The 121319-nt window shown below is 33.4% G+C and overlaps 7 protein-coding genes and 1 non-coding gene across 12 annotated transcripts; 3 read left to right on the forward strand and 5 right to left on the reverse strand.

The window, feature by feature from the left end:
* Nucleotides 1–2686: 2686 nt before the first annotated feature.
* Nucleotides 2687–3306, reverse strand: LOC129948025 (endocuticle structural protein SgAbd-6-like). The gene is made up of 3 exons (XM_056058832.1): nt 3198–3306; nt 2996–3120; nt 2687–2938 (listed from the first exon to the last, which is right to left on the reverse strand). The coding sequence occupies exons 1-3, from the start codon at nt 3204–3206 to the stop codon at nt 2749–2751; spliced, it is 324 nt and encodes a 107-aa protein (XP_055914807.1). The 5' UTR covers nt 3207–3306; the 3' UTR covers nt 2687–2748.
* A 7717-nt stretch (nt 3307–11023) lies between these two features.
* Nucleotides 11024–11766, reverse strand: LOC129946529 (endocuticle structural protein SgAbd-6-like). The gene is made up of 3 exons (XM_056056748.1): nt 11664–11766; nt 11476–11594; nt 11024–11399 (listed from the first exon to the last, which is right to left on the reverse strand). The coding sequence occupies exons 1-3, from the start codon at nt 11670–11672 to the stop codon at nt 11207–11209; spliced, it is 321 nt and encodes a 106-aa protein (XP_055912723.1). The 5' UTR covers nt 11673–11766; the 3' UTR covers nt 11024–11206.
* Nucleotides 11767–30878: 19112 nt separating this feature from the next.
* LOC129947418 (uncharacterized) lies at nt 30879–32153 on the reverse strand. Its single transcript, XM_056057960.1, has 4 exons — nt 31937–32153; nt 31630–31842; nt 31407–31549; nt 30879–31343 (listed from the first exon to the last, which is right to left on the reverse strand). Exons 2-4 carry the CDS (start codon nt 31666–31668, stop codon nt 31127–31129), a joined length of 399 nt encoding a protein of 132 aa, XP_055913935.1. The 5' UTR covers nt 31669–31842; nt 31937–32153; the 3' UTR covers nt 30879–31126.
* A 13114-nt stretch (nt 32154–45267) lies between these two features.
* LOC129946708 (larval cuticle protein 65Ag1) lies at nt 45268–46224 on the reverse strand. The gene is made up of 4 exons (XM_056056991.1): nt 45954–46224; nt 45832–45888; nt 45727–45770; nt 45268–45664 (listed from the first exon to the last, which is right to left on the reverse strand). The coding sequence occupies exons 1-4, from the start codon at nt 45966–45968 to the stop codon at nt 45409–45411; spliced, it is 372 nt and encodes a 123-aa protein (XP_055912966.1). The 5' UTR covers nt 45969–46224; the 3' UTR covers nt 45268–45408.
* A 7350-nt stretch (nt 46225–53574) lies between these two features.
* LOC129945160 (pupal cuticle protein 20) lies at nt 53575–73252 on the reverse strand. Its single transcript, XM_056054820.1, has 4 exons — nt 73133–73252; nt 54117–54276; nt 53974–54074; nt 53575–53910 (listed from the first exon to the last, which is right to left on the reverse strand). The coding sequence occupies exons 1-4, from the start codon at nt 73250–73252 to the stop codon at nt 53575–53577; spliced, it is 717 nt and encodes a 238-aa protein (XP_055910795.1).
* Nucleotides 73253–73548: 296 nt separating this feature from the next.
* Nucleotides 73549–74996, forward strand: LOC129945162 (zinc finger protein 574). The gene is made up of 2 exons (XM_056054821.1): nt 73549–74095; nt 74266–74996. The coding sequence occupies exons 1-2, from the start codon at nt 73549–73551 to the stop codon at nt 74994–74996; spliced, it is 1278 nt and encodes a 425-aa protein (XP_055910796.1).
* Trnas-cga (transfer RNA serine (anticodon CGA)) lies at nt 74133–74214 on the forward strand. The gene has a single exon. It is a non-coding gene; the product is annotated as a tRNA-Ser (tRNA).
* Nucleotides 74997–85244: 10248 nt separating the features above from the next.
* LOC129945430 (serine/threonine-protein phosphatase 6 regulatory subunit 3) lies at nt 85245–118092 on the forward strand. 5 transcript variants are annotated; one of them, XM_056055186.1, is made up of 14 exons: nt 85245–85577; nt 90307–90488; nt 90730–90806; nt 103453–103572; nt 103658–103982; nt 104040–104353; nt 104417–104555; nt 104618–104736; nt 104832–105153; nt 105238–105302; nt 111198–111512; nt 111596–111647; nt 111772–112391; nt 116841–118092. In XM_056055186.1, the coding sequence occupies exons 2-14, from the start codon at nt 90429–90431 to the stop codon at nt 117148–117150; spliced, it is 2838 nt and encodes a 945-aa protein (XP_055911161.1). In that variant the 5' UTR covers nt 85245–85577; nt 90307–90428; the 3' UTR covers nt 117151–118092. The 5 variants fall into 5 exon arrangements, with proteins under 5 accessions (XP_055911161.1, XP_055911159.1, XP_055911158.1 ...); XM_056055184.1 differs by lacking the exon at nt 85245–85577 and adding an exon at nt 85615–85832; XM_056055183.1 differs by lacking the exon at nt 85245–85577 and adding an exon at nt 89927–90069.
* The last annotated feature ends 3227 nt before the right edge of the window (nt 118093–121319 follow it).

Raw genomic sequence — 121319 nt, forward strand, 5'->3', positions numbered from 1 at the left:
ATCAATGGCTCAAGATATGGCGATATTGTTTTTAACATTTTCAACAAACTTTCATTTTTGAAACAAAAAGAAAATAAAATGCACGACTGGGTCGCACGAACTTGCTCCTATATGCAAAGAGTCTGTTTAAAAAAGTACTTATATAAGATTTAAAAATATACCTGTAAAATAAGTTTGTCTTCAAAGATATAAATGCCATTTAATTTGTCAAAAAAAACGCACGATCTTTGTATATGAAAACCATAGTACTCTCATGAGCAGAAACTTTTAGGTTGACTAGTACCAGATGCCGAGTCGTTGGCGTGGCGTTAGTATCGAAAGTGGAGAAAGCTGGAGCGATGGAAAAATATTATTTCCATTCCCATAAGCAGCTAGCAGAATAAGGGAGATAATTAATTTTAGACCCAAAAAGTCTACACAATTTCCTTCATTCTATTTGAATCTATCCTTGCATATGCTTTCACATAAAGAGCTTCCATATGAAGGTTGATGAATTTGTTTTTTTTTATATCAATGCACTTTATATAAAAAACGGAAAAGTAAAATAAAATGGCTTAATATGCTTACGTCAGTTGTTTAGGATCTTTTACCGATATTTGTTTTTATTTACATTTATAAGTCTGCTTTTACTTGGGTACGATCTTTGTATATGAAAAATGGTTTCTATTACCTTACCTATAAAGCTACAATGAGATTCATATAGATTCAACTTGTTCCTTAAAAGCTTTTTTCCTTTAGATAGCTTTATTGTAATTTCATATTAGAAGAACCAGGATGGAAAATAAATAAGATAAGAAAGAGGCAGACCATGAATGTTTAAATTGTAAGGCGATCGCCTATTGGTTGTGTAGTTAGGTAGCAGGTAGGTGTCTAATACGAATTAGGAATAGTTCATTGGCGAGCTTATCTTTAGGTAGATAGATAGATAAGGACATGTTTATGATGATAATGAAGAAATGTTATTGGTAGCTAAAAGGTACATACATTCCTTCTTTACTATAAGTTTTCAGCGCTAACATAAAGTTTTTACGTTCAGTTTATTTATTTTGTTAAAGTTTAAAAAAATAACAAGCATACGAACAGGTACAAGAAATTGCTTTTGATGTTTTGTTTACAGTCAGGCTTTTGTGCGTTTGGGATTTTAGTAGAAGTCGTGCGTAATACCTTTATAAATAGGTATAATGTGTATTGTGTATACGTTGAAAAAGTGATTCTATAAAAATAATAGTAAATACATATACTCTTTCTGGCCCGTTTCTTTAACTTGTACTAAGTTTATATAGGTAGGCGAGGGAAAGTAAATCATGTGTGAAACAACCTTATTCGTAAAGAATAATATTTTAAAATCACATATACAAAGCTACCAAGATAATACTTCTTGATAGACACTTTAAAATAGACTGTTGATTAAATATATCATATTCGTTAATCCGATACAGTTGCGCTACATGGGCGGCCATTGTTGGTATTTACAATAATTTTAGTTATAAAAATACATAAATATGTACCAAATGCACTAATTTAGATAAAAGCTAGGAATGTAATTACAATTTTGTCAAAATAATGCGCTCTTTCGGGCTCATGCACAGTTAAAATATTTAAAAAAAACTGTTTTAAGATTCAAAATTTCGGTCGAAAAATAAGTTTGTCTTCAAAAATTTAAATGCCATTTTATATATAAAAAAACATTTGATTTTTCAAATTAATTTTTTGAAAATCGTTAGAGCGGTTTTTTTTTAAATTAATTTTTAATATATAAAATTTTTCAATTTTGTTCTAAAAATATTTTTGATATGCAGTTATTTAGATATTAAAAATATACGCTACACATTTGATTTTCGTAAAAAAATGTTGACCCTTCTTTGAGATATCGAATTTTGAAAAAATAAAATTCAATATTTTTTTAAAAATCCAAACAATAAGAAATTGCACTTTTGAAAATCAAATATTGTTAAAGCTATATAGGAGCTTATTCAGAAAAAAAATTATTGAAATCGGTTTATAAGTTGCTGAGAAAATTAAAAAACAAAATAACGGTTCTATGAGCGGTACCTTTCCTGAGCAATACAAAAATTTGTTTTTCTTATTGAAAGCAGCCAAGTTAAAAAATAAAATTTTAGAGAAAATTTAAAGAAAATCTATCGGTTTGTTTTTGAGAAATTTCGAATTTTCGTTTTTTGACCAAAAAAATCGTATGGTGGCCACTGTTAGTTTTGATCTTAAAAAAAAAATGAAAAAAACGCCTAACGCGAATCTGCTCAAAACCTTAACTTCCAAGTTTGAACTCAATCGACCCAATGGTTTAGGCTGTAGGAGCGTGGACAGACAGACAAAATCGACCGGACGGAATCGCGGGACCCACTTTTTTCGACTTCCTTACCATCGTAATATCATGTTTGATTAAAATCTCGAGTTCGAAATTTTGCACGAATGCAAAACTTGCCATATAGTTCCTATATGTCGCAAGTAAAAATGGCCAAGAAGAGCACCGTACAGCGCAGTGTAGCGATTTTTCAAAATAAAATTCGCTTTTACTTACTTTAACGCCCTCATGAAATTCGTATAGCGAAGTGTTTCTCCAGCTGCAAAATGATAGTTACAGAATAAGGTCTCAACCAAAAATTATAATAAATCATTTAATGCATTGTTTATTTTACTTCTATTATATTTAATTCTTAAGTTGTTTTTGACCAAATTATTTGTATTAAGAGATAATTATGTTTCAATCAATTTATAATTTAAATTTCTCTATGCCTTAGGAATATGATCTCCTTCTGGTTGATAACCATTTTCATCAGCAAGAAAATTAATTGTATAAGTTATTCCATCTGCTCCAAGCCATGAAATTGTTCCACGAACTGATATAGCTTCGTTATCTTTACCGATATTTTTAAGAGTTGCTTCTTCACTTCTTTTTGTACCATCGCTAGTTTCAAAGCTTTATAATTGGAAATATTTAATTTAAAATCTTAAATATATTTAATAAAAAACTTACGAAAATTTGTATCCATCAATTCCAAGATTTTCATTTTCATAAGAAATTATTTGTGCAATTTTTGAATCATCTAAGGGAGCAGCCAAAATATTGATGGCAAACAATGCAAGTACAATAAAAATTACCTAATGAAAGAAGAAGAAGAAGAAAAAAAAATTAAGTAAATTCAATGGCAAAAAAAAGTTAATATCGAACAAATTACCGAATTCATAGTGATTTGTTCAAAGTGAGATCAGTTTATTTTTGTTTAGACAAATTGTGTATTTTGAACAAGTTGAACTCTTGTTCTTTAATAATAATTTCAAAGAAACTTCAATGCATTTTATACTATCCGCTGCATATGATCTTTTTTCTCCAAGAGATCCTCCCACTATCGCACCTAAAAGATCAAACTTGTCATTTCAAATAATTCAAACGCATCTAACGCATGTTTAAATTAAAATTTTGTTTTGAAATAAAAAAGATGAATAAAGTTGCACAAATTTGCTGATATTGCAATTTTAGTCCGTTGGTAAGGATAGTAAAAAGAAGTGCTCCAGACATATACCCGAATTATTCTAAATGAGAAAACTAATCCGGATAGGATCGGATATTCCAATGAATTGGGTTAAGATCCTCCAGATAAAAACAAAATGTCTGGAAAGTTTGGTAATCCTGGACTGTTTCAGACCATAGTAGTTCTTAAACATATGTAAGTTATGATAAAAATGAAAAGTTATTCTATCAAATTGTGCAAAAATACTCCTTTTTTCCTGGTTTGTTTTTAGTTCCCACCATAAACTATGAACTCATCTGTCACAAAGAGTCATTTTTTTAAGGAAGTCAAAACTTTACTGAAAACTACATCTTAATCAAATCTTTCGCTTATTTTTTTAACACTTTTAGAGTGATGGAAATTTTAATTAGATTTTTGTATGATCCCATAATTTGTCTTTAAAAAGTGTTAGACATGGCTTAAAATCAAATAAGTAAGAAAATAGCTATAATTTCAATATTAGCATCAACTTGAAAGCTGACCAGTTAATGATACATTATTACAATAATTTAAATTTGCTTTTTGTCGTTCTCGGTGATGCTGATGTTGCCATCATGCCACCGAAGAACTTGGTGGTGTTATAAAGTATGTTAGTTTATAAATCAATTGGATTTCATATCTTGACATTTTCTTTAAAGTCAAATCGATGATGGGTACATAATTGAACATTTAATGTTAGTTATTTATTAATCAATATAAATGTTCACAATGATTCTTTGAATTATTTGTCTTCTTTTCAAGAGCACTTTTATGACACTTGATTAATTGGCATGCAAATCAGACGGTTGTTGATTAATGCACAGAAATACCAATCTCTTTGAAAATATAGGTAAAGTACATTTGTTATGGATACTGGACATAAATAAGCCGTTTTGTATCTATAATGAATAAATATGCTTTCAGCAACTTCGATTCGAGGAAAATTGATGATTTGATTTTTGAAAAGTTTTAGTGTTTTTGTTAGACTCAAATTACAGAAGTTTACTATTCATTCTTAAGTTGTTTCAATATTTTGTATTTAAATAATGTCTTTTTGAGTTAGTTAAAGAAATTTTTGGGGTTGGAAATAGGAAAGATGCACAATTTGTTCAGTACTATACGAACGAAATCTAGTTTAATAATTTGAGAAGAACCTCTACTTAATTCAAGAGTGGCTTCTTCATTCATCGTGTTTGGTTTTCATTTTTTGTAACTAAACTGTTAACGCCGAAACCATGAATTATTTACGCAAAATGTTTGACAACCAATTAGTTGTCCGGAGCGCAGAAATCGCATGGCCATCGTGCTCGTCTGATTTATTGGTGAGCGAGATTTTTTGAATGGAGATATTTGAAGTATAAAGTGCACTTAAATAAACCACAGGACTTGGAAGAGCTGAAAACTTTAACTTGACAACATTCTGCCAACATTTCAATAGCGCTGTTAAGGGAAGTCTAAGAATATTATATATTTCGTTTGTGACAATGCAAAGAAAATTAAAACCTGCATTTGAACTTGTTTTATCCTTTTAATGCAGAAAGATTAGTTTTACACAACTCAGTTAGAAATCGGGGTATAATTTTGTACACACCCTTTTTTTCGTAGTCCATAGCTCAAGAACCAGTAGAGATATCGATTTCAAATTAATTTTTGTATGCATATAATAATGCAGAAACATGCAGAAAGGACTCTCAACAAAATTACGTTTGTGGTTTTTTGAACATAGCAATTTAAAACAAAGGTGAAAATTTTGGTTGACCCAACATATCTCACGAACCAAATAACGCTATGGAGTTGAATTAAATTTTATAATATATTTTACAACGTGATACCAAACTTGTATATTTTTGTATAAAATCTAATTAACGTTTATTTCTATAAATCAAAAAAACACTAAACAAAATATTTGTCACGTCGAATATTTTACGAACAAAAAATGATTTTATGCAACGATGAATAACGTTTTTGTCATCTGGTAAAATTTTCAAAAAATCGAATTGACAGTTTTTTATAAAAAATAAAAACCTAAAAAACACATTACTAAAAGTTGATAAAAATTGATTTTCGTCTGAAATATCTTTTCAGAAATTTCAGATTATGGCTTGAAGCTAGTTTTGTCTTATAAGAAATGTTGTTCTAAACATTTATTAACATTTTGAAAAAAAATCGAATTGACAGTTTATTAACAAAAAATAAAAACCTAAAAAAAATGACTAAAATATCGTAACAATTGATTTTTGACTCAAATATCTTTTCAAACATTTAAGATATTGGCTTCATATTCATTTTTTTATAAAAAATATATATTTATACTAGCTGACCCGACAAACGTTGTTTTGTCATATTAATAATTTCTAGAGAATATTTTGCTAGAAATAAATAACTTATTGTAAGTGTGTAGGGTTCTAGTATAAAAGTGGGAGAGGTAAAGAGCACTGTAAACGGTTACAAAATATTAAAATAACAAATCACCAAACAGACAAACATCGTTTGGCCTTGAGACTTATTGATTGTCATTGAAAATTCCAATCTAATTGGAAATTGAATTGGCACATCTGTGGGTATAAAAGGGATTCGCGGTAATAATATATTTTCACCTCGGAATTTGCCATTCAGAATTATGGCTTCGATAACATTTTCCATTAATTTTTTAACTACAAATCGCGTGCCGTCGCACAACCGTGGTGAGTTCAAATTACTAATCAAAATAACCGGAGTTCTAACCTTCAGTTGTAAATTATGCGGTGGCATTTCTTCTAAATCTGAGTTCAAAAATTTAGTTTGATAGTTTACAGTTCAGGTAGCATCACAAACTGTATCAATAGATTTGTACGACACCAAGTCTCCTGGTAACAAATATTGTATCTTGAGATTTAATTCGTCGACATACACATCTTTTGCTGCTCTTTCTTGCTCTTTCTTCCGGCCACTCAGGATTTGTAAATTGTCTGTGTACATCAGGAAATATCTGGTCAATGAGAGCGTCTATGTGAATCAATAATCGTGCATAAATCGACCGATAATTGTATGCATCCAGTTTTATCTGTAGTAACTTTTTCTGTCGTTGTTTTGAGAATGTTTTAGTGGATGGAACCTTGTTCAACGCCTCAAACGAATGTTTGTGTGCCACAGTCCACTCATCCCAGATGATAATTTTACATTGTGGCTAAGGATGATTGTTTTTTCTAAAGCATACCGCGCCTCGATTATTTTGAGTATTCCGCGGCAGTTTAAATACTGAATGAGCTGTTTTGCCTCTATCCAATAAAGATGCCGCCATCCCAGAAGATGCAACAGGCAATGCGATACCAATATTTGATCGTATTTTAGCAAGAATTAGCGACATAAGGAATGTTATGGCAGTTCGAAGTGGTGCATTCAAAAAATAAGAATCCATCTTGTCCTGTCGAAACTGTGAGCATGATGTGGTCATAAATGGTTCTTTGTTCCTCACTCATTAGTGGGACATTGCGAGCAACAATCGCTGCTATTTCTACAGAATTGGATTGTAGTTCACGATTCAAGTCAGTGTCTATTAAATAAGATGTAATTCGATTTGGTGACTGCATACCGAAATGACTGAGTGGTAAGTTGCGTCACTGAATACTATTGAAAGATCGTTGCACCGTGTACGATGTTGATGCAATTAAACCATAGAACTTAGGAATATACAAAAAAAGATAAAAACCTATTCTCGGAATTACCGTATGTATGTATATGCCAAATTTCATTGAAATTGGTTGAGTCGTTCCGAAGAAGTATGGCAACTAACACTGTGACAGGAGAATTTTATATATTGGAATATATATTTTTTTTTCTAAAAAAAAACAATGCTTAAACTTAGTACAAATTTACTTTCGACTCAAATATATTTTCAAAAATTAAAAATCATAAACAAATAAAATATACCAAAAACAGTACGCAAAATTGGTAAAAATTGATGTTCAGTTCTCGATATCTCGTGAAGAATAGAAGATATTGACTTTAAATTAGTTTCATTCATCCAATTTCTATTTGTTTATATAAGAAACAAAAACTTTTAAGAAATACTACTAAAATTAGTAGAAATTGTTTTCGACTAAAAATCTCGTTTACAAAAATACATTTTAAAGTCAAACTATTTCATCAAATGCAAAATATTGTTGGTAAACTTTTTTAACTCATTACGAAAATGCTCAAACTTTTAAGCAAAACATTTTGTCAGACGGGATTTGAAGTTAGCAGTGTGGTTCACATCCCAGCCTATTTTTATATTAATTTTGGGATAGTTTAAAAATATTTTTAACTTTTTGATAAATTACAAATAACTCGTTGTTAGTTCAAGTTTACTTCAAAAAACTTAAAATATCTATATGCTCAAGTGGAGTCACTTGGGTCGTTTTTTTGCTAAAGAAAATGACCGTCATGTCACAGATATTAAAAAAGGTTGATTCTCTGAGAGAATCCTATTCCTATATCCTATTTTTGAAAATTCTTTCATGTTGCTTCTGATTGGTTTTTAAAAAATTCCAGGCCACCTTTTTTCGAAATTCTTAGTTTGTATATTGTTTTAAGATAGATAGATAGATCTTATTTACTTGCAATTATTTGTACAATTTCATTAACAATCCTTAAAGAATGGTTTTTCCGTCTTCTGTCTGATTGGCAAAGTTTTAACTGTATTAAAGTTTTGTAACTAATTAAGTTGCAGTTGTGTTAACTTAAAATCTTCATCTCTAATCCTGTGTCTATAATTGAGTGCTGTTTTGCAATATATAAGGATTTTGGTCACATCTACTTCATTTAAGAGAGCTAAAGTTTCGTTTTCTGATAAAAAGTCTCTACCAAGTACATTTCTTCTAATTTTTCTCAGGACTGGACAACTTCCGACAAAATGAAAAATATCCTCTCGTTCATCCATGTTGCAAATATCACATAGCAGTGTAAGATCTTTGCGATGTGGAACGTAATTTATGTTAAGCAGTTCACCTCTTAGCCGAAACATGTAGGAGATTTGCTGAGATTTAAAGTTACAAATGTATCTCCTGCTAGCACAATCCACTGTTCAACCCATCCTGTTTTGCTTTGTATCGCTTGTGAAGCTGCTTTTTTTGTAAAGCGATTGTTGGGCATATTCAGTACTTTCAGAATGTAATCGGCTTTCAGCTTCAACCTTTTTATGAAGAGTAGGGATAAGACTTTTTCTAACATTATCATGTAGTTTGGGGTGCATTAAGGAAGGCGGAATGTTCGTTTTAAATAAAATCTCAGGAGTTTTTTCACAGTCTCAAATTTCATTGCTCCCCACACTTGGGCTGTGTAAAACAGGATTATTCAGGGTTTGCTGCTTCGCGCAATGTTTTTGATTTTGTTGTTGAAACATTCTTTCCATGCCACGTTATTGAGAGTTTTAGCCTTAAGAAGTTTTTCGTTGAGGTGTTTTTCCATACTTAAGTATTGGGTAAAATGAACTACTAAGTATTTGTATTCTTTCACTCTTTCTATGTTCTCATTGTTGAAGTAAAATTGTTCACTTAAGCTTAACCTTCCTCCACCTTTCTTGATAACCATTACTTTGGACTTGTTCAGGTTCACTACCAAGCTCCATCGTCTACAGTATTCCGAAATTCGATTTATGATATGCAAATATATAATAAGCTGTAAGGCTTACTGTGAGTTTGCCAGCAAGACTATATCATCTGCGAAGAGTAAGGCTTTAATGACCTCTCCAGCATATCTAACACCTCTTGGTAATGCGTCAGTGATGTCAATTATAAATAGTGCTAACAAGCTAAGACTGCAGTCTCAGTCGACTGAGAGCAAAGCCCTGTCTTAGTTCCGACTGCGTCTGAAATCGTTCAGATACTTGCATTCCATTACATACCGCTGTTCTCGTGTCTACGTACAAGTTCTGAATAACTCTTCCAAACTTGTCAATCAGGCAGACGGCAAAACCATGCTTTAAAGATTGTTAGTGAAATTGTAAAAATAATTGCAAGTAAATAAAATTTTTCTATCTATCTATATTGTTTTAATTAAATAATAAGAATTTTAACAATTGTTTCAAAACATTAAAGTTTTCAATTGAATATTCTAAAAACTACTTGACTTGATGATGATTAACCTTTAAAAAAAAAAACGTCTCAATATTTTTATATTTTGTAATAAATATTTATTTTGGTTCAACTTTTTTAAAAATCTAAAATCTAAAAATTATTCCCAAACCAAGATCACTCAAATCAAATTTTCTTTAAAATTAAAAAATCATGTTATCCTTATTCTTGCCCCAAATTTATAAAATGTAAGTCGCTCTTCTTGCTCTCTTAAAACAGTATTGTGGTTTGTGTGTGATAAGTATGTGGGAAAGCAAAATCAAACTACGAAGTTCTACATATTTTTCGAAAGGCATGTCTAGTAAACGCGAGACAAAATCAGATATCCTATCATATCTACTTAATCCAAAAACATAACGAACGATTGAGTTGAAAGCTACATTAAGTTTTAACCAGGATAGGAATTACCAAGGTTTTAGCGATAAGCAAACGCCTTTTTAATGGAGTGAAAGATTGTGTAACCCATAACGTACGAAGTACTCCATAAACCTTCATTTATATGATCATTTAAAGTCAAAAGACGATCAAAAGTCGCACCAAGATTCTTTGCTATAACCACATATTCGATTGGAGCATTGCTCAGAACAATCGGTGGAAGATAATAGAAAGGTCAAGAGATTTGACAAGGACCAATTTAAAACTTTCTTTAGTTCTTCATTGACGCAGAAAGCTCCATTTTCGATAAGGCCAAGTGGACAGATGAAGTAAAACTGAAGCATACAATTGAGAGCTGCAACTAACTAATGAAGATGTAAGTTCATCTACATAAGCAGAAAATAAGAGAGGTCCCAGTATGAAACCTTGTGGTACACCAACTTGCACTGCTTGCTTCCTATCAGTTAGATACGAAACAATTTATTTAGTTGCACTAGATGAAAAATAAAAATTTTGCATGAGTTTTCTACATAGATTGACATAACAGAATCGAAAGCCTTTGAAAAATCCAAAATAAAAAGTAGGAAATTATATGTCACCTTGAATCTTTGTCCAGAACAATTAAATGCAACGAAGGATAAAGTTTTTGACATCTGGTAAATTACTTAAGAAACATCGAAGTAAAGGATTCTTACCCAAAAATTCTAGATCACCGAGATATTAAGCCATTAATAATATCATCTATCAGGTGATAATTTCAAATACAAAAGCAAAGAATAATTTTACTAACCCTTTTGTCATTTTTTGTCAGACAGATTCTAAACTATCATAACTAAAGTAAAAACAAGAGAGTTGATACACGATCTTTAAAATTAAATTTTTCAATACGATTATTTTTCTTTGAAGAGCAATCACTCAACTTTTATAGCATATTAGTGAGGCATAACATCCATTTTTTACTTTGTAAATTAATCAAAAAAGTAAGCTATTTGAATAATTTGTAATGATTTAAATTTAAATCTTAGGAATATAATAAAATTCAACACATTAAATTTTTATATTTTGCATAAAAACACACATTTTTATTTCAAAACTGACTTGAACCCACCGTTTCATTATTATTATTTATATTTTTTTTAACTATTTACAAAACTCTTCATTTTCTTCACTTTATTCTGTCTCGTCAACGTTGTTTGACTTTATCCATCAATGCATCAACAAACGATTATTTTATCGGCGCTTAGGTAAATGAGCTCCTTCTGGCTGGAATCCATTCTCGTCAGCAAGGAAATTGATTGTGTAAGTAACGCCATCAGGTGCAATCCAAGAAATTGTTCCTCGAACTGAAATTGCTTCGTTGTCAGTACCAGCATTCTTTACCGTTGCTTCTTCACTCCTCTTCGTGCCGTCACTTGTTTCAAAACTGAATACAAGAAACATAACAATATTGTGATTAAGAAAAAATTGAATTTTTATCATTTTGATAAAAAGGAACTTACGAGAATTTGTATCCATCGATTCCAATATTTTCGTTTTCGTATGAAATAGTTTCTGCATTCTTAGAATCGTCTGCTGGAGCTGCAGAGGCTATGGCGCAGAATGCAACAAGGACTAGTATCTGAAGGATATATTCACACTCACATTAATGTACCTGTAGAACACCCAATTTGTTTTTCAAAATTCTTACCAATTTCATGTTTAGATGATTTAAAGATAAATGTTTAAGGTGTTACAAATGGAATTATCCTAATGCTTACTCTATGTAGTAAAACTTTACTGAGAATAATAATCTTACAGCCCATGTACTTCATTTTATACAAGATGCAAGAGCATCCATAAGATTACCCCCTCCATAAATGCAACACATCGCATAGACCATCTAATAGGTATTTCGAGGTATGGTCTATAGTCAAATACGCGTGCGGTTGAGGAGGGCACATATATTGCAATTGCAATAAGAAAACAAGAGTGTCATCGCAATCATGAACGAGCATTACAAATTTATTGAAAAACCATTACCACCTCCGCACTCTGGCCTCCGACCATCTTGCAATTGGTCTCTTGGCATTTGTCTCTATATCAGATGGTTGTAGTGAAGATGATGGTACAAAGTATCTAACATAGGACAGTTAAAAAAAAAAAAAACTTGACTCTAAGAACGCATCATGCGTTATTGGCCATTTACATCTTCTCTGCATAAATTGGTTCTTAAGCAGTTATAGTTGTTGTGCAATGTGAATAACAACTAACTTTTGATGGACCTTTGAAATAGCTTGCTAAGCCGGTTTTGACACGTTTCGCAGAATTATTTTTTTATTATTATATTAAGATGTCACATGCCAATCTGTGTTAATCTGATAATTGGCATAGGAGCAGCAGATGACCAAATGCAATGTGAGTGAAAGTAAGTAGGTAATACCCAAATGTGGTATTCTGTTGACCGTGAATGTAAACGAGAGATTCTTAAATTAAGTTTTTTATGGGACTGCGATTTATTAATCACAAAAAAAACTGGCTTGAATCTATGACATAAGATCTTGGAATACACCAGTCAACATACTGTATGGCATGAAAATGAAATCGAACTTAACATACCAAAAGTATCCAACAAAAAACGTCAAACTTTTAATGGTAATTGTTGTTTTTATAAGCCTATTCAATTATTTTCGTATTATAACCATTCATAGGGTTTACGGTCACACTATACCTTAATCAGATTTCTTACATTATATTTTTCAATAAGCTTATTACAATTCAGTTATGGAGATAAATTTTCTCATAGTAAGGAATCTCATACGTAACACAAACAAAAGAGCTGATGCACGAACTTTAAAATTAAAATTTCTCTAATGATAGTATTTTTGTCAACGTATCATGACTTGTTATGTCATAAGAAAATCGTTATAATTAACTTTATGTTGGCATAAGGTGTAGAACCCTCAGGGCAAGTTTTGAACAGAACATTTTATTTTGAAATAAAATTTAATAAAAGTAATACATAATAAAAAAAATTGTGTAAAAGTAACGATTCATGTGAAAATCAGTCAGTTTTGAAAGAATCTAGTTAGCTCAAAAATGATGGTGTCTATAAACCATCAATTATAGAAAGTGTGAAATACTTTTCAAATCTTCATTTTAAGTTTTTTTTATATAATAATATTTTATTAAAAATCTATTTACACACAAAGTATTGTTATAATAGTAAAGTAACTATACACATCACACCATGCGATCAACCCGGTTTTTTCTGATTTCTTGATAATTTGTTTATGATGTTAATAATTTATTGGGTGGCGCAACAATCCGTTGAGAACTAGGACCTAGTGACTTAAAACTCTTAATCATACTTGTGTGCGAGTATTTTTATCCGGGATGGAGGCTAATTTGAGAAAGCACTTTTCATGACAAGAATTACTCTTGGAGAATTTGTCAATTTCTCGCAAGAGGAAGTAAAAATGAGATTAAGCTAAAAAGCTAGTTAGCTTATGATCGTAGTTAAAATTGGCAAAACCTAAAAAAAACTTACAATTTTCGTGGTTTTGTCGATTTTTTGACATTTTGCGTTTAAGTCTCGAGGTTGAAAACCAGCAATATTTATAAGAACACATAGGAACTTAAACATTGTTATACAATCTTACTTCTCTGAAAAATTACTCTTTTGGCCTAATTATTTCCCTCAAGAGTTATGGTATACCTTAAGACAAATAGTCTATTTTCGTTATTTTAGTGTTTACTCGTCTATTTTTTGTAAACAAATTGTATTTGAGCTAATATTTGAACAATTTTATTCTAAAAACCGTTACATCTACGTATACAACTTTAGGCTCAAATTGTTTTTAATTTGTTTGTCCTTAAATCGAAGATAATAATATTATTTTATTAGAAACAAGAACAGAGTAAAAAATACCAATAACAGAAAAAAATGCAAAATTTTCGAGCTTTATCTGTTTTTGGACATTTTACGTTCTTCGTAATTGTGGGTTATTAATAAAGCCAACATCATAAACAAGTAACTAAAAACAAGGAATACCAAATCTAACGCAAGGGGTTCTTCTATTAAAATGATGAAGTTACTGAATTTATCGATTTCTTAGAAACGTACTTTAAAAAAATATTTAAATATTTCCGCATTTCCATTTTAAATGTTTTCAACATAGAAATCTTTTTGAAAACTTTTAGTGTTTGATTTATCAAGAAACTTACGAGTAGATAAAATGGTAGATTACATTTTAACAATTTTAAGGATAAAACGTACACATGTCTTCCACCGGAATGGAAGAAGATTTTGAAGCATTGACGCTTTTTTTCTGCATCGTCTTAAATATTTGTTAATGTTTTTCAAATTGATGATAACCAGGGCCAGCCTTAGAAGCAAAAGAATTAAATAGCTTTTCATATTAAGAAATTTGCTTTGAAATTGCATTCAATTGTTGGTGCATATTTAGGCATATCTTGTCTCATTGAGCATATTTCAACAATAAAAGCATATTTCAAAAAAAACTTTAAAAATTGATTTAATCGAAAACTAAACAACACATATTTAAACGACTTTTTCAAAAGGTACACAAAATAAATTATACCCGAAAAACCTACAATTTTACTCATATTTTTGATGGGATTAAAATAAATCTAAGACATATTTTTTTGTTGGATCTTATTGATGAAACCTTTGTAGTACAGGGTTGATTTGACGGAAATGTAGTTGTAGGTATTTTACATGAAAATAAAGATATAATCAAAAAAATATTTATTAAATGTTATTGAGTTACAAAAAAACAAACCACGCTGCAATCACTAGAACTTTTGACGAATCTCTTTACTTTTTTAGAGAACATATCGTAGAAATAAAATCCTTCTGTTTTTATCAGATGCAACCCCATATGTAGTGAAAGCAGCCTACACACTGAAAGTACTTTATCCAAAAATAATTAATGACACCTGTGTGGTTTATAGCTCGAATTATGGGTTCCTCAGTGAGACTATAGGCAAATTATAGGGTTGAAAGTTGTAACTTACTCAAAAACCAAATAAATTTAATGGATGAAGCAATTTTGAAAATACATGCTGTAGAATCGCATCGGAAAACGTCCTTAAAAAAAACGAAGTGTATACACAAATGAAAAAATATTCACATCCTTAAATGAGGATGAAGAACAGTGTTTCGATCGTCAATTGTTTTCTTCAAAAATACCCCACTAACGTCTATTGACGTGGAAAGGTCGTTTGCTATGCTAAAAAGTTTTTTGAGACAAAATCGTAGAAGAAGAAAGTTCATGATAGACGCTTACAAAATATACTTACAAAAATAATGTACCTACCTGTAAACTGTTGCTAATGCAAGACGCTGCGAGGAGGGCAGGCACCAGGTGGAACAACATCTCCACGTGTCAAGCCACAAAAAACATCTGGCCAACACTGGATATAAAACGTTCAAGGTGCTTGCTCTCTCTAAGCAGATCGCATATAAGCTCGATAATAGGTGTCATAACCGGACACTGTCTAATAGGAAAGTACGCCAAGGCCCTTTTTTATTTTTACTTAAAAACTACTTAAAATAAGTTACTTAATATAAAACTTAAAGCTAACTTAAACTACTCTTCTACCTATAAACTACTTAAAACTAGAACAAAGCAGCAAATCTAACGTTTTTTGTTTTTATATTTTATTGTCTTTTTTATGTTTTTTTTTTTTAATTTATTTTTATTTTCTTTATATTTTTTTTATATTCCATGTTTTTTTTTTGTTTTTTTTTTTAATTTAAATTTTTTTTTGTATTTTTTTTGTGTGCCACCATGCCTATTCTACTTAAAACTAAACCCTAAAACTATAAAACAAGTATGTAAGCCGGCCAAGGCTTAAAACCCCATCCCGACTACCCACTATCAAGTGCCGATTGAAGCCACCAAAAATGGTTTTCCTGCTTCACCCTATTATTTCGGTCCCGTTCGGACACAGCCCTACTAAACCGAAGAAGCTCTGCTCCGACTTGTGCCATGACGTCCCGATTGTACAGGAGTCACCTATCACTGCCAATCTATCCTGTATCAGACCGCATTTGTCTAGAAAGAGGAATGCCTCTGATGGAATGAAGCCGCTCAAGCGTGCACTTTCAAAATACTCGTCGTTCGGATAGAACGCTAATTTTGATGTTGTTGAAAACTTGATAATTCCCTTAGTTTAAATTTTTGAAATTATTGCTCTTATTTTTTTTAAATAATTTTTTTTAAATTATTTTTTTTTTTTATTTTTTTTTTCCTTCATAATAAATTCATTTAACTAAGATTTGTTTTTCCAACTTTAAATTTAATTTAAATTCTTATATTTTTATCGCATCCCCATCGATAACTTAATTGTAATTATCTTTTGTATAGTATAGTACTTTCGCTTCTTGTCTTCGGCCAACAGATTGTACTTAACTATTTCATTCTTGAAAATAATCTTAAAATTAATGTACTTTTATATAACTATGGATTGAAGTTTATATAGTTTTAAGTATTTTTCTAATGAAATAAAGAAATAAATAAAATAAAAAAAAATTAAATTGTTGGTCGAAGACATAGCTCTTGCAATGTGACCTCGAACGCGTTTTATCACGAAATTGTCAATTCTGTTGATTCGAGCCCCGTTGTATAGGACCTCGTTGGAATAGTAATGCACATAAGAAGACTCGGCTGTTCGATATAAACCGGTACAGCGTCGTAAACACTGCCGCTCCAACACCCGAAACTTCTCCATCTGGGAAGGGGCAACGTTGAACCACACAGGACAACCATACACGATCATTGGCCGTATGAGGGCCATGACGCAAATTACCTTCACTCTAGGGTCAAGCCGACTGCTAAAAAACAGCCGTTTCGTCAGAGCGAAGGCTCCTCTGGCCCTGGTCAAAGCAGCATTTATATGTCTGTCGAAATATAAATACTGATCTAACCAAATAAGATCAACGATAACCATCTTGCGCCAATTCTTATACGTATCCCTCGTGGCTCCAGCCAACGGAGTCCGGAACAGAATTGTCTCCGACTTCTGGACATTCATTTTCAGTTTCCAGTCGTCGCAATAGCGCTGAATCTTGTCGAAATCACGCCGCAAGAGAATTCTAATAACCTCAACCTTTCGAGCCGTATTGTACGCAATTAGATCGTCGGCGTACGCAATTGCCTTTGTAAGACAACCTATCAGATCGCTGGTGTAAATGCTGAAGAGAATCGGCGAATTCACCGCTCCCTGTTGAAGACCATTTTTAATTGTGAATGTTGTGTTAGAAGTTACATTGCCACTTTTGACAACAAACTTTCTACCTTTAAGCTTATCATAAATTATATACAACTGCTCAGTTTTAGGTAAAGACCCTCTAACCATACGGTGTCAAAGGCCTTTTCCAAATCAACCAGAACAGCACCTGTGCATTGTTGTTTTGATTTATTCCATTGGATATCAGAAACTAGTTTAGACGCAGCATGAATTGTGTCATGACCCGCCTTGAACCCAAACTGTTTATCCGGAATTATTTTGTTGTCCGCAGCCCACTTAGTCAGAGCCCTATTAATGATCCTTTCGAAAACTTTGCTGATGCTCGGAAGAAGACTTATTGGCCGAAGATTTGACGGGTTGGAGTTGTCCTTTCCCTTTTTCGGGAGAGGATGAACCACAGCGGTTAGTACAACGTTGGATATACCATCGACACCTGCTGACTTTTTGTTTTTTATTGAGTTGAAGATGAGCTGAAGCTCAACCTTCGTCACTAACAAGGGACTTGGTCCCGTTCTACCTACATGTATGTATATCATTTAAAATACAATTTAATTTTAAATTAGAAATACGATTTATTTGTTTGTTAAACCCAATTAATCTACTGTTTTATGTTAACTTGTTTACCTTTTTGCTGTAAATAAAATCTTCTTTTTTTTATTATTTCAAAGTATTTTCATTTTCTTTTTGAAAAGTGTTCAGCAGAATAATCAGGACCTAGTGACTTAGAACTCTCAACCATTCTGTGTGCGAGTAATGTTGCTAGAGATGGAAGTGACCTTCAGTTTATATGCCGAATCCGAACGGTAATTTGAGAAAGCATTAGCCTTAAAAAACCCGGGTTTGGTTGGTTTAGCATTTTTAAAGGTATGTGTTTGAAAAACCGTATGTAATAAAGATAAGACTCAAATATAGGACATCCTACCCATTTAAAAAAGTTTAATTTTTTTTGTGGTACAGAGAGACCTAGTTTTGTTGACCAGCATAATCATAATAGTATTAAGTTGTTCATTTTTTCAAAATTCGGTATTTGCGATACTGTTTGTTTGAAACTACACGCCTACGAGATTATTTTTTATTATTTTAATGAAAGGAGCACATAAATATTTAGAATTGAAAAGTGATTTATTTATTTTTATAACTTTATATAAGTTTCTCGAATTTCTATGATCCTCTAAAAAGTTAAATACGATTCTAAATTTTATACAAAAAAAAAAAACTTAATTAAACATGTTATGTTTAGATGTTGCCAAAATATTAATCTGCTTCGAAATAAGTCTTGACGTCTTGTTATATCCGTTTGTATTTGTATCAACTAAGGCTAAGGCGCCCAGGGCTTTTAGATGTCCGGACCTGATTTATGATGTTTTACAGAAAATCATAGCTTAGAATGTTTTGCCAACCGGCCAGTTTCCGAGTTTATTTGACAGTTTGTCGTAGCTTCCAATTTTATAGTTGCTTTGAAATAATAACAAAACATAAATTCTATTCTGTTGATTGTTCACTTGCGTAAATTGGCAAATTATTTATAATTGCAGTCATTTAGAGATGGCTTTTGCTATGTTTCTGAACATATTAGAAGATGCTAGTGCTAATTTTGTTCCTTAAAAAAAATTCAAACATTCAAAAAGACCAGTTTGGTTTAATAAAATTTTTTCTAGGTTAAAAAATGTCGCAGCTAAACTTCATAAAAAGATTAAGATTTCGGATTCTTTTCGTGAACAATTTATTAGATCTAGGAAAGACTACGAATTCTTAAGAAGATTTACATATAAACACTATATTTGGTCTCTTGAGTCGAAAATAAAAACTAATTTGAAATGTTTTTAGTCATTTCTAAATACTAAAAGAATTGAAATTCCTTCTAGTATTTCTTACAATGGTATTTTTTCTGAAAATTTGGAAGATATTTGTAATAACTTTGTTTTATTTTTCCAATCGAACTTTTCTGATTTGGGCTTGGATTATAATGAAACACCGGACAATATTCCACCTTTAGTTTTGAAATTTTGCAAATATAACCTTAAAACTCAACTTTGCTTTATTTTTATTTTATTTTTCCTTGAAACAAGGAGTATTTTTAGATACTAGGCAACTTTTTCTAATAACTCCTTTGCATAAATCTGGATCTAAGGCTTTTGTGGAAAATTATAAATCAATTGCTAAGCTTCAACTAATTCCCAAATTATTTGAAGCAATTGTTAAACTTTAACTTTATAGTTTAGTTTAAAAACATATTTTCCTGCATCAGCATGGCTTTATGAATGGTCTACTGCAACAAATTTAGCAATTTTTTCAAATTACTGTTTTGGTGGTGTAGAAAATCGTACTCAAGTGAATGTAATCTACACTGATTTTTCCAAGGCGTTTAATCGGGTAGACAACATAATGTTGTTTTGAAAAAACTGGAATTGCTTGGCTTCCACTCGAATCTCCTAGAATGGATCAGGTGATGTTCTTTTCAATGAAATACAATTTTTTTTTCGGTGTACCACAAGGTAGTCATCTTGGTCCACTCCTTTTTATTTTATTTATAAATGATTTACCGAATTGTATTAAAAGTTCTAGATGTCTTTTATATGCTGATGACCTCAAGATCTTTATTTCTGTAAGTTCTTATCAAATTCTAGTGAAATTCAATTGGATATTTATAATATTACCAAGTGGTGTTTCATAAATGGTTTAAATTTGAATGTAAAAAAGTGTAGTATTTTTACGTTCTCTAAAATAAATTATCCAATATATTTTGATTTGAAATTGAGAATCAGTTCTTAATAAGGTTAACAAATCAAAAGGATATTGGTGTGATTATTGACTCGAATATTAATTTTTCTCTCCAAATTGATAATGTTATTTCCAAAGCTAACGCCATGTTGGGATTATTCAGGAACTTCTAAGTCATTCGAAGATCCTTATACTTTAAAGACTCTTTTTGTATCCCTTGTAAGACCTTTACTTGTATATTGTTGCATACTATGGAATTCCTTTACACAATCAAGTATTTTAAAGATTGAAAAGGTTCAGAAGTGATTTACGTTTTGATACCAGATGTGCTTTAATTGACAAAAAACTCTAAAAATAGATTAGATATTAAGAAAGATGTATTGAATTCGTTGTAACACTATGTTTTTACCACTATCAATTTGCAAACATAATGTTTGATTTTAATGTAGTTTCCATAAAGTATTGTTAAAAAATGAATAAATAAATAAATAAATATGGGTCCAACAATATTTTTTGAGATTTAAAATTTTGTTTCTGATACTTTGGACAAAAGCAACATTTTTTAAAAAGAATACCAGAGTGGATCTTAAGCTTCCAGAAAAGTTATACCTGTTACAATATTGATGAAGTTGTAGTTGTTTTCCAATCTTTAATTTTGTATGTCAACAGGGGTGATATGGAGAAATGGAGAAGTTCCTATAAAAGTTCAACAAAATTTGGAATCAAACATCAATTTTGCGCTTTTTTTTCTTTTTGTACAAGTTAGACTAGCAATGCTCTCGAAAAATTAAATGAAACAAATCCATATCTCGTTTTAAATGTTTTGCTAGTTGCCTCGTCTTAATACTTTTCTTTGTCCTAACATTAAATTGTGTTAAAACCTCTTTTCTCTTGTTCCAATCACTCTCCATTTCTAAATTTGCAATTTTTAAAGCAATTTTCAATTTTAATAGATCGTGAATAAATTAAGGTCTTCAAACATTAAGTAAATCACAGGCTTAAAAGTTACAATAACAGAAGATATAGATTGCTAAGAAAATACCAACGAGAAATAATAACACTCACAAAACTTTTAAATTTAATTCAACCTGTTCTAGAATCCATTAACAAATAAAGTTGTCATTGAATAAATTCATTTTTATGGTATACTCTATAAAAGTCCAATAAAAATATTTTAAACACACAAACTAGAAATCTATTGGCATTTAATGTAAGCCCAAATTGTATATTTTATATCAGACCATTTAGGGATTGAATTATAAAGAGTTCTTCTCCATCTAGCGCCACTAATTGCTAGCAAATCAAACCCACTAACCTTTTCCAAAACGAACCTCTTGCATAGTAATAGAATATGTACAAAGAATAATAATTCAACACATGAACTTCAAGTCTATGCATTACGTTATGCTTGAAGCCTTGAAACACAAAGAAGCCGAAAGAACTGTTCTTTTGAGTGTAAGGAGAGGCCATCCAAAGAAAGCACCATACATCATGGCAAGTAATTTTGAATGTCACGGGTAAACATTGGAGCCAAAATATACAACAGCAGCTGCCGCGCTACAATCACACGTAGACCGCACTGCATGCCGTACGTCACATCACCATCATCTCTGCCATCTTTATCATCCTTCTAACACTATCCCCCCGATCCCTCTGAGACTTCTGCCAACGCTGCTGAGTTATGGGTTATTTAATACCAAACAAGAAATCTATTGACCTATGATGCAACAACTTACTAACAACAGGTTTATTGTTGTTGTTGTTGTAGAATTGTACATCTCTAACCATATACCAACTCCAACAACCCATCAATAATTTCGTTTTCATTTAGACGGTTTCAAGCGACTTCACTCGACGCGGCGCGACATTGTTGTTAAGACTTACCTACATACGTATTTCTCAGGGCACGATGATGGGGACTTGGAGATGAGGGGGAATCACGCACTGTTGTGGTGGTTCGGTTTCAATATGATGGTTAGTTGTTGTCTCTGGGGGCGTTGGACAGTCATTTAGTCAAACAGTCAGTCAAAGCAATCGAGTTAAATGCGAATTATTTAGTATGTTGGAGAAATATTTGCAAACCAGCTCTTGCCAAAGTCTGTCTTAAAACCACTCGGAGTGTAGAGCATCATTTAAATGCTAATCAGATGGTCTTCTCGGATTCCAAAAACAAAAACCGGACCACTGACCATCAGCTATATGTGTAAAGGTAGGGACGATGTACTTCAACAAAACGGGTTAAAAATATCAACTGATAGTGAAACTGGACAGGGGCGAACTTTGTGATTAGAATCTTAGGCTTAGCTTAGAAAGCTATGGAACATTCTTAAGGCTTTCACTATCTCACATTTTTTTTAACTGGACAAAGCCTACAGTAAAGCGACATTATTATTAAAGAACTCACAAAGCTTTGGACATTAAAATCAGTTGATTTAAAACATCTTTCGAGTCTTTAGCATCATCTTAGACTGTGGACGATTAAATCCAGCACTGGATACAAAACCAAACTTCAAGAAGCCGGTTGACACGCTTGTTATTCCCGCAAAGCTGTTTGATCGGTTTCAGTCCGAGTTCGGGTTCGGGTTCTTATCGATTCGAAACTTGTCTTTAACATTTTGTTTATTCTTCAAGGTCGTTTGCAAGTCGTTCGGAAGATGAGTTTTAATCGTATAGCACCATCTTCGATCCAACACAGCTTAACCGCTTCGAAATTGTTTTTCTTTTTTGTCGTGTAGCTATGCTAATGAAATTTACGGCCAGGCGAAGCGATGGAGATGTAGATGGAGATGGCGACGTTGCAAAGAGTTTTTATTGCCGCAATTAAAAGACTTGCAAATGCGATGTTGGCGCATGCTAGATGTCTGCAATGTAAGCTCATAATATGAAGTACCTTACCTACATGGTACTTGTCGGGTATTTAAATAAGTTTGTAAAGTATACAAATATTGCAAATGGAAATTGCACCGCTTGATGCTCTATTGACTTGACCGATTGAAATAAAATTTGTATGTTTATAAGTTGAAGCGCATGTTATGATCATGACGATGATGTGATGGCGATAGGTTTATGCGGAATGAAATGAGGGAAACGTGTTACTTATTTTTGTATAGTATAGTGATGACTTTGAGCTGAGATTTTTTTGGTTATATAATAGTGGTGGGTCGATGTTAAATGTCTCTAGTCGGTGCAATGTGGGCGAGTCGATTGCATCTTTATAGCCACTATCAGAAACTTAATGATGAAGTGTGCGTAGTAAGTAGCTAGTGGAGAATAGTGTTAAGTGTGGAGGATTGTCACGCGAAAGATCTTGGGATACTATATTCCAGAGCTCTTTTTACACCTTAACGTGAAATTATTCTCCATACGGTTGTAGGGTTTGTCTCGTGAAAGAAATCGGTGAATTGACCAAAGTAGATTTTGTATTAGTAATGTCACGTTGAAAAATATTGCTGCGACTCAACAATTAAGTAACTTGGTTGTGAATCTTCTTTTGTTGCTTTTCAAAATACTCTTTTTTACATAATTTAGCAGATACATATGTACAGAAATGGACATTAAAATAGAAACACTAAAAAGACTTTTCAAAATTCAATTTTGTATTTAAACTAAAATTACTCATTATTTATCGTAAAATTATAACTTAAAATATTTTAAATTCCTAAATGTGAAAAAGGAACACATTTCGTGGGCATTAAAATAGATAAATAAATTAAATGCAAAGCTATTCTGGATTAATATTTTTTGTATATTTAGTAGCCTGGCCCTTAGCTTTAATTACAAAGTAAAATTTGTTGGATCTGTCATCATCCATAGCTCAAGAACCAGAATAGATATCGACTTCAAATAAATTTTGTTATACTGATAAAAAGGCAGAAAGATACAAAAAGGGTTCTCAAGAAAATTGAGTTGGCGGTTTTTTTACCATAGCAGTTTAAATAAAAGGTGAAAATTATGGTTAACCCTAAATATCTTGCGAACAAAAAACGCTTGAGACTTTTATTAAATTTTATATTATATATTATAACGTGATACCAAACAAGTATATTTTTTTTACAAAAATTTAATAAATACAAAATGATTTTATCTCTAAAACAATTTTGTGCAACGAAAAGTAAAGTTTTTAACATTTGGTAGAATATTGAGAAAAATCGAACTGACAGTTTTTTTTATAAAAAATAAAAACCAAAAAAAAACATTACTCAGAGTTAGTAAAAATTGATTTTCGACTCTAACATCTTTTCAAAAATTTGAGATTATGGCTTCCGGCTAATTATAACTTACTAGAAATATTGTTTTCAATATTCGGAAAATTTTTGAGAAAAATCGAATTAACAGTTCTCTTACAAAAAAAACAAAAACTTAAACAAAAAAATATTAAAAAATTGTAAAAATTTATTTTCGATTCAAATACCTTCTCAAACTTTGAGATATTGGCTTTTTTCACTACTTTTATCTTTTAAAAAATTTTACTGTCCACACTCAGTAAAGTTTTGTGGAAAATTGACAGTTTTTTTTACAAAAAATAACAACAAAACACAACTTAACTTGGTAAAAATTTACTAACGACTCAAAAAGCTTTTAAAAATTAAAATTATTGTCTTTAAACTCTTTTTATTTCACACAAAATATTATTTTCAATATTTAATAGTCTTTTTTTTAAAAATCCAACAGTCCGTTTAAAAAATAAAAAAATCTACAAAAATAGTAAACAAATTTAGTAAAAATTGATGTTCAGTTCTTGATTAATTAATTTCTTTCATCCAATTTGTTAAAATTAAAGAATTTCTACTAAAATTGGTAAACACAATTTGTCGACTAAAATTCTCGTTAACAAAACTAGATTTTCAAACTAAACTATTTCTTTATATTTAAAATATTGTTATTAGTTTTAAAATTTGTAAGAATAATTTAACTAAACATTTGTTCAACCCAACACGAAAACCTACAAACGTTTAAGCAAGACAAATAGACATTCGGGATGGGAAGTTATTAGTGTGGGTCGCATTCCAGCATCTTTTTATTTTAATATTTCCCAGCCGCAAATTTTAAATCACCCCCAAAATATTATATGTGTGCTTAATGTCGTTTTCCTGCTTTAGACCACATTTGAGAAGCATTTTCTTGTCTGCATTAGGCAGCATCGTATAATTCATGATATTCTCCTTCATATTTTGATACATTTTACCCTCAATCAAATGTATTGGTCAAACGCCAAACCAAGAAAATTAATCCCAAAGTATGTTAGACCGTTTTCTGGATGTATTTAAGATTTAGTTCTTTCAAAGGAAGCCTTCTAACGGTTTGTCTGACATCACTTCCAAACAAAATTTATCTTTGTTTGTCCATCCACAAAACATTCCTCCACATTTTGCGTCCTTTTGGTCCACTCAAAACTCTGTAACCTGTTTTATGCTGCTTCAATTAATGTTTTCATAGCTTTGATTCAAATCTGACTTCAATATTTCTCTGTTAGGTAAGGTATTTGAGATATTACTTTTTCAAATTCGAAAAACACACATATACAAGTATTTTTGAGGTTGTCTTAATTCTGAAAGTTGTTTTTTTTTTGTCGATCAAATTCGTGATGGTTTTCAAAATCTGCAAGCCCTTTTTTCGATATTTAATTAATATGTTTATAGTATTTCAATTTTCAAAAATTCTTCAAAACTTATTAAATTTCACGTTTGTTTAAAATATTTCATGTATTTTAAGATTTGAAAATATATTATTAGTTTTTTTTGAAAATCCTTAGAGCTTTGATTTTAGTTAATTTTGTATGTATCAAATCAAATCAAATGGGGTGGCGCAACAGTCCGTTGTGAACCAGGGCCTAGTGACTTACAACTCTCAACCATTCCTGTGTGCGAGTAATGTTGTCAGGAATGGAATTTTGTATGTATACAATGTTTAAATTCTATCTTTAAAATATTTTTGGTATGCATTTACTTAGTGCTTATTATATTTTTATTTCGTTAAAAAATATTGACGCCTTTCTGACATATCGAATTTAAAAAAAAAAAAATATTTTTTTTTATCCAAAACAGATATGTTGGAATTTCGGTGATCAAATATTATTAAGACAGCTTGTGCATACAAAAATTTGTTGAAATCGGTTGTTCCTGAGAAAATTTAAAAACAAAACAGTTCTATGGAAGGCACCCTTCAGGAGAAAAACTCTTTACGCGAAATGGCAAAAACACTGAATTATTTTAACTCAAACCGTTTTTAATAGAAAAAAGGAAAACGGATTGAAGAAATGTTATTCTTGTTATCCATTGCCGAAACATTTCTATTATACCTACCAAGTTTTTGAAATATATTATAAAGCATTAAAATAACTTTGAAAGTGTTTTGAAACTTAGATTCGAAACAGGATTGAAAATTCAAGATTTGCTAAAAGCTTTATATCGAGTCAAATAAAAACTCATAATCATAACTAATGAGAATTTCCAGAAGCTAAATAAGATATTTAAATGATTTTAACTGCACCCAGAAGATTTTCGCCACATTTGTAGGACATTTTTAAACAGACATATTTTAAAAACCTGATGTGATAGAAAAATTTAAAGGTGAGATTCAAATTCAGGACATCTTAATCCTTTAATCCAAAAATTTTGTCAGCCAGAGTACTGATAAGCGTCTATTTGGGTGTGGATTTGTTGTTGGAACTAGACTAGGCAAAAAGTCTTGAGTTTCAACAATGTGACCGAGCGCATCACGACAATCCGCATCAAGGCTAAATTCGCCAACATAAGCCTAATATGCGCGCATGCCGCAACAGAGGAGAAAGATGAAGACACCAAAGACTTATTCTTCGAGCTATTGGACAAGACATATGAGCAGTGACCTGTCTATGACATTAAAATTGTCTTAGTAGACTTTAATGCCAAGCTAGGAAGAGAAGACATCTTTGGTGGCATAATCGGGAGATCCAGCCTGCACGACACCACCTCCGGGGCGAGACGTTCTGGTAGCTAGTACGCAGTTCACGCATCTTAATATCCACAAGGGGACATGGAAATCTCCTGATCAATCAACCGACAACCAGATTGACCACATTGCGATCAACGCACGACACTTCTCCAGTATCCAGGATATCCGAACATTCCGAGAGGCCAACATTGACTCGGACCACTACCTCGTTGTAGCCAAGGTACGGCTAAGGATATCCCGATCCAAGCCAAAACAAGGAAGTACTGTGAGAAGATTCGACGTTAGACGGCTACAATCGTAAGAGACTGCCATGTCCTTTTCCGATGGAGTCCCTAATAACCTCTTAAGGAGTCCTATGCTGCCTGCATTAAGCATTGAAAACCAGTGGCAACATTGCCTTGCAGCCATCAGAAATGCCGCCTCTGAAGTGCTAGGTTTCACACGGCCACCGCAGCGACGAATGCCGGCAAGCGCACGTAGCGAAACAACAGGCATACAAAACAGCGCTGCACAAAAGGACTAGAGCTGCTCGCGAGCTCTACGAAGGGAAGAGCATCACCGGCTTCTTAGACGGAAAAAAAGAAAGGATGAGAAGCGCGTGATCGAGGAGATAGGGGGATGTCACAACATGAATGAGGTTCGTAAATTTTACCAAAAGGTAAAAAAAACCTCACAAGGGTACCAGCCACGAACCGAAGCCTGTAAAGACGATCAGGGGAACATCGTAGTAGAACCGCAGTAGATGCTGAGAATATGGAAAGATCACTTCTCCAAATTAAATAACGGCGATGACGAACCGGATTTCGCTGTAAGGGAGATAGAACCACTCAACCTTGCGACGCAGATCAACAATTCCGCCTACCCGACCTTGACGAACTGAAGATAGCTATGTCTAAACTTAAGTCAAACAAAGCTGCTGGAGCTGACGGCATCGCTGCCGAACTATTTAAAGCAGCAGGTGATGACCTGGTACGGAGCAAGCACCAACTCATCTGCAAAATATGGTCGAAAGAAAGAATGCCCGATGAGTGGAATCTCAGCATAGTGTGCCCGATACATAAGAAAGGAGACCCTCTAAACTGCGCCAACTACAGAGGCATCAGTCTCCTTAACATTGCGTATAAGATCCTCTCTGCCGTATTATGTGAACGTCTGAAGCCATTCGTCAACAACCTGATTGGTCCTTATCAGTGTGGCATCAAACCAGGATCTTGGCAGATCTTGGAAAAAACCCAGGACCTTCAAATCGATACCCACCATCTCTTTATCGATTTTAAAGCCGCGTATGACAGCATCTATAGGGAAGAGCTCTACCGAGCAATGTCTAGTTTTGGCATCCTTGTCAACCTTATCCGTTTGTGCAGCACGACGATGGAGTATGCACGCTGCTCTATCAAGATCGGAAAAGATCTCACCGATGCATTTGATGTCAAAAAAGGTTTTAGACAAGGCGATTCACTGTCATGCGACTTCTTCAACATGGTTCTGAAAACAAAAACTCAACCGTCAACACTAGAGGCACAATCTTCCAAAGGTCCATCCAATAACTAGGATACGCAGATGACATTGACATAATTAGAAGATCAAAGCGTGATGTCAGTGGAGCGTTTTTTAGCATTGCGACGGAAGCGAAGATGATGGGTTTAGTGGTCAATGAGGGCAAGACCAAGTATATGCTGTCATCAAAAAAAGACACTGAACGACGACGTCTTGGAAAAAACGTCACCATGGACAGCTATAACTTCGAGGTAGTTAAGGACTTTGTGTACATAGGCACCGCTATTAATGCACACAACGACACCAGCGCTGAAATCAAACGAAGAATAACTCTTGCAAATCGCTGCTTCTTTGGACTTAGAAGGCAATTGAGAAGTAAAGTTCTCTCTCGAGCATCTAAAATCAACATCTTTAAGACACTCATCATCCCGGTTCTATTTATGGCGCTGAAGCCTGGACCCTGTCAACGAAAGATGAGAGCGTCTTAGGATGCCTTGATAGAAAAATTCTTCGGGTGATTTTTGGTCCCGTACGCATAGATGGAGAATGGAGGAGAAGATATAACGACGAACTGTACCGGCTGTACAGCGACACTGACACTAATTAAAGTCCAACGGCTAAGATGGCTAGGTCATGTAGGTCTTCGAATCCAATCCTGAGGAACGACGCAGTAGAGGAAGACCACGACTCAGGTGGCGCACCCAGGTGGGAGAGGACCTCAACCAACTTGGCGTGCGAAACTGGAGCCAGCTAGCTAGGGACCGAACTGGCTGGAGACGCATGTTGGTTGAGGCCAAGGTCCGCCTGGACTGTAGCGCCACCTTAAGTAAATAAGTAAGTAAGAGTACTGATAAGAGCATGGATGGTAAAAAAATAACAATAATACCCCTTCGACAAAAATTGTGTTAAAAAAGCCTTCGTTTTCTTGTTTTTAATATAGTGTTTAGAAATTTGTATTTAAAAATATGACAAACTGTTTTTTAGGTCTACGAAAAGTTGTAGTAAAATAAGGTTATTTCCCAACATTAAAGTTAGGTATATCACCTTACTTCTCTTGAAAATTTTTCTAGCCACCTAATATGAGCCATTTAGACCCAACCTTACACTATACGATAGTCTAAGAGCATCGAAAAAATTGTTCCTCATTCAAAAAATTGTTAACACACTTTTTAGATGTTTGGCGATAATTTTTAAAACTCCTGTAAAATAAGATGTGTACAAGAACATACTTCACTAAAAAAGTTAATCTCAAAGTGATTTTAAAAAAGACATACATTTTGAATAACCTACTATTTGAGCATCTTTAACTTGGTTTTAACCCTAAATATCTCACCAACCAATGACTCTAGCGAGTTCAATTAATTTTTATATTATATAATGCGATGGTATTCCAAACTAAATTTGAGAAATATTCAATAAACGTTTTTTCTTTTATTAATCGAAAAACCAAAGAAAGAGTATTTGTCAACTCGAATATTTTGCGAAAACAAAATAATTTTAAGAATAATCGAATTGAATTTACAAAAAAAAAAGCCTAAAAAAGCTTATAAAAAATGTTTTTTCGAACATTCAGTAAAATTTTTATAAAAAATCCGACAGTCAGTAAAAATTAATGCTCGATTTTCGATATCACGTAAATTTATGAATGTTTCAATTTTAAAATATCATTCTGTGCTAAATTGTGCTGTTAACGTACGATAATGGGATAAGAAAGATACATCTGTATTTTTGTATAAAAGAAATACAAATAACATAGATAAAAATTGGTTTTCGACTAAACATGTCATTTACAAAAACTTATTTTATTATTATATGCAAAATATTGTTTGCTAACTTAAAGTTATTTTTTTAGATAAATGTAATTGTCAACTTTTTTTACAAAACACAAAAACCTACAAAAACAGCAGAATAATTGATAAGAAATAAGTGTCCTCGCATCTTAGCCTCTTTTCAATAATCAGAATCGCTTTGGAGAAAAAACAATATTTACAAATGGTAAACTTAACTATATGCCGATTTAATTGTTTATTAAAAATTGAATAGTTTATAGCTCACAAAGATGCCTTCATAGCTACCAATTACCATGACTTTGAAAATGATATAAACCACGTCCCTTTTGCTTGCTACTGAACAGTGCTGCACAAAGGTAGTTCTTAATCAAATCATTTCGAGCATTGGAAATCTACATTCGGTCACGTATTAATTAGCCACATCCGTAACAATGCCAAACAAAACATCAATAAAACATTTCATTTACACATACGTATAGATTCTTAACGATTACGGACACTGTTCCAACACTATCACATCTAACTCAAAGATGTCATGCCTATTTTTAATTACCAGCCATCCAACAGGTTAAACAAGCAACCTAGTTTAAAAATTAAAATTCGAACATCTAGACCCAACAAAAAAAAAAAACATTAACTCAAATAACAAACAATTCCAAAATAAAATCACATAAATTCAAACAAATTACAAACAAAACACCAGTAAATCTTTTAAAATATTTAAATCTATTTATTATGTATTATTTATATATTTTATTTATATATTATTTCAGAGAGGTTGACCTTAAAACAGATCCAAACACTTTTAACATAATAATTTACAAAAACAAAAACAATTTAAATAAAACAAGACAAAATTAAAACAAAACAAAAATGACACCAATATCTTGAACGAATATTAATAACCTACAAAACTAAATTAATACCATTTTCCACTCTACACTCTACATTATCATCAGCCCGATAAACTCGCTAAGAGCTTCGGTGAGACTTTACGAGTTTTAGTTGGAAGTCTCTTTGATTTCGGCCTTCGTCCCGCTCCAGCTCCTCTAGATGAACCAAGTGTATCTGGATTTGAATTCAAATCATCGTTATTTGTATCACCCCTCAGCGGTGGAACTCCGGGGACAATTCCAAGCTCCTCATGGATAACACCAGCCTGCGTCCTATAACTTCAAAAACGAAAATAAAAATAGAAAAACAAAAGAATAAATCCAAGAATAAAAAGCACTTACGAAAGTTTGTATCCATAATCCGTTGGAACATATTTGAAGTCTGAGAAAAATACAACCGGAAAGTTGCCCCCATAAGTGTAATAGGACGAAGATGAAGAAGCCGATTCGAACAAAGTCATTACCATCATCAGAACTATCAGAACCTGTTTTAAGTTAAATTAAATAACACATACAAAGCGGAGATTAGCATGTGAAAGTGAAACTACCAACGGAACAAGCTCACCGTCATAGTCAGCGTCATCATCCTCCTAGGGTCGGTCATTTTCTTGCTGATGATGCACGTTGTCCAGCTTCAATGTTGAAAATGAAACCATTAACTTTGGTCCACCAGATTTTAAGTCTGCATGTTGAATTGGAATCTAAACTTTTCGTGCAACCACGGAAGCGCTCATTGGCGGGGGTAATGACAATTGCTCGAATATACAAAGACAGACGCCTAATTGCGGACAATAATAATAAATAATAACCGGAGGCAGTCCGGAAGTTCGTTCTTATGTCGGGTACTCAAATTGATTATGTACTCTACGTACTCTTAAACTCTCTTTATCCTACGACCTATTGAAAAATCTCGTGTGACGTGTTGACGAGGAAAACGTCAACGAACGTTAAAGGTGTACTTTCAACTTCGACTATATGCTGGTGCCGTCATCGAAGTCGCTACTGCCACCATCTCCGTCTTCTGTCAATGGACCCGAAAGTTGTTGGCAATGATATTTGGTTAAGTCATTTCAATACGCATGAGATTTGATTTTGGTAAAAGTGGTCCACTAATCTTTTATGACCCTCGAAGAAGGCCCATTCAAGTTTGTTTGTTTTCTATACTTTTTTTTACACATGGATTTGGATATCGATGAATTTACATAGTTTGAAGAATAAAGTTCATCAGGGCGATGAGCTAATGACCCTGTGGTTTTCCTAATTACATATTTCAATCGCGTTGAATAAACAATAGTATCATATAAATGTTTCGTCAATAGCCCCCATGGGCGTTGAAGATTGTTTTTAATTGATTTTATTATGTTATTATATTTATCATGTCAATTCAAATTATACTAGTGGATCAACTTTTAGTATAAACTTTTATAGAGCAATGTCAGTGACCTGAGTGTTATTGAATTCAAAATTTATATTAGACACTTTGACGTCCCTTCCTTAATTGACTTTTTGAAAGTAAAAAGTGGATACAATTGATGGAACTAGAAGACTCAACAGGTTTGACACAGGGTTCTATGTTATCTACTTATTATTCTATTAACTTTCTATCTTCTTTTGATAGCTTTTATAAGCAAAAATTTGAAGGGTTTTCCCCAGACCTCCAGTTTTTTTTCGTTACGTAATATTTTGTGGGAACTATCACGCTATATTTTTATTTTCCATTGGAGTTTCTTACTTTTACTTTCGATTTTTGAATTTTTATTTTTTGTGAAAAATTTGTTTCGTGTAGAAAATAATTGAGAAGACTTAATCTTATTATTAATTAAATAATTAAATATTACGATGAATGAGAATTCCATTATAATATAGTCCTACTTTTCGTTAAGCCGCGTGAGTATCAGTTTGTCGGAGTCGCGTTCATCTACACATTAAGCTTGAGGTGTTGATACCTACCTACTATAGCTTAAGAGCTTTGCTTAATTTAAACTATTTTTCTATAATTTTCAGTTTGAACTTACTATATCTAAGTGTTGCCTTAGGTTTGGATAAAGACGGTTTATATAAAGATTAAGAAGCCAGGTTTCTCCGAACAACTTTAACAGTGTTTATATACGTGTGAATCTTTGATTTCTCACGACAAGTTGCAATAGAGTTGCCCTTCCACTATTGAGTGATTAAAATGCATATTAATTTGACATTTTTTAAGGTAAAGGAAAGTGAAGTACAGTGGGATAGTTGTATGAACAATGTATCTTTTGTACACATAAAAGAGTTTGCTGCCACTGTTTTGTTTCAAACTTACAGCTTGTAATTTGTATGTGGTATAAACTTTTTCAAAAGTGAGAAAGTGCCCCAAACGGATGTTGCTCTTAACACCAAACGTTAGTTTTTAAACTAAAGATAAATCCACCAGCAACAAAATTTAATATAAGAAAAGTGAGTATACGCCCAGGTTATAATATCGTTTATATCGTTTTAGACTAAAAAATTACACTGATCTTGTACCCATTCATTATAAGGACTTTTTAAATCATATAGGTTATTTTGAATCTGTAAGATGTTTTCTGTACAAAAATTAGAATGATAAAATTCGATACTTGCGATGCCAGCTGAGGAACCCACTTGAACTTAGCTTATCTTTATTTAATTGTTAATTTTAATAAATCTTTGAAAAGAAAATCGTATTTGGTCAACCCTTATCTACTCAGAATCATTTTAACGATAATTTCTGATTCTGTGATTGCAAACCGTATATTATTTGTTTAACTAAAATAAAGTAAACAAATATTCAAACTCACGTAAAATTATTTTCTCATTTAATATAAAATATACTACATCTTCGTACCGAAAAAGTAGTAAAATTTGTTTAGTTTAGTTTATTTCATCAAACAAAAAACAACTCTTACAGACTACTTTAAAAATTGAATACAATAATTAATTTAAATATATGTATAAGCAGGGCCGGACAAAGCATATGTGAGAGATGTGCAAATGCACAGGGCGCACAATGCTAGGGTCGCATTACCAGGAGAAAGAAAATGTAATCTGATCTTGCGCAAACAAATATGTACTACTACTATATGACATTTTTTTAAAAATCCCACCTAATTCATTTCCAAATATTTCACTCTGTTCGTACAAGAGAAAAAATGACAAAAATCTCAACTCAAAAAAGTTCCATGCCACCTCATATGTGCAAGATTTATTTCCTGGGCACTGAGTCCCAAATTAACACAGAGTGACGAATTTAGTGACGAATTAAATATTAAAGTGGACTCTAAATAATGAACCTTACCAATAATCATTTTAATAGTTAGCTTAACGCTAAACGTCACTCTAAATTTTAGAGTAGAGAAACGCGTGTTTAACTTCGTGATTAAGTGTAAACGTCATGTTTGTGCTTTATTGGTTAATTATGATTGAATAAATAGCTATCAGTTGTTAATAGAAGTGACGTATTTTGTAACAAGACAAGACCGGAAAGTGACTGAATCAGTTGATTTTAGACAACCTTTAATAACATGGAATTTTAATAAGTAACTGTCGAAGGCAAAGTTATGACAATGGTTCCAATATTAAATGAAAAGAAGCGGGTGTTCAGAATCGAATTCGAACGAAGAGCATTTTTCGTTCCATGTTGCTCGCATTCCTTAGTGGTTAATGATGCTGCTCGGTGCTCATTATATGCATTCAAATGATTCAATTCAAATTTGTCAAATTTGTATAAGAAAAAAATTCCAAGTCATACTTTGACACACCTTTCTGAGACTAGATAAAAGAGCAGGTTAGAAGCTTTGATGCCTTTAAAAACAAATTTAGAAGAAACACATGAATACAAATTCTAGAAAATACAAAAAAAAACACTTTAATTTTAATGCGTTCCGATGAGAAATTTGATGGGTATGTTTGTTCAATTAACCAAGCGCATTGCTAGTTCCCTTGAAATACTAAATATGTTTCCTAAAGCTTCATCATTGCGATTTCAACGGAGAAAAAGCCTTAATGCAGATGAATGTGCTGAAACTTTATTAGACCCGAAACAAGGATTTAATTATTTTTTTTTTAATTCTTAATGAAGCCATTCAAATAATTACAGAAAGGTTTGAACACATTGATACATATAACATCAATTTTTCATTTTTATGTAACATAAGCGAATGTTTAAAAAATAAAAATGAATTTTATAACATTAGGTAGTTTTAAAGATTTAGATGGAGAATTGTTTTAAGAGTTAATCGTAATATCCCCGCTTGTTACACCACAAAGCTCAAGTTTAGAAGTGTTAAATTTAATTTTTAGTTCTAACCTTGAAGATTTTGCTCCGAATCTAGTAATTGCTCTCCAAATCCCTAATACAATTCCGGCCACGGTAGCTTCAACAGAACATAGTTTTTCTAAACTTAATATTATTAAAAATCATCTTAGGACAACCATGACTCAAGAGAGATTGGTAGGCTTATCTATAACGTCCATTGAAATTTAATTATTAAATTCTTGAGACTTTGATGATCTCATTTCTGAATTTGAAAAATGTAAGGCCAGAAAAGTAAATTTCCGAGTTTATCGTTTCCCATCTGCTATTTCATCGCTGTGTTTTAGTTTATGGTTTAGACTTACTTGGGATACCTCAATAACAAAAAACGCACTGAAAGTCTACCTCCTGGGTAATGTGCGAAAGGCTTATGCTTGTGTATCAGTTTATGTGTGAAAATATAAAAAAGGGACGCTTTCTACTAATCTTGCACAGGGCACAAGATTGCCTTTGGCCGGCCCTATATACAAAAATAATAATGGTAGCAACAGAAAAATATTAATTACAAAACAGATTGCGATAACAAAGCAGACATAACATTTTTTTCAAAAACATTTATTGAATTATTAGAAAAAATATCTATAACCTCAACAACAGAATTCGTTTCTCTTATGCAACGTGCAAACGGTTCGTTTCTACTATAATTTCTTCTATGAAAAGTCTCTCGCAAATGAAAATAAGAGCGGATAGTCCTTGATGGAGAGTAAAAATGTAATCGTTCTAACAAAAAAGAATATTTAATACGATTGCTTATTAAATCTTTTACAAACATTATTGAAAAATATTTTGTCCTCGTTTGAATGTCAATAAGCAACCATCTAGATGGATACGGTGGTACTTACATATTCCTATTTAATTTATAGAAAGCATACCTAGTAAAACTTTTTTGTATTTTTTCTATTCTAGAAAAATTAGTTATATAATAGGGGTTCCAAACTATGCTTCAATTTTCCAGTACCCATTTAACAAGTGCAATATATAATGATTTGAAGGTGTGGGAGTCGGAAAAATCACCAGAGTTTCTTCTGATAAACCTTAGCATCCAATTAGCTTTACTGAGTATGCAATCGATGTGCTTATTAAACGAAAGCTTTTCATCCAATATGACTCCCAAATCTTTTTTGCCGTAACCCTATCTAAACTCGTATTGTTGATAGTAGAATCAAATATGATACGAGTAGGTGTTTTTTTTTTATATGACATTTGGCAACATTCAGGAACAACTTGTTAGATTCACACCATTCGGAAAGTTTTTGGATATCCTCTTGGAGATACAGACAGTCTGTAGAAGATTTTATGAGCCGGAAAATCTTGACATCATCGGCATACATAAGATACTTCGATTATTTAAAATTTACCGGAATGTCATTTATAAAATGGATAAAAAACAAGGGGCCAATATGGCATCCTAGCGGAACACCTGAAGTTATATCAATACTTTTGGATTAAACCCGATTTTTTATATAAGAAGACATTCATTTTATGATATTAGAATGGAACCCAAGCTTTGAAAGCTTCAAAATTGGCATACTATGGTTAACTCTATCAAAAGCTTTTGCAACATCTGTAAAGATAATATCAATTTGTAAACCATTTTCAAACCCGCAAAGTACAGAATCGTATAGTAATGAAAGGCTTTTAGCAGTAGATCTTCCAGAAACAAAACCCTGCTGGTATTCAGATATTAAATCCTTAACAAAAAAAAATTAATTTTTAACAGCCAAGCATTTCGAAAACCTTTGGGATCACTGATAACTTGCAGATAGTCCTATAATTGGTCACATTTAGCTTCGAGCCAGACTTAAATATTGGAGTTATATAAAAGATCTTAAAACAGTCCAAAAACTGACCACTTTTTAAAGACTGATTTGAAAATTAAGCTGAGCGATAATGCCAATTAAGACTAGCTAGAGCTTCAAAAATATCAGAAACAGGTAAGTCTATACTTCCAATATCAATATAATAAGATTTAAATAATCGGCAAATAAATCACATATAACTTTCATATCAAAATATTCACAATGGGAGTACTTTATACAGTTTGGAATCCCTAAAGACTTTCTTTTAATATTTATAAATTCCTAGAAATGTTTCGAATCATTTCTGATTTTTGACTCAGTAGATAGAATAAACTTATTAATTAATTATTTAGACAGTCATATTCAAGGTGGCACTGAATGTATTTCTGCTTAAGAGCCAGATTATCTTTTGTTGTTTTATAAGATTTACACGCTTTATTTTTTCTATTTTCCATATTAGATAATCTTTTGTTAAACCAGGCTGGGTTTGAATTGGGTTTAATTATTTTTTTAGGAATATATCAAAAGTCTCATGTAGATACTCGTACATTGCGAATTTTTCAAACGCATGTCCAAGGCTTAAATTAATCAAGTTGTTATCCCAAGTAATTGACAATAAAAAGTTATTGATTGCAAAACAGTTTTCACGTTAAAAATCAAAATAAAATTCTTGTACATAAATTGTATCTATAAGTTAAAAATGTACACTCTACAATGAGGCATATATGGTGAATGGAGTTTTTTATAGCAGGCAAATCAGTCTTATCGATATAAGCTTCGAACTCTTTATCCACAAAAATTAAACTTAATCTACGAATTAGATTATTATGACAGTTTTAACTTGAATTAAGTTAAATTCACTATAAAAATCTATCACTGACGTTTCTATTTTATTATGAACATTTTCTAACATATAGAAAAGATTAAGTATACTATTAAGTGTAGACACAAATGTGAAAACCCAAAATGACCACAAACTCTAGTCAAAAGAAATTGACAAAGAAAAAATGTACCTGAATATTATTTATTATTATTCTTATGTCCGACAATAGGCAAATTAAATTAATTTCTTCAGACAGAATTCCAAATTTTATATGGTTAAGTTTTTTTTTAATTGAAAACGGTTTTCCAGGTATTAATGAAAAACTACATAATGGTAAACACGTTCTTACATCATATTCGTACAAAGGTAAGAAAAGAAACCATTATAAATTAATATATAGGCCCTCAAGTTATTTCTAAGTGGTTTATGGTTGCAGTCGTTTACAGTATCATTTATGGCTACTTGATTTGAACTGATCCAATTTTCCTAAAATATCCACTTTGTTAATCGACTATGAATTTCATAACTTTGACTTGATCCGATGAAAGGAATAATAACGTTGGGTGCCGAACATTTAACCTATTTATGCTTTTGTTTCTCTTATTAAGATATCGTGTTTGTAAATCTTGAGTGAGGGCATGCAATATGTAGCCACCTGACCTACGTTAATTTTCGGAAATTTTTCATACGATCTATTCGATACGCCTTCGTTTAAGTAGGTAAGTACATATTGACATGTATCATTCATTGTAAAAAGTTCGACTTACTATAAACCTTGTATTGCCTCATACTACAACAAGGTGTCAAATTATTACCACTGTACATTGAGGAAAAAATGTAGGCAATTTTGTTTAGAGACTGTAAAACATTAACAGTTGGTAATAGGATATGGTAGTCTTGATGTTTGTACACCAAACGCTGGAGGTATAAGAACTAAATCTCATCAATTATTTACTTCATCATCACTTCAGGAGTTTAACGTCATCGTTATTGTGGAGACTTGGCTGAATCCACATTTTTTCTCAAATGAATTCTTTGATAATTATTATCAAGTATACGGGAAAGACCGACCTACCTCAACAGGAATGGACCGAGGTGGAGGTGTGTTGATTGCTGTAAATTCGAAGTTCAACAGTAAGCAATGTAAATTGTTAAATGATTCTGATGATATCGAGCAAATCTGTGTGTGTGTCAGCTCTAAAGGTCTTAGTTCTAAGGATTTTTATTTTATTGCAAGCTATATAAGACCACGTAGTACAATAGATTTATATTCTGTTCATATTATTAATATAAATTCTTTAATTAGTGAATTGAAAACTGATCAGTATCCTTGCGTACTAGGCGATTTCAATCTTGGTGAAATCGACTGGTGCTTCATAGAAAATGAATTCACATTAGTTCCGTTCAATACATACAAAGAAATTGAAAGTTTAGTTGTCGATTCATTATCTTCACTTAATTTATTTCAAATTAATCATATTAATAATGATTTAAAATATTGTATAGAGACTGTTCAATGTCCATTATTAAATTACTCGGTTCACCATATTGCTTTTGAGTTAAATTTTGAATTTTATGAATTTGCACTTCTTTCACCTACTGAAGACAGAAATTTCAACTTTGTGAATGCCGATTTCATTGCATTGTATAGTTTTTATAGTGCATTTGATTGGAAAAATATTTTTCAAAATGGTTCCCTCAAGGACATGTACACAATTTTCAAAAGTATTCTTTTTGAAGGCTTAGAACTTTTTGTCCCAATTTCAAAGAAAAAAACATCATTAAAACTGCCATGGCATAGCAAAAGACTAAAAAATCTGGAAAATGTAAAAAATAAAGCCTTCAAGCGTTTCAAATTGACGGGGCAAAATTTTGATAGATTTCGTTTCCTTCAATTTAGAAGAGAATTTGATTTTTTAAATCGTTTTTTATATAAACAATACATAAATTCTACTGAATCAAATATAAGAAAAAATAATAAATCTTTTTGGATTTTTATAAATTCGAAGCGCAAAAATGTGTCTCATTTTCCACAGTGTATGGAATATGGTAATGAAAAATCTAATGATTTACAATCTTCTACTGACCTTTTTGCTAAATTTTTTAATTCATCTTACAATAAAGACATAATCGAGGATCTCAATTCTAAGTATTCAAATTTTAATGACGATATAAATTTTGTTCTTCCGCATTTGTCGGTGAATGAAGTCTTAGATGGTTTATGTGAATTGGATGTTTCTAAAAAAGCAGGCTATGATAAAATTCCGCCCCTTCTCTTATCAAAATGCTCCTCATCTATCTGTTTTCCTCTCACACTCCTATATAACAAATCACTCTTGTCAGGAGAGTTTGTGGACGAGTGGAAAATATCATTTATCAACCCTATCTATAAAAGTGGCCCTAAACAATTAATTAAAAATTATAGGCCAATCTCGAAAATTTCAGCTATTCCAAAACTTCTTGAAAAAATTATTACTGATAAATTCTATGCATCCGTGAAACAGTTTTTATCGCCTAGTCAACATGGCTTTATTAAAGGTCGCTCATCGGCCACAAATCTCGTTCTTTTCACTAATTTTTGTTTAAATGAAATCGAAAAGGGATTCCAAGTAGATGTACTCTATACGGATTTTATTAAAGCCTTTGACCGAGTCCACCACGGTTTACTACTCCAAAAACTTAAGTTGTTAGGTTGTGATAGATATTTTCTTTTATGGTTAGAGTCATACCTATCTGATAGAAGTCAAATCGTTAACATATCTGGGTATTACTCTAATCCTATTAGTGTTGACTCAGGTCTTCCTCAGGGAAGTCACCTTGGTCCATTGCTCTTCCTCATTTTTATTAATGACTTACCCTTAACCTTTCATAAATCTAAATGCTTAATGTATGCTGATGATGTAAAAATGTTTTATCCCATTCGCTCTTTAACTGATTGTTTAAGTTTTCAGATGGAAATTGATCTTTTCTTAAACTGGTGCGAATACAATCACCTAGAGTAAAATTCTTTAAAATGCAAGATTTTTAGTGCAACTAGGTCAATTAATGCTATAAATTATTCATATAACTTCAATCATGAACCACTTTCAAGGGTCGAATAGGTGAAAGATCTTGGTGTGTTTGTAGATTCAAAATTGGATTTCAGAGCGCACATAGATTTTGTTGTATCCAAATGTAATTCAATGCTTGGTTTTATAAGACGAAACCCGAAAGAATTTAGAGACGTATATACACTTAAAACCTTATTTAATTCATTAGTTCTCCCCTATCTTGAATATTGTTCTATAATTTGGAGTCCATTTTATGCGAATAGTGTACAAAGAATAGAACGAATTCAGAAAAGATTTACCAGATTCGCACTTCGAAATCTATATTGGACCGATGATGTGCCGAACTATATTTCAAGATGTGCACTTATCGATTTGAAAACGCTTGAAGTTAGAAGAAATACTCAAAGCATAATATTTATTAAAGATATTTTATGTAATCGTATCGATTCAATTGAATTATTGTCTCTAATAAAGTTCTATGTCCCGGAAAGATTACTTCGGAACAGACGTGTCCTTTTTATCTGTTAAATCATAGAACCAACTATGGCTTAAATGAGCCTATCTCGCGATCCTTGACATTGTTTAATTCCGTCTGCAATGAAGTCGACATTGTAGTGAATAGGGATCAATTTAAACGACAAGTATTAGACTTTTTAACTTATCATATGTAAATCTGTATAATCATACCGTTAGTTAATCAATTAATTGTTTGTATCAAAGCTGTGTTTTAATATCTATTATTATCTTGTAAGCTTATTTATTATATTAAATGAAATAAATAAATAAATAAATAAATAAATAAATAAATAAATCCCATTCAATAATGGTAAAGGAACAAAGCAGTTTTTTTATCGACCTGTGCAGTCAAAAAATGGTTACATTGATTGGAAAACTTAATCTCTTTAACTTAGTCGTTCTTTTGATTTTTTTTTGTGTAGTTATTTTAAAAAAAAATGTAAATCAGAAAACTTAAATGAGCGCAGACAAATATTTGTTTTAAAAATCAAAAATTATAATTAAAGCCTTGAAGCACAAATGTATTGCCCAGAATTAACGTTTTCTCCAATTTGGTTTAACTATTTCGCCCTTGTCCATACATTGGTGTTTTTGCTTTGCTTTTTATTTTCAACTATAATATAAACTTAATTATCATATAAAATGATACTAAATCAATAACTTATAAACTTTAAAATGTGTTAATTTTGATTATGTCGTTCTAAGTTTTTTCTTTGTTTTGCTTATTTGATGTCAACATAACAAAGCACCTCCAGAAAACGATTTTGAATTTAATGCTTGACATGATTATAATTTGTCTTTAATTAGTCGTGAATTACTGTTTGTCATAATTTTAATAATAACTTCAGTAACACTAATGAGGTACAGACAAGAGCGGATACAGACTTTTAGTCAGGGGGATCACGCACTTACCATAAAATGTTTTTTTTTTCCTAAGCTCCTCAACATGTTATTAAATGCCTTTGGAAGGCAGCTAAGGAAATTTGGACTTCTATTTGAATTTAACAATGCGTATCTATCTTTAATTTGGACTGTCATGCTAGACGGCTTGAGTTCGATCCCTGCTTGTGCCATCCAAAGTTTTTTTTACGAGTGCTACCTCTTACGAAAAAATGACAAATTCTTCAAGAAAAATTCTTGTCATGAAAAGTGTTTACCTACTTAAATTAATCGGCTTAAAACTGTAGGTCCCCTCCATCCCTGACAACATTACTCGCACAAAGGAATGCTTAAAAGTCGAAAGTCACAAGGCCCTAGTTCTTAACGGACTGTTGGGCCATCTTATTTTTGTATCTATCTTAAAATTATGCACATGTACCAGTAATGATGCTGAGGATGAACTAAACAGTGGCAGTTTTAGTGTTCGGTCCAGGAAATTATGGTATAAATACTTCGACAGCTTCGACAGATTTTGGGAACTATTTTGTTCATTGAACTCATTTTTGATGTCTAATTTAAAACGATTTTTTCGAAAAATCAATAAGAATGTTGTGAAGAACTATCTGAAAAATTCAATTTGTCGTGCGTTGAAGCTGTTAAGCATATTCTGATTGAAAATTTAAAACATGAGCAAACTGTTAATACACTTTTTGTTAAGATTGATGTTCAAAGAAAAAATATTGTAAGGAATTCACTACTTTACACGTTTGTTGTGACAAAAGTAAAAATCTATGCGAGATCCAAGGATACATGATCTAAAATACAATATTTAGATGTAAAAGTGCTCAACACATTCAAACAAAACACCGATGAGTAAGCGATGTCTTAGGAAGGCTAAGAAACAACGTATTCTTCTGCGACCACGATTCCAAACTATCAAAACTATCCTACATCGTCGTAGAGTAAATAAAATCAAGATTACTCCGTCTAAGATATAATTAAAATTGCAAATTTGTATTTAAGAAAAATAATCTAAAAATTCAAACAAAGGATCGGAAAACTTTATAAATTTGAAAATTTTTCACTGTTATGTATTCTTAAGTTTTTAAAAGTTTGATACCAATTTTAAAAACAATCGACTTTCAAAAAGTCTTAAAATTTTAATGTACACCAAAAAACTAAATTGAAAGAAGAGTTTCAGTATCAGAAATGAAAATGGGGTAAAAACTTTCCAGTGGCCAGGATAGTATCACTATCGTTCTGAAGAGGTGTTCTTCAACATTGGCAAAACCACTGCGTAAGCTTTTCCATCTGTCCTATTCTACTGGTCTACTGGAAAATCCTCCTAACTATTGTCCAATTGCACTTACGTTCCTTCTTTCCAAAGTCATGGAAACGCTGATCAATTTTGAGCTTAAAAAATATCTTGTAGAAAGGAAATTTCTTAATGACCGGAAGTATGGCTTTCGTGTCAATAGATATACTGGTGATCTCATGGTTTATCAGTGGAACAAATCTTTATATCGTTTTGGAGATTGTTGCACCTGATATTTCAAAGGCATTTGATAGAGTTTGGCATCAAGCTCTCTTATCAAAAAAGCGTGCTTTTGGTATTGATGAATCCCTTCTCTTTGGGTTAGAAATCACCTTTCGGATCGTTCAATTCAAGTAGTATTGGACGGGTTTAAATCTGACATCCACAAAATAAACGCTGTTGTGCCCCAGGGCTCCGTTTTGTCTCCGACGCTCTTCCTCATTTTTATAAATGATATTTTGTCTGAAACTTCTAACCCACCAACGGCAGCGTATGATGTTCAATGGGGAATCAAAAACTGTGTAGAATTTAATGCTTCGAAAACTCAATGTAGTCTACTGTCTCAAAAGCGCTACCATCCTTCAATGCCACTATCTATGTGTGGTACTTGTATCAAAGACTACTTGTTGTGGAGTAATCACATATTTGACATTGCCAAAAATGCTGCTAAGAGTTTAGGTTTTCTCCGACGATGCAAGAAGTTTTTTACTCCTTCTGAGCTGGCTATAATTCACAAAGCTCATTTTGGGCTAGAGCCCCAATAAAGTACCTGAGTCTCTAGATTGAAAAAAGAGCTCTAAAAATGATAGGAGATCGTTCTCTCTCTGAGACATTTGCTTCTCTTAACCACCGCCACAAGGTCTCATGCCTTTCATTGTTTAATCGTTATTTTTATAAACAATACTCTAGTGAAATAGCCATTTGCATTCACCCTTTAAAAAAATCAACCGTAATACCCGTACTGCTAGGAATGCCCATCAGTTTACCCTTGAACTCAATTTCGGACGTACTGTTAAGTACAGAGATTCTTTCTTTAACCGCACGTTCAAAACCAATGTGTATCGGTTTCAGCTTTCTAATCATATCCTCCTTTCCTCATTGCTCGCACTGTGTTTAATCATTATAAGGGTATTCATAACCCCTTTAGTTCTAATAATTCGCAATTGAGTACAAAAAAGTGCAGAAATTCAATTTATTTTTATTATTTCTTCTCTCTCATGATTATCTTTAACGTTTGAATATCTTACTTACGTTTATGGCACTTAAAAAAAAACCTTTTAAGAACAAAAATTGATATCCCGCATCTTAATTTACAATCTTGTTAAACTTAAAACTATAATATTTAGATACAAACTAGTTTTGTTTTTTTTTTTTGTATTTTATTGGCAATAAACAAAACATCACTAAAATTCTCACAAAACTAGTAAAACACCATCAACTTCCACAAACAAATTAACAAAAACACAAAATCACCATATATACGCAACGCGTTCTCAAGAAATGACTTCATCGTTCAAATTATAAAATTGATACAAATTATTTATTCCAATTTCAGGCTTTCTTCTATTCAAAGATGAAATCACACAATACTTAATATTACCATACATAATATTATTTTTAATAATTTAAATCAAAGAATAAACAATCACAACTTTACGCTTTATCATCAGCAGGCTTTAAAAGCTTAGGCTTTTCTGTTGTATCTGTCTTTATTTTATGTGCTGTCACATAAGGCTGGTAACCATTTTTGCCAGCTTTGTAATAAGTGCTGTACTCATAGCCATCAGCCGATATGAAACTATAACTTCCTTTGACATTTAGATCAGCTTCCGGTTCTTTGGAACCTGGATTCGAGTCAGGGTCTACATCTATGCTTTCGTCTCTAACTTGGCCATTTTGAGTTTCAAATCTAGAATTGAAAGTATATAATATTAAAGATTTAATGACTTAGTATTAAAAGATATAACTTACGAAAAAGCGTAGCTACTTGGGGTTAGCGATGGATCACTGTCGTCCTGAAAATTCATCAACAAGCAATCAAATAAATAAAACAACGATATGAAACTCGTAAATTACCTCAGGTAGTTCAGCACTTTCAGCGAAGGCAGTCACAACAAGAACCCACACAAAATACTGTAAATTGGATTGAGTGTAATTTCGGAAATTATTAAGCCTTAGTTTAAAAACCCGGTTCTTACCTTTAAATACCACATTTTCTTGCTTCCGAGAGGGAAAATATTTGCTATATAAAAACGATGGTTACTCTTAGAACACTTCTCACTCACGTCTGAACTATGAAGCTATTGACTTGTCGGCTTTGAACGAATCGGTTATATAAGTGAAAGATCGAATGTTCTTCTTATGGGACCAAGACCAACCCACAATTTAACAAGAGTTTCAAGCTTATAGTAAAGTTGTTTATTATTGTTTTTTTGTTTTGTTTCATTCTTGTAATTGATGTTGTTTTTTAATTTATAGGCAAATAAAATTACGTCATATATTAAAAGGAATAAGTCTTACTTCAGGTCAAATAATCGTAATATTGAAGACACCTTTTTTTTCTCAAGACTAAAAGATGCCTATAAATAACATTGTTGAAATAACATAAATTCAATTTTTGCTTTGAATGTCAAGGAAGTTAGACTTCTTTTGCCTGGTCGCGCCGTGCGTCGTCGTCGGTTTGAAACACTTAAACAAGAATTCTAAACAATCGTGATCGTGATGGGGCGTAGCGAAATTTATATTCATTGTAGGAATTTTAATGATTGAATGTTAAATTATTTTTAGCAGCCTTTGCAGTTGGAAAAGTATAGTCAAAGGAAGTTATAGAAGATATATACAAACAGCTTAATTTGCGTTCAGTGCAATAAAATGAAGACGATGTTATTTGTTTCATGTATTATGGCTTTAGTAAAAAAAAGACGACGGGCGTTTCGTTTAATTTTTCAAGACTTTGTTGATGGTTTTGGGGAATATAAAGGATGGTTTCTTTAAAGCTGTAGGAAAGTTTAAAAAAAAACATACAATTCAGAAAAATGCATGAAATCTTTATTTGAATCGAGAGTACGGTGCATATAATTGAATGTTTGATGATTATTTTATACAAATGTTGACCTTGACTGCGTCTCAAATGGTCCATCCGCTTAATCCAATTTTGACAAACTTTTTCGAACATTTCGGCCGGTATCTCACGAATAAATGCTTTAATGTTGTCTTCCAATGTGTCAATTGAAGAGGGCTTGCCTGTTTAGACACGAGCTTTAACATATCCCCACAAAAAATAGTCTAAAGACGTTAAATCGCACGACATGACAAGTCTCTAACGTGAAATAAAATGTTTACCGAACTGGCCTTTTAATAAGTCAATTTTTCCGCGTGCTGTGTGGCATGTGGCACCGTCTTGTTAAAACCCAATGTCATGCAAGTCAAGCTCTTGCATTTTGGGCAAAACAAAGATGGATATCATCTCACGGTAGCTCTCAATATTCACAATTACGATACGATTCGCATCATCTTTGAAGAAGTATGGTCCAATTATGCCACTGTGACTTTTTCTGGATGCAAAGGTAGCTCTTGCAATGCTTCTGGCTGATATTCTCTCCAAAATCGACAATTCTGCTTATTTACGTACCCGACACGCCGACTTGTTCATTGTTTAGAGTCCGTCCGGTGTTAGGCCTTTTAGCCCAAAACCATGTAACCCAAATTAAAAATGTCATAGCGCCCAAAACAATTGTATAAACAATTTGTTGTTGTACGATTTCGACAATATTACCGAACCTTTTGGGCGTTACAACTCCTTTGGGTTTAACAACATTCCAAATAAAAAGAAACGTTCAGTCTTATTGCCGTCTATCGATTTGTCTTGCTTAAAAGTTCGTAAGTTTTCGTGTTGGGTTAAAAAAGTTGTCAGTTGAATTATTTATAAAACTTTTAAAATTACCAACAATATTTTTGATATAAAAAAATAGTTTAGTTTAGAATCTAGTTTTGTTAAATAGATTTTTAGTCGAAAACAATTTTTTACCAATTTTAGTAGCATTTCTTAAATTTTTACAAATTGGATGAATGAAATTAATTTGAGAGATATCAAGAACAGAACATCAATTTTTGTCCAAATTTGCGTGCTATTTCTTTTAGATTTTAATTTTTTATGAAAAAAAACGGACTGTTGGATTTCTATAAAAAAAAACTGTTGAATATCGAAAACAATATTTTCTGTGAAATACAAATTTTTGAAGAAAATAAGGTCGCGAACGTACGGACGCACAGACATCTTTCTAGAAATCTTTTATTTCGACTTTAAGGACCTTGAAACGTCGAGAAATGTCAATATGTTTAATTCGACAAATCGGAGCCATTGGGAAGTTAATGACGTCAAAATACTAAAAATGCCATATCGCCTAAAAATGGTTCTATCGCACAAAAACTTTTTCAAAAGAAAATTCCAAAAAGCCCAAATTAAATGTCTTATTTCCCAAATCAATTTTAAAATTGACATTTCGCCCAAAAGATATCATGTGTTAAAACTTTTGGGCATTCAAAACTTTTGGTAAAAACATAAAACTAAAAAAAATGTCAGAACGTCAAAAAATATGTTGGCTTTATTTTACTTTAAGCAAGTAAAACAAGGCCAATTTTCAACGATTAATATAACGAAATCGTTCACTTGCTCACAGTTCGTCAGCAGTGCAAATGTATGGTGGCCATGATGCTTCACTGCAACCTCCCTGCTTGAGCTCACTGTAGGATTTAGGGTAGGTGCGAAGTTATTTATATGTATTAAAGTTTCTTTAAATCCAGATTTTTCAAATAAAAAAAAAATTGCATACACCCAACTTTGCCCCTACCACAAACCATACCGTTAGCACAAGCAGGTTGTTGCAATGGGACAGCATGCCCCCCATACATACATACCTTACTATTGATAAGCTTCTCAAAGCCCAACCACCCAAAATGTTTTCTAAATACAACATTTTTGGCGTTATAACATTTTCAAATTCGGGATATGACATTTTATTTGGGTTTTTTTGACATTTGGGGATATGACATTTTATTTGGGTTTTTTGCCATTTTCTTAGTGATATATTTTATGACTTATGCTTTATGGCATTTTAGGATATGGTTTTGGGCGAAGAGAACAAACGTCCATAATTCTTGTTATGAAATAAAAAAAAAAAAACAAATCTAGAAATAATCCTTCATGGTTTAACAAGAGACTTATAAATCTTAAAAATAGAAAAAATAAATCTTTTACTTAAAACTAATCGCCATGATCCGAATTTGAGACCAAATCATATGTCTATTCAAAAAAAATTCGATACGCTTAATAAATTTTTATATCGGGCTTCTTTGTTCTCTATTGAGTCAAATATTAACTATAAAAGTGAAAGTTTTTGAAAGTACATTAACGCTAAGCGCAGAAGCAATGGGTATCCAAGCTGTATGAAGTATCTGAATAAATCAACGAGTGATGTTGAAGAAATTTTTAACTTATTTGCTGTTTATTTTCAGTCTATTTACTCCACAAACACTCCAACTACTGTATACCAAGAGCTTCTTCTATCGTTAACATAGGGTCTATGGTTCTCACGGTTTCAGAAGTAGAATCAGCCTTACTACGTTTAGATACCAACACAAATGCTGGCCCTGATGGGATCCCGCAAATTTTTTTTCTTAAATGTGCCTTATCTTTAGCTATTCCAATGACAGCCATTTTCAACCTATAGCTCTCGAAAGGTACAATGTTTCAAACTGTCTTATACTACACCAATTTTTAAATCTGGATCTAAACAAGAAATTACAAATTATAGACCAATCAGCAAAATATCTGCTCTTCCTAAGTTATTTGAGAAATTAGTCTGTGACAAGCTCACTTTTCAATTAAAAGATTTTGTATCCGATTTCCAACACGGTTTTATATCTGGAAGATCTACAACCACTAATTTTACACTAATGACTAACTATATAATTAATAATTTTGAATCTTATAATCTAACTGATATAATTTTTATTGATTTTGCTAAAGCATTTGACCGCGTTAATCATCATATTCTAGAGAGTTCAAGTCGTTAAGATTAACGAGTATCACTCTAATCAAATATTGGTTCCCTCAGGGTAGCCACTTAGGCCCTTTAATTTTCCTGCTTTTTGTAAACGATATTTCCAACATTTTTCTAAATTCTCAGTGTCTTCTTTTTGCGTACGACCTTAAACTATATCGTTGTATTAAATGTTGTGATGATTGTGTTTTATTAAATTATGACTTAAATAAATTGGCAGATTGCTGTAATATAAACTCCTTATATCTTAATATTTCAAAATGATAAGTTATGTCTTGCTTTCGTACGATTTCCCCAATTTTTTTAGTTCTACATTGGATCGTGTAGGACAAAAGTACGATTTAGGTGTTATCCTTGTTACTAAGCTTTCTTTTCTTCCTCATATTGACTATATCATAAATAAATCTAACCAAATGTTAGGCTTCATCAAAAGAAATAGTAAGGAATTTACAGACCCGTATACCATAAAAACTCTTTATATTGCTCTCGTTCGATCTTTGTTTGACTACTGCAACACAGTTTGGAACCCTTACTATAATAACCTAATTGTAAGAATCGAGAAAAATCAGACAAATATTTCAAGGTTTATGTAAACGGTGATTTTTTAAGAGCTTGAGAACGCATAAAATTTGCAAAATCTCATCGATTCTTTATTTTAAACGTTAGATTGGTCCATGACATTTACTTTTTGAAGATAATTTCATTTAATGTTGACCGTGGCTGCGTCTTAGGTGGTCCATTCGGAAAGTCCAATTTTGGGTAACTTTTTCGAGCATTTCGGCCGGAATAGCCCGAATTTCTTCGGAAATGTTATCTTCCAAAGCTGGAATAGTTGCTGGCTTATTTGTGTAGACTTTAGACTTGACGTAGCCCCACAAAAAATAGTCTAAAGGCGTCAAATCGCATGATCTTGGTGGCCATCTTACCGGTCCATTCCTTGAGATGAATTGTTCTCCGAAGTTTTCCCTCAAAATGGCCATAGAATCGAGAGCTGTGTGGCATGTAGCGCCATCTTGTTGAAACCACATGTCAACCAAGTTCAGTTCTTCCATTTTTGGCAACATAACTTTGTTAGCATTGAACGATAGCGATCGCCATTCACCGTAACGTTGCGTCCAACAGCATCTTTGAAAAAATACGGCCCAATGATTCCACCAGCGTACAAACCACACCAAACAGTGCATTTTTCGGGATGCATGGGCAGTTCTTGAACGGCTTCTGGTTGCTCTTCACTCCAAATGCGGCAATTTTGCTTATTTACGTAGCCATTCAGAAATGAGCCTCATCGCTGAACAAAATTTGTCGATAAAAAAGCGGATTTTCTGCCAACTTTTCTAGGGCCCATTCACTGAAAATTCGACATTGTGGCAGATCGGTCGGCTTCAGTTCTTGCACGAGCTGTATTTTATACGGTTTTACACCAAGATCTTTGCGTAAAATCTTCCATGTGGTCGAATAACACAAACCCAATTGCTGCGAACGGCGACGAATCGACATTTCACGGTCTTCAGCAACACTCTCAGAAACAGACGCAATATTCTCTTCTGTACGCACTGTACGCATTCGTGTGGTTGGTTTAATGTCCAATAAAGTAAACTGAGTGCGAAACTTCGTCACAATCCCATTAATTGTTTGCTCACTTGGTCGATTATGTAGACCATAAATCGGACGTAAAGCGTGAAACACATTTCGAACCGAACACTAATTTTGGTAATAAAATTCAATGATTTGCAAGCGTTGCTCGTTAGTAAGTCTATTCATGATAAAATGTCAAAGCATACTGAGCATCTTTCTCTTTGACACCATGTCTGAAATCCCGCGTGATCTGTCAAATACTAATGCATGAAAATCCTAACCTTAAAAAAATCAGCTTTTATTATAAGCTTCATTGGGGTATTGTTATTCCATCGTATGAAACTAGATGTCTCTTATTTGGTTTGCAGAGTTTGGCAAATCGGCGTGCATACTTTCCCATAATGTTTATTAGAGATATACTTAATAATCATGTTAAATGTGCTCAACTTCTTGCACTTATATCTATTCGTGTTCCTGGTTTTAATTCCAGAGATAATGTTCTTTTTTATGAGCAATTTCATAGATCTAATTATGGTCATAATGCACCGATTTCTCGTTGCATTAGAGATACCTTTAAAATGTATGTTTTAAATGTACTTAGATCTACTTGACGTTTGTATATATTTATATATTATTGTTATTTTTATTTTTGTATATATTATTGCAGTTATATTGAAATATTGTTATCTATTAGTCTATAAGAGAACTTTGTTCTTTGATTGATGAATAAATAAATAAATAATTAAATAAAGTGCTTTCTCAAATTAGTCGTTCAGATTCGTCATAAAAACTCTAGATTCCCTCTATCCCTGTGTTGGAATTCTGTGTGTGCTGCCACCAATAGGTGAATCCTAAAAACTCAAGTGTTGCCAGCTTTGGCAACACCTTGACAAAATAACTCACACACAATAATGGTTGAGAGTTAAAAGTCACTAGTTCTTAAAGGATTGCTGCACAACATAATTTATTTTTTTATTTTTATGGGCCGAGATTTTGAGAGGGACACATTGTATAGGATGTAATGGACTTGGCATTTTACTAATTCAAAATTGTAAGCATTTTTTCGTATTTTTTTATATAATTGTTATTAAAAACAGTGAATCTTAAAACTTCTAAACGGCGACGTCTACACTTTTGTTTTCTTCTTATATAAATGTGGGAAAGAAGTTCGAAGAAGACTGTTCTCAAAGTTCTGACTACAAAATTGAGACAATTTTTAAGCTACAACTAGGATTGCTTAAATGTTTTAAAAATACATGCTTTTTATTTTTTTAAAACTTTTCTATTTCTTATTTACATGCATTTCTTTGTTTCAAATAAAAAATACAAACTTTGGCTGGTAAAATCGTCACAATTTACACCAACATCAAAATATTATCGCACTTTTTGTAAAGGGGAATTTCATCTAATCTTTTCAATTTTGAAATTACTGACATAAAATAAAGTTAAGTTAAGGGAAGGTGTACAAAGTTTCCAAAAAACCACCATTTCACACAAAATTTCCAGAAAAAAATAATTCAATTTAGCATTATCTCAAAAAATTAAATCTACACATGGAAAAAAACTAAAAGGAATCAATTTTTATTGCCAAAATTCCCAAATAAACTTAAAATATCCATTTCCGCTTTATTTAATTAACTGATTTATTACTTTAACAAATTTGTTTTGGAGATTTTTGACAAAAGGGTTTTTTAGAGATTTCGGCTTGGAGTTTAAAGGTTTTGCAATTTTATATTATCGAATTTATAGTGGGAAAAACGTCGCCTACCCAAAGTTATGTTATTATTTATTTACTCAATGTCTTTAAAATAAAATTTGTAACATCAAAATTTTAGTGCCAAAAATAAGAAAAAAAAAATAAGAAGCCCTAAGTACACGCACCTGGAGTGACGCTGAGCCATCGACCGTCATTTTTGCGAGATACAACACTTGTAGGTTTCTAAGAGATCGCTGCGTCACGTCAACACAAATCCGGTCGAGTCTTTTAGTAGATTTTAGTGACACTATTAGGCGCAGAGATTAACACCTTGCCTTATTTCTTCTTATATTTTGTATTTTTTTTTTTAAATTTTGATTGATAAAAATATATTTGGTACACACTCGTAATAATTTATTGTCTTTTTTCATTTGTAGCTATACAATCACATAATTAATAATAAAATATTTATATTTTGAAGTTTACCTATTTATAAAAATACCCATTACCTCCACCATTACCACCGCCACCACCGTTGCCGCCACCGCCTCCATTTCCATCATCGGGATGACCACCGCCAGCAGCAATTTTCTCCAATGCTTCTTGAATTTCTGGTGGAATTGGTGGAGGAGTTGGTAAATGGTCGCCTTGTGGTTGAAATCCATTTTCATCGGCAATATAAGTTAATGATATGGCTTGACCTTCTGGACTTGTATACGAGAAAGAACCTTCAGCGCTAAGAGCTTCAGCTCCTTCAACTCCAGCATTCTTAACAAAACCCGATTCTTCAGCTTGGATACCATTGCCAGTTTCATATTCATACTGAAATAGATACATTAATAAGAATCCCAAACGGAGCTAATAAATTTTCCATCTATAGCTTACTTTATAAGATCCGTCCACGTTTATTTTGGATTCCATTTTTATAATTGGAATTGGTGGACCTGATGGGGCATCTGCTCCACCTCCACCTGCTCCACCACCTCCTTCACCAAAACCACCTCCATCAGGGGGTAAGTAAGAATAACCTCCGCCACCACCTCCACCTCCTCCTCCACCACCACCACCACCTCCTCCATTTTTTCCACCGCCATTGCGACCTCCTCCACCATTTTTACCATTTCCATTACCACCACGGGGGTATCCTGCCGCATAAACAGTTACTAAGTAACAAATAAGGAGCCATATCTAGAACAAAAATTCAAAACACAATTGTATCCTTTATCCAATTATAATCCTTCAAAAAATCAAACTTTGTATAACCAACCACTTTCATAGCTTTGATGTAGCGTCAGTAAGATTCGGTTGCACTCTTGGTATAATAATGCACGATATACTGAAACCGTTATTAGACTAATTTCCCTTTTATTGAAACTCAAGATGCGGATGAAAATTGGAATCATCTGGCAACAAAAAAATGCCCCAGTGATGCGTACATATGGTATAAGCATAAAATAATTGGAAAATTAATTTCTCACTTTAGAGCATATAGACGTTACATAAGTTATACCTTACTCATGGTGTTTTGCATGGAGGCTAAGTAAAAGATAATTGAAAATAAAAATTGCGTAAGTATATAATGCATTAAGCTTATTAATACGGTTAGAAGACGCAAACTCTGTGGAAGCCAGCGTTAAAAATTATGAAATAAATAGTACTCGGAGGAATGTAAGTTTAAGTTGAATATAGTCTTTCAAGTAAAGAACACAGAAGTTGACTGGGCCAGGGACTGTTTTAAGAATCTAGAGCTAGGTTAAAAACCATGAGCTTCAATTTTATAATGAAATATAAAGAATTCAAACTTAAGTTAAGTTAAGGTCACCAATTTAACTTTTTTCATAAAAAAAAATATGTGGAAGTAAATTTTATATAACAAGACAAGTGTTCTTTAAATTTGTTAAAAATCGCCAAATTTGCAGAAAACAAAGAAACAATATGTAAAAAAATTAATGTATAGATTTATTCTAAAATTCATAAGGTATAAAATAACGTAAAACAGTTTCTTTTATTATCGAGACTGAGGTTTAATTTGCACCTTCTAGACTCTACAAAAGATCTTCCATTATATTCGGGAAACTTACGACACTGTCTAGAGGTCCATACAGGTAAGTGGTCTAGTTTAACCTTATGTCCTGAATTGGTAATACTGTAACATAAGATTTTGGTTTTGATGAAAGTTTTCAGCTAAAATGCACTTAAAATCAGCTTAAGCCATCCAAAGTTCGGAAATGTCCATCACTGTCATTTGTTGTAAGTTTTTCAACTGTTGAAGTCGTCAATCTTCCAATTTATTAAGGGTACCTTGTATCCAGAAATTCTGTCCTTTAGGATTGGTTTTTTGCTAATTGCACAACAATTGTAAATTGTTATCTGATTGCAGGGGTTCTTGAGGTTCAAGATAAATATCAAAACCATTTGTGTGGTTTGTTTATTATGTTACGGCATTGATAAGCTACAATTTGTTGGTATAATTTGCTCGTAAAGGATCATATCCAGGTTGACAAGGATCATCCAGTTTGGTCTTTAGGTACTTACTTGGGGCTCAAGCTAAAAAGCAAGAAACGTTCGAGTTCTTTATACCTGTTGCCTGGGATGCATGTAATGAAGAACTGAAATTGATAGTAAAGAATTTTTTTAAACTTTCGAGTCTTTACTGCATCTTGGATCAAGTACGGTACAATAGAAAAAAGAATATTTTTGCATGGTATACATACTAGCGGCTCGGTACGTGCTTCGCTACGTATAAGGCATAGTATAATAACAAAAATGATTATTAAGTTAATTTATTCAAACAAACAAATATTTTAAATTGCTAGCTATTTAAAGGTCCAAATGACCCACATGATATATAGTTTATATTATATTTATCAGCTAAGAGTAAAAACCAAAAATAAAAAAGAAAGGGTCTATATGGTTTAGTCAAAAACAGTTGGATACAAAATATTTTTTTTTCCATTTTGAGAATGAATAAATAAACAGTTGTGTGAACCGACTCTGGAACATAAAGTTGGCCATGTGAAAAACATGATTCCTCAAAATTGACACCACAAACGTGAAGTGTTTGCCCTTAGCCCTTATTTATGAATATCGAAAATGATAAACGCACTGGATATTGTAATCTTTTGAATTTAAATGGCATATCAATTTAAATCTTAGGGATACTCGGTATTAAAAAAAAAACTTCTCCTTTTATTTAACAGTAAAGATTGTAGCGTCAATCAAAATTGGCAATAACTTTTTCACTTCCAATCTGGTGCCATTTCACAATTTTGGTGGATTAATGTTTTGCAATAATATAATTAAAGAACCAATTTTCAGATACAAGCAATGCGGTGGTATACCAGCGTTTAAGAACTTTAAAAATTCAATTGGAAAAATCATTGCCTCATCTTGAATCATAACACTGTCAATTGATTTATATGTCGTGACTACACCTTTCAGATTCGCTTGAATTTGAAAATTAATGGCATTGATATGAATGTTTTTCGGTGCTAAAATGGTGCGTTCTCTCAACCAATCATGATTTCTGTAATTCTGAAGAATATTCGGAAAAACACATTCAATAAACTCATCTAAAGATTTCGCAATTGTAAAAATATTGTTCAGTAAAGTCATCAATCCGTTGCTACTGTCGATTGGTATTTTGCCCTCACCAATTTCTAACAATTGTTTTGATAACTCATGGGAAGTTGCATCATTATGTAGGTAGACACGCATATTATTGTTCAGTGACTATTTTCGTACATATCTCCAAAGAACTGATGACTTCAAACAGGCGTTTATTTCTTCTGTAGGAGTTGATCGAGGAATGACAGGCAATGTATGCCGAAAGTCCCCTGATAGTAATATCAGAGCACCACCAAAACAGCTGTTGATTACCGGGTAGATCTTGAATTGTTCGATCAAATGCTTCTATTGATTTTTTATTCACCATTGTGCACTCATCCCATAAAATAATTGAACTTAAACGCAGAACTTTTGCCATAGCATAATTTATCGAAATATTGCAAGTTGGAGTTTTAATCACCCGTACATTCAATTGCAATTTTAATGCAGAGTGTGCGGTCCGACCACCTTCTAATAATTTAGCAGCAATTCCCGAAGATGCAAGTGCCAATGCAATTTTCTGTTCCGATCAAATAGTCGCTAAAATCAATGATACAATTATATATTCGGTTGTACAAATAAACGTATGTAAATCATTAAAATTGAACTCCTACTCACGTTGCAATCCACGATCAAAAAAGTCATGTATCTCACGATTTGGTGCGGTCATACCCAATTATGCTATTGCTTTATTTACAATGGTTAGAAACATATCTTCAATTATTATTACAGCTTCGTTGAACATTTCTAAGGCAATCAACAAATCGGGATTTTTTTAAGTGTTAATACAGATTGTTTGTATATGGGAGTGTAGAAATATGTTGATTTTACACCCTTTCAAGATATTTTTTTAAATTTACTCTACGTACAAACCTTCTCTGGACTTCTTCAAATAATTCAAGACCAAAATTAGCCAAATCGGTAAGGGCATTGTTGAGTTATAACATTACAACGAAAAGTGGTATTTTTTATATAATTTTGAGATTCGGAAACTTTTTTTTCGACATTTTTGACAACTAATGTTCATTAGCAAAAAAAATAAGCATTACTATTTTTGTATCGTAAAACGGGAAAAAATGTTTAATACTTAAAAATAGTGCTGAAGGGCTTAGAGATTTTAAGGCTGAAAGCTTCATGACAAATTAGTACTAAATTAGATTTTTGATAAGTCCTAATTGATATACAAAACTACATAAGGGACATTAAAATTTCTCAATTTCAAATATGGAAATGCGGAAACGTTGAACTACCGACCTATTGCTTAAATATCTGCGATACTTAAACTGTTTGAGTCAATCGTATGTAATGTCCTTTCTTTTCACTGTAGTTCAATTATCTGTGATAACCAGAATGGTTTTGTTAAAAAGCGTTCAACTGTTACTCATCTGTTTAACTTAACGTCGTTTTGTTTAGATGTTTTTGAAAAACGTGAACAAGTAGATTGTATTTTTACTGATTTCAACAAGGCCTTTGACAACTTGTGTCATAAAACATTACTTTTAAAACTATCGCAGCAAGGTTTTAACGACTATTTCATAAACTCGATAGACGTAAATTTAATAAAGAGTGTTTAATTTCATTTGTTGTGAATTCTGGTGTCCCGCAGGGTAGTCACATTGGTCCTGTTCTGTTTGTTTTATTTATAAGTGACTTGGTTTCGATCATTTAAAATTCGTCTGTCCTAATATGCTGATGGCATTAAATTAAAAAAAAATAACTCTACATCTGACTATCTTCTCTTGCAAGAAGACTTAATATTATTCAGGGAATGGTGTAATAATTTTTTTTTTTTTACACTTCAGAATTTCAGAAAGTAGTAAGCTTATAGCAAGCGTCAAACTATCATCAGAGATTCATCATAAGTGCACAATAGTCGTCTTGTTTTAAATGCTGACAAATGTAAAACCATGAGTTTTACAACGCAAAAAAAGTGAGAATCGTTTTTAGTTACATGTTTGATTCTTGTCCATTAAGTAGAGTATATGTATATTTTCTGACTTGGGCGTTGTCTTAGATTCTAAACTTACATTTAATGAACATATTAACTTCATAGTTAAAAGAGCAAATAGAGTTTTGGGTTTTATTAAGAGATTTAGTCATGATTTGCGTGATCCAATCAGAAAAGATTTTTGCGTTTTTTTAAGGTTCCTTTCCTTAATTTCATGATATTCAAACATTACCGCCTTATGCACAAAGACTTTCTCTCATAAATCTTCCTTCTTTGACAAATCATAGGATGTACTTGCAGGTTTGTTTTATTGTTGGAATAATAAATGGAAGAATTTCATCACCATCAGTTCTTGGTATTTTAAACTTTAGTTTTAGTCGTTCAAGTATAAGACTGCAGAAACTATGGTAATATAAAAAGTATAAATTGCAAATTAATAGTTTTCAATAGTCTATTTTTAGTTTTTAGATTTTAAGTATATATTAAGAAGTGTTAACGTTAATATTTGACGAATTGTAAATAAATTAGTGTTGTTTACAATTCACAATTTAAGAAGATTTAAAGAAATTTGATTAGCTTTTTCTATTACTGTGTCAGACAAGAAGAGCGAAATTTAAAAAACTATCACTAAGATTTATGTCGTAAGGAAGTGAAAACGAAGATTTTTTTTCGATAATTGGCAGAAAAAAGCGTTAAATTATTGACACAACGAAATCTTTATAAACTTTTTAAAAGAATTAAAACTCAAATAAGTTATTTTCAGTTTATGCATTTTTACTGTTTCCAGCACCTTTAGTTTTTAATTTAAAATTACATTTTAAGGAATTTCTTATTTTTCGGTTTGTGGGAAGCGTCAATTTATTATAAAATAAACATTTTTTACAGTCTTGGATGGAGGTTCGATTTCGAAAATAGTAATTTATCTGATTTTGAGATCTAAATAATAAACACATGAGTGATACATCAAAAAATCATACGAATCTCCTGATGAAAAAAATGTGGGACCAAGACGTTTTACTTTCAGCCTTCCGCTTGCCAAACCCATTTTCAGAATTTTTAAATGCATTTTTTGACTTAAAACCCCAATAACTTTTTTTATAAGGAAAGAATGATATACCACAACAGTTGCAGTGGAAAAAATTCCAGAAATAACTCCCGTTCCACAATATTTCGGACTCTTAGATAAATCGATGATTAAATGTAAGAACTCTGCTTTTCTAAACCACTTTAAAAAAAGCATAAAAAGCATTCCTCCACATAAGAGAAGTCTTGTTTTAGAATTGCATTGCAAATCTTAAAAAAGATTTGTCGGATGAGTGAAAAAAAATTCATATTATCTTTTACTGAATTATTTTCCCTTTTACTAAGGATATTGGAAGGGATATTAGAAGAAATAGTTAAGATGATAAAACTCTTTGTTTAGCGTTTAATTAAAATGGTAGGCACCCAGCAAACTTCATCAAAAGTCAAGAAATAGTTCCTTCAAGAAATAAAGTGAAGATAAGTACAATCTTGTTATCAGTGAAAAGAAACTTTAAGTTTTATTTGAACCAAAATGCTTTGTTTTTAGTGCTGAACATAAAAAAAATTATTCAAGAAAGGCCAAGGAGCTGGAGCGCTTACAAGAAGAATGATTCTTGATTTGGCTTATTTATCCATCGAACTTGTCAGTGGTCATAAGAACGGCGGGCACTGTGTGCTCATAATAGCGCTTATTAATTTCCTCACTTGAAAAATAAGGCTGACATACATCATTTATAAAAACTCGTTAAGGTATGTACGTACCTATGAAATGAACATTGCAAAAGACATTCATATAGTAAAGATCCGTACATACAAACATTTGTATTGTTAAGGTACATGTATACACATAAATTATATGTTCGTAACTTTGCGTAAATTGTGCTCCACTTCCTGCGTTTCACAACTTTACTAGTTGTGACTATACACCAAGTTTTTTTTGTGAAGGGCAAAAAATCTTTGAAACTCTTATGGCTGATACACAAACACGCTTCAGCTTCGGCTTCGGCTTCACCTGACGTTCACGAGTTCAGCCATAGGGATTCAATGCATGCTATCACAATGAAACTTTGACCTCACGTTACGTTTGACAATCGTAAGTAAAAGAACGTAATGTTACGTAATGTGACTCCAAACGGAAGCTCTAGTTCAAATTTGCTGAACATTTGCTTTGTCTGACAGCTTAACAGCTGTAAAAAAGTCAACAAACGAAATGCATTTGCTTTTGGAGGGATTCCCATTGCTTTTTATAGGCTGTGTACGGCACTTCCGCGATAAATTTAATTTTTCGATTTCAAAACTAATATTTCTTTTATTTTGAGAAAAAATAACAGATGCTGATTACAGAAGTGTCATTTTAGAAACGTAATATTAGAAGTGTCATTCAAAGCAACCTTAAAGCAGGCCCAACGTAACGAAGAAGTAAAAAAAGTACGATATGAGTTGTTTTACAAAACACATTACAAGTTGGTTAAAATGTTTAAATATTTCTTTAAAACCTTAAGTTAATTTTATGCTTAAAAATTTAATCAGTATATTTTAAAGGAATTGTTGCCAAATAGAAGCGTTCATGGCAACAAATAAAAAACAAAATTTAGAAAAATGCAACAACAACTACAGGCATAAAAGGAGGTTAACATTTAAAAATTAAAATGGTTCAGCGGAATTGCGGCCCAAAAAAATATTTAAATTTTCTTTGTAAACGTAAATAAAAGTGAAGACATGGCTTTGATGTGAATCTGATGATGAATTATTTGTGGTTACGCTTTAAATAAAATACATCCTATAAGAGCGTCTTAGTTGCGCATTTTAATCAGGAGAAGTATTTTGATATGGAAAAAAAGTTATTAGGGTTTTATGTTGAAAAAAACTATTTAAAGTGGGTCTGGAACCATCGACCAGGACTGACAAAAAACTGCTATACCTATCTACATAATCATAAAAAGGTATTTTGGTTATCGGCGACCCTACTTGCTATACAGGCAATGAAACAATCAATTAGTGCATCGAAGTAGTGCATTATCCCGCGTTTTTGGCCTGTGGCATGGCCTACAAGATCGTGCGATTCAAAACCGCTTGTCCCTTTTTCCAGCAATATAGCCGATCAGAACGAGAAAGCGTTCTAAAAACAATTTGGTATCAACCTAAACCGTACTGTTTACCAGCTTTCAGGGAAGTTGGAGCAGGAGATATTATTACCATTGGTGAATGCCGACCATTGTCAAAGACTGTCCGCTTCAACGTTCTTAAATGCCTAAAGGGACAAGGCGCCAAGAAGAGCTTTTTTGAAATAATTAGTGCCTAATTGAAGCAAAAAGTGGTCGAAAAGTAGACACCTGGGATGCAATTTCAAAAAGTGGCCGTGCCCGAAATCATATTTAAAACATAACGGCAAATTCTTATCAATATTATAAAGCTAACTGGCCATAATAATACATTTTATACTTTTAATCTCTTCTAGAAAACCAAACGTCTAAAAAAAACCTTTAAAAACAAAATGTCAATTTATCAATTTGTCTGCGATAGCAAACAAAAGAGCTGAGGTTGCAACTCGTATATGCTTTTTATGTTCAAGTGACATGTTGAAATCATCATTAACATTACAAATTATGCTCTAAAGATGAACATAAGCTCTCAATTTTTCAATTTGTCATTATAAAATGTCATTTATTAACATTCAACAAATTTATTTACTTACAAGTTTTTCATTAGCAAAGTCTTAAGTATATTGAAATATTCTGATTTTGTTTGTACAGTTGTAAAATTAAAAGTATCCTTTTTAAAATAATCCTATATACGTCTTTGTAATGAACAAAATTTAAAATTTCTTTGTTATGCAGATCTCGCCTCAAAAACAAATCGATTAATAAACTGCTTTACCATCAAATCCTATTCATACAACCGAAAACAATAAAATACTTTAACATGGGTCTTCCAATGACGCTTCAATGGAAACACCTGCACACGTGGTCCCTGATGTTTCCTCAAACCAACAACAATCAACCCCTCTTAAATTCAAACATAAAAAAAACAACCACCCTAAAACCTATATGGACAGGCAATGGCATGCTTTTCGAATGCCATTAACTTCTTGCCTGTAGGATTTTTGGTGTAGTACCAAAATCTGGTCACGGATGTCAAATCATCTAATACAAGGGTTTGCTGGATTACGACAACGAAAACCTTTCTTTTTGCTTGGAATACGCGTATACCACATGACGAATTCTCATTGCCTTCGCATTGGCACCATCATGTCTTGCTATTTTAGTTTGCACTTCCTTGCTGCTTTTCCATCAGGGTGAGGGTAGTTATTGGTAGTTGATGCTTGTACTAGCCTAAGAGCTTCGTGAATTTCACCACATGGCAATGGCAGTGGAAGCGGCAACATCAGCGATACGAAAACGATGAGGAGAATATTGGACTAAATTCACTCAACACTCAACCGGTTGCGGACCTACATCTATGTGTTTAGTGCGAAACCCTCAAGTGGACCACTTTTTTTCGTTCGCTTCGTTTTATCAAAGAATTTAGTTATAATGTGCATTAATAAAGATTTTTGACAGCCGCAAAGACTGCAAGAACAGGGCTGCTCTGACTCCTCTAGCTGCTCTGATGCACTAGGTAAATACTGAGGGTCACAAATTCTTGAATAGATCGGAGTGGGATGATAAATTAGCGTGGTGAAAGATTAGGATCGAGTTCGACATCGAATATGGGAATTATGACAAGTGCTTGGATTTGTTTTTGCATTAAAAACCGCATAGTCTGTAGGTTTTATTCGGCAAGGCAAACTCTAAGCCTAATCATAAGTTGGCGATGATAGAGCAAGATTGTATGTTGGGTTTAATTTTTTGTATACAAAATTTATATTTGCAGATGGATCTTTAGAGGTTTATGTATATTAAATTAAATTGTGATGTCAAAGCGATTTCTTATCGGTTAGATTAATGTGTTCATTGATTAGGACCTTTTGTTTGAATATTCAGTGGGTGGTTATAAGTAAACAAAAGTTATGGAAATAAAAGTATTTGATTAAAGGAAGTAAGAAGACTTTTAAGAAGCAGTTAACTCAAAGCATAAAAACTTTCTTACATATTTTTTCTTAAATTTGTTTTACTTTTGTTTACGTAGAGCCAAAAGGAAAATGTTAGCTTTTTTGTGAAAGAACCATTTTGACGTCATTGACATCATTGTATTTTTTAACTTATTGGCTCAAAAGTTATAAGGCATGAAAGAGACATTTTTTAAATGGCAGAGCGAGACTAAGTGATAAAACTTTAAAATGAGCCTCCATTAGAATTTTGTAGAGCATAATTAATTCTGATTCAATTCTAGATCCACCTCAAAAAATACTTTTTGAACAACTTAACTGTCATGAATTAAAATTTAAATTTAAAATTTGTACAATGATTTGCTAAGCACAAGCCTCTGTCTACTAGATACAGGGCCGGATTGAAGGGAGGGCAACCGGGCAGAAGCTTCGAGGCCTCCACACACGGGTGGCCCCCACAATAGAGACTTCGGAAATTTATTGTTCCAAATTCCAACACTGGTAAACTTCTTTTCCTTTGATATGTATTTTTTTATTAGATTCGGGTATTCGATTCCGTATCTCAACAATTTTTTTTTTCTTATATACATATATGTATAGTACATATAAATTAATTGCTGTGTATGAAATCGAAGAAGCTCTTACCAGCATATCATACAATAAAGAGCAAAAAGACATCGTGAGGAATGAACCAACGCACCTTCTACTGAAGATGTGTGGTCTTGAAACCTCGAGCGATTCAACGCTACAAACAAGATGTTGTAAGATCCGAAAATGATTCTCGAATCGGCGTAGAATCCAAACGAAATGATTTTGATAAATACGAGAAGCAGTGAGGTTGAATTCGCTCGTTTACGGGAAAGCAGAAGACGCAAATCTGTCACCCAAGGAAAAATACAAAGTATCCGCCTTCATCCCAGTGATTGGGCATCTATCCGTTTCTCTTACTGAAAGATTGCATGCCTGTGAAGCTGTACACTCGAGATTTGGATACCTGAATCACATAGAGAAGATGGAGGCATTGTTGAAAGTGTATCCGGATGAATAAGAGCCTATAGACTATAGTCTTGGTAATGAGTTGATTCAATTTGTGTCTGTGATTGACGCATACAAAAAGGAAAAGGACTATGGAACAGATCAATCGCCGAAACTATTCTACAACCAAATTCTCGAACATCAAAATTTCAGAGCTACATTCCCAAACCTCGAAATTGCATTGTGAATGTATTTGGTTTTGATGGTAACAAATTGTACTGGAGAGCGCTCATTTTCAAAAATGAAAATTATAAATATAGACTTCGAACCACGATGTGACAAAACCGTCTATCGAAGCTTTCTCTACTGAGCGTTGAAAGCAATTTACTGTGAGAACAGGATTTCAGCAAAATCATCAACGATTTTTCGGCGAAAAAAGCTCAAAAGGTTCCTTTCGTTAACCCTAAAATTTAATTTCACATAATTCTTTTTTCCGTTTATATTTTTATGTGTTTGTTCAGTACTAAAAGAATCCCCTTGGTTTCACAATAAATTTTTTATTGAAAAACTCGAGTTAAGAAATGGTTTACTTTATTTTGAAAATAATTTAGGGCTAGGGGGCCGAGGCCTCTGGACCTCTAAATTTGGCCCTGACTAGATTCATTTAAAATCATTGTTTTCTTGATTTAAGCTTTCGTGTTTTTGAAAAATGCGTTTGGAGATAATTTTTAGTGCTGGTTTCGAATCCGAACTTTGATTTTCACTACGTATCTACTCAAATTTTAAAAATATTAGTTTTGAATATTATTACAAATTTTTGCAACATATTTCAAAAAACCTTGATTTAAACTACTTTCAAACCGTTTTTTTGTTTTATTGTACTAGTTCAGCGTTCATTCTAGATTTGTTAAGGACAAGTGAAATTAAAAAGTTATGACCATCACGAATTTTTGGAAAAAAATTAACTTATGAATTTAGATAAAAAGATTTAAATAATTCAAGTTTTTTTTTAAATCTTAATTTTAGAAAAGTGCAATGTGTAATAATTTCAAATTATTTTTTTTAATTATTTTTTTTTCAGTTGCTAACTGTTTGAAAAAAAAAACAGTGGAGCAAAAGTGGTGGCATTTAAAAATGTATCTTAAAAGCAGGATAATAGGTAAAAAGTAATTCGCTTTTATGTTTGGAATTATTGACTAACTTATTTTAAAATACAAAAAATGAACTATCCAAAAAACTCACATTACACAAATTTTCACACTTACTCAATCTTAAAAATATAACATATACAATTTGTTACAATCTTAAAATATAAAACTGTCCACAAAAACGCCAAAAGAATCAACTTAATATGAGGAAAATACATATGTTTTTGAATCCTAAGAAAGTAGAAATAAAGCTGCGAGAATGAAAGTTCCGCTTTCAACTTTAACTTTTGCTCACCCCGGACAATTTAATTTACACACTGTTCAATCTGATTGCTTGTTAAGGAAGAATACCAAAAGACAGAAGGTAAATTACAATTTCTGCCAACTCCGAGCAACTCTGTTTTTTTTTCAGAGATTTCTAAAGCTAAAAGTTACTGTTTTTCACTTTTATTTTGATTTGGTGGAAACAAAATTACAAATTTATAGAGAAATATACAATTTAAAATAAATGAACGCGAGATCCCAAAGAATCAACAAAAAAAAATTTACTTTATCCACAAATACAAAAAAATGTATGACTGACAACTTTTTGAAAATAAAAATGTTATTCCGTGGCCGGAATAGTGGCCAAATTGCATTTTGCATTTTTCAGTTTTGGAACTTTTGAAAATTAGTCAGCTCTTACACGACTAACATCACAGCTTTGGTAATGATTTCTTTTTTGATTCGAAAAATGTCCCTATTACAAAATTACACGATAGTGAGTTAATTTTGCTGCAGTAGAAATAAAAAGTAGTTACCTTTAAAACGTTATGATAAACGACACCAATTATTTCTTTGTTGAAAAGTTTTTGTCAAAAATCTAATTCATTTTATCACTCAATTTTTTGACAACAAAGCTGATATGAGAAAGTTTATATATGGCCTTTTGAACATTCCAAATTTGTGTCGAAAATTCAAAAAAATCGGCTAAGAATGCTCGGAGATTAAATATTAGGAAGGAACACACATTTACATTTTTATTGATAGAGGTGTGCCCGATACATATGAAAGGAGACCCTCTAAACTGCGCCAACTACATACGCGTTAGTCTCCTCAACATTGCATATAAGATCCTCTCTGCCGTATTATGTGAAAGTTATCACGCAGTAAGAATGCGATAAATTGCAATGTAAGCAAATCAGCACAAGCGATACTCTAACAGTATTTCGGCGCGTGTGCTTATTATGCATTAATATACTGAATTACAGTATCAAATTATGTCTAAGAACATAATTTTGTAAATGTTCTCATAGCTTAAGTTTAGGTTAAGTTTTCAATAAATACTAGTGAGTAAGAAAATTGTATTTTAGTATTAAGCAGATTGTGACAGAGAAACCAATAAAATTTATTTTTTTAAAAATACAAAGCTAAACTTTGTAACTTGAACGTCTGAAGCCGTTCGTCAACAACTATCGACCAAATATTCACACTACGGCAGATCTTGGAAAAAACCCAGGAACTTCAAATCGATACCCACCATCTCTTCATCGATTTTAAAGCCGCGCGTATGACAGCATCTATAGAAAAGAGCTCTACCGTGCAATGTCTAGTTTTGGCATCTCTGTCAAACTTATCCGTTTGTGCAGAATGACGATGGAGAATGCACGCTGCTCTATCAAGGTTGGAAAAGATCTCACCGATGCATTTGATGTCAAAAAAGGTTTTAGACAAGGCGTAAAGTTGATATTTTTAAGATCTTTAAAGTTTTTTCAAAGCTTGTACTTGAAAATCGTTAGAGCGTAAACGGTGATTTTTTAAGAGCTTGAGAACTTTAAAAAAAAAAAAACGCATAAAATTTGCAAAATCTCATCGATTCTTTATTTGAAACGTTAGATTGGTCCATGACATTTACTTTTTGAAGATAATTTCATTTAAATGTTGACCGCGGCTGCGTCTTAGGTGGTCCATTCGGAAAGTCCAATTTTGGGTAACTTTTTCGAGCATTTTGGCCGGAATAGCCCGAATTTCTTCGGAAATGTTGTCTTCCAAAGCTGGAATAGTTGCTGGCTTATTTGTGTAGACTTTAGACTTGACGTAGCCCTACAAAAAATAGTCTAAAGGTGTCAAATCGCATGATCTTCGTGGCCAACTTACCGATCCATTCCTTGAGATGAATTGTTCTCCGAAGTTTTCCCTCAAAATGGCCATAGAATCGCGAGCTGTGTGCCATGTAGCGCCATCTTGTTGAAACCACATGTCAACCAAGTTCAGTTCTTCCATTTTTGGCAACAAAAAGTTTGTTAGCATTGAACGATAGCGATCGCCATTCACCGTAACGTTGCGTCCAACAGCATCTTTGAAAAAATACGGTCCAATGATTCCACCAGCGTACAAACCACACCAAACAGTGCATTTTTCGGGATGCATGGGCAGTTCTTGAACGGCTTCTGGTTGCTCTTCACTCCAAATGCGGCAATTTTGCTTATTTACGTAGCCATTCAACCAGAAATGAGCCTCATTGCTGAACAAAATTTGTCGATAAAAAAGCGGATTTTCTGCCAACTTTTCTAGGGCCCATTCACTGAAAATTCGACGTTGTGGCAGATCGTTCGGCTTCAGTTCTTGCACGAGCTGTATTTTAAACGGTTTTACACCAAGATCTTTGCGTAAAATCTTCCATGTGGTCGAATAACACAAACCCAATTGCTGCGAACGGCGACGAATCGACATTTCACGGTCTTCAGCAACACTCTCAGAAACAGACGCAATATTATCTTCTGTACGCACTGTACGCATTCGTGTGGTTGGTTTAATGTCCAATAAAGTAAACTCAGTGCGAAACTTGGTCACAATCGCATTAATTGTTTGCTCACTTGGTCGATTATGTAGACCATAAATCGGACGTAAAGCGCGAAACACATTTCGAACCGAACACTGATTTTGGTAATAAAATTCAATGATTTTGAAGCGTTGCTCGTTAGTAAGTCTATTCATGATGAAATGTCAAAGCATACTGAGCTTCTTTCTCTTTGACACCATGTCTGAAATCTCGCGTGATCTGTCAAATACTAATGCATGAAAATCCTAACCTCAAAAAAATCACCCTTTACTATCTTAATGTCAGGTTCCATTAAAATCTCGGTTACTTATCATATAGTTCCTATATTTGTACATAGGTCGCAAGTAATATATTGGAATTCGTGATCTCTTATTTAAGGTTTCATTCGTAAGAACCTGATTCGTATTATGTTCTTGGTCCAGTCCTTAGTTAAAATTAGTACTTTTAGCAACAAATTTGAAAACAGAAAAATACATTTTTTTTTTTCAAAAATAAAAATTAAGAAAGAGGCTGGGGTGCGACCCACACTGATAACTTCCCATCATGAAAAAAACATTCAATTGGATTTTTTTCAGAATTTTACTGAATGTTGACAACAATATTTTTTGAAAGATAAAAGTAAATTAAATTCAATATTTAAAATTTTTGAAAAGATATTTGAGTCGAAAATCATTTTTTACCAACTTTTGTTATTTTTTTTTGGTTTTTAATTTTTGTAAAAAAAACTGTTAATTCGATTTTTCTCAACATTTTTCAGAATGTTGAAAACAATATTTCTTATCAGATAAAATAAGATTGAAGCCTAAATTTCAAGTTTTTGAAAAGATATTTGAATAGATATTCAATTTTTCCCAACTTTGAGTAATGTTTTTTTTTAATTTTTATGAAAAAAACTATCAATTCGATTTTTCTCACAATTTTATAAGCTGTCCAAAACATTATTCTTCGTTGCACAAAATTGTTCTGGAGATGAAATCATATTTTAGTCGTAAAATTTTGGATTTGAAGAATTTTTTCTCAGTTTTTTTTTATTTATAAAAAAACCGTTAAATGGATTTTTTCAAAAGATATACTTCTTTGATAACACGTTACAATATATTATATAAAATTTAATTCAAGTCTCTAGCGTGTTTGGTTCGTAGGATATTTAGGGTTAACCAAAATGTTCACCTTTTTTCAAACTGCTATGGTAAAAAACCACCTACGCAATTATATTATCTGTATAACAAAATTTATTTGAAATCGATATCTCTTCTGGTTCTTGAGCTGTGGAAGACGAAAAAAATTTGACAAATCGGACCCATTACAATAACTTCCTATGGGAAGTTAATAACTAAAAATTAAAAGGGGGTCTTATCCCTTAACGCAATACTATATGTTTTGAATTAAATGGAATTCCTACGAAAAATTTAAAAAATGATCTCCCATGGGGGAGGGAGGTGTTACGACCCCCACAAATCCTTCCCTGGATTTGCCAGTGGTATAGACATACCAATGACAAACACATAAAAAACATAATTTAAAAAGAGACTGAGATTCAAACTACACTATTCACTTTATATCCGTTCCCGTCTGTGGATTTTCCTTAAACTTAAAAAAAAAATTAATAATAATAGATATTTTCTGTGGGATACACAATTTTAAAGTAAATATCCCTCTTTGTTCCCATAATACTTAAGTCGAAAACCATTCCGGTTTTTTTGTTTTGTTTTAGTAAGTCTTCCTATTCTATTAATAAATTTTTAATTTATTTTTTTTAAAGTATTAACTAAAAGTTAGCAACAATTCTTTGCGTTTAAATAAGTTTGATTTCAATATCTGTTTTAGTTCTTTTTAGCCGAAAACCAAATTTTGCTGCATTTTTCTTTTAAAAATAAAATACCGATTGGGGTTTTTTAAGAACATTATTTTATTTTAACAAAAATTTTGTAAACAGAATGAAATAATCTTAAAGTCGATAGCTCCATTTTTTTTCGAAATATTCGAGTCGAACATCTGTTTTTACCAGTTTTAAGTAGTTTTTGTAGATTCTGAAACTGGCCGTTGGATTAAAAAAAAAATGTACGTAACGTAGAACAATATTTGTTATTAGATAATATTTTTTTGCAGTTAGTGTCTTAAATTGCTGTCAAAATATTTGGGAGCAAAATTAATTTTCAATAACTTTTAGGTATTTTTTTCAGGTTTTTATATTTTTTGTAAGAAAAACCGTTACTTCGATATTTCTCAAAATTTTATCAGATGTCAAAAACATTATTCTTCATTAAATAACATTTTTCTGAAGGTAATATACATTTTTGTTCGTAAAATGTTTTTTTTTCAGTATTTTTGAGTTATAAAAAAAATGTTGATTGTTTTTTTTTTCAAAATTAAACTTTATTCATTAAAATCCCCAAAAATGAACTTGATATCTGTACTAGTTCTTGAGATATGGATTACGAAAAATGGTATCCCGTACATAAATGGTATGATGTTCGTACACACTACACACACATCTCACTTAAAATATTTGACAACAATTCTAGGGACCTAGAGAATTCGAGAAAGGAATTCGACAAATCGGACTGATTACAATATCTTCGTATGGGAAATTAATTAAAGCGCATGACAGGGTCACACGAACTTGAACATCAGTCCAAGGACTCTGTTTAGAAAAACTATTTATATTTGAAAAAAAAATCGAAAATTGCTAGAGCTGTTTTCTGTGTTAATTTGTTTTATACATAATTTGTCAATTTGTTCTTATAAAAACTGTATGGTATGCAATTTCTAGTGCTTATAAATATACGTGAACCGTTGGAATTTCAAATTTCTAGGGATGTCTAATGTTGAAGGAAAAAAAAAATAATAAATATTTTTGTTTAATCCAAAAAACATGACATTTAAAATATTATGAAGAAAGTACGAGTATAACAAAATTATTGAGACTGATTTATTAGTCCTTAAAAACAGAATAACGGTTTTATGGAGGTACTCTTCTGGAGCAGTAGAAAAAATATTTTTGGTATTGAAAGAAGCCAAGTTAAGAAAAACAGAATATATATAGAGAATATTTAACAAAAATCTATAGGTTTTTGACTAAAAAATTGTATATAGATTACTGGAAAAGAAAGCCTATCGCGAATCTACTCGCGAATCTACTTAACACCTTAATTCCCAAGTTTGAACTCAATAGACCCAATGGTTTGAGCTGTAGGACAGACAGATGGTAGGAATTGGGGGACACCCTTTTTTCGACTTCTCTACCATCGTACTATCATGTTTGATTGAAATTTTTAACGAATGCAATGCTTGCCATAGACATAGTTTCTATATTTCACTAGTAAAAAGCTATTTTAAGTTAAATAAAATCAACTCAGGATTAAATTAAGAAACGAAAAAATTGAATCCAATGCACCAAATGTAAAAAACGTAAATATTAGTCAAGGTTAACAAACTTAAATGCGCTCTTTACACAGACTTCGTAGATAATCAATTAAATATTTTTGTAATTGTTTATAAACTTTTTAATTTTGTTTACGCTATTTTTTAAATAATGGTATAAAATAAATCTATTAATAATTTGTTTGCAAATATAATGTTTACTTTGAGTTTTTACAAAAAATGGATTTAAGTTTCAAAAAGCACAATATCTATCTCGCAACTACCCCTTATTTACATTTTTACTCACTCCTATATAGGAGATACATACATACATGGATACGTGGATATAATTAAATTTACAAAACTTACTATTTTTTAAATTTGGAATCTTCTAAGAAACCAATACAATTTAAATGAGATACCAGGATCCATTTAAGGCAAAAGTTAAATATAATTCAATTAGTTATGGTTGCATGTCAAATTGTCCATTACTACCCGAAAACGACGGAAATGGTTGCCAAACCTGCACAAGTGCGCACATCACATGTACCTATATTACTACCCACAAACTGTATATATGGTACAAGTGCACGGCTCACTCATATATACCTGTTTCAAATGTTTTTATTCAATTACAAATATTTTAAATGCGTCCATCTAGATTCTAGATAGACAATTAGATGAACAAAAATAATTTTGATTTACTCAAATTGAATATATACGAGTATATCTCGCAACCCCTAAGCTGATCTAACACCCTGCTGAGATAGGAAGCACATGTTTTTAGTCCTCACCCTTAGGTATACTTTACCTACATCCCGGAGCTGTTCGGCTTAAAAGGCATATTCACCACAATCATCCTGTTGATCCAGAGGGTAAAAATAACTTATTTTCAATGTAAACACCCGAACAATCATCAGAATCCCTAAATCTTCTTCATTCCCTCTCTCCTTTAATATGAAAGAACAAGTTAACTCATAAGTAACCAGAGGAGGAGGGTTGATGATGGTATACATATCGGATATATTCACTGCCACACTGATCGTTTAATTGCAATTAAAACCCGATTCCAACCCTCCTCGTTGATGACAATGAAAACTCAAATGTTGTACCGCAACCGTAACCGTAATGGAAAAAGCCAAAAGGCCGATGCCAATACCGAACCATGTCCATGAAAACACTTGCTCCAGAGTTAACCGACTAACACCGGCTGCGGATTTTCGCATTTCCATGTCATTCTATGTTTTTTTGTTGTTGTTAGTCTATTTTGTGTGGCGGGATATAAATGCTGGGTTAGGTCGTGAGACTTCACGCACTTGTCGCTTTGCAAAGGCAAAGCCTTGTATGCTTGTCAGGTTTTTGGTGCTGCAGGGTTGCACTCTGTGACCGATTTCAAACGCGAATGTCCTTTTTGGCAAGGGTGACTCCTCGGAGTAGGTATAAAAGGAAAATCGTTTTCTAATAAGACCTCATTTCCAAATAAGACCACAGTTGGAACAGTTCTATATATTTTTGAGAGGATTACGCGATGCTGCCCGTGCTGCCATCTAATAGCACTCTAATTGGAAGTTCGTCAGTTCAGCGTGTGGAACGTAAAACACCCAGTATGATTTTTCGCATTGAACATTTGTTGCCAAGTTCTGCTGCTCCTGCCACTGCTCGGGAGAACCGATCTGCTCCACCAATATTATCAGCCTCTACCATGTCCCGAAGCAAGAATTCAGGAGTTCTGGCAGCGGAGACTGTGCTAAAGGATACCTGCACAAAACACATCTCTTCCTTGACTCTTATGGCTTTGAATGGAATCATCCCAAATGGAACGGATTTCTGCAAAGTCCTCGAGGGAAATTTATCGAGTATCATGGAGCATGATTGTTCATGGCTGAGAAGAATCAAACTCTCCGAGGATGTTCACAGTTACAACGTTGTCTTCGAGGTGAATCGGGATATTAACAGCTCTATACGCCTTCGAGCCATCAAAGATATTCAAAAGGGAGAAGAACTCGTCGCATGGTTCTCCGAGGAGTTGGCCATTCTAATGTCAATTCCATTCCTCACTCCGAGCAATATTGAAGGTAAGTTAAATAAAAACTTTGACTTCAATTTCATATAGCAGTCGTGGCCGAGTGGTTAAGGCGTCTGACTCGAAATCAGATTCCCTCTGGGAGCGTAGGTTCGAATCCTACCGGCTGCGGAATTTTTTTTAAATTTCTTTCTAAAATGCAATTTTTTCTTTCTCCTTCAGGAAATAAACGATACACTTGTCATTTGTGTGGGTTATCTTTTGAAACTCCAAATCCTCTAAAAATTCATATTGCCTTAGCGTGTGGACGCCATTCGTTGGACATTTTGTGGATTCGCCTGCATTATGCCATGAAAGCATCGATGTTTGATCAATTGTCGACAGCTGCTCCATGTCCAGCTACCATGACATTTCCCACTTCAACAACATCTCGATTGTCAGCTTTCAAGCCACCAATGAGCTCGTCAGGGTCAATGCCTTCAGCTTCGTCAGTAGCATTTAATCAACCTAGAATGTTTATTCAACCAAGGGGTAGTCCGCATCATCAACCCCCACATCATTCGCCACCTCCACCACCACCACAAAATCTGATACAGCCACCAATAAATCCGATGGAAGCTGCTGCCCAAATTGAGGCTATAGTGAGTAATATGGGAACTTCGAAACAGGGACATCTCTGCATTTACTGCGGCAAGGTCTATTCCCGGAAATATGGATTGAAGATTCATATTCGAACGCACACTGGATTTAAACCACTCAAGTGTAAGTTCTGTTTGAGGCCGTTCGGTGATCCGTCTAATCTGAACAAACACGTCAGGTTACATTTGCAACCAGGAACTTCAGCTTACAAATGTCATTTGTGTAATAAGACTTTGGCCAGACGGCGGGATTTACAGAGACACATGGAGAACAGACACTCTAATGAACATAACCTGAAAATGGAGACAAACTGAAATCGCTTAAGTTCGCCAAGTGTACAAAAATAAAAGACAAAAACTGTGATATTAATATTAAGTTTTCGAGGTTGAAAATTGTTGAAATAGTATAAAAATAAGAGCTAATAAAATGTCTATTTATTCAGTTAAATTCTTTAAATTTGTCAACTGAAAATTGGGGTAAATCCATTTTGAAGGACGCAGTTCGAGCATGTAAGTAAAGATAAGAAGCACGATTTAATGTTTTTTTAATATTGGCGAACTGTCAAAAGTCTTCCAATAGCATCCAATTAGGTGCCAAGTACCAATTTTCGATCAAGTAATAAGTGTCCGTTTATATGGTTGGTTGATTTTATCCAATTATTAAGCTATCATCTGACAATTAATCACAATTTTGTATCCGTTAGAAAATATGCCGACAATTGAATGTCAATTTTTTTCGTCACTTTTGACAGATAAAATTGGATGTTTAAAAGGTTGAAATAAAATTATTTAAAATGTTTTGCGAACATGTAATATGTTTAGCTTAAGAATAAAAAGTCGAAATAAATAAGATGTTCAGTGTTGTCAATTACTGGGGTTCACACTCTCAAATATCTTTGACAAATAAAGGGTTGCAGGTTCAGAAACCATAAGCGACTTCATTTGCTTTCAACTTCGTTCTTTGAACGTACATTTTTACCAAGGCAACTAGTTAGCTTTTCAAGTGTCATGAATTTCAAATTCAGAACTTAACTTCACTAACCTCTACTTTAAGTCTATAGTACAAAAGCTACCAAAAACATTATTGTCCAACAAGTCCATCACGATTTGTATTTTGTATTGTTAAGAAATATTACATATATTTTCAACATTGACAAGGAACCCTTTTACAGAAAGCATAAAAGGAAATTGTGCAGAAAACAAATAAATCATAGAGTAATAAAGTTCAGTTTTCATTTGAATGAAAAAACATAATCAACTGTCGTTTTGATAGAAGTAGACTTGCACTTGACTTGATAGTAAGGAAGATTTTCTTGACTTATTTTCCAGTCAGCTTTCCATTAAAGTTGCCTTAATTGGAAAGTAATTTTTTGTCATCTGGCCAATCAGATGCAAGAAACTTGACTTACATTTAAGTAACTTATGTCGTCTGAACCTGCCCACTCTGCTTGTATATACATTTATTAATAAAATACATATATATGCAATGAACGCTGTCAAACACCATTTTCCATTCCTATTTGGATTTTCAATGAAATCTGAGAGATTAATTTGAGTTTTTCAAGCTGAATTCATCTCAAAAATTAAATTGAAATGCAACGTTGTCCATGAAGCAATCTTATACGTTTTTTTTCTGATGTGCAGTGCTTGCCATTTTCATTTAAAAATTAAATTTGACAACACGTTCATATTCAGTAATTTACTTGTCAAATCAGAAAAATATGAACAAATTTTGATTATGATTTAAGAATCTGTTTTGGGAAGTTTAAATTTTGACATTCGAGTCAATCGAACCGCATTTGTCAAACATAAATGTAAATTTAAAATTATTTGATTAACTATCCAATATTAGAAGTATTTGGAATCATCCTATCTTTTATTGGCCCTGTTTAATAATCGCGGTTCAATATTATAAAAGTCAAATTAAATACTTAAACCGAATGGCTGATCCAAAGGGGTCGATAAGAGTATTTTTTTTTTTTCATTTTCGTAAGAATTGTTTGAATTCAATATTTGTCCCACTGCGTTAATTATACAGTGCTGTTTGAAAAATGTTGGTCAAACATTTTATTACCCTTTTCGAGATCAGTTCTTGGAATTTGGGAACGCTAGGAAGCAACATGTCATTCAAACACTGTATAACAGTTGATGTTATTAGCAATAAGAGCTACATTTACTTCGTGATAGCAGTCCAATACCAACCGAAGACAAAAATAGGGAAAAAATCACTTCCGAACATAAAGACAATATTTTGTGTCTATCACGTCTGAATTTGACAATACATGAAATTTTTAAAAGACTGAATTGCTCAACAAATTTTGGCATGGAATTTGAAAAAGTATCGTGAGACCAAAATTACTAGCAGAAAAAAAAATACAACGCCAGTGGAAGATCGTTTTTGGTGTTGTACAATCTTCGGCATTGGTAAAGGACTTCAGTGGACCTTAACCGTCGGGAATAGTTCTCGCCAGTCGAACAACAACGTCACTGGATGTATTAATCTTTGGCAAATCGGTAACTGTACATTTCCTTGGGCTCCAGTATAAAGTTCAAAGTCGTAGCTGAATCCAGAGCTACCACTGAGAACAAAATTTTTTTTGTGTGTTTTTTTTGGGTTGTTTTGCCGCATAGATAATCTGCTTTTGGTTGGTATGATTTGTTCATCTACTGCCATATACTCTTATCTAGGGACAGTAAGGAGTCTCTGCCTTGTTTGGTCCAAGAATGGTCTTATTTTGTGAAGGGGATCATGTCCTGGTTGTCCTTTGGGTACTTGCGTCGAGTTGGTGTTGAAATGTATGAATCTTTTTATTTCTTCGAAACGGTTACATGTCATTACAGAGTTAATTTTTGGGTAACCTAGGCTTTCATTCCAATAAAACCTAGTTGATGGTAACTGTACGATGGACATGTATAGGCATATTCCAACAAACTGTTCAAGTTCCATTGCTGTAATATGGGCAATCTTTTCGGGACGTTTTTCACAGGAGTATCGGATAGTTTCTTGCTCTATATATATTTGAACATTTTGTCTGTAAACAAGTACTTGTAGAATTGTACTGGCGTATCCAAGCTCCTTATTTCCTCAGGTAATGTCGTATCACCTGTGAATGCGGTTTCATGATCACCTTTTTCCAAAAACCCATCCCGCCATCGGGGTATTTCAGCTCTCGCACTTCTACTTGCGGGAGGTATCATCTGGGATAGAGGAATATTATCCTCTAATTCCCAATCGCATTCATCAGACTCTGGAATATATAGAGGCGGAAGATTTTTGTTCACCTCGTGCTCATCATCCGATAGGTCTTCGTCACTGCTGATGTCGGGTAAATTTTGGATAGTAGTATGGATACCTCCGTAAAACCGATGTGGGTCCATATCTGAATTCTGAAATGTTCGTATATAAATAACTACGAAAACAAAATATGAACATTTTTTAACTCTACCTTACTTCCACTTAAAAAACTGCAATTTTATAAAAAAAAATACACTTTTATAGTAATCCGTTATGTGCAACTTATTCCAATTAAATTATCACGATCGTTTGATTCCTATTGTAAATACAATTCCTTATATATGAATGCCCTTGTTGTACATAACCTAGGGCAACATACTCGTACAGGAAGTCGTAAAATAAAATAATTAAAAAGTTATTAGGGGTGTTGTAAGCAGTTTGTTTTTTATGGGACACGTAAATATGTATGAATGTAGGTAAAAAAAATATTCAACTTTTGTGCTCTTATTGCATGTTGGTTCAAATGAACGTATATTTCTGCATGGTGTGCCATATTTGATCCAAACCGTTTTTTCAACTTATAAGTACTTGTTACTTCATAAAATCGAAAAAATTCACATTGTCAATAATATTTATATTATTTGCTTTACTGGTATATTTTTTTTCAATCACTACATTTTATTTTTATATTTTTAATACAATTTTGAATTTCTAAAACACGCATTTCTGCTACTGAACCCTTTGTGACGAGTTTGACGGAAAAATGAATTGCCGAAACTCGTTCACAGATGGCGTTTATCAATAAAATTTAAAGCGTTTATGTTACTAATTTCACACTGTATGTACAAAACAACAGAATTAGTTGAAAACTGGAAAATATCGACAAAAATACGGTTTGGCTCGTATATGAGCCACCATGCAGTAAAGGGTTAGAAACGACCTGTGTCGAGCAGGCAAAGTAATTTCGTCAAGATCAGTGAAAAAAAGGTTCGTTAGAGCACTCAAGCCGGTACTGAAGCCGGATTTTCCAAAAAGAGGCAAGAAAAACGAACAAACGAACGAATGTGAAACAATGTCATTTTTTCGGACGAATCGAAATTCTCCATGTTGGAGATAAAAGAATCCTTGAGTGAAGAGAACCAAAAGAAAGCACTGATTGCATTTTGTGGATGCCCCCCAAACTGAAGGTGTGATGGTGTGGGGATGATTCTCTGGAGATGAAAAAAATAGAATGAGCTTTCTAGAACCCAAAGTCAATGCAAAAGTTACTTTCGAGTCCTAAAAAACGTATTGGAATCCACGGTGCTAGAGCTTTTTGGGGACACTTGGAGCTTCAGTTTTCAACAGGACAATGCTTCTTGTCATACCAAAGTAATAAGTATGAACTTGTGTTTATTTTTACCATGACTGACTTATATTACCTAAGCTTTAAAAAAAGCTAAGACTTTTATGACTAATAATAGTATGTGGATTTTTTTGTAATTATAAGTTATAAAAGTGCTTCGAAGAAAATAATATCGATGTACTAAGTTGGATTCCTTACAGTCCAGGTCTCAATCCAATTGAGAATATTTGGTCTATAATGAAACTTGAGGTTGCGAAGAAGTGCACAGAGTCAGTTGATAAATTAAATAAAAATACTTACCCGGACCTGTAACACAATCCACATGGAAAAACCTATTTCATCCAATGTCTCGTCGATGTGCAGCCGTAATAAAAGAGTTCCAACAAAGTACTAATTAGACCTCATTAAAAAATATGTTGTTATTTTAACCCATTTGACAAAATTCGAAAAAATAATCGATAAAAAAAGTTTGAGTAACATTTTTCGATCGGCACTGTACATTAAATTACTAATTTTTTAATATGAAAATAACATTTTAATTTTAGTGCTTTCAGCTTTGTTGAAAAAAGTTCTACTTTTAACTGAGGACTGGACCAGGGAACACATTATGAATATGAATTGGAAATACAGCCCTATTCCAATCGCTCAGCACAAATTCATCAACTTTTAACCATTGGAGGTTCCAGCTTATAAAGATAGTTGTTTAAAAAAAGGTTTTTTAGTAGTTTAACCATATTTGAAAAAGCTTTAGTAATGTTTTAAATTTTTTAAACAGAACTTTCCTGAGAGAAAGTGGAAATTTTCTGTTTTTTTTTTTAAGAAGACACTTTGAATAACAGATAGCCAATCTGATATTGTTTGCTGATAACACAGAACTTAAGTTGCAAAGTCTTCGAATTCACACCCACAGGACAGCGCAGTAGAGGAAGACCGCGAATCAGTTGGCGCGTACAAGTGGAAAGTGACATCACTCAACTATGAGCCCGAAACTTTTCCATATCTACATAGATGGAAAAGTTTGTTGGATGAGGCCTTAGCTCACACAGAATTGTAGCGTCCTTAAAGAAGTCAGTAAAGTTGCATTTGATTTAATGGAACTCTTCTTCAATTCCATTATATTTTTAATTGTCGCAAATAAAGAATGTAAGAATGACTTTCCTAAAGTTTTTTTCTTTTAAAATTGACTATCTTTTACCTTTAAATACTTTTAAGATCTTAATAAATTAAATCAATCTACTTTTTGAAGTGAATTTGCTTTGGATTGTCTAGAATTTTAACAACAAGAATAAATTCAAAATAACAACTTAATTATTCGTAGTTGACTGGAATGAAAATGATACCTAGTCAAATTTGACTATCAAAAATATGATAGTCACCTTAGCCGATTACACTCTTTTTTTTGAGCAAAATGAAAATAATAGTAATAATAGACTCCCGGAAATTGCGTCAGAATAAAATACGCCAAAAAGAGCCATTACGCCATTCTTCATATTAAAATCAGATACAATTTGTCTGGTAATCATTCTCATTTTCTAACTTCTTGCACCTAAATTTTGGCGTTCTGAGTTCAAGAATTGGCTATGATTACATTTGCAAAAAGCAACGTTTCAACTATTACAGTCCTACGACACATTTCTTTAGAAATTTAGCTGTCTCCAGTTTCTCACGCCAAGTTGATTAAGCTCCTCTCCCAGCTGGGTGCGCCACCTACATAAGTCGCGGTCTTCCTCTACTGCGCCGTCCCTCGGGATTGGATTCGAAGACCTTCCGAGCTGGAGCGTTGATGTCCATCCCCTCTACATGACCTAGCCATCTTAGCTGTTGGACTTTAATTCTGCTAACTAAAGGGTGATTTTTTTGAGGTTAGGATTTTCATGCATTAGTATTTGACAGATCACGCGGGATTTCAGACATAGTGTCAAAGAAAAAGATGCTCAGTATGCTTTGACATTTCATCATGAATAGACTTACTAGGGAGCAACGCTTGCAAATCATTGAATTTTATTACCAAAATCAGTGTTCGGTTCGAAATGTGTTTCGCGCCTTATGTCCGATTTATGGTCTACATAATCGACCAAGTGAGCAAACAATTAATGCGATTGTGACCAAGTTTCACACTCAGTTTACTTTATTGGACATTAAACCAACCACACGAATGCGTACAGTGCGTACAGAAGAGAATATTGCGTCTATTTCTGAGAGTGTTGCTGAAGACCGTGAAATGTCGATTCGTCGCCGTTCGCAGCAATTGGGTTTGTGTTATTCGACCACATGGAAGATTTTACGCAAAGATCTTGGTGTAAAACCGTATAAAATACAGCTCGTGCAAGAACTGAAGCCGAACGATCTGCCACAACGTCGAATTTTCAGTGAATGGGCCCTAGAAAAGTTGGCAGAAAATCCGCTTTTTTATCGACAAATTTTGTTCAGCGATGAGGTTAATTTCTGGTTGAATGGCTACGTAAATAAGCAAAATTGCCGCATTTGGAGTGAAGAGCAACCAGAAGCCGTTCAAGAACTGCCCATGCATCCCGAAAAATGCACTGTTTGGTGTGGTTTGTACGCTGGTGGAATCATTGGACCGTATTTTTTCAACGATGCTGTTGGACGCAACGTTACGGTGAATGGTGATCGCTATCGTTCAATGCTAACAAACTTTTTGTTGCCAAAAATGGAAAAACTGAACTTGGTTGACATGTGGTTTCAACAAGATGGCGCTACATGCCACACAGCTCGCGATTCTATGGCCATTTTGAGTTAAAACTTCGGAGAACAATTCATCTCAAGGAATGGACCGGTAAGTTGGCCACCAAGATCATGCGATTTGACGCCTTTAGACTATTTTTTGTATAGCTACGTCAAGTCTAAAGTCTACACAAATAAGCCAGCAACTATTCCAGCTTTGGAAGACAACATTTCCGAAGAAATTCGGGCTATTCCGGCCGAAATGCTCGAAAAAGTTACCCAAAATTGGTTTTTCCGAATGGACCACCTAAGACGCAGCTGCGGTCAACATTTAAATGAAATTATCTTCAAAAAGTAAATGTCATGGACCAATCTAACGTTTCAAATAAAGAATCGATGAGATTTTGCAAATTGTATGCGTTTTTTTTTAAAAAAGTTCTCAAGCTCTTAAAAAATCACCGTTTAGGTCAGTGTCGCTGTACAGCCAGTACAGTTCGTCATTATATCTTCTCCTCCATTCATCTATGCAGACGGCACCAAAAATCACCCGAAGAATTTTTCTCTTGAAGCATCCTAAGACGCTCTCATCTTTCTTTGACAGGGTCCAGGCCTCAGCGCCATAAATGAGAACCGGGATGATGAGTGTCTTATAGATGGTGATTTTCGATGCTCGAGAGAGGACTTTACTTCTCAATTGCCTTCTAAGTCCAAAGAAGCAGCAATTTGCAAGAGTTATTCTTCGTTTGATTTCAGCGCTGGTGTCGTTGTCTGTGTTAATAGCGGTGCTTAGGTAAACAAAATCCTTAACTACCTCAAAGTTATTGCTGTCCATGGTGACGTTATGTCCAAGACGTCGTTGTTCAGTGTCCTTTTTTGATGACAGCATATACTTAGTCTTGCCCTCATTGACTACTAAACCCATCTTCTTCGCTTCCGTCGCAATGCTCAAAAACGCTCCACTGACATTACGCTTTGGTCTTCCAATTATGTCTAGTGTTGACGGTTGAGTTTTGCACAATTCTTTCCAGAACGATGTTAAAGAAGTCGCATGACAGTACATCGCCTTGTCTAAAACCTTTTTTGACATCAAATCCATCGGTAAGATCTTTTCCGATCTTGATAGAGCAGCGTGCATTCTCCATCGTCATTCTGAACAAACGGATAAGTTTGCCGAAACTAGACATTGTTCGGTAGAGCTCTTCCGTATAGATGCTGTCATACGCGGCTTTAAAATCGATAAACAGATGGTGGGTACCGATTTGAAGTTCCTGGGTATTTTCCAAGACATTTTCTAGGAGTTATAAATAAAGACAGACTAGATACATTTCCGGTACCATCTATATTAAATAACCAAAATTTAAAGCAATACACACAAAATCTTCTACAAGTAAAATACGTCGAATCATGTCCGGCAACGTTCATGAAATGACCATTTCAAATAGGAGCGCCCTTTGATTATACGGCGACCATCTTAAATGCGATCTGACTTTGTCAATAGGAAAATATTTGAGGTTACTTTGTTATTTCGTGTCATAAAAAAGATTTCATAAATAATGTAATAAAAACGTTCACGAATTGACAGACTATTGATGTACGCTCTACGAATAATGAATAGAAAGGTACTTACCATTTAGATATAATTTACTTGACGATAAATACTCTGACAGCCGGCGACTAGTGTTTGACACATAATGGCTGCATTTAATTTTGATCATTTTTGATTATTATTATTATTATTTTTGATCGATTATCGTGTTCACTGAAATGACCTGTGCGGTATTCGGCAAACTATTTTTGAATTTTTATAGTTAAAAATAAATAATCTTTTAGTATCCTTTCAAAAGAAGATTTTGTTTACAAAACACGATGTATTAAGTAATGATCGGGGTAAAATATCTCACATTTTTCAATTATATATTGGACTTCTTGAAGATTGTACATTAGGACGCGTTAAAATTTACCTTATTAAATTATATTGTTTGGTGGACAAACAAAACAGGTTAGTTTAAGTACTTTATTAATTTTTTTCTCAGTTAAGTCAAGATTTAAGACATTAAATTGCTAGCAAATCCATTTCTGCACCTTGATAAATTTAGGCCTTAAATATAAGTTTAAGATGTATACACATTAGGTCCGTTCGCGTACCTTTCTAGAACAGTCTAATTTTACGAAAAACTGCGAAATTTAACTAAATCCTGTTCACGTACTCAAAAATTTCATAGTTTTTCGTAAAAGTTTAAAATTTTTCCCAACCAACAAATGTTAGCCCAAGAAATGTCTTCGATTTGTGAGAAGTGCCAAATTTGATTGATTAAATAAAAATTAAAAATTCTTTTTCCAAGGAACAGCAACAAAATTGCAATTTTCAAGTTTCAATTTAATCAAGTTTTTTTCATAAAAAAAAAAAAACAATGGACCAGCATGATGTTGCTTGAATTTCACGTTGTCTTATTTTATCCATTTCTTAAAAAAATAAATAAATTCTAAACGCGAAATGAAACGATGATGTTTCAAAATTTATATTTTTTTTGACACTCAAATTGTGGGAAAAGTTTGTTCAGTTTTTTGTAGTTTTGTTTTTTGTGAGACAATTTTACCCCAACTCTTTAAAATATCTCTTTTTACGAATTTTAATGCAGAAAGTAAGCGAACGGACCTATTATGTAACTTTAATTTTGTCAGCTTCCTTTACAGAATATTAAAGAACATGTGGTAGATGTGTCCAAAAGCTCGTCTTTATGTTTAGTGTGTGGCCCTATCTGAATAAAAGTCTGCATCCGCCCTGGCTCGAAAGCTCTAACTTAATATTTTCTGGCGGATTTTGAATAGAACCTTAAAAGTATTTTCTCTTCCAGCTACAAGAACGACTTAATTGTTTGGGTTTCCAGATTTGGATATAGACAAAGTTCTTAATTATTGGATAGTTTTAAGTGAAAATTATAATACAAGACAAATAAGCACTTTATCTTTTTTCATTTGTTTATTTCCTTCTAACTAAATATTTCTTTTATTCAGTCAGTCAAACATAACCTATGTATACATAAAATACCTATCACTTACTTTGACAGAAATTAGCAGATTTTTATAAAATAGCTGCCTGTCATATAATGTGTGTTCGTTTTATTCCTAAAATTAGTGTCTACTTGTTGAGCTTTGACAGAACTTGACAATTATAGGAACAATCGAAGTTCTTATTTGAATTTATTCGCAAACAAAATCACAAGTCCAGAAAAAAAAATATCTTGGCATCACCAAAAAATTGCCCGGGAAAAGGAAGTGAAAAAATAAAAACACCCCGAACCAGAGTGTGTTAATACTTCTCTTGTGAAATTTCTTTAAAAAATAACTTAAAAATAATATAAAACCACTTTAAACTGCTTTTATACAATTCTATACGTCTCTTTGCCTTCAATTAATATAAAATTATATCGCCTAAACCTAGTTAAATCATTCAATTAATCAAAAATACTTATGCGGAAACGTGTTTTGTGTGTCAAGAAAAGAAATCCCTGCGAAAAAATAGTTTAAAAATACCTACATACTAGAGGGAACAAAAAAGTACCAACCGCGAGTTCACACCAACCGTCTGTCTCATTCTGTCCTTTGCTCTCTGCTGCTTTAAGTGAGTGTGGTGCGTACTCTATCATTCTTTTTCAACAACAAAGTTGTCAAAAATAAAATTAAAATCCGACCGAGGGTATTGGTGTTCTTTTTGTTTTGTAGTTTTACAATTTTTCTACCTAGAATAATTTACGAGAAATTCAAATCGAGTGTGATAGTGGGATTTTGGGATAAGATACGAAACGAGTAAATGCATTTTGAAAATAAACAAATGCAAAGAAGTGCATTTATTTATTAAATTAGTTTAGAAATTGGAAACTTGAAGGTAAATTCTTTTGTTTTTTTGAAGTAGCTTTCGTATTGTTGTTGTTGAATGCGATTGTACCGTTTAAATATGCCAATTCATGTTTGTTATTGGTTGCTGTTGTTTTTAAGTTTCAAAATTGAATTTTTGTCGGGTTTTGAGTTGAATTTGTAATTTTGCAATTCTGTGTTATTTTTCTCGTTTCTATTTCTACAACTCATAATTATTGTGACGTTTTTGTCTTATTTTTTGTGGAGGAGAAACATTTTGTCAGGGAAATTCCCTCGATGGACTGAGAAAGACTGAGACAAGAAGAGTGTTTGTGGTTAAAAAGGACATTTGATTACAATTTAGTGCTACAGGTAGTTGATTAGAAAATTCCTCCAAACTAATCTAGAAAATCCTACACTCGATATTTTGTGAGACATTGAATATAATCTTTAGCAATGGTGACTATTTGTTTCGAAGCGATTGGAAAAACAAATAGCAAGATGTGTATTTTTAATTTTAAAAGCACTGACAACTTATAAGCGTTGATTAAGTCTCTATTTAACGTTGCAAAAATCAGTAAATATTTATTTGAAACAATTATTCAATTTACAGAATCCTGTCATTGATTGTATATGGATTAAAAGTGATTTTATACACACTTTCCATGGTAATAATGTCAAAATTCAATTCGATTTCAGCCAACACATTTTGGTTTTTAATAAGTTATTAATGTTAAGAAGCGCATTACGCCGACTATACACATTTATGACCACGACCGAATAGTACTTAACATTTTGGAAAAGATGTATTCCACAAACAAAATGAAAGGCTCAAAAACTTCGGTTGAAATGTATAGGCAGTTTTTTTTCAATAATATGTTTTATTTTTAAATTAAAAAGCTAGTTTCTTAATAGAAACCAATGATGTTATTAATTTCTCATAGGCAGTTATTATTGTAATGGGTCCGATTTGTCGAATTCAAAATTTTAACATTTCTCGACGTTTCAAGGTCCCTAGAGTCTAACGTCTGTAGTTACGTTCGGAAAGTTTTTTTTCGTCGTCCATAGCTCAAGATCCAGTAGAGATTTCGACTTCAAATAAATTTTGTTATACAGATAATAATGCAGAAAGGACTCTCAAAATAATTGAGTGGGTGGTATTTTACCATAGCAATTTAAAAAAAGTTGAAAATTTTAGTCAACCCAAAATATCTCAAGAACCAATAACGCTAGCGATTTAAATTAAATGTTATATTATACTAGCTGACCCGACACACGTTGTTTTCTAGAGAATATTTTGCTAGAAATAAATAACTTATTGTAAGTGTGTAAGGATATGGTTTATAAGTGGGAGAGATATAGAGCACTGTAAACTGTTACAAAATCACAAAACTTTTTTTTTTATTTATTAAAATAAATTCTTTAAAATTATATAAATATCGCTAAAAATATCTGTACTACAAAAGAACAGTATCAATCCCTTAATGCAACAGAGTGTACAATATTCTGTGTGACCCCATTTGTCCCCAATACAAACAAACTGGATGGTTTGCCCCAATCGAGACAGACATCGTTTGGCCTTGATACTTATTGATAGTCATTGTGCCAATAGTCAAAATGCTAATCTAATTTGAAATTGATGGCGTTTGAATTGGCACATCTGTGGGTATAATAGGGATTCGCGGTAATAATATATTTTCAACTTGAACTTTGCCATTTAGAATGAGGCTTCGATAACATTTTTCATACATTTTTTAATAACTAATCGCGTGCCGTTGCACAACCGTGCTGGGTTCAAATTACGAACCAAAATTACCGGAGAACCAGCCTTCAGTTTTAAATTATGCGGTGGCATGCCTGGTAAATCCAATGAGTTCAAAAACTCAGTTTGATAACTTACAGCGTCGGTAGCATCACAAACTATATCAATAGATTTGTATGACACCAGGTCACCTGGTAAAAAATATTGTATCTTGAGATTTAATTCGTTGGCATCCATAGTTTTTGCTGCTAAAATTGCTCTTTATTCCGGGCACTCATGATTCGTATACTGTCTGTGAACATCGGAAAATATCTGGTGAATGAGAGCATCTTGTGAATCAATAATCGTGCAGAAAACGACCGTTAATTTTATGCATGCAGTTTCATCTGTAGTAGAATAATCTGTAGTTGGTTTTTATAACTTTCAATGTCCTCTTCAAACCATCAAGAGAATGGTTGTGTTTTGGTTTTACACTGTTTCAGTACTGTGGCCATAGATGATTGTTTTGTTTATATTGCACACCACTTTTGGGTTATTTGGAATATTTAGTGGCAGTTTAAATACTGAATGAGCTGTTCTGCCTCCATCTAATAAAGTTGCCGCAATTCCAGAAGATGCAAGAGCCAATGCGATACCATTATTTGATCGTATTTTAGCAAGAAGTATCGAAATAAGTAATGTTTTGCCAGTTCAACTTGGTGCATTCACCTTGTCCTGCCGAAACTGCGAGCATGATGTGGTCACATTGGGAGCAATAATCACTGCAATTTCTACAATATTGTATTGTAGTTGACTATTCAATTCAATGACTATTAGATCACATGCATTTCGATTTCGTGAATGCATACCGAAATGACTGAGTGGTAAGTTGGCAATGATATTGCAAAGATCCTCAATATCAATCAATGTTTCATTGTTCATAGCGTCACTGAAGTAAGATCGTTGCACCGTGTACGATGTTGATGCAATTAAACAATAGTACTTAAGGAATATAAAAATAGATACAAACCTATTTTTAGATCTACCGAATGTATATGCAAAATTTCATTGAAATTGGTTAAGCCGTTTTTTTTTTAATTTTATATTTTTTAACGTTATACCAAACAAGTATATTTTTGGAAAAAAATTAAATTAACTTTTTTTTTTATAAATCAAAAAAAACTGAAAAGAAAATAATTGTCACATCGAATATTTTACGAATAAATAATTATTGTATTGAATTACGTTTTTGACATCTGCTAAAATTTTGTAAAAAATTACTTTTGATTCAAATATTGGCTTCAAACCAATTTAGAAAATATTGGTTACGAAAATCAGTAAATTATTTATACAAATTGAACAGTCAGTTTTTTTTAACAAATACGAAACCTAGAAACGTTTTAAAGAACACAAATCTGCAGGCGGGATGGGACATAATAATGTGTGGGCATCGATTTTTTGTTGTTAAAAGAAAGAAAAGTATGTCTTTCACAATTTAAAACAAAATCAGCAGAATTATTACGGTTGCAGCATTATATCCTTGTCTTGCAATTTTCCATGATTAATTCTTCACGAATCTGAATTAATCAAAAGTCTATACAATGGAAGATGAATTTTTAAGGTCTTAAATCGACTTGTCTTTTACGTTGATCCAAAGAAAAAAGATCTATGATCAACTCTTCGAAGCGAAGAAACTTTCGAAACTTAGAACTTGGAATAAATAATAACATAGTATATTGTTCTTTTGGAACGCAAAACATTAACCATTTTTTTAGTGAGTTTCAAGTATTTTAGAGCGTTGTTAAAGGATTTATTGTTTTGTTTTAAGTAATATTATAGTTTGCACTTTCAAAATGTCAGCAGATGATAGCTTTAAAAGTGACGACCAAAATGAAATCTTATTATTTGAAAAAAGGAATTTTCTTTTGTTGATTTCAAATTTCTTGTCTCTACTTTTGGCTGATTCTTTTTTGGAATTATGTTTTTTTTAAATGCAATTTGCATTGAAATTTCCTATTCAACTGACTGATGTGAAGTACTTTATATACATATTTACTATTTTCTACTTTACCATTCCGCAGTTTTTTTCGACATAAGAATCTTATGCAGGTAATTTTTTATTTCATAAATTTAAGCTTTTTTTTCTTATTATCATTTATGCCTCATTTTCCTTTTTTGTTTAATTTTAAGAGATAAAATTATAAGATTTCAATGTAACACTGTACATATCTGTTTCTATTCAAATTTCCCGCGTTCACCATTCATACCATTTTACCATCCAATCTAAGAACACTAAACTGACAGGGATATTTCTTCCAAACAAATATGAGACAACTATAATCTTGTTGATTCGCAGGGATTTTTCTTCTTCAATTATTTCTTGTCAAAAAATTTGAGATGAGTTTTCTTCCCTCGACTCGACTACGACGTGAACAAAAATTTCTTTTTCTTGCTCAACAATTAAAAGTAGAATGAAAATCTTCCTGCTTATTAGAATTAACTGAAACTCAACTAACTCACAAAACAGGTAGTTTTAGTTTAATCAAATGCCTATAGCAATTATTTTGTATTGTGTCAATTCAATCAGGGATTAATTTGTGTAAATGAAAATTGAAATTCGCTGGGAGTAAACCTTTTCTTTGCGATTATCTTCTTTTTTTTGCACAATTTTCTTAAGTGCACTACATATTTAAACTTAATTAGGTCTATAAAATAATTCTGAACTTCACGCATCTTTAATAATTCATTTTTGTCTTTCTTATAGGTTGCTGCACAAAGTTAACTTTTTATTGTGTTTAATAATACAAAAAAAATATAAAATAAGAAACTCAACAACTGTGAATCAAGAGGAGGAGCTGTGAAGAAGAAGAAATACACGAACGAATTATGTTTTGGGACAAGGCCTACACACCGTCACAGAACATTGAGGCGCTCTTAAAGAAGGAGGTGAGGTTACTACACTTTTCGGCCAACGTACTCGTAGGCTTTCAATATAAATTTCCACACTACATTGGCCAAAGTTTTACGTTTCTGCAAAAAGAACAACAACAAAATTATACCTTCCTGGTAGAATAAAATAAATTCATAGTGAAAATGTGGGAATGCAAAAACGAAGCAAAAGAAAAAACCAAACAAGAATTGGAAATCGTGTTGAATCAATGTGATATTTGTTTTTGTCTCTTTGCAGAATGTCACTGTGGAGGAGTTTTTGGATGAAGATGATATTCTGCAGGAATGTAAATCTCAAAAGAATATTATTAACTAGTGAGTATGGTTTTTTTTTGTATAAGAACAAAATAGTTACCTATCTAAATATTATCTTATTTGTTATCTATCTATTGAAACACTATCAGAGTGGAGATTGTTTCAGATTGGGTCTATTTTTCTTGCCGTATTTATACCTTGTTCTCTTATAACTAACGTCGAAGTGCTTTTTAAATGTGTGTTTTAGTTTTGTTGACTTGATTGGAAGCTCACCTTTGTTTATCTTATAGTTTAATAGTCAACTACATTTTGATTAACTTAAAAGGTATCTACACATTTATTTGTATAGTTTATATACGTAACACACTTTGCAGAATAAATAAGAAAGGGTTAAAGTCAGTGACCGCAACAAATTAAATTACTCAGCGGACCATGATTCTTAAACAATTGTTAAAAGTGTTTATTAGTACAGTAGTTTGTTGGTTTTCTATACGGAATATTATTCAAGCATCATCTAGAAGGCTTTAAAATAACCTAACAAATAGCCATCATTAAAGTTTTATTAAAACACAGCATCTCCTTCACACGTTGATATCATGTTTCTTTCCAAAAATAAGGTTGGTATATCAATTATTAATGTAAAGAAGATAATGGAATACTCTTGTTTGAAATGTTTTTTTTTAACATATTTAGTTGATCAAACTTTGATAACAAATGTACTTAATTATTGTTTAATATTCCGAAAGCCTTTTGCACTCAATACAGAAAGTGTTCATTCTAAAAAAAATACAATTCTTAATGGCGAACGGGCAATTTCATCTCCTTGTTGCCCATAATCGAGATATGTCGTTGAAAAGCTAAGCTTTACTACAAAAAAAACTCTTAACTACCGGCTTAAAGCAGTAAGTTAGAAAAGATTGCAATAGATCAAAAATGTATTGCAGTAGTATGCCCCTGAGTTCTTAGTATTTGCTACTTTCAAATAACTGAAAAACGCCAAACTAAATGAATAAAAGAAAATAACGTGTAACAGTTTGAAAATTCTTTTTCTTTTAATTTGGTTATCATTTGGATGGTTAAGAGCTTATCGTCGCTCAAGCCATGAGCACTTTAAAAGACAATATCTTCAAACAAACACCTATTACAAGACCTAGTGTTTCCAAAACAAAACAAAATACTTTGAGACAGAAACTAGACGGTTATCAAATTGTATGAACTCGAATGACTTTTGGAAGTTGGTGAACAATTTGAAACCTTTAAAATCCATTCCAAGTTGAACCCCTTGCTTTTGACAGACCATTTTAAAAATTTCCTAACCCAACGCTTGAATGCCGAGCTCTTTAAAGCAGCCGGAGATAAGTTGGTTAGGAGCATGCACCAACTTATCTGTAAGATATGGTCGGAAGAAAGCATGCCCGATGAATGGAACCTCAGTATTATTTGCCCCATCCTGAAAAAAGGAGACCCTGTAAACTGCACCAACTATAGCCGAATCAGTCTACTTAACATCGCCTATAAAATCTTCTCTGCCGTAATATGTGAACGTCTAAAGCCCATCGTCAACAACCTGATAGGTCCTTAGCAGTGTGGTTTTAGACCAGGAAAGTCCACAGTTGATCAAATATTCACATTACGGCAGATCCTGGAAAAAACCCAAGAACACCAAATCGACACCCACCATTTTTTTTATCGATTTCAAGGCCGCATATGACAGCATCTACAAGCTGTATAGAGCAATGTCTAGTTTTAGCATCCCTGCCAAACTCGTCCGTTTGTGCAGGATAACCGTGGAGAATTCACGCTGCTCCATAAAGATTGGAAACAACTTAACAGAACCTTTCGATGTCAAAAAAGGTTTTAGACAAGGTGATGCGCTGTCATGCGATTTTTTTAACATCGTGCTTAAAAGAATAGTGCAGAGCTCACACGTCAACACTAGACCACTATCTTTCAAAAGTCTGTCCAATTTCTAGCATATGCTGATTACATTGATATAATCGGAAGAACTCTGCGTGATGTCAATGGGGCTTTTGTGAGTATTGAGGCAGAGGCGGCAAAAATAGGTACAACGGTTAATGAGGGCAAAACAAAGTACATGCTGTCGTCAAGAAAGGACCTACAACACCGACGTCTTGGTCAAAACGTCACAATTGACAGACGTAACTTTGAGGTAGTCAAGGACTTCGTCTACCTAGGCTCCGCTGTAAACGCAGAAAACAACACCAGCGCTGAGATCAAACGCAGAATAACTCTTGCTAACCGCTGTTTCTTTGAACTAAGAAAGCAATTGAGTGTTAAAGTCCTCTCTCGAGGGACCAAAGTGTTGCTATATAAGACCCTTATCATCCCCGTCCTCCTATACGGTGCAGAAGCATGGACCATGACAAAAGCGGATGAAAGCACCTTGGGTCGCTTCGAGAGAAAAGTTCTTCGTGTGAACTACGGTCCCGTATGCATCGAAGGGAAGTGGAGGAGAAGATGGAACGACGAGCTGTACAGCGACGTAGACTTAGCCAGAAGGGTAAAAGTCCAACGACTAAGATGGCTGGGTCACGTAGATCGCATGGAAACCAATGCTCCGGCCCGGAAAGTCTTCGAATCCGCTCCCACAGGACAGCGCAGTAAAGGAAGACCGTGGATCAGGTGGCGCGCGCAAGTGGAAGGTGGCCTCACCCAACTTGGAGCGTGAAACTGGAGACATCTAGCTAGGGACCGAGCTAGATGGAGAAGTTTGTTGGGTGAGGCCCTAGTTCACACAGGATTGTAGCGCCACCTTAAGTAAGTAAGTATCCCAATTCATGAAGGAAACAACTTTCATTTTGCACATCCGGGTATTTATAGTGAAGTTTTGGACACAGACATAACCAACGAAGAGGTAGATGCAGCAATGAAAAAAATAAAGGATGGAAAAGCGGGAGGCTCCAATGGGATACCAGCGGAATTTTTTAATATGGAACCGTTGAGTTAATAAGTGAGCTTACTGCAGTTTACAATTCCTCAAGAATTTAAGGAATCAATCATTTTTCCGATCCACTAGTCTGAGATATCGAACTATCGAGGAATATCCTTTTTAAATTCGTGTTATAAAATATTTACAGCTGTTCTCTAAACACGGCTCAATAAACGGATTGAAGAAAATAAGCTGTTGAAAGAATTTCAGGCAGGCTTTAGATCCGGTTACTCAACAATTGGTCATATCTTTGTTCTGAAAAGCATTGCGGTATCGAAGACCCGGGAGAATTAATTAAAGATATCTTGTTTGCTTATGATATTGTGGTTCTCGCGCCATCTCCAGAATCACTACTACAACGGTGAAAATGTAGAGATTGTCAAAGAGTTCAAACACCTTGGAGTGATTTTGACAAAACAATTTAAATATGGAAACACATCTGAGAGAAAAGCGTACAAGTGCAAAAGCCGCCATCAGCGCATCTTTGAGTAGGTGTTTCTCAAACAGAAATATTGCACACAGCAGTACGTAAACTGTTTTTAAGGCAGTAGCAAGTTCAATCTTATTCTATGCAGCTCAAGTGTGGGGAGCAAAGCAATGTGAAGATGTGGAAAAATTGTTACGCTTCTACGTTAAAAGGATCTTCCGGCTGTCACCAAATACGTCGAACTATATAGTTATGTTGGAAACGGGATTGCAGCCATTCTTTGTACGAACACTTCGAATATAGATTGATTGTGTGCTCAAAATCATGAATATGGATAATTACCGGTTACCGAAGATAGTGGAACTTCAAACTATTCGAGAGAGGTCGGGATGGTATGCAGAATGGATGAAAATTGCTAGGGAGAGTGACATGGACCTTAAAATAGATAACTTTGATTTCAATCAATGGAAAGAATCACTGTACCACCTAATTGTAAAAGTGAATGATATGTTATGGGGAATAATGCCTTATTGAAGGAACTAGGTCTCTGCACAGGACAATTTACAGTCAACTCAATCACAATTTGGAGGCGAAGAACTATTTCCGGGATGAATACAGCGTAGATGAGATTTCAATGATGGTAAAGCTGCGTGGTAAACTCGTACCTCTTAACTTCATTTACCAATATATTGCTCCTTATGAAATCTACAAGTGAGAGAAGATGTATTTCAGTTCATCAGTAAATGTCCAATTCTTAAAGACATCAGGAGAAATGTTCTTATAACGGGATTTTTGAACGAAAATGAAATTGTATCATTGTTAAACGAAGGCGACGTTAAAAAACTGTATATGTACTGCAAACTGGCTCTAAATTATAGGAAGAGAATTGTTAATGAGAGTTTCTGAAGATAATATTTAAATGAATACATAAATAGGCCTTATATTATATGGGACGCAAAATAACTTTTTTTTAAACTGGAAGCAAAGCATGAGGGTAGCTTCAGCTGTGTGGCACATAGTGCCTTTCTGTTGAAACCAAATGTTGCTAATATCCTCCTCTTCAATTGTTGTGAACAAAAATTCATTCAACAAAGCTTGATAAGCCATTGACTGTAACGACCAGTCCTTGCTCATTTTCGAAGAAAAATTGCCCAACTATGTATGGGTCAAAATCCGCACCCAACAGTAAATTATTTTGGGTGTATCGGCTTTTCAAAAATGGTTTTAGTGTTAAGTTGGAATCCAAAATATTGTAGTTCCATTAAGTAACTTTTGCAAAAGCCTTTGACACAGTAGAGCAAAGATTTATTTGGAAGGCGCTTCTCAATCAAGGTGTAGACGAAAAAATAGTTCGAATCCTAAAGAAAATGTATGACAGGAGCACATCCCACATAAGAACGGAATGCATCGGATCAGATTTTAAAATATCGCGAGGTGTTAGGCAAGGAGATCCAATTTCACCAGCACTGTTTTCCGCAGCCTTAGAAGGAGTATTTAGAAAGCTAGACTGGGAAGACAAAGGATTAAAGATAAATGGCAAATGTCTCTCAAACCTCCGATTTGCCGATGACATTATAATTATCGCAAACAGCAGTGAAGAACTTCAAACGATGCTAAACGAACTATACTCGGAATGCGAAAATATTGGGTTGTCAACAAATCAACAGAAAACTAAAATTATGACAAATGGTGCTTATGATCCAGTTAGTTTTAATAACAATATACTAGAATACGTTGAAGACTACACATACCTTGGTCAGATTATCTCATTCAAAGACAAAGAAAAAAAGGATATAGAGCAGCGAATGACGAACGCTTGGAGGCAGTTCTGGAACGTTAAGCATCTTCTTACATTGAATATTTCGAATAAAACAAGGAAATATGTGTTTGACTCAACAGTTATTCCAGTCCTCACCTATGGGTCCCAAACTTGGCAAGTCACGAAAAACACTGAAATGAAACTCCAATCATGTCAGAGAGCAATGGAGAGAGCTATTTTGAACGTTCATATTGCCCAGCAAATTAACCATCAGATTATAAGAAGTCAAACTAATTTTGAAGACGTTAGACACAGGCTTAAGAAACTCAAATGGGAATGGGCAGGACATGTAATACGTACACCTGATAATCGATGGACAAAATTAGTAACCGAATGGATACCCTTAGAAAGCAAAAGAAGCGTAGGTGGACAACATAAACGCTGGAAGAATGACATTCGAAAAATATGCCCACTTTATTGGAGAGAAGCACTAGATAGAAGAAGATGGAGAAGTCTGGGGGAGGCTTATGCTCAGATAACCTAAAATTATACCTCTCTTTTCAAATAATGTATATATTTAAATTAATTTTAAACCTTCATTGAATTATTTGTTTCTTGTAATTTAATTAATTTTACGTACACATACTTGTTTAAATGTAATGTAAATATGTATATTCAATCAAATGGTAATTATAAATTATTGTAAATTTTAAAGTATTAATGAGTGAATAAAGCTTGGAATAATAATAATAATAATAATAATAATAATAATAATAATAATAATAATAATAATAATAATAATAATAATAATAATAAGTAACTTTTCAACAACACGTAGTTCAAGGCATAGAAAAACATATTTATACCCACAGCTGACCAAATCAATAATGTACAGTTGTGGTCATAAAAATAGCAGTGCTCTCCAAATAAAACAAAAAGGCCTTCAATATCAACGTTATAATATATTTCATTAAACTTCTCATTAAAAGCTTTGAAAGAAAAGAAAACTTAAGGAATTAATTTTCATGCATCAAATTATGTATTATGATAAAACCTTATTCTTTGTTTTACCAATAGAGAAAATTCAAAAACAAATTCCTTTTTCTAGCAAAAAATAATAAAACCTTGAATCCTATAAAAAAAAGTAGTGCAAAAGTCTAGGTACTCCTGCACTTTACTAGTTTTAACTGTTTGAATTTGTAACTGTCCTGTTGGCTTTGTTTTTTTTTGCATGAAGCTTGTAATATGACATGTGTGTGTCAATCAGTACAAAGCGATCGGTCGTGCAGGTTAAGGTTAAAGAAATTTTGTTGTTTAAAACCAAAAAAGCGATGGTTAGAAAAGAATTAACGGTAAATGAGCGTCAAATTATTATTAATTGCCATGAGCAAGGTAAAAGTTATGAGGAAATTAATAAAATAGTTGGACGACCCAAATCTACCATACAAAATGTGATTAACCGTTACAATAAAGAAAACCGAAACGAAAATAAAGGCAGGTCTGGTCGTCCGCGCAAGCTTACAGAAAGAGATGAACGAAAAACCGCGAGTATAATAAAAAAAGATCCATTCAAAAGTGCTCCAAAGATTGCTGTGGACAGTTGCAAGATCGCTCCAGAAATCTGGGTTTAAGTCATGCACACCTCGTAAAAAGCCGTTTGTAAGTGAAATAAATAAAAAGAAAAGACTGGACTTTGCAAAGGATTATAAAAATAAATCAAATGAATTTTGGGACAACGTAATATTCTCCGATGAGTCGAAATTCAAAATGTTTGGCTCAAATGGGCGGATTAGAGTGTGGAGAAAACAAGGCGAAGCCTAAAAACATAATTAAAACTGTGAAACACGGTAGCGGTGGTGTAATGGTATGGGGGTGTATGTCATCCAGTGGTGTCGGGAATTTGACAATAATTGATGGAATTATGTATAAGGCGGTTTATTTGAACATCTTAAAACAAAACTTACGACAAAGTGCAGAGAAACTTGGGATCGTAGACACTTCCAACAGGATAACGATCCCAAGCATACGGCTACAAATGTAAAGTTGTGGATCGCCTACAACACGCCCCACATGCTAGTTGCATCTATAATAGCACACACTCCTTGAAATGACTAGAGTTGGCAAGGTTTTCATAAGATCAAATGCGATTCCGTAAGTGTCATTAGATTCCTTTGCTTTTGCCGCGTCATCTCTCATGCCATTTCTAACCGACTCCACTTTGTTGTTCATGTTAAGTTTGTATTTGAGGCTTCTCGTGACCTGTCTCAAATTTAAGCTTATTGTTAAGAAAGTCACATTTCTTGCAAGAATCTTTTATGGGAACATAAAATGATAGGTTGAAATCATAATTAAAAGTCTTTCGGAATACGTAATCGTGCCATAAATACTGTTACACATTTTTCTTTGAAAATAAAGAAGACAAATATCAAATATGTTATAAATTTTATTAAGTATGATATAAAAAAGAATTCAAAATTTTTGACTTGCTACTCAAAGTGGCCACCCTTAGCCTTAACACAGGCCTTGAGTAGCTTCGGCCAATCGTCTATGGCAGCACACACCTTTTCCTCAGGAAAATTCCCAACTGCGAACTCTGCGCACTGCTGGAACACCCGAACACTTTTTATTGAATAGAGTATTGTTGAGTGGTTTCACCACTTTCCCTAAAACGTCTTGGTAGTTTTTTGCTTTCGTTTTTACACCTTGTTCAAAATACAACTTTTTGGTGCCTTGGTACCTCACTCCCCACTAAACCATGACCGAACTTGGATGGTGGCCCCTTTCGACGCTACCAATTTTATCTTTTGCCTCCTGTGAACTCCAAGCATAGACCTTGTCATTTTGGCGATTGTATTTTTCTTCATGTTTTTCTCGTCTGAAAACATGATTTTACGATACCTTCCATCACCGTAAAGTCTGAGCAATGCTTTTGCTCTTTCCAGCCTAACTTTTTTCAAGGCATTGTTTAATCTCTGCCCAGTCACTCGGCGGTAGGCACCCATCCCAAGGTCATGTTTAATTAGCCGCGACATAGTTCTTCTTGAAATATTCATCTCTCGTGACATGATTTTCTGCTTACGAAGGGGATTTCGGTGAATTCGAGCTGCCACTGCGCGAACTGCATTTTTTGTCCTCGCACTTCGTGGACGACGGGGCCGAGGCTTATCTTTTACGCTTAAGGTATCCATATAACGTTTAATTGTACGCCACACAAACATTCGATTAATACCGAGGTTTTTTAACAACTTGCAAATAAATGAATTAGATTTTCCAGCTTTATGCAGCGCAACAACTGCAATTCTCTTTTCTTCTTTTGAAGACTCCATCTTTGTACTTGTAAAGTAGAACTAAGACTGTACTTTATTTTAAACCTATATAACAGTAGTTATTAAAAACAATAAATGTGACTTGTTGTATGCAGCTGAATGTCAAATTATAGAGGTTCAAATAGTTGTAACAGTATTTATGGCACGACTTCGTACAGGCTCTGATACCGGATTGGTGTGAGAATCTTTGTACAAATTATACATTTTTGAAATGTTAAGATCATTGGATAAAAATTTTCTTTCGGACTTGTGACGGGAGTAATGTGATTTATATGAAGAGTCTTTGATTGATTTAGCTTACTGCACAATTTTGGTGCAGAAATGGCACCGTAAACGGCGGGTTACTATGGCATTTCTGTCCTACGAAAAATTGAGTGCAGAAACAATGTTTCAACAATTTTGTTTATATTTATGAACAAATATGAGCAAATTGATTTGGCCATGTTAGTGAAATAACCCCAAAATTGGAAAAATGAGGGTTACACCATTACTGCTCTCAATGCCTCATGTCATATCATAAGCATTTAGAAATTCTTGTACTAAGCCAGTTGTTATTCTTAATCAAACGACATCCGATTTGGTTCGCATCACTTTGGTATGAGTTAAAACATTCAGAGAACCAAATGTGTTTGCTTTTTGAAAATGTAGAAACATGTTAGACAAAACGCAAAAACTTAAGTCTTAAAAAATTTCAACTTTTAAAACCAATAGGCATCGGCATCTCCATTTAAATCCTATCTGGCTCGAGGTATATTAAACATTTTTAAGACCTAGCTTTTAAGTTGGTAGTGTAGATTTGTATCCTTCAAATATTTATTTAACACACTTAAAGTTATCTATTTTTCTGTCCAGTTTTTTAGATTTGTTACTACGATTAATGATCTATTTTATTCTAATTCATACTTAAATGTGGATATAAGGTAGTAATATTGACTTTATTTCATTATGAAAGTTACAAGCAATTTTAGTTTTTTAAGTCTATTTTGGTTTGGCCCAAGGCCGTCTACTGGATTGGCATTGATTTAAATAAAATGTTAAGTCTATCGAGGTCCCCTTCGATTATGCGTTTTCTGTAGTGTGATGTGCACTTACGGTATATTTGTACAATGGGTCCCAGCCTTGTTCTCCGTTTAATATATCGATGGCAGCAACGTCATTCAGAACATATGAATCGAAAAATTGTTTTCCAATTACCTTTAAAATTGGACATATTGCTTGAAAGTGTAAAACTTCGTCCCTTACTTTCATATTACATATGTTGTATAATATAAGTAGTTCTGGTCGGTGTGGAATGCAATTCAAATTAACTAATCCTCCTCTCATTTTAAGAATAGTGCTTATTTTATCAGTTGTATAGCACCTTAAAAAAATATGTTTGTTCTTCAAGATTGTATTTAAGTTTGCTATAGTACACCCTGTATTGGGAAGCTTGGGCTTCATTGACATATTTTTGATGTACAGTGTTGGTAGTTTTTTCTAAGAAGTTATCAAACTGTCTTCCTAGAGATTCAGAATTAAGATCTGGCGTAATGTCAAGGGCTACTCTACATTCAGAAGCTAGACTTGCATTAGATTTCCTTTTGTTCTTATAATATGCTTCAGGACTTTTTTATGTACCCTCTCTTCCACTGCAATCGCTTTTATCATGTAATTGAAATGCATTTTTAATGTGTTCAAAAACATAGGAGCCGTTCCCGTTTCTAAATGTAGCATGTAGTTGGGGGTACTGCTTGGTAATCTAGTATTCGCTTAAGAAAGTAGAGCAGACATTTTTCAACTGCTTCAAATGAACAGTATCCCAACTCTTGGGCTCCATATAAAAGAATTGTGGATGGTGTCGATCGGAGTAGCTGTTGCTTAGTACTGTGACTTACATGTCTATTACGTATGCATTTGCCCCAAACTGAACATGTTTGTTTAAGCTAACATTAGGGGTGATAAGAACTCCAAGGTACTTGTATTCCAGAACAATTTCAATGGGTTTATCTTGCAAAGTCCACTTTTCATTTCGATTTTATCTTCCGCCACCATTTCTAAATATCATAATTTTGGATTTCGTTAGGTTTACAGAGAGATTCCAAGTGTTGCAGTACCCATCAAGCCGGTTTATCATAAGCTGCATACATTCTACAGTATCTGCGAGAAAAACGATGTCATCTGCACACATAAGGGTTGGAATACTTGTTCGGTCTATCTTAATCCCACCTCTTACGATCTTCGTTATGTCCTTTATATATACATAGTATAAAGAGTAATATGCTCAATACACAGCCTTGCTTCACACCGATTGTAGTCTGAAAACCTTCGGACAAGAAGTTTCCATCCCAAACGGAAGCTATATTATTTGCATACATTGCTCGTAAAGCGTTTATTACTTTTGGCGAAATTCCACATCCATATAGCTTATAGAAAAGTGTCTCTCTAGAAACATGTTAGTTAGCGTAAATATTTTGTCGATTGTGGAATAGTTCTTCCTGAAGCCCGCTTGAAATTCATGAATGATTTTCTCCTTATCTACCCATTGAATAAGTCTGTTAAAAAACACTGCACCAAAAAGCTTGGTTGAAGTATTTAAAAAAGATATTCCTCTATAGTTTGTCGGGTCATTACAATCACCTTTCACTCCCTGGTATATCACTTACTTACTTACGCTACAGTCCGGGGCGGACCTGGCCTCAACCAATATGCGTCTCCAGCCAGCTCGGTCCCTAGCTAGCTGTCTCCAGTTTCGCCCGCCAAGTTGGTTGAGGTCCTCTCCCACCTGGGTGCGCCACTTGAGTCGCAGTCTATCCCTACTGCGCCGTCCCTCGGGATTGGATTCGAAGACCTTTCGGGCTGGAGCGTTGATGTCCATTCGCTCTACATCACCTAGCCATCTAAGCCGTGGAACTTTAATTCTGCTAACTAGGTTATTGTCGCTGTACAACCCGTACAGTGCGTCGTTATATCTTCTCCTCCATTCCCCATTTATGCGTACGGGACCGAAAATCACCCGAAGAATTTTTCTCTCGAAGCATCCTAAGACGTTCTCATCTTTCTTTGATAGGTCCAGGCCTCAGCGCCATAAATGAGAACCGGGATGATGAGTGTCTTATAGATGCTGATTTTAGATGCTCGAGAGAGGACTTTACTTCTCAATTGCCTTCTAATTCCAAAGAAGCAGCGATTTGCAAGAGTTTTTTTTTATTCTTCGTTTGATTTCAGCGCTGGTGTCGTAGTCTGTGTTAATAGCGGTGCCTAAGTCCTTAACTACCTCAAAGTTATAGCTGTCCATGGTGACGTTTTTTCCAAGACGTCGTTGTTCAGTGTCCTTTTTTGATGACAGCATATACTTGGTCTTGCCCTCATTGACCACTTAACCCATCTTCTTCGCTTCCGTCGCAATGGTATATCAGCATTTTCAAAAATGCGATTGAATTCAGATACAAGCGCTGAAAAGAATTTACTCGTACAGTTCTTAAAAAATTCAAATGGAATGCGGTCGTCTCCTGGGGCTTTATTATTTTTACAGTTAAAGATTACATTTTGAATCTCATTTAGAGTTATCGGTGAATCTAGGAATTCATCAACAATCCAGGGTGCTGCATATTGAAATGGCTGGGAGATTTGTGTTGTGCTGAACAAGTTTTTAAAGTGATTTTTAAGTTGTTCCGCTTGCAAGCTTAGTGCGATATTTTTTTTACCATTGACATGCTTAACAGCTTTAAAAAACTCTACTAGGCATTTTGATTTGTTTAAAAGCAAACGCTTGTTTTTTAGAAGGGTGTGGAGTATAAAGTATATACAAAATTATTTTCAAGTTTTGTCTATATTTGAACCATCTGATGAAGTATTTACTTATGCAGCTTGACCGTAGACCCCAAATTGCATTAAGCTCGTCCTCATAAGGCGTATTCTCTTATAATACTCATTTACTTTAAATAAAATACAAAAATAAATAGGATCAGAAGAAAATTAAATGTGTATTATGTTTTGAATAATTAAGTAAGTGAAGGAAGAAGATGTAAATGTAGAATTAATTTAATTAAACTCACTTAATATTATATTAACAGATTGTAAAATATATATCCCTGAAGAAGTAATAGAACGTTGGGCAAAAAATATTGGGATAGAACTTGTTTTATTCGCACTTTTTTAAATAAACTAAAAGAGCCTAATTGAAAAGAGTGATATAAAACTATATTTAGTCCATAGAAAACTACCTACTTTTTTCTGTATCCTATTCTCTTGTTTTTATTTCACAGTTTCACACGTCCAGATGTAATTAAACGGCTTGTAGAATTGATAACGACAGAACCATCAGAAGACTTACCGCTTGCTCAACGATTTAGACATGCCAATATGGCCTGTGAGGTTTTGACTCTGTATGTATATAATTTTAATTTATCCCAATATCCATCATATAGTAAAACAAATTGTCTTTCTTTTTTTTTATTTTTTATTTTTTAGCGGCTTACCGTCCTTAAACGCAAAACTTCTGTCAGACAATGACATCCTACAAACACTGTATTCATATCTTGAAAACAAACCACCGCTGAATCCCTTACTTTCTTCGTTTTTTAGTAAAACCTTTAGTATGCTCTTCACAAAAAATTTCTATCAGGATTGGTTTTTGTATCAGAAAATGTGCCTACAATTAATCGAATACATTAAGTCACAAGGAAATTTCCTAGAATTGATTTTTCGGCATTTCGCCACGCCAGTTATGCCAGATTTGTTAATGCAAATGTTAAATGATGTCGAAGGAGGTGCCCTCAAGAAAAATTTATACGAAGTAAGATTTTTCCAACAAAAATATAAGAATATTTATATTTAATGATATTAATTTTAGTGGCTCACCGAAGAGAGACTAGTGGAGAGACTGATTGCAACCCTAGGCGATGCCAAAGAATCAGAAAAACATGCCAACGTAGCGGAATTCTTTTGTGAGTTAATCACACAAGGTCGTTCCATGCGACAAACCGAACAGGAAAATGATTCTTTCGAGCCAGCATTTGCCGGAAGTAATCCCTTACTGCAACTAATCGAAAGTGAAGAAACCATAACCAGTCTGTTAAATGTAATTTTGGAACCAAGCGTCAATGAGCACGCAATTATATCAGGAATTTTGGTTGTACTTACTTTAGTTAAGCCAGTAGTGTTTGCGTAAGTATTTTTTTTAAGCTAGCCCTAAATTTTGGAAAATGAAATATTATTTAATTTATGTAGAGATGTTGCTGCAACAGATCGTGCAAGAATAATGCAAGAAAGGGAGAAAGATAACCATGATAACATTATTTCGACTGTGATTCGTGTGGTTGGACCACGCCTCAAAGAATTTATTGAAATTCTTCGAAACCCGCCTGTTGTATGGAAACTAGTTATTTTTTAAATGTTTATTTGTTTATCTATTTTTTTTTTTTTTTGAAGAAACCTAATATGTTGATAAATGGAGCCAAAATTCTGCCGCCATTTGGCAGTACACGCCTGGAGATATGCCGACTTTTTACAGTATTACTACAAACTGGAAATGAAGATATCACGAATGCGTAAGTTTTAAATTTGAATTCTCTAACAAATTGTTTAGTTAGTTTAAACTAATAATAAATAATAATTTTTTTGTTTGTTTGTTGTTTGATTATAGAATTTGTGAAACTGACTATTTCAACACAATACTCGCATTGTTTAAGGACTACTGTTGGAATAATTTCTTACATAGTGAAGTGGAAAAATGTTTACATATAGTATTCACTCCGAGCCGATGTATTAACAATAGCAGTATCAATAATAACAATAACATCAGCACCCAAACAACAAAAGATGGTTCCTTTCAAAACGATGATGATCAAATTATGACGGATGAGACTAATCAAAGTCGTGTGAATATTGGAGATGGTAATAATGTCGAAGGTGAAATTGATTCAACGACAAAAGATCATAAAAGTCCATCCGCATTACAAACTTATGTAAGTATTTGAGTGACTCAAAAACAAAATAAAAATAGAAATTGTTATTTAACAATTTGTTTTTTTTTTTTTAATTTTTTGCAGGTTATAGTTAACAGTAAGATAATATCTAAGCTCATCGATTGCTGGATGCATAACAATGAAATGCAGTAAGTATTTGTTTTTTATTTGTTTAATTAATAAACATAAAATACAATGGGGTATTCGAAGTGAGAATTTCTTTGAAATTAGAAACAAATATTACAAAATTTAATTTCTTTTTTAACGAGTAGCAACTCATTTTCTGGTTAAAAGATATTTCAACCTTTTTAGACTCAGTTAATTCATAACTTTAAAATGCAGCTAACTTCTAGAGTAATTTGAAATGTACGAATATTTCTAAATCAATGTCATGTAAAGTCCTGAGCTGGATGTTTATAGGCCCTTAATTATACTCTTAGTAGTACCCGTGGCATGATGACCTTTTTAGACTCAGTTAATTCATAACTTTAAAATGCAGCTAACTTCTAGAGTAAATTGAAATGCACGAATATTTCAAAATCAATGTCATGTAAAGTCTTGAGCTAGAAGTTTATAGGTCCTTAATTATACTCTTAGTAGTACCCGTGGCATGATGGTTAGAGCGTTGGATGCAAAGTTTTCGAAAAGATCATCAATAGTGCTCTGACAACAAAATAATTCCGGATAAGCAGTTCGGGTTAAAGGCGGGCCATGACACAATTCATGCTGTGTCTAAACTTGTTTCTGATATCCAATGGAATAAATCAAAACAACAATGCACAGGTGCTGTTCTGGTTGATTTGGAAAAGGCCTTTGACACCGTATGGTTAGAGGGTCTTTACCTAAAACTGAGCAGCCTTGGCATAAGCAAGCCATTGTTGTACATACTTTATGATATGCTTAACGGTAGAAAGTTTGTTGTCAAAAGTGGCAATGTAACTTCTAAGACAACATTCCAAATTAGCAATAGTTTTCAACGGAGAGCGGTGAATTCGCCGATTCTCTTCTGCATTTACACCAGCGATCTAATAGGTAGTCTTACAAAGGCAATTGCGTACGCCGACGATCTAATGGCGGACAGAACGGCCCGAAAAGTTGAGGAACATCTCACTGACAAACTTGTTAAGGTGAAAACAGCTATGAACGTAGCATGGAAGCAATGTTTTAATAATAAGGAAATTACACATTAAGGTAAATTCAGGGTCTTCGAAGCTGTATCGGAATCGTAAATCCATTATTAATTCAGGTCTTATTTCTGTTTTTTTAAATACATTCGAATTCAATAAATGTTCAGATGACCAACGTTCTTAACGAGTTTTCCATTATTTAATTATTTTATTTATTTAATATATTATAAAATATCAAAAACCATTTAGATATGACAGAGCTGACCGTGGATGGGTGTTGCAATATTTGTTCGTTGCGACATACCATGTAAACTCCGTTGAAGTTCAGAACAAGGAAGTGAAATTGAATATCTGTTTAGATAGATAGATAGATAGATAACTTCTTTATTTACAAAAATTTTTGATTAACAATATTTCTTTTCTTAAGAATAATGACATGGCTTATTCTGCCGTCTGCCTGGAATATCTGTTTATATAAATTGTAGGCGCTCAAAGTAAAATTCTGGTTGGGACCTTTAATAGTAATTTGCTAACCCAAAACGATCTGCTGGATAGGTTACGCACCTTCAGTTTACACCCCGTTAACTCTATTCTACCTACTCATTTTTCTAACACAAGTTCTCTTTTAGACCTATTCTGGGTGAGAGATTTAAGAAAGGTTGTACATTACGACATGATTTAATTTACTTAACTTATGACTTTGAGTTATAGGTCGTTACTCAAAGTTTCCAATTCAGGGATTTTCGAAGTATTGATATTGAAGCGTTAGAGGTAAATGCTAAAATCATAAATTGGGGTACCATCTATCACCTGCCCTCGTCAGATCTTTAAGTCGATTTTCTCAACAAAAATGTTAAGAGGTTGTATGATAACTTTGTTCAGGTACGATCAAAAGTCGTAGAAGCGGGAAATCAACCTTGGTTAACGTTGTATATCCGTTCCCTTATGATAAAGCGAGATCTTGCATATAAGGCTTGGGTACGATATCGAGTAGGCGCACTTACTGCTCGCTACTTAACAAAGTGGTGACCGAAATAAGAAATGCCAAAAGGCGTAGTTTTTCAAATTACCTAAGCTATTCGCCAGGAGGTCGAAAATTATGGGCAGGTTAGGTTAGGTTAGGTTATAGTGGATGTCCAAGATGGAAACGGACACACTTAGGCCAGTTTAATGGCTCATTGTGATACCACATGAATCTCAATGGAACGTTACGAAACGTGAGAGGCTGATTATACCGGTATGATTTAGATCGTTAAGATCGTTAAAGAAGAATTCTCCTAGGTAATTCTTGCGTTTTCGAGCTAGAGCAGGGCATGTGCAGAGAAGATGAAGAACCGTTTCTTCCTCTTCCTCGTCCATACAGCTTTTGCTTCGTCATTTGAGAATACGCCTAGTCTCGTGGCGTGCTTTCCTAGACAGTGTCTGGTTATGACACCTATTATCGAGCTTATATGCGATCTCCTTAGAGAGAGCAAGCACCTTGAACGTTTTAAATCCAGTGTTGGCCAGATGTTTTTTGTGGCTTGACACGTAGTGATGTTGTTCCACCTGGTGCCTGCCCTCCTCGCAGCGTTTTGCATTAGCAACAGTTTACAAGTAGCGATTGGTATGCCAGTACTTGTCAAACGTGGTAGAATGGGCTGTACTGTACCGTTCCTGGCGAGTTCATCTGTCTTACAGTTACCTGGAATGTCTCTATAGCCCGGCACCCAGCAAAGGTGAATATTAAACTGTTGCGCCATCTCCATTAGAGATGATCGACAGTTATGGACTGTTATAGAGTTTGTAGAGACAGAGTCCAGAGATTTGATAGCGGCCTGGCTGTCAGAGAAAATACGGATATCAGATGTTGATATCACGTTTTCTTTGAGCCAAGACAAGACTTCCTTAATCGCCAAAAGTTCCGCCTGGAACACGCTACAATGATTGGGAAGGCGGAATAAGAGACTTAATTTCAGTCGTTCAGAGTACACACCTCCACCAACCCCTTCTTTGGTTTTTGATCCATCTGTGTAAAAATGGATTGACTCATCCTCCAAGAATGTCCTATCCTCCCAAAAAGATCTGGTAGGTATACAAATCTGGAAGTTCCTGTCGAATTGTAGTTGGGGGATGGTGTAGTCTGTGTGCTTTGGAATTGATTCTAAGTACCTTAGAATTACGGAGTGGCCAATGTTGTTGTAAGTCCACTGCGACGAAGCATTGAGGCGAATAGCAGAGCTTGCAGCTATTTGATTGCTAAATATGTCAAGAGGTTTAAGGTAGAGCAACGTGTCCAGTGCCGCAGATGGGGTCGTGCGAAGCGATCCGCTTATACATAGGCAGGCTGAACGTTGGACTTTATTTAACTTATCCCTGTTTATACCTTTCTCTAAAGCAGTCTACCATACTGCCACACCGTACGTTAAAATCGGTCTGATTACCGATAGGTAAAGCCAATGCGTGATTCTTGGTTGTAAACCCCATTTATTACCAATAGCTTTTTTGCAAAAAAAGAGAGCTACAGTAGCTTTTTTGACTCTTTCCTCTACGTTGCGTTTCCAATTTAGTTTTTTGTCTAAGACAAGACCTAGGTATTTAGCCTCGTCTGAGAATTTTAATTGGATTCCTTTAATGTAAGGAGGGTTGGCAAATGGAATTTTGTATCTCCTCGAAAATAAGACCAGATCGGTTTTGTGTGGGTTAACACCCAGTCCACACCGATCAGCCCAAAGTATTAGTCTGTCCAAGGCATTTTGTAAGAGTTCTTTTAGGATATTAAGATGCTTTCCTGAAACTTCTATAGCAACGTCGTCCGCATAGGCTATCACTCTGAAACCCTCCGCATCCAGACTAGTTAGGATTTCATTCACCACTAGGTTCCAGAGGAGAGGGGATAGAACACCACCTTGCGGTGTCCCTCTACTAACGAATCGTCTGCTAGAAGAGTTGCCCAGTTTTGAGTTAATTATTCTGCTAGTAAGCATTAAATAAATTAACTCCCGAAGCGAACTCTCTACATTTAGAGATGTCAGTGCAGAAGTGATTGCAGATGTGTCCACGTTGTTTAAGGCACCTTCGATGTCAAGGAAAGCAACCATAGTGAACTCTTTATGATGGAGGGAATATTCGATGGTGCGTACTAAAGTGTGTAACGCTGTTTCCACCGATTTACCTTTACAGTAGGCATGTTGAGACGAAGACAGAAGTCTTGTATCGATACGTGCCCTTAAATGGATATCAATCAATCTTTCAAGGGTCTTAAGAAGGAATGATGATGGACTTATAGGTCGTAGATCTTTAGGATTGACTTGGGAGCATTTACCAGCTTTAGGTATAAAAACAACTTTAACTTCTCTCCATGGCGAGGGAACATGGACCAGGTAAAGATAGCTGGTAAAAAGTGCCTCAAGGATTGGTGCATTTATATCAGAAGCCTTTTCGGCTGGTATTATTCCATCTGGTCCTGCAGCTTTAAATGGTTTGAAGCTGTTGGGAGCCCATTGTAGCTTATCCTTTGTGATCATGAATTATGGGCAAGTCTGCGAAACTTTAGTTTATCCAAGAGTAAATTTTACCTCAGCTCTGAAATAGATAAAAATGTGCTGAACGAAAGATTTTTTAGTTCTTCTGTTGAAACCTCAAGTTCTTCAAATTCCCATTACCATGAAGTTACTAGGCCTGCGTCTATAGAACCAGTTACCATCTCTGGTTTCGGTTTTTCCTCCGTCGACTCTGCCAATGTTGTTGAATCAATTCTCTCAATTAAATCAAAAGCCGTTGGCATTGACGATATACATCCATCATTTCTCCAAATTTTACTGCCTATTCTTCTACCATACATAACCCATATTTTTAACTTCATCATCGTGTCTGGTCACTTTCCTATGCAATGGAAGCTAGCAAAAATCTTACCAACAAATTTCAAAGGGATAGAGTTCTGGCCAATTACTATTTTGTCCTTTTTGTCTAAAGTCTTTGAAAGACTCATTCAGAAACAATTAAATAATTTTCTTAATGCCAACAATCAATGTTATTAAAGGCTTGAGGATGTCAATGTATAAAGATCATGTGTCATTTTTAGTCCTCTTAGATTTTTCGAAAGCTTTCGATTCAGTTGACCACACATTATTACGCAGTAAACTTATTAACGAATTTAATTTTTCTTCTACGGCAGCAAACTTAATTTTTTCATACCTTACAAGTAGATCACAAGCTGTGGAAATAAATGGGTCGCTATCAAATTTCCTACCGAATTTAAATGGCGTTCCGCAAGGCTCCATTCTTGGTCCATTGTTGTTTTCAATGTTCATACATAATTCAATTTTGTTCCATAGCTTTGTACACCGATGATGTGCAGCTTTACTTAAATTGTCCCCTTAGTTTAACACTACGTTGAATGCTTAAATGAGGATCTTGAAAGGACAAAGAATTGGTCCTCAGCAAATATGCTTTAACTAAATCCTTTGAAGACTTAACATATAGTTATTTCCCAATCTGTCTTACTTTCCTCGTATTGTCATGAACCATACCCCGATAGAATTCGTTGAGACGGCTAAAAATTACGAATAATATTTAATCGTTTTTTAACATGGGACAACCACATTAACACCATAATTGGTAAGATTTATGAAGCCCTGCGTCATTTTTTTGCGGGCCGCTTTTTTTTGGACTTCGAAGATATGATCACATCTCAGAAATGTCAAGTCATTTTCTCAACATTTCATTTGAAAGCATGCTCAATTTTCCGACTACTTTCTACTACTTTCACAGACACCTCGCTATCTCTTCGACAGAATATAACGAACCTCATCTGTCAGATCATTACAACTTATCAGCCCACGTTACTCTTCTCTTACTTCTGAACGTCAATTTTTTGTATATATATATTTATACAAATACACCAACTAATACTAAATTAATTAATTTTATTTATAGAAAAGCTGAAAATGGACGTCGTTTAGGCTATATGGGTCATTTAATGAAAATTTTTAAACATATTACCGCATGTATATCAGAATCAGATCATATCGGTGCCTTAATTGAAAGTAATTTAAGTGATACTGAACTAGAACAGTGGCAGTTGCTAGTCCAACCGGACGATGGTGAATTCACCTTGGCATTAGCTTTACAAAATCGAATGTTAGCTAATTGCAATGCTCAAGAGTCGGTTGATTATAGTCAACATTTGCCTAAAGAGTTTCTATCTGATGATTTCAACACCGAAGTACTTAGTGACTTTGCAGCATCATTGTAAGTTATAAATATGAAAGAGAGACTTACACTTACACTAAATTGTTAATAAAATAAAAAAATATATTATTAATTTCTTTCAGAAACAATTTATACATCAATTTGGATGAAGATCCAATAACTGAAATATTAGAGGTAAGATATCGCCAACTCCCAAACAAAAAAAAAATTCAATATCATTTCAAAATATCGTTCTCCATCTCATTTGGTTTTTTTTCTGCATTCTTATACAATTCTAAAAGATTCTCCGTCTCTATAGACGGAGGACGTGTACTTTGATGCGTTTATTGATCAACTTTTGAATGCTTCCGAAACAAAGAATCAATCGTCATTGCACTCCTTTAGTCATTGGGATGCTGGATCTACATCGGCTGGGGGTGGTGGAGGAGGTGATCCGTTTATTGATTTATCACTAATTGGCCAAGAGAATTCTTCAGATTGTAATCAACAAAATTCAGCGTCAATTGGTGGTGGTTGGGCTGATTTTCCAACAGATAACTTTGCTGATTTCGATGCTCATTTCAGTGCATTTAGCAATGATATGGGTATTAGCGATAGAAATGATAAGGAAAATTTAATATTTTCCATTAATGATGCCGCCCCCGCCGTTAATTTATCTTTTATTCCTACGTCACCATCGTCGCTAACACAATCAGAATTTGATAATAATGCCAATGTCGAGAAGACAACATCGATTGATCCTTTTGAAGAGGACGATGCAGAGGCTAATTTTGGCAGTATGACAGCTGAACAAACTAACTCGAATAATTTCGAAGATGATGCTTGGACGAGGACTAAGGACAATGAGTCTGTCACAAATGCGACTGTATTATCTAACGGCCCAACAGCTATTCAGGACACAAAAGACATTGAAGAACTGTAAGTAAAATTTTAATTTTAAGTATTTGTTTAATGTATCATATTTTTAAAATAGTATTTGATTGTTGAGCTTTTTAGTTTTAGATTTCTGTCTGCACTCATTTTTTAATTCAAATTACTATGTCAATATTTGTTCGGGAAACTTGTCATATAAAATCAAGTCGTTACTTCCGCCAGATAAGTGACATATCAAAAACCAACTTTTGTATCGAAGGTTGAATCCATTCACTTCATGATAGCACGCTTTCCGGAATTATCCTTCCTCCCATACGTGGTTATCGGTACTCCGTTCGATTTTTCCCACGAACGCGACTAAGAGGATTACGTGCCTTTTACTAACCACCCAAGTCTTAGGTGCATAATGTATGAGTATTGGCAGCGCTAATATGATCACAAGTTTAATTCTCCTGGGAATGAGAACTTTTATCCCGAACAGGGTTAAAAGCATCATACCTAAGGAAAACGCATGGTTTGATGCTAGCTGTAAAGAGGTTATTAGGGTCAAAAAAGTAAGTTTCCGTTACTATAAAGCCAACTCTTTTGGGGAAAGCCGGAAGAAGTTCAGTCAATCCAGGAAGGCAACGCTCATATTTGATGTACCGACCATATTTACAAAAAATACAAAAGGGTATGGAATGAGGAATTATTCCTTTTCCTCTGTTCCTACGCTTGTTGTCATTGATACTCCTTTTGTGAGCTCTTTAGAGTAAGCTAATCTCTTTGATAAGCATTTAGCCGCCAATTCTATGCTGCCAGTAAGTTCTATGACTCCGCCGATTCTATGGGACCAATCTTATAAGAGATCTAAACACACATAGATCCGCTAATCCGGATGGTATCCCCGCTATTGTTCTGAAGAGGTGTTCTTCAACGCTGACAAAACCACAGTGTAAGCTTTTCTTTTTAATCTGTTCTACTCAGGTCTCGTTCCGAGAGGAGGGAAAACTGCATTTATCCAGTCCATCCCAAAAAAGCCGAATCTTACTCACCGTCTAATTACCGACCAGCTTACGTCCCTTCTTTCCAAGGTCATGGAAACGCTGATTAATTATCAGCTCAAAAAATATCTTGAAGATCGAAAGCTTCTTAATGTACGGCTTTCGAAGAAATAGGTCCACTGGAGCAAATCTTTACATCGCTTTAGAGAAAGTAAGATTATTTCCCTAGATATTTAAAAAGCATTTGATAGGGTTTGGCATCAGGATCTCTTATCAAAAATGCGTGCTTTCGGTTTTCATGAATCCCTGCTTCGTTGGATTAGTAATTACCTTTCGGATCGTTTAATACAAGTAGTATTGGATGGATTCAAGTCTGAAAACCATAAAATAAATGCTGTGCCCCAGGGCTCTGTCCTATCTCCAACACTCTTTCTAATTTTTATTAAGGATCTCTTGTCTGCAACATCTAACCCAATACATTGTATCGCTGACGATAGTACTCTTAGCTTTTCATATTCGTGTTTAGACTCACATCCCTCTTCATCTGATGTGGAACTGCAACGACAAAATATGATAAGTTCAATAAATTCTGACCTAAACAGCATTGTTTTGTCATCCATGGATGACACTTTCATCAATGAGACTGAGGTTAGGTTAGGTTATAGTGGCTGCGGATTCAGAATCCACACACTAAGGCCAAAAGAAAAGGCCCATCGTGATACCACATGAATCTGGGATTATCAAAAGAGTAGTCTCCCAGGTGAAGTCTGAGTCTTAGTGAAAGAGCAGGGCAAGTGCAGAGAAGGTGAGAGATTGTTGCCTCTTGCAGAAGTCATTTGAGGGTACATCAAGTCGTACTGTGTGGCTGCCTATAAGACAATGTCCCGTAAGGACACCTATTAGGGAGCTAATATGAAGTCTGCTTTGAGATAACAAGTCTTTAGAGCGCTTTAAGTCCAGTGAAGGCCATATGAGTTTTTTGGCTTTGCATGTTGGTAAATTGTGCCACCTAGAGTTTGCTATCGCAAAAGCTGTTTCTTTTAGCATAAGTTTACATGTAGCTATCGGTATACCTATCTCCTCCCTTTCAGGTGAAATAGGCATGGCGGTTCCATTTGCGAGTTCAGCGGCTCTACAATATTGTAGATTTATGTTTGGTAATGCAGGCTGTTATGGTCAATTGATTTTAAATGCAAATAAAAAACTTTATTTCATCTTTTACCCAACGTTTCGTCGCTACTCACGACTTCTTCAGGCGTTTTTATTATGATTATGTTGTTTATTTGTTGTTGTGTTTTACATTGTTTTGTTTTTTAAATCTTATTTTTATTTTGTTTTAAAAAGGAAAATGAAAGAAAAATATTTAAACTATTTAATAAATTAACATTAAAAACAAGAGACTAATAAATTAGAAAGACAAACATAAATTATCACAGTGTAGTTCAGGCCCTTATTTTATTGCTCTACAATTTCCCGTGATGTCTCTGTGGCCCGGCACCCAAATTGCTGCGCCATCCGATTGAAAGACGCTACAATGATTAGGGAGGCGGATTGAGATGCTTAGATTAAGCTTTTCTGAGTACACACCACTACCAACTCCCTCATTTGTCTTGGATCCATCCGTATAAAAGTGAAAGCTTTTGTCATCCAGGAGTTTTTTGTCTTCCCATTCAACTCTGGATGGAATGGATACCTAGAAGTTTTTTTTCAAATTGGGATTTCGGAATAGTGTAGTCTATTTACTTTGGTATAAAACCAAAGAGGTTCAAAATGATGGAGTGCCCAACATTGTTGTTGGTCCATTGAGATAAGGCGTTGAGTCTTATAGCTGTACTCGCTGCCACTTGTTTGCTGAATATGTCGAGGGGTGTCAGATGGAGGAGTGTCTAACGCTGCTAAGGGTGTGGTTTTTAATGAACCGCTTATGCAGAGACATGCAGTGCGTTAGTTTGCCGTAGTATGTGACTTTCTCCAGTGCAGTCCAACATACTGCAACCCCGTACATAAGTATTGGTCGGATGACCGATGTGTTGAAAACCCCATTTGCTTCCTATGGCTTTCTTGCAAATGAAAAGAGCTTCTGTAGCTTTCTTAACTCTTTCCTCAATATTAGGTTTCCAATTTAATTTTTGTCTAATATCAGACCAAGATATTTGGCTTCATTGGTAAAAATTAGTGGTACACCTTTTATTGAAGGGGGTTCAATTACTGGGATCTTGTATTTCCGTGTAAAAAGGACTAGGTCTGCTTTTTGAGGATTTATACTAAGTCCGCAGTGATCAGCCCATCTAGTGAGCATATTAAGTGCGTTTTGGATGAGGTCTCTCAGTGCATTAGGATATTCTCCTGTGACGGCGATAGCAACATCATCGGCATACGCAACCACTCTGTAGCCTTCCCTCTCAAGGGACATTAGTAGATCGTTAACCACTATGTTCCACAGGAGAGGGGACACAACACCACCTTGCGTAGTGCCTGTACGAACAGACTTTTTCTCACAAAAATCCTCCATCTTAAAGTTGATGATCTTGCTTTTTAGCATTAGATTAATAAACTCACAGAGCGAGTATTCGACGTTAGGGTAGTCATAGCAGAAGTGATAGCGGATGTGTCAACGTTGTTGAAAGCGCCCTCAATATCCAGGAATGCAACCATAGTATCCTTTTGCTATAGGGAGTATTCGATAGTTCTTACCAGAGTTTGCAAGGTTGTTTCTACCGATTTCCCTTTGCATGCTATTACGTACATACATGGATATCAATCAATCGTTGAGTTTTGAAAATGAATGATCATAGGCTAATAGGTCTTATATCTTTAGGGTTGACATGCGAGCAAATGAGACTGAACACCTCGTTATGCTCGGTATGTGTGCCACCAACCGCACTCTTGTGGAACGGTCACATACGCGATGTCGCCTAAAATGCCGCAAGATGTTTGCGTTTTCTTAGGCGATGCAAGAAATATTTCACCCTTTCTGATCTGGCTGCTATCTACAAGACTTATATACGTCCAAAGCTTGAGTATAACTCCCATCTCTGGGCTGGTGCTCCAGCAACTTACTTAAGTCTCAGATAATATTGAACGTAGAACATTTAAATTGATAGATGATATTATCATTATAAGTTCATTTCATAAGGTTTCTTATCTGAACTTTTTTGTTTACCGTTATTTTAACGGTTTATTCTCTAGTGAAATAGCCAGCTGCAATCCTCTCCTTAAACAGTAATACTCGCGCTTCTAGGAATGCTTATCAGTATTCCCTCGAGCCCAACTTCGGCCGTACTATCAAATACAGAGATTCGTTCTTTAGCCGTACTACGCGAATGTGGAATGCCTTACCACACTGTTTTTCCAAGTAATTGCAATATTCAGGTTTTTAAAAACAATGTGCACCGACATCTCCTTTTCTTATTGCTCACACTGTGTCACCTTAAATAAATTATAATATTGTCATTAAATGTTAAAGATAGCCAACATAACCATTAAATTAAAATTATTATTTTCGTTTTAGTTCCAACCAACTTAAAAACTCCTCCATCACCGAAAGCAGCTTACTTTCATCGACCACAACAACAACAATAACAACTGCAACAACAGAAAACCCCGCATTACTGTCAACATTCAACGAAGACAAAAACGACGAACAATTAAAAATTGCTTCATCAGAAAACATCACTCTAGAGAAGAATCCACCATCATCCGCCAACGAATCATTGTGCCAGGAGAATGACACCTCCACCAACATCATTTTAGATCAGGATAGTAATACGAATAGCTCACCTGCCGCTACAGCCGCCGAAGAAATCACGCCAGCTTTATAATTTTAAAAAACAACTAAAACCCCCTCCAAATCAAAAACAAACAAACAAATCATGAGAGAAAAATTAAAAAAACAACAGTTATAAGATTAAATAGTAGTTCATACAAACATAATTATTGTAATTTTCAGTTATAGGATTTTTTTTTAAATAGCAAGTATACATCTTAAAAAAAAACCTTAAGTTATATTTTTATTTTTGTTTTACAACATTTTTTTTTTCTTTCTTTTTAATCTCTCGCTAGTTATTGTTCTCTATTTTGTTTGTGTGCTTTTTTGTTTTCATATTCATTATTTTAATAAAAAAAACAGTATAATATTTAAATGCATACAAAAGATCCTATAATAATAAACTAAATCAAACCTCAAACCACAATCCCGCCCATTAAAACGATTTCAGAAGAAAAACAAAATACAAAAATAAAACAAAAGTAAATTGCTCAGCAGGCCAGAAGATTATCTTCTAAGTAATAAATAATATTTAAAAACAAAATAAAACTTATCATTATCTTTTTAATTATTATTTCTTTATTTTTATTAGAGCTAGATAGCATGCAGCTTCTATTTTATATTGTTTTTTCTTTTTGTATTTTATATAGCAATATACACACTAAAATGGCACAAGTTTTTTTTAAGTATCTTATCTATCTCTGAAATATCTGTGATATTAAATGAAGTTGCAGGGTATTAAGAAGAAAATATAAAACAAAACATTAAACAAAACAAAAAAATTAAAACAAAGATAGATTTTAAATTTGCTTAATTGCACACACATACACACACATACACAAACACACAACATTCATACACTTGAAGAATATTTTCAATTTTATTAATAATAAAATAAAAACAAAAATATATAAACAAATGAAATTGATTACGAACTTAAAGAAAACAAAAACATAACAAAAAAACATGCTGCAGCAGACAGACCACAGAAAAGCAATATTATTAAAACTGAAAAATAATATAAAAATGTATCCCCCAGCAATTAATAATAATAATACAAACGAAAGAAGAAAACTTAAAGCAAAAATTAATGTTTCAAAACAAAATTTAAATTAGCTATACAACTTAATTACAAACAAAAAAAATAAACTCAAAATAATTTAAGGTTTCTCCTTGGGTGAAAAGCAAAACAAAAAAAAAATTAAAATACAAGCATAACAGTGTAAATATAACAAAAAAAAGATATATTTATAAACAAATGAAAACACAAAACGAAGTTAATTCTTTGGTAGATAAATAACAAAAACAGAAAACAAAATAAACCAAAAAATCATAAATGACGACGAATTTTTTGTGAAATGCAGATTCAAATATGCATCTTTCTCTGTCTCTCTCTCTCTCTCTGTTATAAGAACTTCCTCTCTTTCAGTTCAAACCTATCTTAAAAAAGAAAAACAAAATTAACAAAATCATTCCATATACAACATTTAAAAAATTGTTCATTAACTAATAGAATCATACATCGCCTTCATTAGATTCATAATCAAACATTACATCGATCATTTATCATTACAGGTTGTAATATGATGGGAGAGTAATGATGGTTTCGCTTAGATAAATTTTGCTCAAGAGTCATCAGTTCCTAACCAGTGCAAAACTTTTACTTTTTGTTCATTGCAAGTATTTGTTTTCTGACCAATTCATTTTAATAAAATAACATATTTATATAATTAAAGTCTGACATGAATAAGTTCCACTGAAGTTTGTAGGTTCAGTCTCTAGAAAGTCTATGTTTTTCGTTGTTGGTTATTTGAAAGCTCAAATAGGGTGTCTTTCTGCTTTTCCAATAAATTTTGCTAGAATAAATTTATAAGTTGACCAATAATATGCAACGTTTTCAGACATGAGCTGGGGCCCTACTCTGTAATGCGTTTCGAAAGCCAATCCGATTCGTTTATGAATTCGTACTCTGTAAAATGTTCGAATTGAATAAAACAATCATCTAGTACTTTTTCTATTTATCGAATAGATTTTCCAAGTCTCGAAGTATTTCTTATGAGATTTGTCAAAGCAAAAATACAAACAAATCACAAAAAAGACGAGGACAAAATTAAAATTCAGTCATTATTATCACTTGAGAATTATCGTAATTACTTTTTTTACACTTCACTGCTTTGTAATTGCCACATCTCTTTTTTTAATTCAAGCTTAGAAAGTTAAAGCTGATCTTTTTCATTTTTTGTGCTGATTTTTTTCGATTTGTGTGTTAAAAATTGTCTTCTGCAAAGGTATACCACCATAATTTCAAATTGCCTTTGTTTGGTATGCAAATTTTTCGATGAAGATTTCCTGTAATGGAATTTATTTGCTTAAATTTTGAATACAATTTTTATTTCCTTACTTATATCAATTTCACACAACTTAACACAATTTTCCTTTTGTGCCTTTTAAAAACGACCTTCGAATTGCAATTCGTTACCTCTCTTGGTGTAGAAACAAAATTTTCGTTTTCGAACGCTAATGACAATGGAAAACGCATTGCCAGGTACAAAAACCCGAATGCGGATTTGTCATTCCGTAAGTACTAGATTTCTTATCTGCATTAGAAAGAGAGTACAAAATATTAGTTTTCGAAAATATTTGCTTTCGAATCGCATTACAGAGTAGGGCCCCTTATATTTTTTTATTAAATTTATTCATCAGGGAGATCGCGAGCCAACAGTTGCGCGTCCAACGTAGTTAAACGCCTTGGTCCTATACCATCCTTTGAGAGTAAGCACGCTTTTACCTACCATAGTTTCAGTTTATTTATTTATAAAGCTTACGCAGTAAGATATCTTATAAATTTGTGAGAGCCTATGACTTAACTTTAGATAACAATTCAAAATAAAAAAGAAAATGATACCTAATAGAAAGGGCTATTTCCGAGGCGGTTCAAAGTGTACACAGAAGTCTGCCGAAATTAATAATATCTGCTTGGAATTAGATAACATTCAGTTCATGATTGTAGCATCTCTTTTTTTAAAGGTTTGCATTAAATAATTCTTAAATAAAACCTACAAAATGAAAATATGATTCGAATGCAGGGGTGGAATCGCGTAAGGCTATAGTTGATTGTCACTGTTTTGATAGTCAATTTTGATCATCAACTTTTCTTTGATCTGTGTAAAGTGATCGCTTACTATACTCAATAATAGTTATAACTTAATACAAATGTTATATTTCTCAACAAAATTATTCTTTTGTTGAATCCAAGGGCTCAAATTTAATAAAAAGTAGACATAGAACCGACCGCATTTTCTTAACTGCAGTGCTTATTTCAGACACAGTTTCTTGGCCCATCAGTGCAGCCCAATCAGCCCCAACTTGTCCTTGTTAACCACCACCTCCAAGAAGATTTAAAGTGCAGCCAGTTGAAGGATAGGTGGAATATGTGTTGATCTTATTCCGTTTGAAAACGTTTCTTTGTTCAATCGAAAATTTTTCAAGAATCTGAAATAATTTATACAGTGCTGGCCAAAATAATAAGAGTGAAACCGATTTTTTCCATTAATTTGCTAAAAAGTCTCTATTTGTTTTAATTCCAATGACAATTATACATATGTATATTTTTCCGAAATAAGATAACCTTCAATAACAAAATCCTGCTTAATAAGTTTAAAAGTTGATTTTTATAATGGGCAAAAAAATAAGAGCGTGGAACACATTTCAATTTATCAATTCAAACGCTATTCTTCATGAGTTTTTGTATATGGGTGAACTCTAAAGTCTTAGTTTCTGGTAGGATGTTCTTTTTTTTTTAGTACCGCATCGCATCTTGGCATGGAATCGATTATTTTTCGGCATGTTTCCACAGGTATAGATTGCCATGCTTCTTGTATCTTTATCCACAATGCTTGGTTAGTAGTTTTTATTTTGTCGAGACCCTATTCTTCAAATCTTTCCAAAGATTCTCGATAGGATTTAGATCCGGAGATTGTGTAGGCCTGCACATTATTTTGCTGGAACCACCTGGTTACCACCTTAGTCGTGTTCTTGGGTTTGTTATCTTTCTGGTAGGTCCACACTAAAGGCATATGAAAGCAATATATTGTCCAAATAGGTTTCCTTGGCCTTATTATTTTTTATTCAATAGATAGGACCTACTACATCATAAGAAAAATAATCCCAGATTTTGATGTTGCCGCCACCGTGCTTAACTTTTTTATGATGTTCTTAGGGTCC

Source organism: Eupeodes corollae, chromosome 2, assembly GCF_945859685.1.
Source record: "Eupeodes corollae chromosome 2, idEupCoro1.1, whole genome shotgun sequence".
NCBI classification, from domain to species: Eukaryota; Metazoa; Arthropoda; class Insecta; order Diptera; family Syrphidae; genus Eupeodes; species Eupeodes corollae.

Excerpts from the sequence above, each read along its gene's own strand:
- LOC129948025 (XM_056058832.1), bottom strand. Across the intron at positions 2,939-2,995 it reads ATTGATGGATACAAATTTTC|CTTTGAAACTAGCGATGGTA; the intron begins GTAAGTTTTTTA and ends CCAATTATAAAG.
- LOC129946529 (XM_056056748.1), bottom strand. Across the intron at positions 11,400-11,475 it reads ATCGATGGATACAAATTCTC|TTTTGAAACAAGTGACGGCA; the intron begins GTAAGTTCCTTT and ends TCTTGTATTCAG.
- LOC129947418 (XM_056057960.1), bottom strand. The coding sequence starts at position 31,668 with ATGACCGACCCTAGGAGGATGATGACGCTGACTATGACG. Across the intron at positions 31,550-31,629 it reads TGATGACGCTGACTATGACG|GTTCTGATAGTTCTGATGAT; the intron begins GTGAGCTTGTTC and ends AACTTAAAACAG. Across the intron at positions 31,344-31,406 it reads GATTATGGATACAAACTTTC|TTATAGGACGCAGGCTGGTG; the intron begins GTAAGTGCTTTT and ends TCGTTTTTGAAG.
- LOC129946708 (XM_056056991.1), bottom strand. Across the intron at positions 45,771-45,831 it reads AAAGTGCTGAACTACCTGAG|GACGACAGTGATCCATCGCT; the intron begins GTAATTTACGAG and ends ATGAATTTTCAG. Across the intron at positions 45,665-45,726 it reads CCAAGTAGCTACGCTTTTTC|ATTTGAAACTCAAAATGGCC; the intron begins GTAAGTTATATC and ends TTTCAATTCTAG.
- LOC129945160 (XM_056054820.1), bottom strand. The coding sequence starts at position 73,252 with ATGGAAATGCGAAAATCCGCAGCCGGTGTTAGTCGGTTAACTCTGGAG. Across the intron at positions 54,277-73,132 it reads CCATTACGGTTACGGTTGCG|ATATGGCTCCTTATTTGTTA; the intron begins GTACAACATTTG and ends TTTTTGTTCTAG. Across the intron at positions 54,075-54,116 it reads AGGTGGAGGTGGTGGCGGAG|GAGGTGGTGGAGCAGGTGGA; the intron begins GTTATTCTTACT and ends GTTTTGGTGAAG.
- LOC129945162 (XM_056054821.1), top strand. The coding sequence starts at position 73,549 with ATGCTGCCCGTGCTGCCATCTAATAGCACTCTAATTGGAAGTTCGTCA. Across the intron at positions 74,096-74,265 it reads CACTCCGAGCAATATTGAAG|GAAATAAACGATACACTTGT; the intron begins GTAAGTTAAATA and ends TTTCTCCTTCAG.
- LOC129945430 (XM_056055186.1), top strand. The coding sequence starts at position 90,429 with ATGTTTTGGGACAAGGCCTACACACCGTCACAGAACATTGAGGCGCTC. Across the intron at positions 90,807-103,452 it reads CAAAAGAATATTATTAACTA|TTTCACACGTCCAGATGTAA; the intron begins GTGAGTATGGTT and ends TTTATTTCACAG. Across the intron at positions 104,556-104,617 it reads TTCTTCGAAACCCGCCTGTT|AAACCTAATATGTTGATAAA; the intron begins GTATGGAAACTA and ends TTTTTTTTGAAG.